The sequence below is a fragment of the Hevea brasiliensis genome, chromosome 8 (assembly GCF_030052815.1).
Source record: "Hevea brasiliensis isolate MT/VB/25A 57/8 chromosome 8, ASM3005281v1, whole genome shotgun sequence".
Taxonomy (NCBI): Eukaryota; Viridiplantae; Streptophyta; class Magnoliopsida; order Malpighiales; family Euphorbiaceae; genus Hevea; species Hevea brasiliensis.
In genome coordinates this window covers 14,116,242-14,247,748 of record NC_079500.1, presented here as the reverse complement: position 1 = coordinate 14,247,748, position 131,507 = coordinate 14,116,242, and the positions used below count along the sequence as shown (strand labels likewise).

The following is a 131,507-nucleotide window of genomic DNA, read 5'->3' as shown; positions in this document are numbered from 1 at the left end:
TTTGCATAGTCCACTTTTTTCACAAAGGCTATATTCATGGACATGCTATCATTCACTATAATCAAATAATAAATCATCATTATAAGCTCAAAACTATACTACTCATTAATTCAATTACATCCAAGAGAACCCTTACATCAAACTACTCATAATAAATTTATTAGTTAATTCTTTCAATTTCTTCTTGACATAATCTAATATATTTACCATTTTAACTACTGCACTACGAAGAGTATATTCAATTACAAATGGGCAATAATCCTTTCTTCTTGGATCATGTCCTTTTTCTATCTTAGGCCAAACTCTCTTTCCCCTCACAGGACTGCAATGAGCAAGAGTCATTTATCAATGGGCAGGGCCACTCTCTCCAATGGGCGGAGTCACTTTCCATGGGCAAAGCCACTCTCTATAAGTAAAGTCAAATTAATCTCTCAACAATACTTATATTTATTGTGTTAGTCTTTCAATCCTAATTTAATTAGAAATCTTACTTAATTTTAGAAAAGGGTTTTCCAAATCAATTAGGATTTTGGGGTCATCAATCTAACAATATCTAGCTTGACATAAAATCCATCAACTATTACATACCTAAATTTTTGGGTGTCATTAACTTATCAAATCTCCATACTTGAACTTGAACCTTCAAATCTTAAATCTCTTCAATCTTTATCTTGAGTGTAACTTGCTTCTTTCATCAAAAAATCTTTGCATCCTCAACTATCTTGATTTTGTATTAAGAGCTCTACTTTAATTTCAACTCACCACCATCACCATTGTTACATGTGCAATTTTCTACATGTCGTAATAGCTCCACCTTCCACCAAACTTATCAAGATCATCCCAAGTTTTGATATCAATTGTTGTGTACTGCAAAAAAGTGTAAATTACAAAGAAATCAAGCAAATACACAAAGTATAAATATTTACGTAATTCACCATTTTCACATAAGGCTATGTTCACGAGCATGTCATTATCCACTATAATCAAATAATAAATTATCATTATAAGCTCAAAACTATATTACCTATTAACCAAATTACATCCAAGAGAACCATTACATCAAATTACTCATAGCAAATATAGTAGTTAGTCCTGTCAATCTCCTTTAAACATAATCCAACATATTTACTACGTTAACTACTATACCACGAATAATGTCTTCAACTACAAATGGGCTATAATCCCTTCCTCTTAGAATTATGCCCTTTCTTCACCTTAGGTAAAAGCCACTTTTCCTTAATAGGACTGCAATAGGAAAGAGCTCTTCATCAATAGATAGAGCCCAATCTTCAGCAATTGGTAAAGTCTTTCTCTGCAATGGGCAACAGCCCCACTCCTGAAAGCCACTCTCCATGGGTGAAGCTAAATTAATCTCTCTATAATACTTTTATTTATAATGTTAGTCTCTCAGTCCTAATCTAATTAGGAATCTCACTCAATTTAGGAAAGAGGTCTTCTAAATCAATTAGGATTTTGGGTCATAAATCTAACATACATGATCCCTGAGAAGACAACATCAAAATTACCAAATTTTACCCATTAATATGGTTTTTCTATATATAAATATAATTTAAAAGATTTTGAAAAAAAATAGGTTGTTTGAATTTAAATTTCTTTTTTCTTTTTGTTGGAAAAAAAATAAGCATATAGATAGGCTGTGTAGGCCTCGTAAGCTATAATGAGCTTGATTTTGATAATAGCAAAACTTAATGAAATATATATTAACCCTTTGTGCATAAGTATTTGAAGTGATTTATAGGTCATGATATGCAAAGACATTGATGGAAGGACTATTCTATTGAAATGGTGTCACGATCCAAAATTTTGTGTCATGACCGATGCATAATTTAAGTATTTTTAAATCATATAAGCCTTATTAGAGTATCTAAAAAATATATTGTCACTTACTAACCCAAAAAAAAAAAAAGAAGATAAAATCCAAATAAACAAAACCCTGAATAAACAACATAAATATCCCATAAGTAAACTACGGAGTCTCTACAGATTTCAAATAAAAAATTAAATTATTCAATAAGCTAAACTAATTATTAGCCTGAGAAAATATGAATTCAGGCATACTATGAGAACAAATCAAAGATTGTCCCTCTCCAGAAAATGGACTAAATATTTGGATCAGCTGCAGAATTCTACTAATCTAAAACAGATAACAGACAGAGAAAATGTGGTTTGAGCTAATGCTCAGCTAATGATAATTATAGCACACAACGGAATAGGAACAAACAGACGCTTCATTAATTTCACAATAAATTTTCTACTCAATAAAATAATGCTTATGCTATCAAAATCATTAGTAAAATAATTTCATAAAATATATATATAAAAGAAATTCATTTAATAAAAATTTTATAGTATAGTACACTAGGGTGATGATGTCCCACATCACCAAAGACCAGATGGTAAGCACCCTACTAGATATATTCATTCTCCTTCACAGATATCAATGCATATGATACTAATGCAAATCATAAATTGCAATGATGTATGACTCAAAAATACAACCTAATACCGTGATAGACCACATGGTGGGGCCAGATAACAGATACAGACACTGGGCACAGGTACCAATTCAAAACAAAAAATCAATTTGTACAAATCAATCAAAAATAATAAAAAATTTCAGATAGCAAATAATAATTGATAATGCAATTTCAACTATTTATTTCAATAATTTCAGAGAGTCAATAAGATCTAATCAATCTCAAATAAATTCAGTGTAACACATCGATAAATTTTATAGTTAGATATCAATCAATAGAAAGACATTAAAAGCCTATTCCCAGAATCCTAATGGCTCTAATGCAGAGATAATTAAAAAAATCAATTATTTAATCAAAATTGGAATAAAATTTAATAATAAAATAAAACTCTAGAAAGTCACGTATAAAATAATTGTTAAAATATTGATTTAAAATTTTATTTAATAACAAATTTAATGCTAAAAAATTTTAAAAGGGATTAAAACGATGTCATGTACTATAACTACCACTCACCTGAAGCCTCCAAGATAATAGTTATATTCAGTGAAAGAGAGACAATTTCAGCTGACAGATTGAATAGTTGAATCTTCTACATACCCAAAATATAGCAAAAATTTGATCAACTAAACTAATATGACAGACCCATTGAGTATATATAAAGATTTTATTTTGAAACCAAAGTTGATAATAATAATAATAATAATAATAATAATAATAATAATAATAATAATAATAATAATAATAATAATAATAATAATAATAATAATGAAATTAATAAAAATAGGTCAATTTAAGAAATATATAAAAATAAATTAAGGAAAAAGAAAGAAAAAAAATTAATATAATAATAATAACTTTAACAACAAATATATATATATATATATATATATATATATATATATATATATATATATATATATATATATATATATATATATATATGTATTCAAGTTTATTGTCCTACAGTAATCATGATCAACCCAATTCAATACCAATGGTCAAAGAAAAAAAATGAATTTTTAGAGTAGTTGTAACAATTCAAGAAAATAAAATCAAATCAAATTCACCCATTATTAAACAAAAAAAGAGAATTTTTACCTTGAAAATAGAATTCAAGGTGATGAATAGAGAAGTAAGAATTTATGGATTCTCTGCACACATCATATTATAAATCGTAAATTGTGTGTGTAAACAACACACACACACACACACACACACTCACATAACAATAAATAAAAGATGATGAAAATACCTGTTGAGAGTATTTGGTAGAAAAAGGAGGTGATAAACAGGCTTTAAGAGCAAAGTTTAGTAGAAAAAGATGATTATGGTATATATATTTCAAGAGTTCTATTAGGTATAAAATGAGATAAGAGTTATTATTAAACTGAGTTGTTCAGATTACAGATATATGTTTAATTTTAAAAATTATATATATATATATATATATATATATATATATATATATATATATATATATATATATATATATATATATATATATATATATATATAAGCATATCATCCAATAAAATATTTCCTTTTGTTTAGATAAATATATCAAATTATTATTAGCTAAATAAATAAATAAATAGATAAAATATTGGGTTTCCACATACTTCCTCCCTTAAAAGAAATTCAGTTCTCGAATTTAAACAGACACAATTCTAATATGAAGAATCAAATAAGTGAGGATATTTAGCTCGTATTTCAAATTTTGCCTTCCATGTGGCCCTCACTACTTGAGTGATTATGCCACAAGACTTTGACCAAAGCCACTTCCTTAGACCGGAGTTTCCTAATTTGTCGATCTAAAATCTTTATTGGTTGCTCCTCATATGACATATCATCTCTAAATTGTATGGTTTGATGTTGCAAAATATGAGATGGATCTAGTACATACTTCCTAAGCATAGAAATATGGAAAACTGAATGTACATGTGCAAAACTAGGTGGAAGGGCTAAATGGTAAGCAACTGCTCCAATTCTCTCCAAAATTTCAAATGGACCAACAAAACGAGGACTAAGCTTCCCTTTCTTCCCAAACTTAATGACTCCTTTCATAGGAGAAACTCTTAGAAATACATGATCACTAACCATAAACTCTACATCTTTACGCTTAGGGTCAGCATAACTTCTCTGTCGACTTTGAGCGGTCAAAAGTCTATCACGAATTAGTCGAACCTTATTTGAAGTTAACTATATCAACTTCAGTCTAGTAAGCCTTCTTTCTCTAACTTCATCCCAACAAATCGGTGACCTACACCTTCGACCATATAATGCCTCATATGGAGCCATCTCTATACTTGCCTGATAACTGTTATTATAATCAAACTCCACTAAAGGCAGATGATGATCCCAACAGCCACCAAAATTCATAACACATACACGAAGCATGTCCTCCAATGTTTGTATGGTCCTTTCTAACTATCCATCTATCTGAGGGTGAAAAGCAGTACTAAAGTCTACTCGTGTTCCCAAAGCTTCTTGGAAGTTCTTTCAAAATCGAAAAGTAAACTGAGTACCACGATCAAAGATAATAGAAACTGAAACACCATGAAGACTAACAATCTTGTCTATATACAACTGTGCAAGTTTAGCAAAGTCATATGTAGTCTTCATAGGAAGGAAATGAGCAGATTTTGTCAATCTTTCTACTATCACCCAGATTGCATTGTAACCACTTCGTGTACTAGGCAAATCCACAATAAAATTCATGGCAATGTATTCCCACTTTCACTCGGGAATAGGCAATGGCTGAAGTAACCCAGATAGTCTTTAATATTCTGCCTTAACCTATTGACAAGTCAAACATTTGGCAATAAAGTCTGCAACATCCCTCTTCATGCCACCCCACCAATAATGCTCCCTTAAATTATGGTACATCTTAGTTGAACCTGGGTGTACTGTGTAAGCAGAATGGTGTGCCTCCTCCATAATTTCTCTTCTCAACTCATCAACACTAGGGACACAAAGTCTAGCGCCATAACGAAGAACTCTATCATCATCTAACATGAACCCTTGAGCTTGGCCTTAATGAATACTATCTATAATCTTACATAACTGAGAATTCCTCTTCTAAGCAGCCTTAATTTGATCAATCAAGAGAGGCCTAACTCGAAAATGTGCTAATAATGATTCAGATACGATTTCAAACTCTGCTCCCTGATTTAGCAACTCATGTAATTCACCAATCAAAGGCCTCCTCTTGGTAGATATATGGGCTAAACTACCAGAAAACTTCTTCATTAGGGCATCAACCACCACATTAGCTTTTCTAGGGTGATACTGTATGATGCAATCATAATCCTTCAGCAATTCTACCCATCTCCTTTGCCTAAGATTAAGATCACATTGGTCAAAGATGTATTTGAGGCTTTTGTGGTCATTGAAGATTTCACAAGTCTCACCATACAGATAGTGCCTCCAGATTTTCATAGCAAAAATTACTGCTGCCATTTTCAAATCATGAGTTGGGTAATTTTGCTCGTGCCTTTTCAACTGACGAGAAGCATGAGCAATAACCCATTCATGCTGCATCAAAATACATCCTAAACCAACCCTAGAGGCATCACAATATACTGCATATCCCCCTAATCTAGACAGAAGAGCTAACACTGGTGTTGTAGTTAAACGAGTCTTTAGCTCCTGAAAACTCCTTTCGCAAGCCTCAAACCACTGAAATTTCACATTCTTATGTGTCAACTTAGTTAAAGGTGCTGCAATATGAGAGAAGTCTTGTACAACCATCTATAATACCCTGCTAAACCCAAGAAACTACGAATCTATGACACAGTTATTAGTGTAGGCCAATGAAGCACTGCCTCAACTTTCTTCTTATCAATACACACTCCATCCTTAGACACTATATGGCCTAGGAAAGCCACACTATCTAACTATAACTCACATTTTGAGAACTTGGCATATAGCTTGTGTTCCCGTAAGGTCTGAAGGATAATTCTCAAATGCTGCTCATGCTCCTTTTTACTCTTTGAGTACATTAGAATGTCATCGATGAACACTATAACAAATTGATCTAAGAAAGGCTTGAAAACTCTATTCATGAGATCCATAAAAGTGGTTGGAGCATTGGTGAGACCAAAAGACAATATAAGAAATTCATAGTGTCCATACCTAGTCCTAAAGGCAGTCTTGAGTATGTCTTCTTTTTTGACCCTCAATTGATGATACCCAGATCGAAGATCAATATTGGAAAAACACTTTGCACCTTGAAATTGGTCAAACAGGTCATCTATGCATGGAAGATGATACTTATTACACACAGTCACCTTATTCAATTGCCTATAATCAATGCACATTCATAAAGACCCATCCTTCTTCTGCATAAATAACACAAGAGCACCCTATGGAGAAACACTAGGGCAAATAAACCCCTTATCTAGTAGGTCCTATAACTGCTCCTTCAACTCCTTAAATTCTACAAGTGCCATACGATAAGGTGGCATAGATATGGGCTCAGTTTCAGGAACTAAGTCTATACTAAACTCTACCTCTCGCTCTAAGGGTAAACCTGATAAATCTTCTGGAAACACATCAGGGAACTCTTTAACCACTATAACATTTTCCAAACTTGCACCTTCTACCTGAACATCTCTAACATAAGCTAGATACCCTTTACACCTCTTTCACAACAATCGTCTAGCACTCACTGCTGAGATAAGATTACTAGTGACTATACTGCGATCTCCTTGAAATTGAAATTTTGCCTCCCTAGAAATTTTAAAGAATACAACTTTATTATGGCAATCTAATGAAACGTGATAAGTGGCTAACCAGTCCATGCCTAAAATCACATCAAACTCAAACATATCCAAAGAAACAAGATTAGCAGCTAATTCCCTATCTCCAATGTGAATTATACATCCCCTATACACCATATCAGTGTTTATTACATTCTCCATAAGTGTTGATACAGATAAAGGATACTCTAACAAGGTAGGTGGTGTACTAAATCTCATGGAAAAGTATGGAGAAACAAAGGAATGAGTGGAACCTGGATCAAACAGTACTCTAGCATCAAATGAACAAATAGAAAGTGTACCTGTCACTTCTGCATTAGATGCCTGAGCATCCTGCTGAGTCAAAGCAAAAACCCTGGCTTGACCTCTACCACTAGATGTCTGTCCCTGAGTTTGACCAGATCCTCTACCACCAGAACCTCTACCACCCTGACCATGACCACCAAAACCCTGACTTCTACCACTATATTGTGAAACTGGCTGAACCTGAGAGGAAGTAGAATGTGTTGCTTGACCAGCACGCTGAGTTATCCCACTAGTAGGACAATCCTGTATACAGTGTCCCAACTGTACACAACCAAAGCATGCTCCAATGACTCAATGACAAGTGCCCTTATGTAGCTTACCACAATGCTGACAAGGAATGCAAACAGGCCCAGTGCTAATCTGACTATACCGAGCATTCCCTGCATGAGTTTTTCTGCTCACGTCCCTGACAAACTCTAGATTGATGTGCCCTATTGCCAACTGTAGACTAAGAACCCTGCTTATTACCCTGATAAGAACCCTGATGACTCTATCCTCTGTTAAACTGATTACCCTGACCATCTTTCCTAAACTGTTTGCGCTACTCACGAGCCCAACATTCATCATCATACATCTCCATCTGTCTAGCTCGATCAACCACCTCCTCATATTTAAGTATTCATAAAGGAGCTACACGATCAATTAGCCTGTCTCGTAAGCCCCTGTCAAACTTACGAGCCTTCTTCTCCTCATTTGGAATCAAGTGTTTACCAAAGCGGGATAATTTGGTAAACTTTATCTCATACTCTGTAACTGTCATGTTGCCTTGCTTCAAGGTTTCAAACTCCAAAGCCTTAGCCTCTTAAACACTAGGAGGAAGAAATCGCTCTAAGAAGAGAGAGTGAAACTCAGGCCAAAGGATAGAACCTTCGGGTCGCCCATTCTTCTTAGAGAGATACCACTCACGAGCAACTCTCTCAAGCTGATTTCCTGCCAACATCACCATCCTAGCACTACTGCAACCCATAGTGTCATAACACCTCTCTATGTAGTGAACTCCTTTGGTTTTAGCTTGAGAAAGTTTGTGGAGTCAAGAAATCAAGCCCTATCTTAAGATGGTGCTAAAATAGGGCTAATCGTTGGTTCCTGTTATTGAGTTGTAAGGTATTCAGTTATAGTATTAATAGCACGATACACTGCATGCAATCCCGCTGCTAGATCTACCATAGTAACCTGACCAGCTCTAGGTGCTTGAGCTGCAGTAGCTAATTAGAATGGTTGTGCTCCAGTCTTAGCCATAGGCATCTGTTTAGATGTCTGATTAATAGCTTGAGGTGGTACCTCTCCTGTTGGATCAAGGTTTGCACCATTAAGACCCTTAGCCTCAGCTCTCCTCTTACGTTTAACAGACCCAGGCACCTATTCATTTTAATAAACAAGCATTAAATCTGAAAATATGAGCCAAATTAAGATGGGTCAAAAACTACGAAAGATGCATATATCTAAAGCAATAATAAACTGAAAAGACGTTAAAGATCCTATGCTCCACAAGTTTACTAGACCTAAATTGGGCTCTGAAATCAACTTTGTCATGACCCAAAATTTTGTGTCACGACTGGCGCATAATTTAAGTATTTTTAAATCATGCAAGCTTTATCAGAGTATCTAAAAAAATATATTGTCACTTACTAACCCAAAAAAAGAAAAAAGATAAAATCCAAATAAACAAAACCCTGAATAAATAACATAAATATCTCATAAGTAAACTGTGGAATCTCTACAGATTTCAAATAAAAACTTACTGTTCAATAAGCTAAACTAATTATTAGCCTGAGAAAATATGAATTCGGGCATACCATGAGAACAAATCAAAGATTATCCCTCTCCAGAAAATGGACTAAATATTTGGATCAGCTACAGAATTCTACTGATCTGAAATAAATAACAGACAGAGAAAATATGGTTTGAGCTAATGCTCAGTGAATGATAATTATAGCACACAACGAAATAGAAATAGACAGACGCTTGATTAATTTCACAATAAATTTTTTATTCAATAAAATCATGCTTATGCTATCAAAATCATTAGTAAAATAATTTCATAAAACATATATATAAAAGAAATTCATTCAATAAAAATTTTATGATACAGTACACCAAGGTGATGATACCCCACATCACCAAAGGCTAGATGGTAAGCTAACTACCAGATATTAGATACATTCCTCTTCCTTCACAGATATCAATGCATATAATACTAATACAAATCATAAATTGCAATGATGCATGACTAAAAAATGTGGCCTAATACCGTGATAGTCTACACGGTGGGGCCAGATAACAAATACAGATACTGGGTATGGGTACCAATTCAAAACAAAAAATCAATTTGTACAAATCAATCAAAATCAACAAAAAATTTTAGATAGCAAATAATAACTGATAGTGCAATTCCAACAATTTATTTCAATAATTTCAGAGAGTGAATAAGATCTAATCAATCTCAAATAAATTCAGTGTAACACATCAATAAATTTTATAGTCAGATATCAATTAATATACAGACATTAAAGGCCTATTCCCAGAATCCTAATGGCTCTAATGCAGAGATAATTGACAAAATTAATTATTTAATCAAAATCGAAATAAAATTCAATAATAAAATAAAACTCTAGAAAGTTATATGTAAAATAATTTTTAAAATATTGATTTAAAATTTCATTTAATAACAAATTTAATGCTAAGAAATTTTAAAAGGGATTAAAACAGTGCCATGCACTATAACTATCATTCACCTAAAACCTCCAAGACAATAGTTATATTCAATGAAAGAGAGATAATTTCAGCTGACAGATTGAATAGTCGAATCTTCTACATACCTAAAATATAGCAAAAATTTGATCAACTAAACTAATATGACAGACCTATTGAGTATATATAAAAATTTTATTTTGAAACCAAAGTTGAAATAATAATAATAATAATAATAATAATAATAATAATAATAATAATAATAATAATAATAATAATAATAACAATATATATATATATAAATATATATATATATATATATATATATATATATATATATATATATATTCAAAGTTATTGTCCCACAGTAATCATGATCAACCCAATTTAATACCAATTGTCAAAGAAAAAAAAATGAATTTCTAGAGTAATTGTAACAATTCAAGGAAAGAAAATAAAATCAAATTCACCAATTACTGAATAAAGAAAATGAATTTTTACCTTAAAAATAAAATCCAAGGTAATGAATAGAGAAGTAAGAATTTATAGATTTTCTGCGCACATCATATTATAAATCGTAAATATATATATATATATATATATATATATATATATATATATATAAGATGATGAAAATACATGTTGAGAGTATTTGGTAGAAAAAGGAGGTGATAAACAGGCTCTGAGAGCAAAATTTAGCAGAAAGAGATGATGATGAAAATACATGTTGAGAGTATTTGGTAGAAAAAGGAGGTGATAAACAGGCTCTGAGAGCAAAATTTAGCAGAAAGAGATGATTATGGTATATATATTTCAAGAGTTCTATTAGATATAAAATGGGATAAGAGTTATTATTGAACTGGGTTGTTCAGATTACAGATATATATTTAATTTTAAAAATAATATATATATAAGCAGGCCATCCAATAAAATATTCTCCCTTTTTTTAAGATAAATATATTAAATTATTGTTAACTAATTAAATAAATAAATAAATAAAATTGGGTTTCCGCAAATAGCTGATATAAAAGGAGATTATTATCTTGTATAACACAAGACGAATCAAAGTCCTTGAAGAATTAGGATATAAATTAAGTTTTTAGGTCCATTGTACAAGATTAGAGAGATTATACTATTTAAGACCTAAAATTAATTTTATTTTTAGATTCAAGAGTTTAGAAAGTGTTTTTACATCATTTCTAAGATTTTTGAATAATCAAAATAATTTTTACAACTTTCTTTCAAAAACTCAAAATTTCAAAATTTAAGTCAGATAGTAGCGAAATTAGTTAATTCATTGCGAAAATTAGTTAACTAGTTTTGTTGTTTAAAATTTTCTATCTTACGAAACTAGTTAATCAGTGAAATTTTAGTTAACTATTTTCATGCTCTGACCTGACAAAACTCTGCGGCACGACTTTCAAAGAAGTAACGGCTAGTTTTTTGAAAATTAAAGAGCCGTTAGACATACTCTCTAGCAGACATTTTTAGCAATGAAAAGCACCTATAAAAGACATCATTTACTATAAATTTACCTAATGAATGTTGTGACGCCCCTCACCCATCTACAGTGTAGCTGAGAGATGAGTGCCACATTCGGTGCCGGAGCACCCTATCTTGTCTTGTCATGTCTATTGTAAATTTTAATGTCATTTAAATAAGGTAATTTATGTGTAGAATTTTTTTTTTGATATCTTATTTCTGTGGCGACCCGGACAGATCCTCCTCTGTTTTATTAGTATCTGGCGGGTTCTACTATCACCTGTAAACATATTCATAGTCATCTCACATATTTCCATATCATATTCTCTTTTATCATATCATTCACAACTATTTATGAAATCTCAAAATGAAGTATCATCTATTGTATTCATATGAAAATTCATAGATAATAAATTACAAGTTTTCATTTCAATCTCAAGTTTAATTTCAAGTCCAAAATGAAATACATCACAAACTAGTAATTACATCATGACTAAACATAATGAACCAAAATACTAGTTTATACATGGGCCCTACCAAAATACAACTGTAGAGGTGACTAGTAAACACCGCAGATCCGACGGTCTGTGTGAGCAAGATTACTCATTGCTGCCTTCTTTGGACCGATCTTCGCACCTACGTGATGGAAAACCAACGCGCTAAGCATAACACTTAGTGGTGCATAATTTATAATAACAATAATTTAACAATTTAAATAATAATGGTAAATTCATAATTTCTGTGTCTTTTACATTTTTATTTCACTTTGGGAACAATTTAATATATCAGGATATTTTCTGTTTACTTATTGTATATTCAATCTTAATTAATCATTTTCAATGCCCAAGAAACCTATAACAAATTATAAAAGCTGGATGCACGGGTGTACACTGGTTAGACAGCCATATGTTTGTCCAGTATACGTCTGTCAGGCACGAGGCAGCTGTCGGGCACGAGACCCGCTGTTAGGCTTGTAAAGCAAAAAATAAAGTAGGCACAATGGCCAGTAAGTAGGCATATAGCCTGTAGAACAATCATACTAGACATATATTGCTAGTTTATGATTTTCTCGGTAGGCAGTACTGCTATCTGTAGTCCTTAATTGTATATCAATTTATCCAAACTAAATAAATAAGTCTAGGTATACTATGGGCAATTAAACTTTTTTAATTAATTTATCACTATTCACTGTTACTATTTTCTAGTACTGTTCATTAGTACCATTAATTTCATATTAATAGGACATTAGTCCCAATTTAAATATTCATATCATTTTTAAAATTTAATTATCCTTATGAATATTTTAATTATCATATATAGCATTTTTCCCATGAAACTTTCTTTAGGTTCATGTTGATATGTTATCTTTATCTAGGAATTTGACTAGGTTAGAATGTCTATTTAGTCACACTTCCTTCATAACAATTGCTCCTCTATGTTTAAACTTGAATTTCAGTTTTTGAATCACTCAATTTGGGATTATAGAACTCAAGTTATGGTCAAAATACCAAAGGAACAATATTTTGGACAATTTCTGGGTTGGCAGTTTTAGTGACTCAAATTATGCTAATAATTTAATTTGGTTAAAGGCAAAACTGGGTCAAGTGGTCCTCATAAAAAGTGTAGCCCTATGTCTAAGCTTTCCATTGATGGAATTTTAGGTCATTTGGACCAGTATAGAGAGAGTTATGACCAAATGAACATGTACTGTTTATTTGGTCATTTTCTGGGTTAGCAGTTTTAGTAACCCAAATTGTGCTAACAATTTGAATTGGTTAAAGGCAAAACTGGGTCAAGTGGTCATCATGAAAAATGTAGCCCTATGTCTAAGCTTTCTATTGATGAAATTTTAAGTCATTTGGACCAGTATAAAGAGAGTTATGACCAAATGAACACATGCTATTCATTTGGTCATTTTCTGGGTTTCAGTGTTTGGTCATTCGGGTTTGGGTAGAGAACTGGTCATTATTTTGACAAAATTTGGGCAGGGTTTCTTCTTGAAAAATGAAGGTTTGGATGTCCCAAAACACCTCCAATTGGCCTCATACCAATTGGGGTAACACAAAGGGAGATATGACAATAAAAATCTAATGGATTCAATAACAACACAACCTGCAGAAAATTCACACTCCCAATTTCAATCTCCTCCTTCTTCCAAACTCCAAATAAGCATACATGGTACTTCTATAAGCATCAAGCTCAACTCAACTAAGTCAAGTTCAAGTATTTACATAAAGTCCCCACATCATATACATAAACCCTAATTCCAATCACCCAATTTACACAAACTCAACTCTTTTACACTTCTTATCATATCAACTATTCAAACATCCTTATGGAACCATTTTTCATCATTTAAAAATAGCAAACCTCACAAGATTCATGGCTGCCAAAATTAGGGTTCTTTAATTTCTTTTTGTTTGTTTTCATTTTCATGGAATACTCACTCATCTCATCATTCTTACAAGATTTAAAGAAGAGAGGGAGTGGTATTTTTGCACTTACCTTGTGACCCAACTTGCAAACTTCAATTTCTCTTCTTTAAATGGGTATCTAAAGCTTCCTTAGGGTGTGGGGAGTATTTTTAATGAAGAGTGTTATGGGTTTTGGAGAGGAAATGAGGGAGAAATCAAGCTTGGAGCTTGAATGACAATGGTGGAAATGAGGGACCAAGAGTCAGCGGCAACTTGAGGAAAAGAGAGAGAAAGAGTGGAGAAGAAGATGGTGTTTGGTGGCTTTTGTCTCTTATGGCTATATATATATATATACACATTTATGTGTACTTAAATTTTTTTTTAAATGCCATAAGTCTTTTTATTTTCCTTTATTTTCTTTTCTTTCCTTTTCTTCTTCTTTCCTAATTCAACTCATAATATTAATTTGTGTTAATTATTTTTATTCTCTAAATTTTATTTTGACATTTAGGTCAAAATTCACTTCTGGGAGTGAAATGACCAAAATGCCCTTCATAATGTATATCGAGTTATTTTTATTATTTTTGTACCAATTTATAAATACTCTAAACTTTAATTTATTTTTCTCCAAATTTTTCTTATATTTTCTTAACATTTATTTCTTCAATTTATGCCTCCTCACTATAGTTTAGGTGTAGTTCCAGACATTTTAACTGTCCGAACAGACATTAGTCATCGAAATAGTAAAATGTACGGACTACCTATGGTGAGGGCGTTACAAATGTGTTCCTATTCATTGAGAATTTATTGTGCTATTTTTAAAGCTTTCATTCAAATACTCTTAAGCTTGAGTGACAGATCTTCTCTCTCAATCTTTTAGCATTAAATTCTGTATCTGAGAGTTATTGAGAGTGATTTTATTTACTCCAAAACCTATTTGAGGTTGTGTAAGTGTGAGGACACACTTATGGAAGGTTTTCAAAGTGTGAGGACACACTTGTGGAAGGTTTTCAAAGTGTGAAGACACACTTGTGGAAGGTTTTCGAGCACCTTGTGAAGCTTGTAGTTTTTTGTGGGAAGCAAAGACATTGTAAAGGTTCTCAAGCACCTGGGAAGTTTGCTGAGAGTGTAAAGGCTTTGAATCTTACCTGTTGAAAAAGATCAAAATATGGAGTGATTCTTAAAGTGAGACTTTGAGAAGAGTGGATGTAGGCTAAGAGAGCCGAACCACTATAAACATTGTGTTTGATTCTCTTCTTCCTTAACTCTTTACTTTTCAGCACTTTGTTTCTTTGATTATATATTGAATGTGTTGAGAATTTGTTTTATTGAGTTAATACTGAGCTTGAACAATTAAAACTGTAAATTCTGATTTATATGTGAAAAGATATACGTGATATTAAGTGATTATTTTGTATATGAGCTACCATTTGTGCATAACTTGTTTGATCACTTAAATTACATCTTAAAAATAGAGTTATACACATACATAGAAGTGCAAAGCCACAATTTTTCATTAAGTCTTGAGTAAAGATTGAAAAATTGCCTAAAGTGTCCAATTCACCTCCCTCTCGGTCACTTTCTTTCGGATAATAGGCTGATCTCATGCTCAGTAGCAAATATTATGTCTTTCACATTCACATTTATTCAGAAGCATCTCCATCATATCTATGTCAGAATCGAAGCTTAGAATACTTTTATGGATAGGGTTAATTGAACATAGATATGCAATCACACCAAGGGAAATTTCTTGCCTACATTAAGATGTATAAACACCAAACCAATAGAAAACTACATACATGAACTTTTATAGGGGACCCACCATGATTTTAACTAAAATGGCAATTGATAATTGGCTGGGTGTAAACACTTAAGTATAGGCAAGAATTACTCATACCAAGAGGTCTCTGAATGAATTTGTCTTACCACCTAAGCTAACCTCTTGAGAGCAATTTGAGTTAAAATTTTAGTACTAATTTTCTGAATTAGTATATAAGCACTAAATTATATTGGATTATTAGTCTAATGATATTCATTTTTATGCCAAATCAATGTAGAAAAATAAATCTTTATATAATTAAAATTTTAAATTTTCTTATATTGCAAATCAAATAAAAATATGAAATGGAAATCTTATACTTAAAAAATATATATATTTCATTTTCAATTTTAGAGAAAATAAAAATGCCTTAAATATTGGTAGCGACAGAGCCACATTGGGGAAATGGGGGCATTGAGACCCTGAAATTTTGAAAATTTTCAAGGGTTTAATGATTTCTACTCTTATATTAAATTTAGATAAGTATGAGACATTTGAGGGTTTTAAAAACTTTAAGGGGTTTAATAGTAATTTTATAAATGAAAACTCATTTATTAAAAGAATGTACTAAGAGTGAAATACAAATTCTTTTACCAAAAAAAATCCATATTGCTATTGTTTCTTCGTCTCCGATTCTTCATCAATTTTATTTTATTGTTCTTCTCATCCAACAAATCCATAATAACCAATTTCTATTTTTTAAAGTTTAAATTATTAGGCAATATCATTAAATAAAAGTCTAACATAATTCTTTTGGCATTTTTTTTATCAATTTAAAACATTAGAGTTTTCTTCTTGTAATCTCATTGCTATTTTGGATTTTTTTTTCTTGCTGAAATGTCTAAATACTCAAGTTAGATTTTTTTTTTCATAATATTAGAAGTTAAACCATACGATTTATTTTATTTAATCTATAATTTTAAATGAATTTGCTTTTCATAATTTTTTTAAAAAAAGATTTGAGATAAATTAGACAAATTTTTTAACATTAGGCCATTAATATATTTTAAGTTTAATAATTCACAATACTAATCATTTATTATATTTTGGAATTAATAGTAATTCCATTTAATTTTCAACAAATTAATTTTTTTTAAATTAAAGTGTTTGTTTTTATCATTATATTTATTAAATATTTTTATTTTATAGTTATTAAATGATTCTATCGGCTAACTATTATAGAATTATATCATACATTTTAATTGGACCTTCTAAATTAAATTTCCGCCTCCGTTATTTGATATTGGTCAAGTGAGGTAAATAATTCATGAAGGCAAATACAAGCCAAGGTGAGATTAATTATCTGTCGGCGGGTCATATTTCATAATTTTGAAGTAGTGGAAGAAATGTAGGAGGATCTGAGCATGCCTAAAAGAATATGCTTGCAAAGGATCGCAAGTCACGAGTGCCCACTGCAATCCTATGCCATAACAATCAAGCCAACAAAAAGAAACTGTCAACTAGCTAGCTTGATTTATTAGTTGAACACATATAGATAGATTTAGACTTGAGTTTCCATCTAATTGAAGCAAAAAATTATATTAAATTGATTAAGTCGAATCAAATCAAATTCATTTTACTATTTTAATTTAATTTTCATTTTTTTATTAATAATTAAATTAAAATCATACTATAATAACATGTCACTTATATAGACTTGAAATCAATTTTAAACATAAATTTTTTTAGATATATTATGTACTTTAATATAATTATATATACAACTTAATATTATCTTTAATTTCTCTATATTTTCTTAATAATTATAATTATAAATATATTAAACTAACTTATAATACGTAATAACAAATATTATATTATATTATATAATATGCTTAATATTTAATTATATACATACCTTACAGCTAAAGATTATATAATTAAAAAATAATAAAAATATATATTATATGATTTACATATACTATAATATTATAAAAATTATATAATTAAAAAAATATATTATAAGATAGAAAAAATTATTATTTAATCTATGTATTTTAACGAAACTAATTATTTAGTTTCTATATTTTTAAACATATATTAATTAGTCCCTTATTTTTAGTCTGTTAAATTGTTCAGTTTATCCATCAATTTTCTCATTAACCAATGGATTTTAATATAAGTAAATTATAATTTAGTACCTCTATTTTTGTAAAACTAATTAATTGGTCTCTTTATTTTGAAAAACATACTAGTTAGTTTTTGTGATTTGGTTCCGTTAACTATTTAGTCCTTTTTTTTTTTTTACCCAAAAAGCCCTGACCCTCTCCTCTTATTTCTCTCTCTCCATGTTTCTTGTTCTCTATCCACACACCCTTTTTCCACTATTTCATTCTCTATTTTACATCTTTTGATGGAAAATGATGCAATTTGTATGTGCAAAAAAGTTAATTAATTCTCTTAAATCTTAAAGTAATTAAGGCAATAACCTGCTTTTAAAAAAAATGATAATTTAGAAAAAATGTACCCCAATAAAAAAAATACAAAAATAATTCTCAAAGAATTGAATAAAAATACTTTAACAATTAAAAAAAATGCTAATTCAAATTTAGTTTCAATACGTAGTAAAATTTTTATTTTTATTCAAAAATATATTTTTTAAAATATTTTATTTTTTAAAATATAAAAATAAATTAATTAGTTTTGTTACAATGGAAAGACTAAAGAATAATTTTTTATAAATAATATGTTATGTATTAAAAATGAAGCAAGTAGTAGGCATGTTTGGTTGATCTTCCAACAAACTATTGCTAGCAACAAAGTAAAGTATGATTACTAGGAGGAATTTGTAAAGACAATTAATTTTAATATCCCTTTTATATTTATATTCAAAGTTTTGGCATCAATTCACTATAAATTAAAAGATATAATACGTGGAATTCATAGGCATAATAAGTAGATTTTATTAAAATTTATACGTATATTAATTCATAATGAATCAGATATTATATATTAATTTATGTGAATAAGATTTTATCTCAGTTCCATTTCATAATCACATGAGCAACAAAAGCAGTCTACGTAAAACCCAGTTTACAAGCCATGTTTATTCACTTTGTATTTTTCTCCTGCACATTTGCATATCAATAGAACATCGCACTAATAATTATCATGATAACACAGCAACACTGCCACTTTTGTAAAATACCCACTAGTTCTAGCATTCTGCAAGATCAAATTACATTTCCAGCATCATTCTCCAACAAAATCAATTATGAACACACAAAAAAAAATCCCATATCTTGAAAAATTTTCGAAAGAAAACTCAATTATACCTCTGAAGTTTTTATTCAAATTTATTCATAACTTTCTGTTTGAGTTGAAATAGGTTTAATTGTTGTTAAAAAATTAAAATAATAAATTTTCTAATTAGTTTTATACTTTTATATTAATAATAATTTTTTTATAAAAAATATATTAATATTTTTTTTAAAATTTATTTTTTTAATAAATATCATTGAGAAATTATGTATTCAATTCAGCCTAATTAATTATATGCATGAGCATTAGGATTAAAATATTGTTAGAGGTGTCAAGTTAGTTATTAATTTAGAGGTTATTAAAAAAAATTACTTTTGAGATAAAATTTTTGAAATTTAATTTATAAAAATTCAAAAATACAAAACAATTAAATTAAATATAATAGTTTTAAAATGATTTCATATAAGGTATAATGAATAATATGATAGTTTTGAAGTAGCTAGGAGATGAAATGTATAATAATTAAAAGGAAAAAATATTTTTTAAAAGGCAATTTTTGTTAAATGCTATTATCATTGACTTCAAGGTCAACCTAAGAAATAAAATAAGGTAAATTATTGTCAAGTCCATATAATTTGTTATAATTGGCCACTTAGTTCTTTTTTTTTTTTTTTTTAAAAAGCTTAATTAAATCACCTTGTAATTTTAATGATTCATACTATTTAATCTCTCTAATGAGGCTAAAACAAGTTAATTAATTAATATATATATATAACAGAAAGATTAAAGAGTTTGATTTTATAAAATATAAAACATTTTAGTTAGTTTAAAAAAATAGAGACTAAACAATAAATAATAAATTTTGATAAATTATAATTAAACACTTAATAATAATTTATTCAATAAAATATAAAAAGATTAGGTTTGCAAATAATTTAGATGAGTGAGTATGTCATTTAGATTATGTAATGATTTTCTTTTTAATTTTTAGATTCTTTTTCAATAATGTTAAGATCCAATTAGTTGATTTTAGCAACTGAATTATCCATTAATTTGGCTTAATTTGGAGAATATTCTCTACATATTTAAATATATTACAATATTTTCCATTCACACATTTGATATTTAGTGAGTCCACTTGAATGAGCTCTTGGCCTCCATTAATTGTACCCTATAGGTGGATGGACATTATTTTTTTTTATTATTAATTTTTACTCATTGTTACTAAATTATTTCTCTAAATAAATTTTAAAGTATATATTTATATTAATTTAATATATTTAAAAGTATAATTTTAAATTACAATTAAAATTAAATTTTAATTAATAAAATTTTTTCTTTCTTACTCATTGAACTATAAAACTATCATTAGCAAAACTTCTATGGTTCATTTATTGCATGAGAAGTAAACTTAAAAGTAAATTTCTTAAAATAAAATTCTAATGACTTATATACTATTATATTATATCATAATTATGAATTATACAAAACTTTATATTATCTTTCATATCTATATTTTTTTATTAATAATTATAGTTATAAATACATTAAATCACTTTATAATTTTTTTTTAGAAAATAAAAGATAAAACTTTCATTAAATGGATACAGAATATAAATTTAAAGTATAAAATTTTATACTACTATAATTTTGTATAAGAAAATTTAAGATAAATTATTTATATAAAATATAATAATAATTATTTTAATTTGAAGGACTTTATCGTGTTGATAGAGCATTTGCCATTCGACAAAAAGTACGATTCACTCATTCAAAATTTACCACTGTTCGATTTCATCGTCTTTCTATCAGCACAATCTAGAAATCATTAAACTTTTTCATATTACAAAGAGAAAATTTATGCTTCTGATCATTTTACTCCTACTCAAATAACAAAGCAGAACACCTAAAACTCTATAATAAAAAAAATAAAATAATTAAATATTATATAATTAAAAAATAATTAAAAAAATATATTATATGATATACATATACTATTATATTATATAATTAAAGAATTTATAATTAAAAAATAAGTAAAAATTATATTATAAAATATATTATGCATTAAAGTTCAACTTTGTGTTTGAGAGCAACACAAACTATTGTTAGCAACAAAGTAAAGTTTGACTTTTTTTTTTTTTTTAAGGGCAAAGACAAAATAAAGTATGACTATATATAAGGAGGGATTTGTAAAAATAACTCCTTTTAATATCCTTTTTTATATTTATATTCAAAGTTTGGTATTAATTTACCATCAATTTGATAATTTATATACATAATTTTATTATATATTATATGTCTTAATTCATAATAAATCGATTCTCATCACATCATTATCTAGTAAAATTTTGCTATTTTATATGACTAGGAATCCAATGCTTGAATGAATGGTAAGAAAAGATATCATATGGATGAGATCCTATCTCATTTCCATTTCATAATCATATAAGACCAAAAACAGTATACATAAAACCCATTTTACAAGCCAATGTTTTGAATTCTGATGTTTCTCCAGATTTTTTTTTTTATTTCTGAAGAAAGCTCAATTTTGTCCCTAAATTTTTGACACATGTCTAAATAAATAATTTTTAAAGTTTTATTTAAATTAATCAACAACTTTCTATTTAAATTCAAATAAACCCAATTTTTGGTACAAAATTAAAAAAATAATTTTTCTAATTTTTTTTTATAATTTATATTAATAATAATAACTTTTGATAAAAATATATCAATATTTTATTATCAAAAGATTAAAAAAATTAATAAAGATCATTGAAGAAATTATTGATTAATCTTTAATATTTCTAATATTATACTATATCTATTATAATAATAATAATATAATAAAAGATTAGGTTTGCGGATAATTTAGATGAGTGAGAATATATCATTTAGAATACGTAATGATTTTCTTTTTAATTTTTTTTGGATTCTTTTTCAATAATGGTAAGTTGCAATTAGTTCATTCTAGTAACTGAATCATACAATTTTGGAATTAATTTGGCCTAACTTGAAGAATATTCTCTACTTATTTACGTATATTACTATACTCTCCATTCATACATTTGACATTTAGTGAGTCCACTTGAATGAGTTCTTGGCCTCAATTAATGGTACCCAATTGGTGGATATATATATATTTTTTAATTTATCACAGTATTTTTTATATCTGTCTTATGGGAAATCCAGAATTTGAGTATGAGCCAACGGGGAATCATTAAAAAAAAAAAAAAAACACCCGACAATCACTATCAAAAAGATTGAAAATGACTAATGAGAGTAGAAAATAAGAAATAACTTAAAAAAAAAACAAATTACTTCATCCACTTATTGTGCAAAAATAGTAAACTTTTTTATAAAAAAAAAAAAATTATTATGATATTTTAAACTTTAAAAACGTTGTATGACATATCGCAATTTTGATAAATGTTTCAGGATACATCTCAATTTCTATAATAGTGAAATTAAAATATATTTTGAAACCTAATAAGTAGATTAATATCCACGCCATTAAAATTTACGCTTGATTTTGAGAATGTCTTAAAGTGTGTTATGGAACATTTTAAAAATTTCGCATGTCATAAAATATTTTTTTTAATAAAATTTAAATATGAAATGATATGTTCAGAAAAAAATAATACATTGAATGATTATAAAAAAATAGTTATATTCTAATTTTAAAAATATAAAATTCACATTTTTATGAGTGAAAGTATGTACAGATAGAAAGTAATCGATAATTTAATGTGAAAAAAAAAAGTTTGGATGGCTTTTGTGTGGTCGTTTTGTGTTTACTTGGGAACATATTTATTAATTGTGAAATTAAATTTTTTTAATAAGATTTTAATTTCTATTTTTGAATTTAGGAAAATACCTTTTATGGTTTTTTTATCAAATTTAAAAGTTAAAAAAATAAGGTATTCTAAATTTTAATAGAAAATTGGACAACATATTTACTTTTCTAACTCTAGCAAAAACTTTCTATTTTCTATAGGCAAATAGAGCTTTTTGTTGCCAACAAAAATAAAATATAAATTACACTTGAAAAAATAAATAAGAAAAAGTATAAACTCATTTTTCTCAAATTTCAGCTATTAAGAGAAATAAGGGAGAAAAATTTTATATTAATTATAAAATTTTTGTATTTTCAAAATTTGTTTATATCAATAAATTATTTTTAATTTTAAAAATAATAAATAAATATAAAAATATTATAAATAATTAAATTAGTTATGATGTTCATTCTCATATGATATATAAAAAAATATGTATATACATAAAAAATAATTATATATTTCAAAAACATTTTCAATTCTTAATATATTGTACAATAAATTAATAATTATATTTCTATTAATAATAAAATAATTTATTTTTATTAATTTTTATATATAATAACAATAATTATATATAATTTTATAAAATACTAAAATATATTAATTATAATCCACTATCAGTTATGTTAATAATAATTTATTTAAGAAAAAAAAATTTGGTATGATAATTGTTTACATAATTTAGAAAAGACTAAATGATTAAAAAAAATTCAAACATTTATAAATTTTTCGATTTTAGCATAACTTTAGTCTCAAATTTTCATATCAATTTTAATTTTAACAATTAATTTAATTAGATGATTTGATTAATAAAAATAATTCAAATATTTACTAACATTATTATTGAAATTAGTCAATTATTTTTTAAATCATTTTAGCAATTATTTTCAAATACATTAAATAAAAATATTATTATACCAAATCAAATACTTACTATTTTGGAAGTTGTAATTAGATTTATTTTGATTATATTATGTATTAATATTTTATGTTTAAATATTTAATTTTTTTTATTGATTAGACCTTAAATTTGAGAAAAAATAATAAAAAAGATTTAAATTTAAAATATAATAAAAAATAAAAAAAATTAAAATTAATATAATAATATTAAATATATTATTAATATTTTTATCAATAAAAATTTATTAAAATTATTAAATAAATTAATAAAATTAAATAGATCAACTAAAACTGATAATATATAATTGCAAATATTTGAATAATTTACCTATAGATGCGTTTAATTATTTTTAATTAAATTTATTATTATAATCGAAATTAATATGAAAAATTTAAAATTTAATATTTCAAAGAATAGCAACGAGGAGAGTTGAGAATTATCAGTCCTCACCCTATATGAGTTCAAGGTCGGAGCACGGTGAATTTCTTTGAGAGGGTAGAAGTTTTTTTTTTATTTTTTATTTTAATTTACTAATATATAATATAAATTTATTTATTAAAAATATAATATAATTAAAAATACAAATTTAGATATTATTTTAATATTATGTTTATATTTTTTTAAAATTATAATATTTAAATATATAAATATATAAAAATAAATTATTTTTAATAAAATAATAATAATATATTATCATGTAAGATGGATTACTGAGTTTCAAAAAGTCTTTTTATTTTAGTCCTGCATAAATTAAAATTAAAAAAATTAATTAAATTTGATGCGAATTAATCTTATATTTTTCTTTTAGTTGTCATTTAGTCTTTAGAAAATAAATTATTTACCTAATTTATTTATGTGTAAAATAGGAAAAAAGAAATGCTATTTAGCACATTGCACCACAGTTATTAAGCTGGAGTTGATAGGGGCAGAATAGGAAAAAAGGGGAATGAAATCTTGAAGAAGCTTCCAATTCCTCAGCAACCATGCTTAGAGCAAATCTTCTGTTTAAATAATGTCTATATAAATAATCCTGCCATCAACTCAACACTGCCATTCTCCATGTTAAAATCTTCTCATATTAACTCCTTTGTCTCTTCTCTCGTTCCTGTCTGCAAATTGAACTCAATATTCCTTGTAAATTCTAATCAAACAAGACTTAGTTCAACCTAACCTCTCACTTTATTTTGAATTCTATTTTCCCTTTCTCATTTCCTGTTCTAGTAATTGATCAAATAAGCAATATCCAGGGAAAGATTGAGTCTTTCAAACAATTCATAAAGAAAAATTTGAATTGGTGATTTGGGTTGTTTTAGGGTTTTCTGGGCTATGAGGATAAACGGAGAAATTACTCCCCAGGAAGAAGAGGAGAAAGGGGAGGCGAAAACGGTGCGGTTGTCGATACAACAACCGCGGAAACTGGTGGTGGTTGGATACGCCTTAACTTCAAAGAAGAAGAAGAGTTTCTTGCAGCCTAAGCTTGAAGTTTTGGCCAGGTGCGCTCTTCCTTTCCTCTCACTTCGCTGGTTACATGTTTCTCTTTGTATAAAATATGTATGCATATATGTGCATATTTGTTTATCAGTTTGCTTTTGATTTTGTATTTCTAGTTTCACGAGGATTTTCCATCAATCATTTATATATATGTGTGTTTGTGTATAAATGTAAATATGTTTGTGCGTATGTTAAAATCTTCTCATATTAACTCCTTTGTCTCTTCTCTCGTTCCTGTCTGCAAATTGAACTCAATATTCCTTGTAAATTCTAATCAAACAAGACTTAGTTCAACCTAACCTCTCACTTTATTTTGAATTCTATTTTCCCTTTCTCATTTCCTGTTCTAGTAATTGATCAAATAAGCAATATCCAGGGATAGATTGAGTCTTTCAAACAATTCATAAAGAAAAATTTGAATTGGTGATTTGGGTTGTTTTAGGGTTTTCTGGGCTATGAGGATAAACGGAGAAATTACTCCCCAGGAAGAAGAGGAGAAAGGGGAGGCGAAAACGGTGCGGTTGTCGATACAACAACCGCGGAAACTGGTGGTGGTTGGATACGCCTTAACTTCAAAGAAGAAGAAGAGTTTCTTGCAGCCTAAGCTTGAAGTTTTGGCCAGGTGCGCTCTTCCTTTCCTCTCACTTCGCTGGTTACATGTTTCTCTTTGTATAAAATATGTATGCATATATGTGCATATTTGTTTATCAGTTTGCTTTTGATTTTGTATTTCTAGTTTCACGAGGATTTTCCATCAATCATTTATATATATGTGTGTTTGTGTATAAATGTAAATATGTTTGTGCGTATCTACATACTTTGAATTGGTGTTTTTTTTTTAATTTTTATTTTTATTTTATCTTGAATTTACTTTTAATTGTATGTGGTGCTTTATTCCAAAACCAGAGCTTTTGGAGTGGTTAAGGGAAAATGTGTCTTTGTGATAATGATGAAGAATAAATTATTGGATAAGTGGATATTGCTTTCTGGAATAGAATTAGGCAACTGTTTTACCAACTTATGAGATATGATTTTTTGGACTTAATGGAGGCAAATGGGCTAAGTAACAACTGGTGGCCTAATCAGCGGGAGGTGGCCCTCTTCTTTTCTAAACATAAAGTTAAATAATCTTAGAATCTTAGAATAGATAGATGTGAAGACTTAAACTTGGGAATCTTTCATTTTCCTATTTTTGATTTAATTTTTTTTTGGAGGGAATATTCCTTCCATTTATAATCTTTTCATTGGTTGTCAATGAATATAAAGTCAATGTTTGGTGCTTTGTTATGTAGTTTCAAAGTGTTTACTATGTTGTCTAATTACTTGTTTGTAGATATATATTTTTTAAAGAACTTATATAATTTTCAATGAATTTTGTATTTTTTTGTACATTTTATTAGATTCTATATATTAGCCTTTGTTCTGTGTCAATTTTGTAATTTATCTTTTGATTTCCTTTTCTGATATTTTTATATTTTCTGAATATGTATTTTAGCGTACACATACATAAGCAGACTGTTTTGAGTCTCGAATTATTGGGTGGTTCTGCCTGCTGCTTTGCCCTGTTACAGATTGGGGTCCACCATTCCAAGAATCCGAAATAGAGTGGATCACTGGTTCAGTGGTTCCCTAGAGTAAAATAACATTTTTGTAATGGTGATGATACCTCATTGTTGGCAGCTGGTTGAAAATTCTGAAATGTATTCTGAAATGGCTGGTGATACGCATTGTGGCTGGTCCTAGATACGCATACACAAACACATTTTTAACTTTTTTATGATGAAGTGATTTTCTTTCGTGGGAGTAAGAGGAGAAATGTATTCTGAAATGGCTGGATTGGTTGGATAAAGATCATTTGATTATTGCTAAACAGTTCCTGAAGTTGCTGTATTAATTAGATTGAGGTTATTTGATTATCCAATTGCTTAAGTTTCTTGATGCATGTCTCATTGTTTAATCATTTTAATGTTATAATGATGGACAAGAGTGTTTGATTTTTGGCGCAGAAATAAGGGGATACTGTTTGTTGCCATTGATCTAAATAGGCCATTGTCAGATCAAGGTCCTTTCGATGTTATCTTACATAAGGTTAGTGTTGGTCTATGTGTGTTTCTGTAAAACGTGCACGCTCAACATTCACTCATACCCTTCAGAAGTATGCTGAAGTATGCTTTATTTTTGGAAAGCTTTTTTATCTGCATTTATTTGTTGTCGCTGCTGTAATGGTTTTGAATTGCTGATCAGATTCTAGGTGAGATTGCTTTCAATGTTTCCACTCATATATTCTCTGTTTACCTATTTGAACCTAGCATATAAGCAAATGTCTGATTGGCTTTATGTTCCTTGTAGTTGTCAGGAAAAGACTGGTGCGAAGTTATTGAGGTTTGTTATCTGATTTTCACATTAATAATTGCATCTATATTCTTATACTGTTTAGTGAATTGACATGGTAAGAATATCTTGGTATGCAATATATTATTTAAGTAAAGTACCATATATATGTTAGGGGTTACTTTTAACTGGCAGAAAATTATCAAACAACCATGTCTCTAGAACCTTGAAACTCTTTTTTATTTGGCATAATGTGCAGAGTTCCTGCTCTCCCAATTGTGAATCATGATCAGCTAGTTCAAATCAGTCTCCAAAAAATTCAAAGGTGTAGGGAATTTACTTTTGTGATCAATATAGATAACTTTTAGGTTTTCATTAGCTTAGTCCAAAAGAAGTTTTGACAATCTTCTTTTCCTGGTGTTTTTTAAGGTTATAGTTGTTGTAGTTTGGGAAATGGGAATAGATGTTTCATAAGAATAGTTACATTGGTTTTCAAGATTAAGAATAAAGCATTTCTATGCTAGAGCTTCTTATTTTTCTTGATTATTGTTACTCAATTATTAAGCATTATCAATAGTTTATATCTTGGAAAGATGTCTTTAACTTTTAGTTATTTCCTTCTTACTCCCAGTAGATTTTCTCCTTAAAATGAAAATAGAAGCTATTAGAGAATAGTCAAGACTCAAGATATGTCAATAGCTTCTTCTCTTATGTAACTTTGTTGGTCTAGAATATTCACATTGACATATAAGTTATTGACTTCTAATTAACCAATCCAACCGCTTCCCGCTTTGCCCTCCCATATAGGAATAAAAGAATGACACACTGACATAGACACACAAAAGACATTCATCTTCTAATATTTTCTCTCTTTCAAGCTGATTTTTTGTTTCTCCAAATTGAAATCTGAGCCTTACTCTACTTTTGTCTTTTTAATGGGTGAAGTATTAAAGTAACAATTTGCCTCTTGAACTTGCCATCAAGGGCAAATCACTCCAAAATTAACTTTGTGGGCAAATCAGCCCATAAGTTTTATTATGTGGCAATTAAGTCCTAATTTTGACTGAATTAAGCATATATTTTTGGGTTTGTAGTCAGATTTTGGATTTAATTGCCCCAAAAAATAAACTTATGGGTTAATTTGGCCACATAATTAATTTTGAGTGATTAGCCATTGATATTGGTTCAAGGGGCGAATTTTGACGTCATTACCTATTAATTTGGTGCATTGCCCTTATTAGTCAACCAAACACATGTATTATCCAAATATGTGGAATCTGTGGACACCTTCTAATTTTGTTTGAACTTTGAACCACCTGAACACAGACCCTAATATGCAGATTATGGTAATGTTTCAAAGAAAACAGGCCTGTCTTGCTTGAAATTTCCCCTTGGCTGCTATCAGTGCTTAGCAACACTGAGTTGGATACATCCCTTTTTTTTTTTTTCTTTTAACCCAAGGGCATGGCATCTACTGATCTACATCTTTTGAAATAGTTTTTTATTGAGAAATACCTTGGGTGTTTTCACAAATCTAGATAGAATTATTTTATCTTTTGTGCTTGATAATATTCTTTTGAAAAAAAAAAACCTTGTATCCTGTAACATGGAAACCTCAATTTGTGGATGATGGTTTCTTTCTTTCAATATAATTATCACCAGAGAACTTATTCATTCCAGAGACAGATTTCTGTCAATAAATGTTTATTTTAAATTTCTTAGGAGCATAGAAGACATATTTTTTCTCAAGATTATTGTGCTTAATGATGCACAAGAGATAGTCTTGTTACCATAAAAGTTTGGTTTGATTTGTTACATGTGTCATGGGTTAATTGCTTTTATCTTTCCTTATTTTTGTCATTACTAAAGTAGCATAGAAATATGTACATGAATACAATTTTTTACTTTCTTTTTGGAGCTTTACCTATCCTGGCTAAAGGGCTCATCCTTATCCTGTCTATTTTGCTATTACCTCTTGAAGGATTACCAGCAAAAACATCTAGAAGCAATTGTTCTTGATCCTCCAGATGCAATACAACATCTACATAACCGTCAGTCCATGCTTCAGGATGTAGCTGATCTCGACTTGTCTGACTGCCAAGGTCATCTTTCAAGTATTTTCTTAAATTGCAGTTTTTCTTTCCTCTTCTGTAGACCCTTATTTGCTGGGCTTTGCTTGAAATCTTAAAGAGTAGTTCTGTAATGCCAACTGGTTAGCATTAATTTATTATTATTCCTGTAGGCAAGGTTTGTGTTCCGAGGCAAATGGTAGTTAACAAAGATCCATCATCCATTCCCCGTGAAGTTACCAAAGCTGGGTTAAAGTTGCCGCTAGGTAAAATTTCCATGTATCTTTGCATATTTTTAAGTGTCCAGTACTCACTTCTGCTTAGCGTACCTGATTGATTAGAGAAGAATGCATGAATATGACCAATAGAAACCTGTCAAAGTTTAATGTCATCACAGTTATGCCTTTGATTAATAGATTCACATTGATCGGCTTTTGGAATTCTTTTACCATCAGTGATGATGGTTATTTAAATATTCTATGAATTTTTTTAATTGTTTATGTGCACTCGCTGCAGTTTAATTACTTTTCCTATAACATTTTAGTTGCAAAACCGCTGGTAGTGGATGGAACTGCAAAATCACATGAATTGTTTCTCGCGTATGATGAATTCTCTCTGTCTGAACTTGAACCTCCCTTGGTTCTACAAGAGTTTGTTAATCATGGTATGATGTTTTGACCAAGGCCTGAAAATCATTTGAATGTAAACATCAATGTATTTTTGTTTCATATTTGTTCATTTAACATACCTCGTACTAGGTGGTGTTCTCTTTAAGATTTATGTTGTTGGTGAAGCCATAAAGGTTGTTCGGCGTTTCTCTCTACCTAATATCAGTAAGTGTGAGCTAGCAAAAGTTGCGGGCGTGTTCCGTTTTCCGAGAGTCTCTTCTGCTGCATCTTCTGCAGATGATGTGGATTTGGACCCTTCTGTTGGAGGTGAGATTTTTGAAAAACCTTTTTTCATGTGAATTTTCTCACCTACCTCTTTTTATGCCAATTTTAAAGGGTGATTTTTTCTGAATTTGTATTGAATTTATTTGTTTCTAGCCAACCCTGCATTTAATTACACAAATTCTGTGAGAAATAAATACAGAATGGTCGAAGTTAGTTGCTTTATATGTCATCATTTTGTTTAATGTATAGGTAGTATCACATTGTTGAACATAGTGGATTTTTTTTTTCTAGTGTCATTGTTTCAGTACATGACTCATAAGTTCGATGAGGTATGCAGAGAACTTACCTGTTTGTTGGTAGCTTTCACAATAATTTGATGCTTTCTTGCAGAGCTTCCTCCACGTCCTTTGTTGGAGAGGCTTGCAAGGGAGCTTCGTCATCGACTGGTAAATCTCTCTCTCTCTCTCTCTCTCTCTCTCTCTCTCTCTCTCTCTCTATTGATCTCTGTGGTGGCTGTTTTTTTATTATATATCTCTGGTTGTATGTTATTCTCAATTATCTTTTGATGCATTTTACAGGGCCTCCGATTGTTCAATATAGATATGATTCGTGAGCATGGGACTCAAGATGTCTTTTATGTGATTGATATCAACTACTTTCCTGGCAAGTACAAATATGCATTTTATTTTCCCCCTCTCTCACTCTCACTCTCACTCTCACTCTCAAACATTTAGCTTCTTTATTGCTTGAATGGGGTTTCACAGCCATAACATCGCTTCACTTCATTTTTACATAATACAACTGTTCTTCATTTTTACACTACTGAACATGATCATAAATTCATGGCAGGTTATGGGAAAATGCCAGATTATGAGCACACTTTCACTGATTTCCTGCTGGGGCTAGTGCAGAGCAAGTATAAAAAGAGACCTGCTAAGTGACTTATAATATGCATACCCTTGTATGTGAATGTTCCTTGCAGGTGGTCTCTTAGGAAACTGAGGAACTGTCAATTTAACTTCCTGTAATTACTGAATGGTATGAAATGTCCTTTGCTCAAGCCACTACCACATAAGCCAGGTTCTTGCTGCTATTTCAGCTGTTTATACATCTGATATTTTGTACTGTTTTTAGGCGAAATGAGCAAATGCCAGGTCTCCATGTACCCACAAGACATATCACAACTTCACCAACTTGTATGAGTCAACTCGATCGTGATCTCTTATGGAACTTGAGATCTAACACATTCAATAATTGATGAACGAGCATAGTTAACTCATTTATCTTTTCTTTCAAGTCCTTTATTCCTTTAACCATTTTCTTTAAATGAAATATGATTTATCTTGATTTTTCCTTTTGAAGATACAGTTTATTACGTAGATCTTTGATTAAACCATTTTTGCGGGCATTGTATTCCGCAAGTTGTTCATGTTTTATTAAGTGGGAAGCGTGCTGTAATCTGAAATGGGATGTCTCAAGTGAAAAATTGAAATAAACCATTAGAATTCGGTTCTCTCAAAAATTTACTCATTTGATCTTGGTAAAGTTTATAAACCTGCACGCCTGCTAGAAGCTATAGCCATGAAGCAATGCTTTGTTATCATCTGCAAAGCTTTTAAGACCAAACCGTAACATTTAATTGATACATCACACACGCATTTAGCAATTCAATATAAATCTAAGATAACTCATCGAAAAGACTACTTATGCCCCAACCAAATTTAAGAAATAAAAAATAATAAAATAATTAATTTAGTAACAATTGAATTAATAAATAACAAAAATTCTTAAAAAGAATATAAAATAATTTAGTATAATCCATTTTCTATAATTAATGTAATTATAATGGATAACAGAGCCATTCATTCCTGAATGCTTAGGATTTATAAGTAGCAGTTTAAAAACGTATATAAATCAATGACTCAAGGAAATTGATCGCATTTTAATAAGTTGCACGTTTTCCCCCCTCATATATATATATATATATATATATATATATATATATAGCTTTAAAGCCTAGGCCATATGGAGAAGGAAAGTTTGTTTTGACAATCGCCTCCTTATAATTATTACTAGAGCCAATTCCAAAAAGACAAACACATCTCTCTTGCAACTACATGAGATGAAAGCTTGATTGGTTGAACAATTAAAAACTAAATGTGCACATCTCCCCCTCTATTTCACACACAAATTGAAAGGAAAAATGGGGCTAGCCACAAAGGGGTCGAGGGAGAACTTAATAGCTACAGAACATACATTTAGACTTTCTATTTCGATTGTACATGCAACTTTTACGAATTATGCTTTCATGTACAACAATAATGAACGAGAAGGCTAACCAGGACTTCTCCTCAAGGTCCCAGCATCAATCAGCTATGCACATTATACACATTGTGATTTTCTGTTCACCAGAAGGGGCACCACCTGAAACACGTAAAAGGGTAGAAATGATTAGAGATCAAATCTTCATCTGCAATATATATTATATATATCGTGTAATGAGTTAGGATAATTGTCATTGTCAGTACTAGAATCCTGGTGCTTGCTCTTAAATGAACTTTACCATTAGGTTAAGGCAATACAACATATCGGGAGGAAAAAAAAAAAAAAACATTGATTGTTTCATATACTGGCTAATACTAACTTATCATTAACAATAAAAATGGATAAAACACAATGGAAGAAAAGGTAGATGAACAAAATTTTGACATCATACCCAACATAATTTTGGCACAAATTTTCTTGTGAAGTGGCTTGGATAATCAGCTTCTGAACTTGCAATTTAACAGATAAGCCATGATCTACTTCCCGACTATCTCCTAAAATTAAGGAGCTATGGTCTACTGCATGTTGGATAGACAAGGAAGAAACTGAAGATGATGGGGAAAAATCACGTCCAGTCAGTTTGTTACTCATCCGAGCCATGACAACCACAGCACGCTCGTTCAAAACCTCATTAGCATCACCAAGCAGATTAACAGCCTGCATAAATATAAGCATCAGATAATAGCACCATTATAGAAGTTCCGAATATTTGAGATTTCATAATACCTGAAGAAGTTCTCTCTCACGAGCACTTCGTTGAGGTTGAGGAAGCTCTCTACTAGGAGCAGATTCCTCGGCATTTACAACAGCAGAAGTATGAGTATTCCCAAACATTGACATTTGAGGGACTTCATTGAAGTTGAAAAGACGCCAGTTGATGAGGGGATCATGAACAAATGCCTGAAAAAGATGAAACAAGTAATTAGAGTACTTACCTGATTATTTAATTAAACAACTAAAATTTCTTTTCTTCTACAGCTCTACCAGATCAACAGATTGAAAACCCAATCTATCCTATTCTGTCCATGTGACCCCTTTACCCAAGTCCTTTGAATTTATTGCAAGTGAAATTTATCTTAAAACTTGCATGCAGCAGTTGCATTAGAGAATTAAGGACCCTAGTCATATCATCAGTATTAGTGCCAGCAAATACTCCTTGCATGCTTATTGCCACTTTTCACCATTTTACCTATATCTCTAAACGTATCTACCTTGATGACTCCTAGTAGCGAGGCTCACAGAAGCATAGGCAACTTCATATCTTACCTCCATCATTGCCATCACACTATCCTTGTTCGTCCGAAGAACTTGCATCACATTTTCACAAGTGGAGCGAAAGTTGCCCTCTATACCACTAACTTCCATAGCCTTTACAAGCATTCTTGTCAAGCGGAATGGAACCTATATCAAAGAATTTAAAGGATGTTAGTCTGTGTTTTAACTCCATTGAAAACCATAGAACATTGGAATGACACAGAAGGTCTTATTTAATCTCTTTTTTTTTTTTTTTTTTAAATGTACCTTCTCAGGGAATTTCTCCCGGTTCATTGAAGCTTCAAAGCAGTCTCCAAAATCAATGTGCAAGATCTTCCCACTGGAAAAACATAAAAATATGATAAAATCCAAAGCCTTGACATCATCTTAACTTTCTTCCAATCACTACCTACCTATAGCGGTGCAGCATAAGGTTGCTTGGGTGTCGATCACCCAAGCCAAGAAGGTAACCAACCTGAAACAATGTTTAAAGCAACCTATCAATGAAGAAAACAAATTACTTGTAGGTGGAAAAACCATAAGAGGAATTGTGTGATACAAGGTAATGTTGATTACCCATACTCTCTCCATTGGCCAGCACCCTGGTTGGAGGGTGTGAGGTGGCCACTACTACTTGGCTTGCTAGGACTTAACTACTATGGGCATCAAATTTTCATTCATCATATAAATATAACAGAGTGTCCAAAATATTTTCATCTAGGCAGACCACCTAGCTCTCTTCTTTTTTTTTTTCCCCTGACCCCAAACACACCACCCCACACCCCCCCCCCCCCCTCCCCTTCCTTTCTCTTTTTTTCCCCCTGACACTTCCGGAAATAACAAAGAAGTTGACGATTTTGGATCTTATGCATCTGTGTCCTACTTCTTTCCCGAGAGCATTTGAGTGTATGTAAGGTATAGTCTACAATTCTCAAATGAAGGCCAAATAACAATTCTAGTGGAAATTTGGCTAGAACAGAAAAACACAGGAAACAACAGTTCAGTCAGTCCTCATTTATCAGACACTCTGAATCTGTATCATATCAGATCACCAAAAGCTTACAAATACCAAGACTGTCATGTGATGAAAAGTCAATGCATATTCCGCATATTGATGGATCTGAAGTGTCATCAACAATGATGTTACACACTCACACTAGAAGTTAAGCACTTACCATGCTCATGACTGCTAAACTTCTTGTGTAATTTGTTCTCCTCTCCAACCATACCTCAGAAGTGCGACTTTTTAACCAAAGAACCTAACAGAAAGCATGACCTTGTTAACTTGAAATAAAAGAAAAGAAGAATAGTGAAAGAAAAGAAGAGTAGAGATGATCTTCAATCCATACCCTTGCTAGGTCATTTCCTTCAGTATTTTGCAAAGCAAAGTCAAAAACTTCCACCTTAGCTATAAGTGGTAAATGATCATAATCTGGAGCAAAACTAAGCATATATTTGTGCTCTTGATTCAAAGTAATCTGAAGTCATTAGGACAAACATGACTAAATCAATGGCAGCTTAAACCACAATAGCAACAACATAATCATCTAAAATACGCACACATGCAGATGGACCAAATGGTAAACCGTAAGATACCTTTCTAGCATCCCTGTATTCTCGAATGAGCTGGTGTAGGGTGTCGCAATTTGGAACCCATCCAATTAACCCACTGTTCGGAGATAATGGAATGACAGCATATCGCTGAATAGATAGATCCTTCTCCGATGTTTTTCTTGAATTCTCCAAAAGTGTATTTACCAAACCAAAAAGCTGATAAAAATAAAGTCAGGGACTTTTAATCCTTTCAAAAAGGAAGTAATAGGAAAACATAACAGATTTCTTTTATTGGAGAATAGAGGCAAGATCTGCCTTGGAGGCCCCAGGAACAGGAGCCAAATAACTTCGTCTACCAGCAGTGCGCAAAAAACAGACTAAAAGAAAAAAGAGACTACCTGCATAACACGCTCATCTTGGCGCAGATCTTCATGTCCCTTCAGCAAGAAGGCATAATCTTCACCATCACTCCCATGAATTGTCAATTTTCGGGGTCGCTGTTTTGATGTTATTACAACAAGCTGTCGTGCAAATGATGCGATTGTCACTACTGGTGAATCTGAAGTGTGAAAAATGAGTCGAAATTTTAGTTAGGAAATGAAGACTTAGCACTAAAATATTCTTGTGAAACAGCGAGTAAAATTTACCAGCAAGATATGTGCCAGGAACAGCAAGCTCCAAATTCCGGCATTCTAACAGCTCCGGAGAAACAGACTGTTTTTATATAAGCACAGTAAATTAAAGCTCTTTAGTAAAGGCCAAAAACAAAGAATACCTGAATTTTAACACTTGCTTTTGCAGTTTTGTTCAAAACTTCAAAATTCATCAATAAAGTATCAAAACCTTAACATTTGTACCAATTTTATCACTGGTTTGAGGAACTTTTCAAATTTGATCTATTTAACTGCTTGATAAATATCCATGTGGCTTTTTCTTTTTATACAAGGAGACCAACAATTCAACATTAAACAAACTATTATATGACATTTTTCTTTCAATTTTAACCAGGCATCTATGTAGATTTTCAATGCAAGGTGACCAACAACTCAGCATTAAGCAGTGCCAACTTAACTGATTCCTTAGCCATGATAAAATTGGTAAAAAATTTTAAATTCTGATACTGAAATGATAAATTTTGACCTTCCCAATAGAACTGGAAAAGTGTTATAGTCTATGATACTTTGTCATTAGGCCTTCAGTTAAAAAAAGAAAAAAAAAAGAAAAAATTCTTCTTGCCTGCAGATCCAGGGTTGTAAGGCTTTGAAGCTGCTTGTCTATCCGTCTGAAAACATGATAATATAGATCCCATGCCTAATCAAAACAGAATTCAAATCATTTACCACCTTATCTCTGATAATGCATGGACAGACACCACAGCCATTATTAATGGAAGGTGATTGAGCATAAATCCGTCTAGTGTATACATTAAGCAGGGTCAATAGACCCAAAATTGTAAAATAATTACGATTGGAAAATAGAAACGACCAAAACAAAAAAGGAACAAATTGTTTACCAATCAAGGAAATGACCTACATAACAAGTCAAAGTGTTGCATCAAAATTGAGTGGGCACCTGATAATTTGGAATTTGGCCAATCCATTTAAAGTTTGGACATGATGAAAAATTCCACAAACATGCAATTACACAGGAGTTATTTTAAAGCATCCAGAGGTATGTTGAGTAGTGATGACCATGTGAGGATGTATGCACATGCCATGTTTTAAGCTTTTAGAAAGAAAGAGAACAAGAAGAAAAAAAAGGAAGAAAGGAGGAAAGAACAAAGGGCTACATTTTCATTAACTTACACTCTTGCACATTTACATAATAAATAGTCCACATTTAGAATGGAAAGCATAAGACATACTTCATAAATTAAGAAACCACCTTGAATTATTGGAATTTTTAAGAGTAAAGGATAAATCTCATCCCATAAGTTAAGGAGAAATCTCACACTTAAATTAAGGAAAATCTCATTGATTTTAATACCACTCTTGATGAGATTTTTCTAAAATCATGGAATCAAGACACTTTTTTTTTTTTGAAATTTTTAAATAAATAAGCAATCGGAAGAGTAATTAAGTTCTGGGGAGTTTCAAGTGAGATCAAGTGGCTGGGTATGATCACCGGCTTCAGAATACTTCGTTAGTGAGGTCACCGGCAAGAAACGGTGGCCGAATGCTCCCTCACTCACTGGAGCGTGGATTCTAGGCAGAAAACGTTGGCTTCAATGTCGGGGTTTCTCCAGGGAAGGTCACCTATGACTGTTGTTTTAAAGGGGAGGGGTGGCGAGACTCATTATCATCACACGCCTCTTGTAATAGGGACAACGGGTTTCTCAGCCATAATGGCTTCCAGCCAAAGAAAAAAGAAAGAAAAAGCAAAAACTCAAACCCTAGACTCTGATGGAGGAGAAGAAGAGAGTAGGAACTTCACCCTTTGCTGTCAAATCATGATGAAAGAGAAGAAGAGGAAGATAAATAGCTTGGGATTCAAACCCTAAACAAGGAAAATAACTTTTGGGACTTAAACCCATAGCTTTGTGAAGAACGACAATAAGAAAGAAGAAATGCCAGAATTTTCTGCAGGATCTGATACCATGTTAAGGTTGAGGACGAAGAAAAGGAGGAAAGAACACAGCGACCACATTTTTGTTAACTAAACTCTGGCATATTTACATAATAAGTAGTCAATATTTATAATAGAAAGCACAAGACATATTTCATAAATTTAGAAAGAATATATACCACCTTGAATTGTGGGATTTTCTAAGAATTAAGGAGAAATCTCATCCTATAAATTAAGGATGAATCTTATCCCTTTAATGAAGGAAAATCTCATAGATGGACCTTAATGAGTCCAACACCAAAATGGCAAAGAAAAGGAACAAAAGATCACAATGTATTGCATCCGCAACACCTTCCAACCCTGAGCAGATTTTGCAGATATGCACACACACATTCAAGAGAAGTTTTCGGTTTCTTTGACAATAGGGAAAACCTCAAACAAACAACCATAAACTTCACTATATTTTGCGGTCACACCTGGGTAAGCTCAGCCTCTTTTATAGTTCTCCTGTACTTCATACAACATTCCCAGGCCTCCAACAATTCATGGCGATATGCCTGCAACAACAAAAGCATACCATTATTAGCTTAACATGTAAAACAAAATGATATCCCATGGTTGATGGGTTCAAGGAAGGGGAAAAAAAAAGGTTTCAATTTAAAAATGAATGTGATAATGTCAATGGCTAGAAAAGTTGGAATGGAACACAACACTAAAGAATTGTAAATAAAACAAAATGAGAGAAAACAATGGCACAACACATCATGTAATGGACAAGAAAGCTAAAGAAAGAAGAATGGATAACAAAATATCAATATGCAGTTGATTTATTAAAATCCATTTGCAACTTTGACTAATGACATAGAAAACCTAATATTAAATATTTATTAATTACCAACAACAAAATCTCCCAAATAATCTATTGCAAAATAGGAAACTTAGAATTCTATATAGGAATTTTAATTATTATAAAATTAAGAAATTTAAAGAGTTCTTACTATTTAGGAATTATATTAATTTTTATTTAGGTAGTTTTATCTTTTATTTAGGAAATTTATCTTATTTAGTATTCCTAATTAGAGTTGCATTAGGGTTTCTATTCTTAATTTAATTAGGGTTATAAGCTCTATAAATAGAGCTAATTTTCTATTATTCAATAGTTTTTTACTATAATTTTTGTTGAGATTAATAAAATTATTGAGAATTAATTCTCTTTTCCTAAGGATTTATTCCTTGTTCCCATTGCTATCAAAGGCGCGCCTCAATGCACCAGGCGCAGCCCATAGTGCCTAAGGAACCCCAAGGCGCACGACCTCCAGGAGGTGCACCCAGGCACACCAAGGCACTGAGCGCGCCTCACGAAGGCTATTCACACCCATGCAATCACAGAAACCAAACTGAAAAAAGAAGAAGGAGAAGAAGAAAAAGGTATAAAAAAACTTGACTCGATTATATCCTCCCCCAGGCTCGGGCTTATCTAATTTCTGATCTAGAACTCTAGACATGCTTTTTTTTTCCTTTTTGCTCCTCTCTCTCTCTCTCTCCAACAAACCCATTTCCACCCGACCCATTTGGATTTTCATTTCCCTTTCTCTTCTATGCTTTCTTTCCCTCCTTTCCCCTTCAAGAATCTTAGATCTACAAGAGTTCATGGTTTCATGCTCGCCATTTTTTTCCCCTAGCCACTGTATTAAGAAAGTATCCTTTTCTGATTCTAATCTAATGGGCTAAAGCAATCTTTATCAATAGGAACTGTTGTGTATTTACATTAGAATTTTCATAAATTATTCATATCTTTATTAATTAAATTACATACACGAGTAAAATAAATACATAGTTATTCTTAATGAATTTATAAAATTTAATTTAAATTATTTTAAGCTATGTTTAGTAAGGTATTATTAAATCAAATATATAGTAAAAATTAAAATTATCATTTTAATATTATATTTGATTAAAAATAAATTCATATTATGCATTTTAATGATAATTCTTACTCATGTATGTAATTTAATTGATAATGATAGCAGTCCAATAAAATAAAAATAAGTAATGAAATAAATGATATATTATATATACTTTTATATGTAATTAATATTATCTTAATTTGATTTGTAGTACTTAGCTTTGGAGAAATACTCTAGAGTCAAAGGGCTTTAAGTTAAGTAGAACGAAGACAGAATATATGTATTGCATGTTCAGTGAAGGCCGAACTGGTGATAGGGAAGGAGTTAGTTTGGATGGAGTTGTACTTTCCCAAAGTAATCACTTTAACTATATTGGCTCAGTCCTTCAACTAGATGGGGAAGCGAAGAGAATGTTAGTCATAGGATTAAAGCCGGATGGTTGAAGTGGAGACGTGCCACGAGAGTTTTATGTGATCACAAGATTCCCAATAAATTGAAAGGAAAATTTTACCGTACAGCCATACGACCAGCCATGTTATATGGTAGCGAGTGTTGGGCACTGAAGGAGTCGTATGTGTCTCAGATAAGAGTTGCAGAGATGAGAATGTTAAGGTGGATGAGTAGCCATACTAGACTAGATAAAGTCCGTAATGAGATTATTAGAGAAAATGTAGGAGTGGTGCCAATTGAGGATAAGTTGAGAGAAGAGAGATTGAGGTAGTTTGGTCAAGTGAAGCGTAGACATATGGAGGCTCCAGCTAGACAAGTAGAGCATATTAGGTTAGAGGATAGAAAGAAAAGAAGGAGTAGACCTAAACTGACTTGGAGGAGAGTAATACAACATGATCTAGAAGTATTACACATTTTTTAGGATTTAACCCAAAATCGTTTAGAGTGGAGAAAGAAAATCCATATAGCTGACCCTAAATTTTTTGGATAAAAGCTTAATTGAGTATAATATAATTTATTTTTATGATTTTTTTTTTAATTTTGCACTTCACTTCGCTCAGGTGCGCGCTTGCGCTTTACTCCTTGTGCCTAGGCTCCACGTCCCCTTGGCACCTTGGTGCGCCTTAAGCCTTTGATAACTATGCTTGTTCCTCCTTGTTCTACATCAATTTTGGAATCAGAGCCTATAATCAATCTAAATTCCATATAGCGTTTGCGAAATCCCCAAACATCCCACCTTTACTTGTCCTTCAAAAATTTCACCTTCCACATTGTTACTCTAATTTGTCCTTTGTGTTTCTGCGAAATTTCCTTTTACCATTGAAAAAAAAAAGAAAAGAGCCTTAAGAAACAAAGCATTGCGACAACTTAGCATTGATAACCCTTTTCACCAATGCCCACCATCCTCCAACCATTGGAAAGGCCCACCGTCACCGCAAATCAACCGGCGACCACCAGTTGACCATCCCTAGGCCATTTTAGTTGCCAGTCGTGCCCCAAAGGCAAAGAACCACACAGGTTGAAGATCAACCCAAAACTCAACCCGCCATCATCCATCCAGATTCCAAAAACTAGACCCCTCCTTGCATTGCCAACCGCCGATCTGTCTTTTCTTGTCGTCGAAACTACCATCCACCCCTGCAGCAAGTTTCCATCAGGTTGGGTACTATTTGTGCCCAAACCCAATTGAGCTCACTTGCTATTCTGTGCTACTGCCTACACTAGATCCATCCACTGCCTCTACACACATCAACACATCACTTGCCAGCACTACCACATCACCTGACACAGCAGTGCCACATCATCACCCTTGCCACATTAGCAAAAATTGACCGTCCCCTCCTTTGCTAATTTTGATGCCATGATTTCATTTTTAATGTCTATTTTAGCAAAAACTACGACAAATGACTGAAAATTTGCATTTTTCAATGAGAGATGATTTTCTTATTATAATTCAATGGTCTGGGTTGAAAATTAAGTTTCTAAGAAGCAATTAGACGAATTATGGGATACAATTCAAAAAATACAAACTGAAATTGATGATTATTATGAACAGCTTGATGAAAAAATCTTATTTGATAGATATATGGTGGTCCTAACTATACTCTTTGTGGTTCATTTGATGAGTATCAAGATATACAAATAATCTTACAATATAGGGAGAGAGCACTTAAAGAACGTAAGAATGAGTGTCATGTTCAACATACTCATCAACAAGGTAAGGATAAAGAACTTAAAGAATTTGATGCATGGAAAGAAGCACATTTGTTTTAATTAAGAGAATAGTTGGATACAATAAAAAGTGTTGAAAATACGAAGACAAGAAGTCTTCCAAAGGTAAGGCAGCAACAAGAAGAACAACAAGAGAAGCTTGAATTTGAAAAGTAACTTGAGGTTGAAGATAAAAAGAAAAGGAGCACCTTGAAGAAACCAAGTTTGAAGAGTCTGAAATCAAAAAATCCAAATTTTTGATTTTGAGCCTTCACCCATTGAAGAGCTTATTCCAGAGCATGGAGTTGATCTAGGCATGGAAACTCCAATTGAAATTGAAGAAAATCAACTTGTGGTGCCAACAAAAGAATTTTAAAATAGGCATCTCGTTCCTAAGGACTTTTCAACTATTGTTCTTATTGATTTTATTTATCCAGATCTCTCTAAGAATACAAAAGAGCGCAAACTTCTTCAAGTCAATTTTATTTCTACCATCCAAGAAGATGATATTGCATGCTCTCCTTGCTTGGTTTCTGATCTTTCACCACTTAAGAACTCGAGGTCAAATTTTTTGCAACCAGAGGAGAATAATGTAAAATGGTAAGCTTAGAATTCTATGTAGGAATTTTAATTATTATAGAATTAGGAAATTTAAGGAGTTCTTATTATTTAGGAATTATATTAATATTTTATTTAGAAAATTTATCTTATTTAGCATTCCTAATTAGAGTTGAATTAGGGTTTTTATTCCTAATTTAATTAAGGTGGTAAGCTTTATAAATAGAGCTAATTTTTTGAGATTAATAAAATTATTGAGAATTAGTTCTCTTTTCTTAAGGATTTGTTCCTTGTTCCTCTAAGTTCTACATCACAGTCTATTTATCCTAAACAATAAAAACCTAACTAGCCAAATAGTTTTAAATCTGAGATTATCCTTAATCAGACCATGAAAGCTGGATCCAGAATTCCATATTTGAGTGAAGGTTAACAATCCAAAATAGTTTCAAAATAATGATCAAGCACTAATCTGCAATATTCACAGAGAATGGAAAAAAATTTGCAAGAACTAGTATACAAATAAGGATAGAAACCTCAATGAACGCTCTCTCCTTTATGGTGGTATTCTCCCTCATAGCACCTTCCTCTAGCATTTCATGCAAAGGTTCCAACACTTTCAGCATGCCCTCAATGTTATGTTCACCAAAATACAAACGACTGGCTTCTTCCAATCCTTCATGCCACATTTCATGCCAAAGAATTGCTACCCTGATTAGTTCCTTTGACACAAGTTGTGCCTGCATGTAAGAAACTACTTGTAATAGGAACAAAAACTCATCAAAAAATCAGTTAACTACAAGTTGTCTAATTAATTAACCTGATCCACCAGCACACCACTATGCTGCCGAACTTTGTCTACCACTTCTTGAGCTGCTGCTCTACGTAAATTGCTTATAGATTTACATGCCACAAGAAGCGGATACATAAGAGCCTGCAAAAGACTAAATTCCTTAAACATGCACGAGTCATCATAAAAAAAAATAAAATAAAATAAAAAAGACATGAAAGGAATTTTCATTGAGATCATTACCTGCATATAAAACCAAACAACGGTCCATTTGGATAGGTGTGCATTGAAAAAAAGGCGGATATGATACCATTTCATTTCAAATCTTCACCTATCCAAATGGATTGCAACTGATTTTGACAAACATAATGAGGGAAACTATGCACAAGAACCAAAGAAAGATCACACTTTTAAATGGTGCCCTCAAAACCTATTGTGGCTAAGATTTTTCAGGACTTAAGTTGTAATTTCAATCAGGATTCTATTTCTTTCAAAATTTTCATATATTGTTAATCTCGTAAAATTTAGTCTCAGAAAGGAAACAAAAGAAAATAGAACACTTTTTCTATGGAAAACCATAATCCTCTCTCATAATGAAAAAATCAATGTGCAAGTTGCATTTTTATGTACTAAGATCATGTCAGATAACTCCAATGAACAAACAAGTAGTCTGACCAAAAGAATACTGAAAGAAAGAATTGCATGAGATTCTACACATGCGCTCATCCATAATAAAAAAGTGGCAAAAGAGGGTTCCAATAGGAACACAAATTTATCTACAATCTTCTAAGTATCACAAGCACATTAATTCCATTCCAAATCCCAAGATACTTAAAGAGGGTTTTGCATTTCAGTTCATTTATCAATGTACTCCACAAAAAACAGAAAATATATCAATTTGGAGATCATAAAATATCACAAGTCAGACCTGGGGATGACTTTGCCCAATTCGCACCAAAAGTGATTGTATTAGTTCCCTCACAGCATGATTATTTGAATGAATCCTGGCAATTATTTGAGGTAAAACAACCAGCCATGTGTTGATATTAACATGTGCAAATCCATTTTGCAGTGCCATTTGAACTTCTGCAGTAGCTCCATGGTTGAACCATAAGGTAAGGAGACGAAGTATATCCTGAAGAAAATAACACAATTCATAAGAATAGTTATAAAAGAAGATCCAGAAAATATGGACAAATCATGTCTTAAACACTGGATATAAGAATATAACACACCATTTTGTTCAAGAAAAGCAGACAGTCACATTAATTATAACTGCAGTATTAGTTAGGTTTACATGCAAACAGGAGTGTGCACAGGTTTGTTGGTTTGGTGAGAAAGTATTCTGCCTAACCAAATCTCTTGCATTTTTGCTTTGCGGAAACAACCATTTAATGACTCTCTAAACTAATTTGCCAGTGATTACCAAGTGATGAAAGCCTCAACATAACAAAAAATAAAGAACATAAAAAGCGGATTCAACAGAAAGATCAATTTTGAAAACAACTGAGTCCAAGTAGAATAAATTGCAACATCAGCAAAAAATAAAAAAAATAAAATTTAAATAAAAATAAAAAGAGAGAGAGAGAGAGAGAGAGAGAGAGAGAGAGAGAGAAATGAAATTCAGTCAATAAATGCCTATGGATGACCAGTACTTCAAGCCACCCAACTTCACAAGTTTTCTATCTCTAAAGGCCAGGATGGTGGTAGTCTCATACTAAAAAATAAATAAATAAAATATTACTTTGCTTCATGGTTCATTTGGAATTGACTAAGCCTTAAGAGATTTATGAAGACTGAATTGCAGGACATTCGGTAAGAAGGAAACCACAAAAGAAATGCAAGTTCTACAGGGAAATAGTTTTGAACGACACAGCAGTTATTACGAAATCAAGTAGCTTTCTACATTACGGGTTTCTACTTCTAGGAGATTAGAAGCAACATCATTCATTGTATCCAGCTGGATCCAAGCTTACTGTGCGTCTTCAACTCTCTTGTTCCATGGTATCATTTAGAATAGGATACCTTGTTCTTCTAGTTAGATGACAACCATCTCTATCATTAACAAAATCTCTGACGTCAAAAGAAATAAAGCAGAATAAGAAGAAAGAAAGACAGACTTAAAGAACTTCATAACCTGTCTTTTGAATTATCAAGATTTAAAATTCTTTGGGAAAATGATGTGGTATACGTTGAACAACCTGAAAACAATGCTGCAATATTGATCTGAGAGGGTTGATCTATTAAAAATAGAACAGAACTAATATCTTAAGTTAACGTTAATTTGTCTCCAATTTGCGTAAGTGCAACAATAAGGTAACTCCTTTGTGACTGGAAAAGTCACAAGTCATGGATATAGCACCTCTGCAGATAAGCAAGAAGAAGGGTGTGTACAATGGATGACATCTTTCAGCCCTCACCAAGCAGGGAGCCTCACACTCGGAGCACTTTTTTTTGGCACTGCTCATGTTTGTACCAAATTGACTTAATGAAGACCTAAATAAATGAACACACCATGAAGAAGAGGTTCTAACATGAATCTAATTCACACTTTTATGCTACTTATTCTATAGAACTTGAATAGTATTAGAATTTTGAAGAATAGCAAAGAAAGGAAACTTTGAGGAAAGGAACAAAAGAACACACCAAAAACTTTAATAAAATAAATGACTTGGAATTCTTTTAGATGCTAACACTTTGATATTGCAACCAGCTCCCATATCTAGAAAAACTTTTTACCTGTAAGCTATCATCCACCCCTTTTGCATTTGCTGCACAAGCTATTGAATGAAAATATCCAGTAACAGCTGCAACAACGAACTGTGAGACAACATTAGGAAACCCCCTCATGGTATAATGAGACATGACTGCTGTATTGAACAAAGCCCAAGTGTGCCATGCTTTCGCCCATTTTGTTGCGCATTGTGTGGCATTCCTGAATGCAGCAAGGATTTCTACAAAGAAAAGAAGAAGGTTATGAAAAGATTCCGTCTTTAGTTTACTCGAGCATTTTTTTTCCCCTTGTTAAGAAAGAAACTTTCTCACCTCCCCCCCTTTCTCTTTCTTTCTTTTGAAGCAAAAAAGAGAAGGCCAGGTGCTGGGGGGGTTGGTGGTTTGTAGAAGGGTTGTGGAGTTAACACCTTGTATGGAGTCATCATCCAATCCGGGACTTAGTGCCCACTGCCAGCTTCCAAGTTCAAGATATACACGAGCAAGAAGGGGGGCATTTGAACTTGGACTGCTCAATAAACCAGTTGGTGCAACTGAATGAATATTTGGGGAACTTGAAATTTCTTTGGCCAAATTCTGTTACAATAATTGACAGCCAACCAAAGTGTGCAACAAGAGAATCAGAATCAGACATTAGAACATGCTAGCATAACTGGATGTTCATGCATACTTATACACCAACAGGGAAATCAGCTATACATACCTGAAGCCTAGCAAATGCTTCTTTTCTCTTGTGATCTTCTCCAAGTGACCACTGGTATTTCAAGTATGCCAGAATTACTTGAGGAGGTCCATGGTATCTTACGTTATCAGGACATGTCTCAGGGTCATACTGAATAAAATTCAAAATAAAAATGAGAACCAATCACAACAAGTAGCATATTCTTAGGTTCTAATGCTGACCTGCAAGAGTTTAACCAAAGTTGATCTAGCCTGACTAATCCGATTACTTTTCAGACAAAGACTAGCAAATTTGAGCCAAGTGTCAATGTCTTCTGTTGGAGGAAGCACAAGTGCTCTTACAGCCAAAAGAGCTTGCCAGACCTGAACATTTAAAAACTTTTAAGACTGAGGAAAACAAGGAGAAAAAAAAATATATAAAAAAGAAATAAGAGACTTGATGCTGCAGAACAAACTGAAGCAGGATTACTTCAGTAGAAGCATCACGAAAAAAATATATATTTTATTAACAATTAATCAGAAATGAGATTGCCACAAATTAAACAGAGACCTGCTAGGTAAAGAACCAACTCATCTTGTTAAGATATGTACCATAAATAGCTAGGATATGTGTATATGTAGTGATTGTGTGAATATATTTAGGTGCTAGAATCGTGGCTATAATTACGTATTTAATTAGGATTGTATTTCCTATTTAGTTGTCCTGTACAGATTATAAATTGACACTATTGGCTTGAGGGAATAATCAAGTTCTTCAATCAATCTCAATATTCTTCTTCTATTCTATTTTCTCACATGGTATCAAAGCCCCCGGTGGGTCTGATTTGAAATCTAAAACAAAGTCCTCATAGAGAGGAACTTTCCATCTTTTTCCGGTTACTTTCTGGGAGTCCGTGGCTGTCACAGCCTAACCTAGTGGATAACCCAGCCCAGGATCAGCTCCACTTACCGCCAGCTAAAGACTCCAGTACACGCGCCTTCACGCGCCGTCATCCCGCCGTCACACTAGTCGGTGCGTGAGCCCTCTCTGACGACCGTCTCTCGCCAGCGCTTCTTCCCGTCGACTCGCCGGCCTTAGACGACCTCAACCACACTGGTCCCGTCACCTATTTCTCACATTTTTGTCACTACCTCTTCATACAGTAGACTTTTCTGATGTACTTCTGAGCAACATTTCAGTGTGCTTCTCTTGCCAACATGTCTAAGATTGAGGAGTTTTCCAATACAGCCTCCAACACAGGTTCTGAGATTCTCAAACCCATATTTTCTTCCATTTGTAATTCACCAGCTATTACTATTGTTAAATTAGTAGAAAGTCAAAATTATATGCCTTGGGCTACATCAGTGGAATTATGGTTTATGGGGCAGGGGTATGATGAACACTTTGTTAAAAATGCCATAGATATAGCTTTAACAAATAAAGCTAATTGGACTAAGATTGATGCTCAATTATGTAGTCTCTTGTGGCATTCTCTAGACCCAAAATTACTTAATAACCTGTTGCAAAATCTGGACTAAGGCGAAAACCTTATATGCAATGATGTGCAGCGTATTTGTAAAGTAGTATCAGATATGGTTCATCCAGTGTTAGCAAAGGTGAGCGAGGCGTCAGGCGAGGCGAGGCGAGGCGAAGCGAGGCGCCCCTCCCCTCTGTCGCCTAGACTGGAACGCCCGGCGAGGCAAGAGGCGACACCTCAGGCGACGCAGGCGAGAGGCGACGCCTCATCAAAGCAAAGGTAAGTTTTTTTTTTTTAAATGAAAAAACTAATAAACCTCCCACTCACCTGATACCAACAAAAGAGCCGCACCATGAAGACAGTAGCCCCGCTCTCTTCCTCGACCTCACGCTCGCAACAGAGACAAAACAGGACCAACAAGTATGCTCTCTCTCTCTCTCTCTTATCTTCTTCTTCTTCTTCTTCTTCTTCTTCTTTCCTCTCCGTTCTCTCTCTCTCTCACGTCTACTTCTTTCCTCTCTCCGATCTCTCTCTCTCACGTCTTTTTTTACTTGGCTTTCTCCCTCTCCACTTATTCTGCTTTCCCTGCTGCGTAGATCACCTGTTTTTTATTTTTTTCTTTTTTTTTCCCTCTCCTCTCTTTCTTCTTTCAGCAGTCCCTTTTTATTTTATTTTTCCCCCCTCCCCTCATTATTAATTAGTTACTATTAATTATTTATTTATTTGTTGTTAATTTAATTATTTTATTTTTTATTCTTGTTAATTAATTATTTAGATTTTATAGGTATTGCTAAATTGATTATTTTACTTTGTATTCTTGTTTAATTAATTGATTAATTAACATGGATATTGTTGATTTGTTGGTAATTAATTTAATTTTTATTTGTTATTCTTGTTAATTTGATTAGTTTTACTTTTTGCATTGTTAATTAGACATTAGTTGTTAATTAATAATTTATTTTATATAAGAATTATTAATTTATTATTAATTTGATTTTTGTACTTTTTATTATTGTTAATTAATTGTTTAATTTATATGGGTATAGTTAATTTGTTATTAATTAGTTTACCTTTTACTTGTTATTCTTATTAATTAGTTTTAGTTTGATTAATTTTGCTTTTTTCTTGTTAATTAGATATCAGTTTATTTTATATGAGTATTATTAATTTATTGTTAATTAGTTTACTTTTTACTTCTTATTATTGTTAATTATTTTTTTTTTCTTTTTAATATGCTTTTTTACTTATCAACCATTTAAAAGTGTGTGTATATATATATATATATATATATATATATATATAATTTAAACAATTAAGGTTATGGCGCCTTGCTTCAAAAAGGCCCTCGCCTCTCGCCTCTCGCCATAAAGTACTCTATCGCCTTAGTGTCGCTTTTCGCCTTGATAACACTGGTTTCATCTACAGCAAAATCAATAAGATATGTCTAGTTATTTGAGACAAGTAGAATCACTGAAAAAATGAATTTAATTCTATCATGCCATGTACTGATAATATTTCTGAGCAACAGCGGGACAGATTCTTCCTGGTTTTGGCATTGATTGGGCTAAGACCTGACCTTAATTCTATTAAAGACCAGATATTAACTAGTCTGGTTGTTCCCACTCTAGAGGATGTGTCTGCCAGGCTTCTACGCATCTCACTCAATAAGAGTAATTTCTCCGGAATTGAATCTTCAGTTTTAATTGCACAAAGTAAAAACCAACCGAGACAGGGTACTTATTAGAGAGGCAATGATAAAAGGCTCCATTGTACTTGTTGTGATAAGAGTAATCACACTCGAGACACTTGTTGGGCCTTTCATAATCGACCGCCACACCCCATTCAGTCAAATAATGTGGACCGATCAACTGCTCATATAGCTCAATCCGGTGAAAATGGTATTCTTCCATTACCTAATAGAAAGGATCAGGTGTCAGATTCTATCCTATTAACTGGAGCTGATTACAAGGAGTATTTGCAATATCAAAAAGCCAAACAGCAATCTTCTAGCAGTGCTCATTCTAGTAATTCCTTTGCTTATCTAACACAGTTTTCGCTCACTGGTCTATGGATCCTAGACTCTGGTGCTTCTGATCATATATCTGGTAACAAAAGTCTTTTCTCATCTCTAGTTTCTCCTTCGATTTTGTCTAAAGTTACTTTGGCTAATGGTTCACAAACTTTAGTTAAGGGCATAAAAGAAGTAAAAATCTTTCCATCTATTCCTTTAACCACAGTTTTGTTCACTCCAGAATGCCCATATAATTTAATCTCTATTAGTAAATTGACTAAAAATCTCAATTGTTCTGTTACCTTTAGAGCTGACTCTGTTGTTGGGCAAGACCGGAGTACGAGGAGGATGATTGGAATAGGATGTGAGTCACAAGGGTTGTACCATCTTTCTACTTTAAATTCTCCGGTTGCTCTTGCCTCTACTACTTCCACTGATCTTCTTCACAATCGTCTGGGTCATCCGAGTCTTGCCAAATTGCAAAAATTAATTCCTAGTCTTTCTAGTTTATCTTCTTTTGAATGTGAGTCCTGTCAACTTGGAAAATAAGTCGTGTTTCCTTTCCCAAGCAAGTCAATAATAGGGCTAAGTCCATGTTTGAAATTGTCCATTCAGACATTTGAGGTCCAAGTCCTATCAGTACAACTTTGGGATTTCATTATTTTATTACTTTTGTTGATGATTATTCTCGTTGCACTTGATTATTTTTAATGAAGACTCATTCTGAATTATTCTCTATATTTCAAAAATTCTCTACTGAATCAATTTGATGTTTCTATTAAAATACTTCATAGTGAAAATGCAAAAGAATATTTGTCTGCTCCCTTTACTCATTTCTTATTTTCTCAGGGTATTACTCGCCAAACTTCATGTGCTTATACACCTCAACAAAATGGGGTTGCCGAACGAAAGAATCGTCATCTAGTTGAGACTGCCCGCACTTTACTAATTCACCATAATGGGGAGATGCCATTCTTACTGCTTGTTACTTAATTAACCGAATGCCTTCTTCTATTTTGCAAAATCAGAGTCCTCATGCCATTTTGTTTCCCGACCAATACCCTTCAATTGTCCCTGCGTGTATGTGGTTGTATTTGTTTTGTTCATGATCACACTCCTAGCAAAGACAAACTACAGCCCAAATCAATAAAATGTGTCTTTTTGAGACATTATAGACTTCAAAAAGGTTACAAAAGCTACAATCCACTTACAAATAAATACTTTGTGTCAGCTGATGTAACCTTCTTTAAAACATCTCCCTATTTTTCCTCCAACACCGCATCCAAAGTTTTTATTCCCACCGCCTTACCAGTTCCTACTCTTCCTCCACCACCAATCAGTTCACCACCTCTACACGTCTACTCACGTCGTCCTCACCCTCCCACTAACACCATTGATGCTCCTTTGCTTGATACAGGTACAACACTGGCTCTAGGGGTGTGCAGTTTTCGGTTTAAACCGAAAAACCAAACCGAACCGATTAATTCGGTTCGGTTTTAAAATTTAATCGGTTCGGTTCGGTTTATAATTTTGATAATTTCGGTTAATCGGTTCGTTTCGGTTATTTTCATAAAAAAATAAAAAAAAACCGAACCGAACCGAAATTATTAATATATATAAGAAATCAAAAAAAAATCGAACCGAATCGAACCGAACCGAATCGAACCGAACCGAAATCAAAGAAAACCGAACCGAACCTAAAGATTTTTTAGTTTTGATTTCTAATTTTTTTTGTTTTTATGTTTTTATTATTTAGATTTAATGTTAAAAATATGAAATTTTATAAATTTCGGTTTGATCGGTTTAAAACCGAACCGAACCGAAATTTATCGATTCGATTCGGTTCGGTTTTCTCTTACCAATCAGTTCGGTTCGGTATTTAAAATTTTTTATTTTCGATTTTCGGTTTTATCGATTTGGTTCGGTTCGGAACCGAACCGACCGTTTGCACACCCCTAACCGGCTCCTAGTGACTCTCGCCTTCCCTCATCTTAACCTATTCCGGTCTCGCCTTCAACAGACGATGCTACTCCTCCCATTGCCATCCGAAAAGGTATTCGTTCGTCTCGAAATCCTCATCCTATTTATAATTTTGTGAGTTATCATCGTTTGTCTCCTTCCTACTATGCTTTTGTCACCACTTTGTCTAACGTATTTGTACCTAAGACTGTTAGAGAAGCTTTGGAACATCCAGGATAGTGTAATGCAATGGTTGAAGAAATGACTGCTCTCCATAACAATGGCACTTGGGATTTGGTGCCACTACTGAAGGGCAAATCTACTGTTGGCTGTCGATGGATTTATACAGTCAAGGTGGGGCCTGATGGCAAGATTGATGGACTTAAAACTCGCTTTGTTGCAAAGGGCTATACTCAGATCTTTGGCCTCGATTACAGTTATACCTTCTCTCCTGTGGCTAAGATTGCCTCGGTTCGCCTTTTTATTTCGTTAGCTGCCATCCATCATTGGCCACTTCATCAACTGGATATCAAAAATGCATTTTTACATGGCAAGCTAGCTGAGGAAGTTTATATGGAGCTGTAGAAAGAGATGATTCTCGTTGATTTCAATTAATCTGTACATGGGTATATATATACAATTAATTCCTATAATTGTGTTCTACTAATTAGGAAGAAATCCTAAATAAGAAATCCTAAATAGGAATACAGAATACAGAATATACAGAGAAATAATATAGTGATTGACTTTCCATAACACTCCCCCTCAAGTTGGAGCATAGATGTTAATCATGCCCAACTTGTTACAAATGTAGTCAATCCTAGCTCCATTTAGAGCTTTTGTGAAAATATCTCCTAACTGCTCTCCAGTTTTGATGTGTCCTGTTGAGATGATCTGTTGTTGAATCTTTTCACGAATAAAATGACAATCAATCTCAATATGTTTGGTCCGCTCATGAAACACCGGATTAGAAGCAATATGAAGAGCAGCTTAATTATCACACCACAATTTCGCAGGCAGGGAGGTCTTAAAACCTGTCTCATCTAGTAATTGAAGTATCCACATTACCTCACATACTGATTGTGCCATGGCTCAGATTCGATTCAGCACTAGATCGAGAAACTACACTCGCTTCTTGCTTCTCCAAGACACTAAATTTCCTCCAATAAAAACGCAATATCCAAAGAGTTGACCTTCACAACCTTAGATCGACCAGTCGGCATTTGAAAAACATTCAATATTCAAATGCCCATGATTACCATATAGCAAACCTCTTCTGAGCGCCTTCGATAACATAAGATTTGTTCCAAGGCTTCCCAATGAGCAACAGCTTGGGAAGACATAAACCGACTTACCATACTAACGGCATAAGCAATGTCGGGACGAGTGATCGTAAGGTAGTTCAATTTTCCTACCAATCTCCTGTATCTCTGGATCTTCAAACAACTCACTATCCCTTGCTACTGATTGTAAAGTTGGAGTCATTGGTGCGCTACAAGGCTTAGCACCTAATTTTCCTCTCTGTCAATAGATCGAGGACATATTTTCTTTGAGACAAGAAAATACCCTTCTTACTTCTCATAACTTCGATACCCAAGAAATACTTTAACAATCCCAAGTCTTTGGTCCAAATCGAGTTTGGAGGAAGGTTTTAAGAGATGAATACCTGCAGAGTCACTCCCAGTGATGACAATGTCATCCACATAGACTACCAAGAGAATTAGACCAGCCTCAGATTGCCTATAAAATACTGAGTGATCACACTTACTCTTTTGCATACCAAATTCTGCATCGCTTCACCGAATCTCCCAAACCATGCCCTAGGACTTTGTTTCAAGCCATAAAGAGACTTCCGAAGCCTACAAACTTTACCCAACTCCCCCTGAGCAACAAACCCAGGTGATTGCTCCATATACACCTCCTCCTGAAGATCACCATGAAGGAAAGCATTCTTGATATCCAATTGATGCAAGGGCCAATCATATGTAGCTGCTAAAGAGATAAATAAGCGAATAGAAGTAAGTTTAGCTACAAGAGAAAAAGTATCAGAGTAATCAACCCCATATGTCTGAGCATATCCTTTTGCTACAAGGCGTGCTTTTAACCTAGCCACAGAACCATCAGGATTTACCTTCATCAGAATACCCATTTGCAACCAATAGCTTTCTTACCAGTGGGCAAAGGCAATAGTTCCCATGTACCATTAGCATCTAAAGCCTCCATTTCCTCTTTCATAGCATCACACCAGCCAGGATGAGACAGTGCCTCACCAACAGTATTAGGGATAGGAACAGAGTCTAAAGAAGTAACAAAACACCGAGAACAAGAAGACAATTGATTATAAAATACAAAAGAAGAGATAGGGTAAGTACATGAACGTTTACCTTTACGAAGAGCAATGGGTAAGTCTAGATCAGAATCATGATCAGTATGAGGTACAGGATCTCCCAACGAAGTAGCTGGTGGAGGATCTGAGTCAGGAATCTCCAATCTCCTGGAATAAACATGAACAACGGGAGGTCGAGTAGGTCTAGAGACAGAAGGAACAGGCTGTGGGAGAGGACTAGACATTGGTTGGACAGTATATATTAAGAGATCATCCTCCTCCCCCTGACTCTCATACACAGATGATGGAGGAAAAAATGGAGTGGACTCAAAAAATGTGACATCTGCAGAAACAAGATAACAATTAAGAGTAGGAGAGAAACAACGATATTCTTTTTAGAGCCGGGAGTACCCAAGGAAGACACATTTGAGAGATTTTGGATCCAATTTAGTAACCTGTGGACGAACATCACGCACAAAACATGTACAACCAAAAATACGGGGTTCAATAGGGAACAAAGATTTTGTAGGAAACAAAGCAGTATAAGGAATATCCCCATTAAGGACAGAAGACGGCATACGATTGATCAAAAAACATGCCGTAGAAACTGCATCAGCCCAAAAGTGTTTAGGTACTTTCATCCAAAAGAAGAGCACGAGTTACCTCAAGAAAATGCCGATTTTTCTTTCGCCACACCATTTTGGGATGGGGTATCCACACAGAAGATCGATGAAGAATGCCATTTTGTGTCATATAAGACTGAAATTGTGCTGAAAAGTATTCTTTGGCATTGTCACTTCTTAATATGCGCACAGAAATATTAAATTGAGTTTTGATTTCATTACAAAAGGCACAAAAGATAGAAAACAACTCAGAACGATTCTTCATTAAATATAACCAGGTAACACGAGAGTAATCATCAACAAAAGTAACAAAATAACGAAATCCGCTTTTAGAAGTAAGTAACAAGGACCCCAAACATCAGAATGAACTAACTCAAAAAGGGATGAAGCCCGTTTATTGACTCTAGACACAGAAGGCAAACGATGATGTTTTGCAAACTGACACGACTCACAGTCTAGTACTGATAAAGACTGAAATTGATGACACAACTTCTTCATGGTAGACAAAGAAGGATGACCCAATCTACAATGAGCTTCAAGAGGTGTTAAGGTACTGGAGCAAACAAGCAACCGCGGTACATGATTTTCCAGAATGTAGAAACCACCTGACTCGCGTCCTCTACCAATAATCTGCTTCGTCGTAAGATCCTGAAACAAACACTGGTCAGGAAAAAAGGAAACAGAACAATTTAAGGTACGAGTAAGTTTACTAACAGAAAGTAGATTAAAAGAGAATTTTGGTAGACACAAAATGTAAGACAAAGAAATTGACGGAAGTCGGGTTCAGCCTAACCCATGACATAAGAAGTAGAACCATCAGCTAAAATAATAGTGTTGGAAGTGAGATTAGACTGAAAAGCAGATAGAAGACTAGAATTACCTGGCATGTGATCTGTCGCACCAGAATCAATAACCCATTTGGATGAGGAAGACACAAGGCATGTAGTGGATTTACCTAACTCAGCAATCGCAGTGACAGGGGAACTGGTAGGCTTTAGAGATGCCTGATACTGGGAAAATTGTGCAAAATCATCTACAGATACCAAAATAGTTTTCTCAGAGGAAGATATCAGAGAATTCTCACGCCATATTTGCCATCTGTGATCGCTGATTTTTCTTCTGAAGTTGCGGACAATTATATTTTGTATGGCCAGGCTCGTGGCAATAATAACAAATGACTCCTCTTGAGTCCTGATTAGAACTAGCCTCTCCATTACGCTGATTACTTCTGTTGCCTGTAATTCCTCCTCTACTTCCTCTTCTATTACCCTGTTGTCCATTTGGATTACGGCTAATAAGAGCACTACTGACAGGCTGTGAAGATTGAGTACTCTCTGTACGAAGGACCCGTGTGAACGTTTCATGCAAAGAGGAAATCTCAGAACTGGAGAGAATATGAGATTTGGCAGTCTCATACTCTGAAGGAAGGCCTGCAAGAAAACTCATAACAACCAGTTGCTCCCATTGGGCCTGCTGAACTTTCACATCAGGACTAAAAGGCAACAATACATTAAGTTCCTCATATACCCGTTTAAAATCCATAAAATAAGCCGTGAGAGACTTATCCTTTTCTCAAAGACGTAGAATGCCTTACAAACATCATAAATACGGGAGATATTCCCTTTACTGTAATACTGAAAAATCTAAGTAATCCATCAATTCCTTAACAAATTCACAGTGATTAATTAAACTAATTACCTCACTATGAATCGAGTTCCGAAGCTGCAAAAACAACCGAGCATCCTCCCTTAGCCAAGTTTGTCGTGTATCATCAGTGGGTGGATTTTTAGTAAGGTGATCATCCTTATCAATGCTACGCAAATAGACCCTAACAGTCTTACTCCACTCCAGGTAATTCGAACCATTAAGTTTGTGTTCCGTGATTTTAGTCATCACCGGAATCACATCAGAAATAACATTCTTATTGTCTGCCATTTGTTGAGACAAAGAAAACTAACCGAAACGCTAATCCAAAGTGTTTATAGCAGCAAAATAATCCAAAATCACAAATCAAGCAAATACCGAAATAGGATCAAACCTCAAAAGTCCTTTAATGGTGTACTGGATCAGGCAACAGCACATAGTGGTGGAATGAGGGGGTTGAGACGACGCCGGCGATATTGATCGGGGTTAAAACGGCCGATCGGCGGCCAAGGTCTCTCCTGAGCTGGGTAGTGAGAACAAATAGTCACCCTAGATTGATGACCTGCTCTGATACCATGTAGAAAGAGATGATTCTCGTTGATTTCAATTAATCTGTACATGGGTATATATATACAATTAATTCCTATAATTGTGTTCTACTAATTAGGAAGAAATCCTAAATAAGAAATCCTAAATAGGAATACAGAATACAGAATATACAGAGAAATAATATAGTGATTGACTTTCAATAACAGGAGCAACCACCAGGATTTGTTGCTCAGGGGGAGTCTGGTCTGGTGTATCGCCTATGGTGTTCTTTATATGGCTTGAAACAATCTCCGAGAGCATGGTTTGAACAGTTCAGTACTGTAGTCCAACAATTTGGAATATCTCGGAGTGAAGCTGACCATTCAGTATTTTTCCACCATAATGGCTATGATAAGTGCATTTATCTCGTTGTTTATGTTGATGACATTGTTATTACAGGAAATGATCATATTAGGATCTCAAAACTCAAACAACACTTGTCCGGTCATTTTCAGACTAAGGATCTTGTTAAGCTAAAGTATTTCTTGGGGATTGAAGTGGTACAATCCAAGACAGGTATCGCCATTTCTCAAAGGAAATATACTTTGGATATACTGACAGAAACGGGCATGTTAGACTGTAGACAAGCAGATACTCCCAAATGTCAAACTTGTTCCAGGACAGGGGGAGCCATTGGAGGATCCTGGTAGATACCGAAGATTGGTTGGAAAACTCAATTATCTTACAATCGCACGCCCAGACATCTCATTTGTTGTAAGTGTGGTCAGTCAGTTCCTTCAAACACCATGTAGTAGTCATTGGGATGCAGTTATTCGAATACTCAGATATATTAAAGGAGCTCTAGGACAAGGTCTATCATATGAAGACAGGTCATTCACAAATTATTCGTTACTCAGATGCAGATTGGGCAGGTTCTCCTTCAGACAGATGGTCTACTTCAGAATATTGCATTATGATTAGAGGTAATTTTATTTTTTGGAAAAGTAAGAAGCAAGATGTGATTACTAGGTCAAGTGCAGAAGCAGAATATCTAGCTATAGCTTTGGCAACTTGTGAACTTATATGGTTGAAACAACTTCTCCAAGAGTTGAAGTATGGGAAACTTAAACAAATGCAGCTAATCTGTGACAATCAAGCTGCACTTCACATTGCCTCTAATCCAGTGTTTCATGAGAGAACGAAACATATAGAGGTGGATTGTCATTTCATCAGACAAAAAATTGAATCTGGGTGTATTGCCACTAGCTTTGTTAGCTCAAATGACCAATTAGCAGATATCCTGACAAAATCTCTCAGAGGCTCTTGGATTGAATATATTTGTAACAGACTTGGAGCATATGATTTGAACGCTCCAGCTTGAAGGGGAATGTTAAGATATGTACCATAAATAGCTAGGCTATGTGTATCTGTAGTGATTGTGTGAATATATTTAGGTGCTAGAATCGTGGCTATAATTACATATTTAATTAAGATTGTATTTCTTATTTTGTTGTCCTGTACAGATTATAAATTGACACCATTGGCTTGAGGGAATAATCAAGCTCTTCAATCAATCTCAATATTCTTCTTCTGTTCTATTTTCTCACACATCCGAAAGTCAAAACTTCCAGAGAGGCCCAAAATACAGAAGAGTGTTATAATACAGAAGAGTGTTTGAGAGAAAAATAACTCTGCTAGAAATTTATTGAACAAAACTTAAATTACATAGAATTTAGAAGTATTTAAAGAGTTTTTTGTTTCCTAAACCTAAAAGGAAATAACTTTACTAACTAAGAAGCCTAGACAAACGTAAATACATTAGTAAATCTAGATAAACTAGGAATAAAACTAATCCTAATTGAATAAAACGTAAATACATTAGGAAATCTAGATAAAATAGGAATAAAACGTAATGTCATCCATCACAACTCTAAAGAAGAACAGCAAGCATAGAAAAGACAAGAAACTACCTTACCGACAACAAACTAAAGGGAAAAACCCAACTTTTAGAAAAACATGGGCATTCCTATCCATCCAAATATACTATTCCACCATAAAACAAAGCATTGTTCCAAAAAAAGGAAAAAAAGGAATCCTTCCTTTAACCACGTAAGTACCAAACTCTGTTATAAAACTATAAACTGAACTCAGCTAAGCCTTTATCCCAAAAATTTGGGGTCGGCTTGATAAACTGGGCACACCAACCTAAAGATTACTATGTCATAAGTTCTTCATTTTTGAAAAAAAGATTATTCACCTTATTAAGAACTAAAAGTAGTACAAAAACTAAACTAATTTTGAAACAATAGTGATGAAAGTTTCCTCAAAGGCTTTTTAGCAATTTACTCTTTACTTTAAATCTTGCATCTATTTTTCTATTTAGTTAAATACAAACAAAAATATGAATTTTGGATCATTCTTAATTCCACTTATTTTTAAAATTTATAATAGTGCTAACTGATACAGTCCAATATGGACTCATAGAGTACAATATCATGACACCACAACCATGCCCGATACCACTGCTTAAAGCCTTGTCTACACCATCCACGCTAACCTTGCTTTGCCTACATCACCTTTCAATGCTTCGATTGCAATGCACATAATCTATTCCATTCCACACTAAATTAATTCTACAATAAAAATGACTTGTGTTTTTAATGCAGGCTAGCAGCTGCAAGAACAGCCCACAGAACCTAGTTGGACTTTTATTACCTTGACAGCCTAACTTTTGACTCTTCTTTCTTCCTATCATTTTATAATATATGCTGTATTATTTTCCTATCACTTTTAGGATTTACTTTAGTTTGATAAAATTCCTAGTTTAGGGCTTTTAGTAACGTAGGCCATTCACTTTTCTTTTCCTATTCCATTAAATACTTTGTTATTCTAATCAAGGCTATTACTGGACCCTTTAAGATAACCAAATAGGGTAGTAAATTGCTATAAATATGTTCTGCTGGAATCATATTATTCAGTTAATAAAACAGTAATTTTCTATGAATTTGGGTACAAATTTCTATAAAAACTTGCTTGTAACCTAATTATTTCTGCGTTTACACACTGCATCACTTGTCGCAAGTACTCATTCTTGAAATATGACCATTATTCGCTAATTGACAGTTGTAAAGTCATGTAGACTTCAATTTGTTAGAAGAAAGACGACAAAGAAGCAGTAACTATATATGATATCTACCTCTACATTACGCTTTGCTCCTTGTATTCTCTCTGTCCACATGTTTCGAATAAGGGCACGTCGTCCTTCAGCAACAGGATTTCCCACAGGAAGAGTCCAATATTCAATTACCTACTTAAAATGAATAGCCACTCCATATTATACAATTGTCATGCTCAAATAAAGAAATTACAACCAAAAATAGAAAATAACATATGAAATACTGGAGTAAACCTCCTCCAATTCTGATAGTTGCTGAACTCGGACCATATTACTGTAAGCACGCTCATAGCTCTCCAAAACCTAAAAAATTGCAAAAACATCAGGAATCATAGACAATAATAAGGGTGACAGTGGGGAGGGACTCTCTAATCCTTGCAGAGATTCATCCCAAAAAGGATGAGGAATCACAAATACCCCCACCCTTCTCCCCCCAAGGACAGGGGAATCCTATCCTTAAAAAGTAGACGGGGATTATACTCCCCACTCCAGTCCTGTTGGGAGGGTACACGGATTACTTGCGGGGACAGGAAAGGGCAATCGCTCCCATTCCCAGACCCACACAGTTGGTGCATCTACACACAATGAAGAATTTTAATAGATAAACAAGATTCACATATATATACAGAAGCTGACAAAGAAAGATTGCATGAAGGAGTTGAGAAACTAACCAAAGCAGCAAGTTCTGTTCCTAAACACTTCCTAGCTCTCTCAACATACTCCCGAGCTTCATCATACTAGAAGAAACAATGATAATAACAAACCACATAAACACTGTCAAAAAATGCAATAAAAGTAAATCTAAAGTATTATAGATACAGAACCAAGAGTACCTTTCCTCTACGAACTAATAAGACAGCCCTGAAGAATGTGCCACTACTACTTCCATCACCACTAGTGGCAGTATTCCCCAAACCTCGAAGTTTAGTTTCATCACCATCATCTAATCGAGATACATATTCTGCCATTTGATCCCACTCTCCCATGTTCCAAGCAGCACTAGCAGCCTGAGCCAACCACATCACTAATATAAGCAGGCACCTAAGGAAATTTATTCAACTCATAAAGGTTAGAATACAACCATTGGTGCCATTTCCAATCGCGCAGCTGGCTCTGCCGGTGTCCAAAAATCCTTGCATAGATTGTTAAGCTCTTCCCATCTAGCTAATGCAGCAAGGCATCGCATCCTTCCTACAGAATACATACTGAGATGATGAATTTCAAGACTAGCAAGCCACATCCAAAATCTTTGAAATTTTAAAACATGAGAAAATGCCAAATAATGTCCTAGCTCTTCGTAAGTTAATCAGAAAGAAAAGGGGGGGAAAAGTTATGGTAGACGCTGGAAATAAAATTCAAAATCTAATGAAACATTTAAATGGGATTAACTTGTTGAACGGAAGTAGCATATCACCCGGATCATTAGATCAAGATGGTGGAGATGTACAGAACAAGTGCATAACACAAATAAAGACTTCACCTAATTGCAATCTTGGTACCAATTCAAGCCTAAGTTTCAGCCCGGTCAATTGCAGCAAGTACATTGCACCATAAAGAAGCATTTTCCAAATAATGATGGATATCACTACATGTATCACAATGCAAGAAGATTCCTTCATTGCAGACTCTAGGAAGAGTTAGTGGTAGATATCACAACATAAATGCACTTATCAAGGAAATACAGGCATGATCCATACAGGTGGACATCATATCTTTTTTACTACATCCAGAATTGCCAATATTAAACATGTCAAAAAGAATGATCTTTCACCAACCAAAAGGGACTAATCCTATATGGTGCTTCAGCAAGAAGGGTTACCCTAGCTGCCATCATTAACCAAGATCCGCACCAAGAAAAATTTAACAAGTCTGAAAAAATGTATATAGAGGGTAACCAAAGCAAAAATCTGCACTTTATTTGGTAGATTAACAGCAATCCCAATATAATAGTGCCAACACTGTTCACTTAGATGATTGATTCCAGCCTGATTTCTTTTTTTTCTTTTTTTTTTTTTTTCTTTTTTGCCAGGCTTGTTCAGAATAGGACTACTAGTGTCCAAGGCCAACAGGTCAATTGTTGATAGCACCTCAACAATTAGGCATGATTAATGGTATTTGGCATAACCATAATCAGATAATGAAAGGACTAGTTTTCAGAATGATTGTCTTCCTTTCCGCAACAATATCAAGTCTCACAAGTCAATTACAACAACCACATTGCTAGTATAAAAAGTATTGCCTGTATGAAATACAGCATCAAGAAACTAATCTCACAAGTCAATTACAACAAACACATTGCTAGTATAAAAAGTATTGCCTGTATGAAATACAGCATCAAGAAACTAACTAAAATGGAAAAATAGGCCAAAAAAAGAGAAAAAATTAACAAAACCTAGATAATACAGACCTAGTGTAGCTTCCAAAACAAGATGTGGACTTGATGCTTGCGCAACTTTTGCAGTGTATGCTTTAAGAGCATCATCCCACCGCTGCAATTTCTCATACCTAACCAAGAACCAGAAAATTACAGTTGCAACATATCCTTACTTTCAAAATAGGAGACCATGATTTATATATTGATCAGGATATTATTTTCCTTCATATGGATCAATACCATGACTCCTTAAGTTTAACATCAAGATGTTGTTGGGCATAGGTCAATATTCCAACAGCAGCCTACAAACACTCAATGAAAGATAGTCAGAAACAAAGAAAATGGGAAACTATCAAAGTAAAGCTGAAAATATATAAGCATTGAAACATAAATTTATGAAACAAGACCTCATGCTGGTGCAACTGATTATTTATATGTATGAGAGCTTCAACAACAGCAACAGGATTAGCATCCGTCTTCTTGGATTGCGCACCTACGAACTCCATTTCTTTGTAATGCAGAGCCTTTGCAAATGCATGACACTGTAATACACCATTGATCATAGACGTGCATAAAAGTATCAGTAAAACTCTTGATGCAAAACCAATATGATAAAACCATCAATGTTCTGCAAATGCAGAAGAATCCAAGAAGAAAGAACACCTTTTCTGCAAGAGCACCAAGCAGACGGATGTCTATTGGAAGAGGTTTCTCGTCATGCTCCATGAACTCTGCCTGCAAGGAAACAAATAACAAATAAAACGACAATCATATAATCACAGTCAATGGCACATGGTGCAAGGCTTCTGCACCAAAAAAACCTCCATAATTCTTTTCCTTCCCTTTTCTTTCCTCTTTAATGTATCATGAATCAGAACAGCACCAGGTACTAGTAGTTACAAAATTTACAGAGAAAGTAACCTTCTTAAGAATAAATCAAAAACATTTTTTTCATCAATAGGAATACTGCCTATGGGAGAAAACCATTAAGGCCCCATCTGGTTTAACTGTTAGTAATAGTTCATAGCTGATGCGTAATAGATAATAAAGAATAGTTCGTAAATCATTCTTAACAATTGTTATTGATATGTTATCATTAAACATATAATTAGGTTCAGGGATAATAACACTAACAGCACTTGAAGTAAGTTTCACCTAATTTATATTCGAGTCATTGAACTTATTTTTTCAAATTGATTGCATTGATTGCTGAAACATGCTTACAATTCTGATTTTCTTACTGGAATGCTAAGGTCTATTTTTTTTATGGAGGACAAGTTGTGGGGTGGGTTTTTTTTTTTTTTTTTTGGGTGGGTGGGGGGGGGGGGGGGTGGGGTGTGGGTTGGTTTGGAGTTATGATACTATTAACTAAGGGATGACCTATCATCAATCATTTGGCCTTCAAACAGCTAACAGCTGCTCATATTCTTTTGAAAACTTCATGTTGGGCTAGCTGTTAATGCTGAAACAGTTATTAACAGCTAAAGCAAACACTCCCTAGTTTTTGCATCCAACCATCTCTAAGTAAAACATAGTTTTATGAGAAGCAGAATAAGGTTAGGAATTCAACATTTTAAAAAGTATATACTAGGAGCTTCTCTCCATTTTTTTTCAAAAACAAAAAAAGTGAAATACTAGCAATTGATATCACAAAAATGTTTGTCATCCACCAAGATGAACTAAACCATGATAAGGGACCACAGACAAGTGTTGGCCATCTCCACCTCTTCTTTTAGCAAAATACTACAATGCCTTAAGACAGCTTAGACTTGCAGAAAAGAATATACTATTTCATATTTGCCGCACAGAACATTAATCATAATAGAATCTAGAAATCTAAAAGATCCCACCAACAATATTATCCCATACTCGAGCATAGAAAATACATTTACTCAATTTTTCATTTTTAAAAAAGAGAGAGAGAGAGAGAGAGAGAAGGATCACGTTCAGGTTGTAGAGCATTAAATATATTGTAGTACCATAACAATCTAGGCTTTGGGAGAAATGTAATTGGTTGCAGAACAAAAAAAAATTCATAGCTTATACACGCATTTACCAAATTACACTTCACAGCAAAAAAAAAAAAGAGAGAGAGAATTCTCATCTTAAACCAATATGACCTAAATTAATATGAATACACCATATGAAGACCAGACATACCAAGTTAAGGAGTGCTGCCAGAATTTCAGGAGGAATATTTGGAGATGAAAAAGCCATCTCCAAACTCCGAACCAATTGTTTCTGACTACCCTCGCTCAGTTGTGCCCAACAGCTAACAAAACCAGCAGCAAACAACTCCCGCCCAACTAAAGGCTGCAAAGACTATGTATTAGAATGACAAGTATGAGAAGAGATGCATAGAAGTAACACTACCACATACCTGTAACTGTGCAAGCCTGGCACAGGTTCGCAATGCTGGAGAAGGAGACTCCTTTAGAAGTTCAATACTGAAATGCCTCATCCACTCTGCCCAATCTTCTTTTGTACTGCGCTGAGAAGCCTCTCCAGCAGTCCGTAATCGACCATCATTGACCTATATATATATATATATATATATATATATATATATATATTACAAAAAGAATATTATCCGTTTCTATGGACAACATAATCATTAGTTTGAAGAATAATTTCACAAGCTTATTAAGTGCTACAACAGAAGCACTGTGACGTTACTTATTATTACATTTGAAAAACACTTCTTCAATATGCAAAGAATTTTCTGAAAGCATTAGTCATTACAGCTATCATGTACAGGCTTTTTATTGGTTTCAATTAATCTGAAAAACTGAAGATTCATTAATTATGGGACTGGACTAGAAATGTGAATAATACGGAACAGAAAGGAACATGAACACAAACCAAGGCAGGGACATTGACATATAAACATCACATTTCAATCTATGAAAAGAAGCAAATAAAAAATATAGTGTTATCTTTCATGAAATGTTGTAAGGAGAAATCAATCAGGAGTAGGGCTGAGTGGAATTCAGTTCTAATCTAAAAACCAAACTGAATCGATTTAGTTTTTCAGTTCAAAAGGTTCAAAAACAACCAAATTGGGCTATGCTATGTTGTTTAGACTTTATACATGTATTTTTATAGAATCCCAGCCCATTCAAGCTAATGCAGGCCGCAGCCCCTTCTTTGAGGCAGTGGCACAAAGCGGCCTCGCAAGGACTCTCCCTAACACCCTCAGTTTTCTTTCCCTCATCTTTTCTTTCCCTTGTCATCACCATGGCCAGTTACTCTAACAACATGCATTGCCTCTCCTTCCCTCCATTCATGTCATGTTGCCCATTCCAGATCTCCAAAGATTTGAAGCGTAAGGTATTTTGCTGAGTTATTGTAATCTTTCAATCCTCAAAAGTTAGCAGAAATGCAGAAGCAGTAAGCAATTTACCATTACTGGAACTGAAAGACATGGAGAAATTGTTGATATTGCTGATTGTCGTTGATGATTACTCTCTGTGGCTAATCCACAAAAAAAAATTTCCAGGGTTAACTTACAACTCAACTCAACTCAACTAAGCCTTTATCCCAAAAATTTGGGGTCATATGGATTCGCTTTCTCCACTCTAAGCGATTTAGGGTTAAATCCTCAGAAATGTATAATGCTTCTAGGTTAACTTACAAAAAAATATAAAATATTATAAAAATATTCTTCCAATTGTGTTCTATTAAGTCAAATACCCTACAAATTTTTCTCACCAACTCTCTCTATATTAAAAGTCAATTTAAATAAATATAAATATTAAATTTTTTTAATAAAAATAATAGTCAATTGATCTCTCATAATAAAAATATATAGTTTCACCATAAAAAAGGGTTCAATACTTAAATTTAAGAAGGGTCAATTCATAGAAACACATACATAGAAGTAATTTCAAAAGAATGAGGGGTCAATTGACCCCTTATTCATAGCAATGGATCCGCCACTGGTTACTCTGTTGGGTTGTATTTTTTTGGCAAATTTCGATTATTCATTTTTTTCCTCAAAACTTTGATCATTGATTGTTGTCTTGTGATTTATTAGAATCAATTAATTGTGATTGTTGAGTGATTTTCGCATTTGTGCTTCTGAAAGTTTTGAGACAGCAATTGTGCATCAATTTCTTCCGCCCGTGTTATGTTGATAACATGGTTTCAAATCGTAATCGCGTCTGCATTACCGGTCACGGTGGTGGGTAATGGAAACAGGCCTATAACGGCTATAACGTAACGCTAATGGCCTATTGCTACACAAATTTTTTAAAAAAATTTGCAAAATTCATGAAATGAATAAATGTTCAAATAGATAATTAAAACTAAGATATATAACTAAATAATAAGCATAAATATATCAAGTAAAGACATTAAATCTATCATTCTTATACATCATTAGTATTAATCAATTTAAAAAAAAAATAACTAAGTAGATAATATATAAACAACTTTATTACCACAAAATTAGTGTCTTGTTGAGAGAAAATTGAGAGATGACGAGATGCTAAAATGAATGAGCCAAGATAGTTTTCTGCCAAAAAAAGGTTTTCCCTCTGTTACATTTCACGTGAAAGATGTAAAAAAGGCCAAAAATTCTCAATTGGAAAATAAATGACCGTTATGACTATTTCTTAACAGTCAGTAACAACCGTTAAAGGTAACGGTTGTAACGGCCTTTATAGTTACAATCTTAAAACTCCCTTAAATGATGGTACTCACAGTAACGGCAAGCTAAAATCCCTTTAAATAACGGCCATTATGTAATGTAACAACCTTTATTTAAAACCATGGTTGATAAACCGTCGTTTAAAATTAGCAGGACCTGTGTGCTTGCCATGTCGTATGCATGGTCATCTAATATGTTTGAGATCCGTAAGTCCTCCTATAAGGCAATAAGAAGGCTACTATCGGAGAAGGTTCCAATAAATAGCCTCCGATGGTTAAGTTAGCGAATTGGAAGAAGATATGAGGGACTCTTGCTCTTTCATCTTTGAAAGAAGGCACTTTGCATTTTGAAATTCTCCAACAAATAGGAGAGTGGACTCTTCAGTAAGAAAATATATGTTAACTTGTTTGCTTGTCTAGAAAGGTATTTATACTAGTTTAGAAGTATAGTGAATAAGACAAGTGGCGTTCTCTAGTTAGCGGAGTATGTGTAATCATGGAGACATCAATTGGTTACCGTGAGGAGGTTTGCTAAGTACCTCTAGGATGTCCACAGGACTTGTATCATACCCTATGTTTGAGATGTCTTCTAGTAGATGTTTGGTGCATGCTTCATTTATTATGGAGTGCTTCACATCACATCAGTAGTTAGCAAATTGTTGACCTAGAATCTCAATAACAATCGGGCTTCGGTACTTTTAGGTACCAATTAGGAGTAGTGCTCCTTAACCATTAGTTGTTTATTGTTTGTCAGGTTCGATACTCCAATAAGCTCTCAAATCAAACTTTCATTGTCTTTGATAAGTCGATTATAGGAGACACGTCATCATCTTAGACCATTTAAGTTGTGGGAGACTTAGTAGTAAAACCAAAAAAAAAAAAAAACCAAATACATTCAGTTTGATTAGGTTTCCTTGTACATTGATTTGATCTCACAATTTTAGATTTCAATTTATCAATTACTTTGGTTCAGAATCAAACCAACCGATTGCAAGCCCTTAATCAAAGTTCTACAAAAGCACTTAGAAAAAATAAATGCCTACAAAACATAACTCAATTTGCTTCAATTGCCATTTATAGCTCTTCCAGTTACATCGGACACTTAAGTTTTTCTGTTTAGTTGCTATTATTTAGTTTGTGTCAAATAGTTATCACATCCGTTGGATATTTTGAGAATGAGAGATACATAAGGGGTTAATGGCCCATAGGTTGTAGCATAATTTGTTATGTGGAATATAGTATCAAGAACAACCAGACATTTCTAGTTGTTGAATGATTGACAGCTTTATCCAAGATAAATTTTCAACAAATTCTTGGCTTTGTTCCAGAGTCCTAAACTTTTGTATTCTTTTTAGATTTTATGGATATCTATAACTTTATATTTAGCTTATGTTTCTTTCATCTCTAGTTTTTGCTTTGCATGATTGTATACTTGTGGTCCTTCAGAATTTCATAACTATTCAATTAATATGAAAAGAATGATCATCTGTAAAAGTTGGTTCTACAATTCCATTTAAATGTTATGTTAGATTCTAATTGAAAAACATGTGTGTTTGAATTCAATACATTAGGGTTCCATCAGCATTTCCCTTTCATAAGTCATACCAAAGGCCCAACAAATCACATTGATGATAACAATTCCTTTTCACAAGTTATTCCATAGGAGACGCTCAAATTTTATGAAGTTATCAACCAAAACCATGAGATATATTCCACTTTGATGAGATCATTAGCCAACACTAAGGAAATTTGCATCACATTTGGCACGCTATGTATGCATCTTGGCATAAAGGAGCTCACGCTAGCAAACTAGTATTTTCTTCAAGACTCACCATTAATTCGTAGCTTGCTTAAGCATCTACACACTTAAGGTATACTCAGCCAGTAATTAAAGTCATCCACACAAATAGAACAAACTCAACAAAATTACCTGATGTCTAAGTTGTATTTGCAAATCAGTCCCATCTTCATAAGGGTCATTGTCCATATCATTTAAAGGGTCACTAATAACCTCCACTGGAAGTCGTCGGTTCAATCTTTGTACAGCTGTGCTCGCCAGGATTAGAGGTTCACGTTTCCGCAAGCGTCCTTCAATTTCTTCAAATTCCTTATGCTGAAGATAGAATGACATACTTAATTTGCAGTATAAAACAAAAAATCATTTAACACCCAAAATTACAAAGAAAATATGATAATAGTTCAGGTAAATGGACCCGCAATCGATGCTTCAACAGGAGTTTGTGAATTGATGGGATGAAAATGGTAAAGTCCTCCCCAAGAGCATGTGCCAAACAACAAAGTGCATCAACAGCATCTTTCCTTATCTCATCATTCTTCCTGTAAATTAGAAATTTACATAAACAGAATCAGGAAGTAAATAAATACTTTAAAATGAAAAAATGGAAAGCATAAGAGAGCAAGAGATGCTAAAAGTGCATTCAAGAGATCTATCATCATCTTAAAGAATTTAATAGATCAGCTTCTGCAAACCATCAAAATATAAAGCCATAGAAAATATCACGACAAAGTTTGTAACAAGCAAGAAAGAGAGATTTGCATGTCAGAAGGTAACCATTGTGTTACGAGTCTTTTAAGGTCGGAAAGGTGGACAAGAAAAAATAAATATATTTTCAATGCAACAAATGATCATTATACCTATCCCTTTGAGTTTTGTTCTTGGATAAAAGGATTTTCCAAGTCTCGCAAAAGTAAAAATAAATAAACAAAATAAAGAAAAGTAAATATTCTTTACATGAAAGGGAAGCAGAGACCTACCCATCCAAAACCAGTTTCAGGTGATGCACAAGAGCAGAAATATGACCAGTGACCTGATGGAAGAAAAGAAGAAAAACATATCCAAGAACAGTTATCCAATTGTTATATGAGCAAAAGTGTGCATATTGGCCCCCTTTTTTTTACTTTTTTTTTGGCAGAAATGAATTTCAATTGGCCGAACAATATGACAAATACACCTATGATGACTGGATCTTTTGATCAAATGCAACATAATGATCTAGATAACACTTGTATAGCTATTAACAAAACAGGCCAGTCTTACCAAATGCAGGGGAAGAAAATAGGACAAAACAAAAAAGAACATTCTAAAAGTGGAAAAAGCTCGGGCACCTGCACACGAGGGATCAATCTTGTCAATGTTTTGATAGCAGAACGTCTTATATCCACTGAAGCATCCACTTTAAACAGCCGAATGAGTGCAGGAAGAAGTAGATGCATGTGCTCGTCCAATGTCCCTACAATGTTTTGCAATGATAAATGATTTTAAGTGTTGCGATTATAGCAAGACTGGCAGTACAAGGCTTTTCTAATAATTTGAGCTCCAAAGGCGGAAACCTAAGGATTCTCTTCTCTTTTCCATGCTTTTAATTTTTTTATAAATAATAAAGAAAAGTAGAGGATAACAAAAATCCATGCAATCAACATCATAAGTTGGCAGACATAATTTTCCTTCCAATTTTCCATCACTGATGACTCTCTAGTAGTCCACACGTTCAAACATCCCAAATTTTATTCACCTATCTCTTTGTTGGAGTCTCAGAATAGACCTTCCACCAGAGATCAAAGCATTACTATGTTCTCTTTGTTCTGTAATCCATGATCGTATGTGAAAGTAATAGACAGTTAGTGTGGTCTGTGGTAGTTAGCTGAAGAACTGAAAGTTGTTAGGGAATTTGTAATAAGCAGGAATAGTTATAGGAAATGCTGGTAACTGTATAAATAACAGCTATTGTAACTAAAGAAAGTCATTCTGAAAAATATCAAGAATCTATTCAATTTCTCTCTCATTCTCTTCTCCCTAAAACTCTATTTCTTTCTCTGCTCTATTTCTATTCTTTCTGTGATTGAGAACCTGGTTATATGACAAATGGCAACAGAGCCTTCGAGGGATGGGCACTGCTTGCTTTCTGGTTTATCTGAGTTGCATCCATTTCCAGATCAGTGGTAGCCTTCCCAAATTCCAGGTTTCTCCTTCTATTCTTCTCTCTTTTCTTCTACTTGTTCTACCTTTCTTGAAATTCTACTTTCTATACTCTTCTCTCTACAATTTCTTCCAAATTCTTCCTTTCTCTAACTTACTTCTCTGATCACTTTCTATTTCTTCCTTTCCACCATTTCTTCTTTCCTCGAAGCTGAAACCCTATTTCCAGGGTATCTAATTCTCTCTCTGATTCCCTATTTCTCATTCTCTTTCTCTATTCTTTCACAGTTCTTCTTCTCTGTCTCCAATTCTTCTCTCTCTCTCTCTCAGTCCTATCTTCCCTCCCTTTCTTCCTATTTTCCATCCCCTTCTTTGTATCCGAAACAGAGTTGTTAGATATCAGCTGGTTTGCTCCATTTTCTTGGAAACAAAATACAACCAGATCATCAGACCATGAAAATACAATCTTGGGAACAAAGAATCTTCTTGATATAACTGAAATTATAGATAGAATATGGAAAACATAAGAAGAATCGATGGAACAGAAATTAGAAAAATGATTGGAAAAATGGGTGCAGGAAGTGGAACTATTAGATCAGAAAATGGAAAGATTTGACAGGTTGGTTCAAGAGGAAACGAGTAAGTTAAGAATCTGTAAATAGATTAGAAATCCTTGTTATTATGAATTAGATTAGGAAGTAATTACTCATGCTAATTAGGACGATTTTAGGCCTGTGATTATGCATCTTCCCAATATTTTACAAACATTCTTCTCATGGCAAACGTATCTTGATCTTATTAATAGTTTAGATTGATGATATTGTCATAATAAGTGATGATCATGAAGGTTTTGTCCAACTTAAACATCTCTCTGTTCGTTTCCAAACTAAATACTTGGGGAAACTGAAATACTTCCCAGGCACTGAGGTGGCAAAATCCAGTAGTGGTATTGTCATCTCACAAAGGAAATATGCGTTGAATATACTGCAAGAAACTGGTATGCTGGATTGCAAGCATGTCCCATGAATCTGAATGCTAAGCTTATTCCTGGACAGAGGAGCCAACCCAGATCGATATCTAAAACTTGCTGGCAAGCTCAATCACACCATAGCTATTGAAGGCTCAAGACGTACTAAGGCGCCAAAGTCTTAGAGCCTAGGCGCAAGGCGCAAAAATATAAAAAAAAATAATTAAAAATAAAATAAATTTAATATAAGAATATTAGATATTTCCTTACTTATTTTTACTTTATTGCATCATTATCATGGTAAATTATACTACATATATGAATAAAAATTTTCATGTTTTAATTTCATTTTTCAATTAAAATGATAATATTAATTTTCTATTACATTACAATTTTAATACTATATATTTAATTTAATAATACTTTGCTGAACATTAACTTAAAATAATTTGAATTAAATTCTATAAACTCATAATTAACAACTATAATTTAGTATAAAGACAAATTATATTTATTTGTAATATGCAAAATAGGATCTAAAACTTAAGCAAAATAGTAATGAAACAGGGTCAAAAAAAAAAATCAGCTAGATAACGGCTGATTTTATAATAGAGTGAAGGAAGAATCAGCTCAAGGAAGGAAAAGAAAGAGCATGAATGTGGGAAAAGAACAGCTGATTTTATAACCAGAATGAAGGAAGAATCAACTCCATGAAGGAAAAGAAAGAGCATTAAGGAAGGAAGGAAAAGAAAGAACAGAAGCATCGATGACAAATACTGAAAGGAGAAAAGAAAACCCTAGTGGGTGGGAGAGAGAGACTGAATGGAGAAAAGAAAACCCAAGTGGGTGGGACAGAGAGAAGGAAACTCAACTCAACTCAACTCAACTAAGCCTTTATCCCAAAAATTTGAGGTCGGCTATATGGATTCGCTTTCTCCACTCTGAACGATTTTGGGTTAAATCCTCAGAAATGTGTAATGCTTCTAGGTCATGTTGTACTACTCTCCTCCAAGTCAATTTAGGTCTACCCCTTTTTTTCTTTCTATCTGTTATGGAAAGTCAATCACTATGTTATGGAAAGTCAATCACTATATTATTTCTCTGTATATTCTGTATTCTGTATTCCTATTTAGGATTTCTTATTTATGATTTTTTTCTAATTAGTAGAACACAATTATAGGAATCAATTGTATATATATACCCATGTACAGATTAATTGAAAGTCAATGAGAATCATCTCTTTCTACATGGTATCAGAGCTGGTCATCAATCTAGGGTGACTATTTGTTCTCACTACCGAGAGACCTTTTCAACCCCATTATTCCACAAGATCCAAGATACCATTAAAGGACTTCGAGGTTTGGCTCGGATCCTATTTCGTATTTGCTTGATTTGTTATTTTGGGTTATTTTGCTGCTATAAGCACTTTGGATTAGCTTAGTTTTCTTTGTCTCAACAAATGGCGGACAATAAGAATGTTATTTCGATGTGATTCCTGATGACTAAGATCACGGAACACAAACTTAATGGTTCGTGGAGTAAGAAGGGTCTATTTGCGTAGCATTGATAAGGATGATCACCTTACTAAAGATCCACCCACCGATGATACACGACAAACTTGGCTAAGGGAGGATGCTCGGTTGTTTTTGCCTCGATTCATAGTGAGGTAATTAGTTTAATTAATCAGAATTTGTTAAGGAATTGATGGATTACTTAGATTTTCTAAAGGGAATATCTCCGTATTTATGATGTTTGTAAAGCATTCTAGAAAGAGGATAAGTCTCTCACGGCTTATTTTATGGATTTTAAACGAGTATATAAGGAACTTAATGTATTGTTGCCTTTTAGTCTGATGTAAAAGTTCATGAGTTTTCTTGCCTTCCTTCGAGTATGAGAATCTCAAATTCTCTGATTTCCTCTTTGCATGAAACGTTCACACGGGTCCTTCGAGTACTCAATCTTCACGTACTCTTATTAGCCGTAATCCAAATGGACAACAAGGTAATAGAAGAGGAAGTAGAGGAGGAATTACATGGAGAGGCTAGTTCTAATCAGACTCAAGAGGAGTCATTTGCTATTATTGCCATGAGCCCGCCATACAAAATATAATTGTCCGCAACTTCAGAGGAAAAATCGCGATCACAGATGGCAAATATGGCGAGAATTCTCTGATATCTTCCTCGAAAACTATTTTAGTATCTGCAGAGGATTTTGCACAATTTTCATCTCTAAAGCCTACTAAATCCACTACATGCCTTGTGTCTTCTTCATCCAAATGGGTTATTGATTATCACATGACAGTAATTCTAGTCTTCTATCCCTAATCTCACTTCCTCATGGTTCTACTTCTTGTGTCATGGGTTTTGGCTTCGCCAATTTCTTTGTCTTCTGCTTTGTGTCTACCAAAATTCTCTTTTAATCTACTTTCTTAGTAAACTTACTTAAATTGTTCTGTTTCCTTTTTCGTTTGTTTGATCTTTTATTGGTAGAGGACGCGAGTCGTGGTCTCTACATTCGAAAATCATGTACATGTCGCTTGTTTGCTCCAATACCTTAACACCTCTTGAAGCTCATTGTAGATTGGGTCATCCTTCTTTGTCTACCATGAAGAAGTCCTCAATTTTTATCGACACCATGTGAGTCGAAACATCATCGTTTGCCTTCTGTGTCTAGAGTCAATAAACGGGCTTCATCCCTTTTTGAGTTAGTTCATTCTGATGTTTGGGGTCCTTGTTCTATTACATCTAAAACTGGATTTCGTTATTTTGTTACTTTTGTTGATGATTACTCTCGTGTTACCTGGTTATATTTAATGAATAATCGTTCTGAGTTGTTTTCTATCTTAAGTGCCTAATGTAATTAAATCAAAACTCAATTTGATATTTCTGTGCGCATATTAAGAAGTGATAATGCCAAAGAATATTTTTCAGCACAATTTCAGTCTTATATGACACAAAATGGCATTCTTCATCAGTCTTCCTGTGCGGATACCCCATCCCAAAATGGCGTGTAACAAACCTAATGTGCTCTACTTGTCTAACTGGAGCCTCCGTATGTCTACGCTTCACATGACCAAACCACCTCAATCTTCCTCTCAACTTATCTTCAATTGGCACCACTCCTACCTTTTCTCTAATACTCTCATTATGGACTTTATCTAGTCTAGTATGGCCATTCATCCACCTTAACATTCTCATCTCTGCAACTCTTATCTTAGATGCATACGACTCTTTTAGTGCCCAACACTTACTACCATATAATATAGCCGGTCGTATGGCTGTACAGTATTGGGAATCTTACGATCACATAAAACTCCCGTGGCACGTCTCCACAACCATCCGGCTTTAATCCTATGACTAACATCCTCCTCACATCCCCCATCTACTTGAAGGACTGAGCCTAGATATTTAAAGTGATTACTTTGGGACAGTACCACTCCATTCAAACTAACTCCTTCCCTATCACCAGTTTGGCCTCTACTAAACTTGCAATGCATGTATTCTGTTTTCGTTCTATTTAACTTAAAACCCTTTGACTCAAGAGTACTTCTCCAAAGTTCTAGCTTTCTATTGACTCCTTCTCGTGTCTCATCTATCAGAACAATATCATTCGCAAACATCATGCACCAAGGAATACTCTCTTGTATATGTTTCGTCAGTTCATCTAAAACTAATGTAAAAAGGTAAGGGCTTATGGCTAATCCTTGGTGTAATCCAATTGAGATAGGAAAAAAAATCTCGTGTCCCCTCCCACTGTGCGCACAATAGTAATTGCTCATTCATACATATCTTTCAATTCTTGTATGTACCTAATAGATACCCTCTTTTGTTCTAACACATTCCATAAGACCTCTCTTGGAACACTATCATAAGCCTTCTCCAAATCAATAAAAACCATGTGTAGATCTTTCTTCACATCCCTATATTTCTCCATCAAGCTTCTAATAAGAAAGATCGCTTCCATAGTTGAACGACCGAGCATTAAACCAAATTGATTGAGAGAGATAGAAGTATCATGACGTAGTCAATGCTCCACAACTCTCTCCCACAACTTCATAGTATGGCTCATGAGTTTAATTCCCCTATAGTTTGAGCAACTTTGTATGTCACCCTTATTTTTAAAAATAGGTACTAAAATACTCTTCCTCCATTCATCAGGCATTTTCTTTGAGTTTAGAATCTTATTAAATAATTTAGTTAACCATGCCACTCCCATATCTCCCAAATACTTTCACACTTCAATTGGTATTTCATCGGGTCCACAGGCTTTACCCACTTTCATTCTCTTAAGTGCTTCCTTTAATTCTGAAGATCTAATCCTTCTAGTATAATTCATATTTTTTTCTATTGTTCTATAATCTATATTCACGCTATTACCATTTTGACTATTATTAAAGAGATCATTAAAATAATTTTTCCATCTTTCTTTAATGTCCTCATCTTTCACCAACACTTTTCCTTCTTTATCCTTAATGCACCTAACTTGATTGAGATCTTGACATTTCCTTTCTCTCCTCCTTGCTAATCTATAAATATCTTTCTCCCCTTCTTTAGTTCCAAGTTTCTCATATAACTTTTCAAAGGCCTATGCTCTTGCTTGACTAACTGCCTTTTTTGCCTCTTTCTTTGCTATCTTGTACTGTTCATATGCCTCATTATTATCACATTTAGGTAATTTCTTATACCATTCTCTTTTTCTCTTCACTGCCTTTTGTACTTCCTCATTCCACCACCATCTCTCTTTTGAGGGTGGTCCATGTCCTTTAGACTCTCCAAGTACTTTTCTAGCTACTTCTCTAATCTTTGATGCCATCTGTATCCACATATCATTGGCCTCCATATCCAGCTTCCATACTTCGGGCTCGAGAAGCTCATTTTTGAACTTCACTTGCTTTACTCCTTTGAACTCCTACCACTTTGTTCGAGCTGCACTATTTCTTCTGACCTTACTTGAATTGTCCTTAAACTTGACATCCAAGACCACCAACCGATGTTGACTTGTTAAAGCCTCTCCTGGAATGACCTTGCAATCCTTGCATAGAGCTCTATTTGTCTTCCTGGTTAAGAGGAAGTCGATTTAACTTCTATGTTGCCCACTTTTGAAAGTCACTAAATGTGACTCTCTTTTTATAAAGTAGGTATTTACTAGTATTAGATCGTATGCCATAGCAAAATCCAGGATGCTTTTTCCCTCCTCATTTCGACTGTCAAAACCAAAACCTCCATGAACATTCTCATAACCTTGTCTATCACTTCCTACATGTCCATTCAAATCTCCACCAATGAAAACATTCTCTTCATTCGGTATGCTTTGCATTAAATCATCCATATCTTCCCAAAACCTTTGTTTACTCTCACTGTCTAGTCCTATTTGTGAGGCATAAGCACTAACTATATTTATTGTTTCTCCTTCTAGTACTCGCTTTACTAGTATAATTCTATCTCCTACTCTTTTCACAGCTATTACTATCTTTCAATGTCCTGTCTATGATTATGCCCACTCCGTTCTTGTTTATCTCCTTTCCGGTAAACCATAGTTTGTACCCTGAATTACCCACTTCCTTACTTTTCTCACCTACCCATTTAGTCTCCTGAATGCAAGCAATATTCACCCTTCTCCTTTCCAAGGTATCCACAAGGTCCATTAATTTTCCTGTAAGTGATCCAACATTCCAAGTACCAACCCTGATCCTCCTCCTATCCTGCTCCTTCCTAATTGGTCTACTGCTATAATATTTTCTATTGTTTTCTATGTCTATCTTGTGTTCTGTTCCACTATTTATTCTACTATCTGTCCTATAGAAAAAAAAAACATAAATACCTGTAATTGGACTAAAGAAGACAAAAAGTAGCAGAGGTGGAGGCATGGAGTGACTCCTTTCCTTCTTCTGGCTTGCTGGGTCCCTACGACTCTTTTTCCTTCTTCTTCTTTTTCCCCCGACTTTCTTTGGGTTCATGCAAATTTCTTTTTCTTTTTTCTTTTTTTGTGGGTTTATAAGGCTGAGTGGGCTTGCATGCAGGAGTTACAACTGGGCGCGCTTTATGCCTTGGTGCACCTCACGTCACCCCATGTCGCCTTAGGAAGGTCACTCACCTAGAGTGCTCCTAAGCATTGTGCCAATCACCACCCTCGCCTTGCACCTCAAGCATGCTCACTTGACTCAACATCTCATTTGTTGTCAGTGTAGCCAGTTCCTACATGCTTCTTATGATAGTCATTGAAATACAATAATTTGCATTTTCAATTGTATTAAAGAAGCCCTAGGACAAAGTATGTTAAGAAGCCATAGGACAAAGTACGTTGTATGAAGACAAGGGACACAAATTATTGAGCATTCTGATGCAAATTGGGCAGGATCCCCTTCAAACAAACAGTCTACTTCAGGGTATTGCATTCTAATTGGAAGTAATCTAATATTTTGGAGAAATAAAAAGCAAAATGTACTGGTCAACCAAGCCATGGTTTTAGCCACATTTGACCTTACATGGCTAAAGCAGCTTTTTTAGGAATTAAATTGTGAAGGAGATGAATAGAAGAAACTAATTTGTGACAATCAAGCTACGTTGCATATTGCTTCAAATGCCATGTTTCATTAAAGAACGAAGCACATAGAAACAGATTGTCACTTTTTTAAGTAAAAGATTGAGTTGTATATTGTCACTAGTTTTGTCAATTCAAATAATTAGTTAGCAAACGTCCTTACAAAATCTCTTCAAGCGTCTAGGATTGGTTACATCTGTAACAAGCTTGGAGCATACAATGTGTCCAATCCAGCTTGAGAAGGAGTGTCAAGAATTATAAATAGATCAAGAATCCTTGTAATTAGGCATTAGATTAGGAAGTAATAGGATTTTATGCCAATGATTATGTATGTTTTCCTATTTAGGGCTTTTGTAAAATCTATTTAACCCACACTTACAAAGTCCAAAGAATTCAAATTTAAGTCATGGAATGGAAGTGTTCGAATGAAGATCCAACACAGCCATGCATACCCAATTCATGGATATGATGCAGCAGGGATAGAGTTACAAAGCAACGAGATAAAGACAAACCGAACTGTAATAGGATTAGGGTTTTGTTTGTTAGTTCATTGAGAATGTAATTCTATTCACCTCACATTTCTTTCAATTATAGGAATTTGGGTTGCAAAAAGCCTCTTTAAACTCTCATTTCTTCTTCCCTTTATATTAGGTCTTAGATGTATATTTGGATTCCAAGCACCATGTTAGTGTTAGGAAAAATAGTGCTAAACCAGATTCAAGTCAAATCCACTACCACTCATAGAATATGTTAGATTTATAACCCAAAATCCTCGTTGATTAGGAAGACCCTTTTTTAATTTGAGTGGAAGAAATATTCCTCAATAGGATGGAGTAATATTTCTCATATAGAGTAGAATTCTAATTTTAGTGTTATTCCCAAATTGAGTGGGATTCTTAATTAGATTAGGACTGAGGGACTAATACTAAAAATAGAAGTATTATGGAAATATTAATTCGGCTTTGCCCATTGAGTGGCTTAGCTCATGGAGAGTGACTTCACCCATTATAGAAAGGGGTTTTGCCAATTGCTGAAGATTTAGTTTTGCCCATTTATGAGGGACTCTTGCCCATTGCAGTCCCATGAAGGGAAAGAAGTATCGGCTCAAGGTGGAGAAAGGATATAAAATTCAAAAAAAAGGAATTCTTGCCCATTGGTGAGAGAGCTCTTGCCCATTGGTGAGAGAGTTCTTGCCCATTGGTAAGAGAGCTCTTGCCCATATAATTGAAGACGCCTTTTGCGGTATAGTAGTTGCCGTAATAAATATATTTGGTTATATCTACAGGAGACTTAGATGACTAATATATTTACTATGAGCAGTTATGTAGTGTGGATTTTCTTGGGTGTAATTGGGTTGATGAATAGTATAGTTTGAGCTTGTAATGATAATTGTTTATTAACAGTGGATGATAGCATACCCATGGATATAGCCCTGTGTGAGGAGGATGAACTACGTAAATATTGATATTTTATGTGTTTGCTTTATTTCTTTATAGTTTACACGCTTCGCGATGTATAACAATATGTTTTTACACAAATCAGATTCTAGTAATATGATAAATAAAGGAACAAGCATCATCACAAAAAAGAGTACTGACCACCAAAAACTTCCAGTGTGTGTAGTATGTCTAGAACGTAGGTGTAGTCATTACACCTTTCTGCATCACTTAGGACTTGAATACAGCAAGGAAGAATAATCGGAAGATGCGTTCTGAACTCATCATTGAGAGCTAAGCAAAGTTGTTCCACAAGATGCAGAACCTGTGAAGCAAAAGTGAGTGAGAGAGAGAAAATAATAATTAGGACAATTATAAATGCAAAAATGTAGCCTCACAATATAACATTTAGCTTATTCTATCCAAAAAAGGGGAAAATTTTAACTTACTGGAAATCCACGAGCAGGACGATTAGTTGCAGGCAAACTAAAGGACGACCATAGTTCAGATACTAGAGAAAGCAATTCTGGAAGATATTTTCGAATATGCTGCACAGAACATTAAAACTCCACATATCATAAACGACAAAAAAGCAGTACACAGCTAGGAATTTATGAATTTTAGTTCACCTGGCGCACTATGGACACCAGAGTTCCCAACTTCCATGTTATAAAATCCCTAAGATAATCATCACATGTGCGGACAGTGTGAAAGAGATCAGGCAAAACCTACAAAAAAAAGGGAGGGATAAAGAGGGCCCACATTTTAATATTAAGATTGTAAGATATCGTCTCAGGAAAATATATCTAACAAGATAATATATCAAATAAGCATAAATGGATAATCTACCATCATATAAATGAAATCCAGAACACGGCTTCAAATTATTGTTGCATTCTCAATCACAGTCATGGTCAATGTAAAAATGTCTCAAAAGTAGACCACTGTAGACAATAAAAAGTTATGACCATTGCAGAGTAGAAAGTTTCTTTTTCTTTTAGTTTATAGGACAGACAATTGCTCTAATTTACTGGTTTACCACAGTGTCAAAGTATTAATACTTTTAATGAATTTACTGATCTTTTTTGAAAGTGAAAAAATATAATGTCTTAACATGTTCGTGTTAAAGAAATTGAAAAGAAAATTAAAGAAAAGTTTCTAATGGCACTTATAATTAATTCATAAATCAAATTCATAGATCAGCTTATGAGAGAAAAGGGCAAAGGGCAAAGCCAAATGAAACACTCTTGTTCAAATTTAAGCTTAAACAATAAATTCTAGAATATTTTACAATTTAAACCAAAAAAATAAAATCTAATATCATTTGAATCCATATCATGAGGCGTAACGAAATTTTTACGCTGGTTGTCACCTACCGCAACCCTCCTCTATCCGGGCTTGAGACCGGCTAAGCACAACCAAAAAAAACTAAAATCTAATAATGTAATAAAAAAAGAACACTACAGATAAAATAAAAACTAAATGACTATACATTATTTTCAAAAAAAAAAAAAAAAGAAGAAGAAGAAGAAGAAATATAAAGCTATAAATTTGCTATTTTTACAAAACTTTTTTGCAAGTAGTTGTTGTAGAGGTGTCCAAAAATAAATCAGCACTTCAGATTTTGTTATTCACTCACAAAATTGTGTACATCTAATTAGAAAGGTGCTGACCATGAAGAACTTGATGGCAAACTCCCTTGATAAAAAACTTCAACAAAAAAAAATGAAAAACAATAAAGCAATGAACCTCAGTGTTCATTATAGCTGCGTGGCTATAGCATCTATAATTAAAGAAATCCCATTCAAAAAACAGTGTAATGGCCTTTTTTTTTAAATTCCGTGATCTGAAAAAACATTTAAGGTTTAGATCAATGAGACTTTCAAATTGAAAGACATCTGCACCTTACCTTTGCAACATAATATTTCCTAAATTCCAATATCTTTTTGTGAATTTAAGTTTCTACTTTCTGATTTGAGTTTATGGAAGCAGAATATCATAACTTAAGAAGGCATTGCAACAACTTAACACGATGGACTTTCCATACCAATAAGTCGGCATCAAGAGAGGCAAGCAACACAGTGGTATAAAGAAAATCCTTTAAAAAAGAAAAGCATGCACATGTGCATGCGCTCATACAAATACAGCAAGAGAAACAGGAGATGGAGTCCATTTTTGGTTTGAAGTGACAAAAGCAGATTATTTTAACTTAAGAAATCAAGTATGCATAGCAACAAGTAACAATATTAACATGATGAACTTTCCATAACAAGTTAGCACAGACTCAATAGGGGCTACCAACACCATGGTATAAACTATAAAGAAAATCCTTTAACATAAACATGCATAATTGCGTTCATGCATATAAGGTGTCAAGGAGAGCTAGAGAGACTGGATGGGATGGGATCATGGGAGTGATCTGACATATTTATCCCTCAAAAATAAACAACCAACTTTCCAGCAGAAAAAGAATAAATAAGGCAGGGAGGAGAGGGAATGAGCAATTTCACAGGATATTTTATCCTTGGCAAGCATACAACTGAGTCTCCTGCATAAAGAGAACAGGAAAAAAATGGATGGAGGAAGGGGGGACAAGTATAGCTGAGAATTAATAAATACACTAACCTTTGGTAAATATGGAACACAACCAAGGCCCATTGACTAACCTCGCAGACAAAAAAATATATATATATTAGAAACATAATGAATTTCTCTCATTGAAAAATATAAAGAAACAAAACAGCATTACTTCATGTTAACTTACCTTAAATATGAACATAAGGGATCCTACCACCTTTTGGTGGTAATTTGAAAGTGAAGAATCCCTAAGAATTCGCCTGAGAGAATTGATAGCAACCTGAATTCAACAACAAAAATTATTATAGCAAGCAAGAATGAGATAATGATGAATGCAATTTTAAGTACTACCGTGGAATAATAATCTTCTGATGTAGCAAAAGATGGCCAAATGTCCAAAGGTAGGTCATCCACTGATGGAATGTGCTGGCCAGAGTCACTGGCGGCATGAGCAACTTCTCCGTGTGAGCCAGGCAAGTTTTGTTGGTTTCGCTTATGCGCATGGGGATCCAAAGCTCCCATGATGCCAAGAACCTGGTGAAGCCAAAGAAAAATATTGCATCAAACACCTCTAGCGCATATGAACCAACCAATCTAGTTGTCAATTTGGCATGCAACTACCTTTAGTACTTCACGTCTAGTCGACCACATTAGCTCACCATTCAACAATTTCAGGAGTAAGCCAAGTAATTGTGGATACTCACTATAAGGAGTTATGACATACCTGCCATTGAAAAGGAGGGAAAATTTTTTAAAATATGTAATGAAAGAACCAAAGTATGCAACAACAAAAGGATCTAGATACGAATCACATAGAATACTCCTGCATCCAGAAAGTGAAAGTAAATTATCGCTTTGCGGACTTGCTGCCAATACTAGAATTCTGCTTATACAGTAACTACAAGTAAAACTAGCATCTCTTTAAGAACAAACTTTCTCATATGAAGGTATAACTATAACATAACATGATTAAAGGTACAGCATGTTTGTCCAACAGAAAGGATAAATGAATGACATTTAACCTTGATCATTAAAACCGTAAATTTACCACTCTAAGGGCCAGCTTTCTTAGGGTACGTCCAGGATGGTTGATGTTTCTGGTTTTCTGCTGTTTTCACCTTAAAAAGAACGAGAGAGAGAGAGAGAGAGAGAGAGAGAGAGAGAGAGAGAGAGAGAGAGAGCTAAAAGTGTGTTAGGTTAGAGGGGCCTGTTTCCATTTTTGTTGGAGTATGGCTTGTGGGAACATGTCCCACATTGGCAATGTAGAAGAATGTACAAGAAAATTAAAATGCATAAAAAAGTTGGCAAACAAAACCAAAATGGCTTAGGCCATTCTGCTTACGGAGAGCCCAACTCAGCCATGGAGGCCTGCGTAATCATTGACCCACACTTCTTGACCTACGATTTCAACATGGTATCAACATTGGTAGATCCACATTAGAAAAATAGAGGTCAATCGACCGCTTTTTTTAATGAAATATATATATATATATATATATAAAATACCCCTCATAAATTTAATTATTAAATCCTCTCTTTGATAAACATAAAAATAAACATAAATTTAATTATTGAATCCTCTTTTTGATAAACATAAAAATAAATTAATTATTTATATGACTTGCTTGAATTTAGCAGGTCTTCTTGTTACATGAAAATATTGATTAAATTGACTTAATTTTATCCAACTAAACTTTTAGATGTTAAAGTCTTAATACTTGAAAATGAATTTGAACAGATTTTCCCTTAATGCATGGGATATGTCTCATTGACGAAACCCATGACTATGAGAAACTCATGACTGATTGCCAAAATCTTAGAAGTGATATATAATCTATTGATAGCATTCCATATATATCAGGTATCTCCCATTATAAATATGGTGCTCTATGTATTATGTAAGACACACAACACAAGTGAATAAAAATATAATTCTTCGAGGTTTTGTGGTAGGTTCTCGACAGCCAAACCACGCAAATCCTTCTCTTGTTATTTTTAACTATCTTTTTTATCATTGTAAATTTCAAAAAATATCAGAGCCTGAGTTAAATTCCCAACTATTCTTCTCCTTCAATAAAGCCAAGGGTTAAAGTCCATACTTTGTTCTCTCCTACAACAGAGTCAAGGGTTCAAGTCCCTACTTTGCTCTTCTTCCTCAAAGCCCAGGGTTTGAAGTCTCTACTCTATTTCTCAAGAAAAGAAACAGACCCAAAAGAAAAAGAAAAAGAATAAAAAAAAAGTGAGAGAGAGAGAGAGAGAGATCTTTTTTAAAAAAAGAAAAAAAAAAGATGAAGAGAGAGAGAAGGTGTTAAAAAAAAAAAGATCTTAATGATGAATTCATGACTTTATCAAAAATCTCATCAAAGGGCAGTGTTGTAATTAATGAAATTTTTCCCTTATGCATGAGATACGTCTCATTGAGGAAACCTATGACTAATCATGAGATTGATTTCCAAAATCTTAGGAGTGAATTATGATTTATTGAAAACATTCCATATATATTATGTATCTTTCATTATAAATAGAGTTCTATGTATTATGTAAGACACACAACACAAGTGAATAAAAATATATTTCTTTACGGTCTTGTGTCCCTAGATGTAGGCTCTTGATAGATAAACCACGTAAATCTTTTTCTTGTTATTTTCTCGTATCTTTTCTATCATTCTAAATTTCAACAGCATAAAAGTGTTGGCACATTTGAACAACACCCATCAGGATATTTTGGGAAAGAGCCCACCTTCAAGCCCAATTCAACATGGGATGATCTTCTTTTGTCAAATATTTAAAGGGATGTGTTGAATGTTCTTTGATTTTGATAGGGAAGAGAAAAGACTCTAGTGATTTTGCAGTTTAATAGTTGGAAAAAATGATTGATACAATCTTTTTTTTATTGCTTTTCATTGAAAGAAAAAATGATTTCTAGGATGCAGACCATAAAAAACCCAATTTTTAGCTCTTAGAGAAATGAAAACCAAAAGCGTGAAGCAGTACTGAATGAACTCTTAGCTCATGGAAAAAGAAAAAAAAAATGAAAATATGAATATATAGATTTATGTTTAGTTTATTTAGTGGATATTATACAATGTTTTGCAATGATTAAGCAATGATGATGGAATGCATGTAGGCAATTGCTGCGAGGATCTGAAGAACCAAACAAACCAAAATTGTATTGCTCAGTTCAGTTGTGTTCAGTACTTCAGTTGTAGATGAATTGCGATTTGGTTATAGGTGTAGTGGAAAATTTTGGAAAGACACTAAGACAGTTTATTCACTTTGGTCTAAAACCTGCATTAACAGCCCAAGCCAACAGATTGCCCACTACTAAGCTCTATCAAGATGCCTGCAGCACCTTGGTGTGATGCCCAAGGAATTCTAACTGATACTTAGAAATTAGTCACTCTATCCAACTTTGGAAGAAGATTTTGAAATGATTTTGGTTACCTTCCATTAAGATCCTAATTTATTTCCTCATAAAATAGCCTCAAAGAACACTAAGTTCTTCTCATTACCATTCACACTCCCAGATCTGCAATGCAGAAGGCCTAAAAATTTACGTCATGCATCTTTTTTCTTAAAAAATCCTAATCATACCCCTGTTGCAAACCTTTATTGCTTCCCAACTTCCAACATTTTTTAGCTTAAATCAACCCAAAACAAGTCTAAACTCTAATTTACTGGTTGTCCAGACTCAATTGGGTACAGAGCATGCTCACCAGGACAAAAAGTGTAAAACTGTAAATAACCAGGATTGACACAAATAATCAAACTTCATAAATAATAATAATAATAATAATTAAAAGGAAATCTCACATTTTCATGGAACAACATTGCACTGTCATTATTACCGCAAATCAGGAAATACAGACATAATAAAACACTAATATTGATCTGAAAGCAACATCACAATCGTGTCACATACCCAGTGCTCTGAACAACTTGACCAAGAGTTGCAACAGCCACTTCACGTTTTGTAGCTGCTGCTCCATCTAGTAAAGCATCAACAATCAAAGGCATAAGTTCCGGAATGTATTGCCTCGTAGCAAAACCGCCCTAAATAAGCAACATAAATCAATTAAAGAATACATCGTACTGTAATAAGCAAAGAAAAGACGAGCCATTATTGGCAATCAAGCTAAGATACTTGAAAAACTTAAAGAAAACAAATCATAAAAACACACATGCAGACACTAGTTTACATTGTAGCTGGTACATTTACCAAATAGACTTGCTCCAACAATATGGATATATAAATTTTAACAAGAAACGTTACATCAGAAAATACCTTGAATGAAACCCATCCTAATTCAGTAAATATGTGCAGGTCAACTAATGCAATTATGAAGACCAACAACTACTCCAAAGATTCCAATGTAACAGGCAGCCTAACTGCCTAAGTTGCATGTTGTATCCACAACTGTTTGTGCCTGTGAGAGAAGAGCAACTTGACTCTGAGATGCTCCTTAACTAGCATACTGAAGCTTATTATTCTTTTTTTTTTCTTTATCCTTAGCTTATTATTCATGTTAGAAACAGAAAGTGCAAACAAAGTATTTTCAGGTTAGCAATTATTCTGGCAACAGCCAAGTAATCATTATTTGCAAAACTACAAAGAGACTAGCAGACAAATTATCATCAATGAGAATTCAACCATAAGCACCAGTAGCCAATCATCAAGGTACATTATTCCAACCAAATATGCCAGAAACGAAGATGTAAATTGTATCAAAGTCTGTATACACCCCAACCCACCGCCCCACACCCCACCGCCCCACACCCCACCCCGGAACCAAAAAAAAAAAAGAAAGGATCAAGATCTCCTCATTGTCCCTCAATACCAAAGCACAGAACTCATTATGATACTGAGAAGGTATGCACAGCGCAGTGATGCAGGTGCAAAAAGGATCAATTTTATTTAGAAGGGTCAGGACCTAATTCTATTAGGACTCCATATTAAAGACCTTGGCTGAGCTTCCAGTCTCTTTGTTCTCTCCTTTCAATACTCTCTCACATATTCTACAACCTATTTAGGCTTAAGAGCTAGCATGCAGCAAGCCACATCAAGCAAGTAGGAGTTCACACACCACTCTAGCAAGATCTCCAACAGTTACAAGAACTCCACTGATGATGCCATTATTTGCATTTACTCCAGTGCCCTCAATAAGTCTAGCCACAAGTGCCTGCAAAATTAACAATTGCTATATTAACAAGGAAGATAAACAAAACAAATTAAGACACAAAAATATACAAATCGAACCTTGTGTATTGGTGCAATGTATGGAATTATCAGTCGTTCACAATTGCGTATTAAACAACCAAGTAACTTCGCACTTTCTTCCCTGCATTTGTTATCCGCACTGCTGACATTGCAAGAAAATTCAATATCAGATACTTCCACAGCTTGTACAGATAGAGAGCAGTTCTTTTGTCCAAACCAAAATCCTACATTAAAAGTTAACTGCCATAGTTAAATAGTAGTGGATAACTATGACGGCTTCACCTTTGATCAAGATAGGTCAACAACTGTATCAGATGACGACGAAGTGCTGGAAGAACATATGCAGGATTTTTCTCTGATAATCTCCCCACCACAGAGATTGCATACTCTCTAACATCAAAATCCTGATACAGTAGAAATGTTTTAATTTTCACAAAATTCAATAGACAAGAATGCCAAGCATGTGGATAAAAATGAATCATATTGCAGTATCACATCATTCAGCAAGAGAAACATTCAATTCACAGAACAGAACAGGTTATACACAGTACAAGAAAACAGAACAACAGAACACCTCAAATGCAGGTGAAGTATGAAAAAAAAATGTCCAAATAGTGATCCATACAGAAACAAACACTGCTATTATAATGACAAGTACACTTTAAACAAATATCCTAGAGTGACAACTGAAAACTGAAGTTTCACTCACATGCAAAACTTTGCAATTTCTCAAAAGTCTAACATTAAAATGAGAAACAAGAAGACCTTCACTACAAATTTGACCATTGCGAGAAGAGAGAGAGAGAGAGAGAGAGAGAGAGAGAGAGAGAGAGTCTTTATTCATCAGGTTGCATAAAGTAACTGCAACATATATCAAAAATAAATTAGTTAAATATGGCAAAGAAATTCCTAATGATATTACAAATTTTTAACTTTGTGATGATTTCCTGTTCTTTCCAATTTTTAAATTATAAGAAATTTAGGCCAGACATACCACTAGAATTTGCAGCAGTAAATCAAAGAGGGTGGGAATCATGGCTATGCGCTGAAATTAAGCAGATTATTTGACATGCTGACATGGAGAGATTGGCTATAGAAATTACAAATACTTAGTAGGGCTCACATGATGCTCTCAAACACCCAATGCATTACTGTTTCCAAGCATGGACCCACAGATTATCAGTAACCCCTTGGGCCCTATTGCTGGATTTCAGAGCATTGCGCATAGCTCTACTCATTAGTTATAATCCCAGCTAGCTAATCCCTCCATGTCAACTTCCCAAATAAACGTCACATCAAAGGAAAAAAACACCTCAAGAAAAAAAATAAACAAAAATAAATAGTTTAATAATAAACCAAGAGAAGGTCCTTAAAAAGATATCAATAGTACCCATGGCAACGTTTAGCAAATATCTTTCGTTGACAAACAAAAACCTTGAACAAATGAAAGCTGAATAAACTGCCATAATGACATTATCCACCACAAAAAAAATCTTGATCCCAGTGTAATATCTCCATGAGTCACTCATACCTCATCATTTAAAGCAGCAAAAACCGCACTCAGACTATTAGCCTGTGCCAGATAATCATCAAAACCACGATTTCCATGAAGAGAGGAAAAAATAGAATGGCGAACAGTCACATCGGCATCTGCAACAGCTGCAATGAGAAGCTTTTCCACAAGCTGCAAAGTGTGAAAAATCAGTTTACAACAGTGCATCTCACATCATCTACCATATTGGTCAACAAATCAACATTAAGGAGGGAAAACGCATTAATCTCAACTGAATACTCAAGGAGCATAAAAGTACACTGTAAGAAATAGCAAGAGGCAGCATGCTTTCTCTTGTAGCACAATATTATGTCATTATCATGCAAGCACAACCAAACAGGTGTTTGCCAATTATTTCCTCTTTTATTTGCTATCCCACTTTACTTCATTTCTTGATGTTAGTATGCCGTAAATATTTTTTTTTAACCTCTTTTCCTTTTTCTTTTTTGTTGCTTCCGAAAGATATTTCCATGATGCACTTGAATTTGCAGCCATCCTTTTTGTCAACTTTCTTTTTTGTGTTGTTTGAGCTGGGGATAGCAATTTCTTAATAAACAAAGATCTGTCTAAACTCCCAAGGAGTTTGACTCTAGTACAGATGAAATTATGATACCCAACCCATGACAGGCCATAAAATATAAGCAGACAAATAATTTTAACATCCAATAATAATCCTGAAAAATAAAAATAACCAGCCCCGAAGCCTCAAATAATTAAAACAATAGACCTATATCACCCAAGACAGGCAATTTCCTGCATTGTTATTACTTTAGAAACCACCTACACATTTACATTTAAGCACACCACAGCTTGTTTACAAATCAAGTTGTAGTAATCCAGTTCAACTCTTAATACAAGCCCAGATTGCAAGTTACAACAGAAATTATATCTTAAAAGGGTTGATAAGGCTTAGTTTCTGACACCTGAATGTTTGTCTGAATTAATAAAGAACTTCCTCATGTAACATATTGTCCTATATTTCAAAACTACCAACAGAAACATTGACACAGAGGGAAAATAAACCAGAGGAAATAGATTGCAGCATTTGATGGGGCGAAAGATAACAAATGGACGGATAAAATATTATCTAATAAGAAAGAAACGTCAAGAGACAAGATGCAAAGAACTCCAAACCTCCTCAATGAGACGCCGTTGTTTTCCCCCAGGTCGATTGGACCTATTAGCACTGAACTGTGTTGATGTAATGCCAGAAAAAGAATTTGCAATTAACTTGCAACAACAGAGTGCAGCATCTTTTCGTGTGCCTCCATCTTCATCATCCAAATATACAACAACAGATTCTCTCGCAAACTCCAGCAGATCATGACCCTGATCACAGCTAAATTTAGAGCAAAATTAAAGGTGCAGACAAGCTTCAATTGAGAAAATATTTCACAAACCTTGAAATTAAAACGAGCTAGAGTCTGCAAAGCAAGTTGCACTAGAGCTGAAACACTAAGGTCTGAAACTTTCTGAGGTGCATTCATGGCACTCCCTCGAGCCATTGGAGCAGCTGGCCTTGCTTGAGAATAAGGATACTTTGAAAGGACTAAAGAAATGGAGTCAAGCAACCGGTCTTGAATACTTGGCAACAACGATGGAATACTGAAACAACGAGAATATTGCAATAATCATAAGTTCCAAACAAACATTTTCAGAAAATTTAATATCAAATAATACCTTAGAGTTATTTGCTCAAGGGCTTCAACCAGTGTAGAGGAAAGACCAGCAGAGAACATAACTTCCAAAAGATTACGTACGTATGGTTCCATAACAGTACCCATGGCTTTAGCAATATTTCCAACACAGGCCAAAGCCTCCAGTGAAGGTCTATCTCTGCGTGGAGCAATCTACAACGTAGTGAAGAGAACTAAAGTCAATATTATGTCCACCAATGCAAAAATCAATAAATCCCAAACAACATTGAAGTTGAATAAAAAAGTAAAAATAAATAAAAATAAATCTCAGAAGAGGAATATGTCAACCGCATATCAGGTTGCTTACAGCATCACGTATGTGAGACATGATTGTTGGCAAATAGTTGACAAGTTCCCCATCCAAAGCACCAGCCATTTCCCCCAGGGCAATGAATCCACTGCCGCGCTCAGCTGGCAGCCTAAGCACCGCAAGAATATGATTCATGCATATCTGCAAGACATAACAAAAGTTGCTCATCATAAGGCAACTGATAGTCAGTTAAGCAGAGTAGGATTCTTTACTCCAAAATCTCTTTTTACTGGCAACCTAACATGAATAAAGAAGAAGAAGCTTAGCTCACAAACCGTTAGATAGTTTGTAACAAATCGATCCCGCAAGAAATGAGCAATGCGAGGTAGCAACGAAGTTATGCTAAGACGAACAAGCCGATCACGGTGCTCTAGGTATCTGAGAACAATCTCAGCTACTTCTCTGTACCTGGACATCATGAACTCACCCGTATTCCTGCCCAAATGATGTTTCAACCATATCAGCAGCAGCCGCCAAAAGATAATAAGGAGTGACAACCATCTGATGGCCAATGTCTAATGTTGCTCAATTGTCACAACTGAATAATCCTTTCAACTTCTATTTATGTTCCAGCAATCATACAATCAAAATAGTCATAAGGTACTGATAAATACTTTAATTAGCATCAAAAGTCCAACTGTCCCAGTGGATAGTTTACATAGGCATATAATCAATATCGTGTCTCATTTAAAACCAGATGTAAATACTCAGTCTTTTTATAATGATAAAATCCAAAGATGCATGTTTTGCATTGTTCTGTAATATGAAGTATTTGAAAGAGAGAAAAAAGAAAGAGAACTTTCTGCCATTATTTCTGAATAGTGAATCTTAGAACAGTCAAATATTTTTATTGATTTATTTCATGGGCTTTGGAAACAAAGACTAGAAGCTTCTTTGGAGTCACAAAATGTTTGTTGTGCGTCAGAGTTTTTGCTTGAACCATTGTACAAGATATTGTTAGCCGTATAACCGAGTAGCTACAAATTGCCCACATGTTCCAACTTTACATAATTCTATGGATTCAGTTCCATGTAAATGAACCCACACCAATGGAAACAATGAATAAAAATGACATGATGGTGATGAAGCCATGAGATTTTGTTGATATACAAAATTTATTATCAAAACTTTAAAATTACTAGTATAATATGAAATACACACTTCAAAGTTCAATTCAACAATATCAGCAAAATGCAACTTTAATTCTTGAATACATTTGAATTAGTAAACTTTATTAATAAGCAAATCAAAATGTATTTAAATTAGTAAACTTTATTAAAATTTGATAATAAATTACTAGGTTATGCAATCAAATTCAATATAACAATTTTTTTCCCCATAAGTTTTTAAAATTTTATATTAATAATAACATAAAAAATCATAAAAAAAAATTAAATGACAACAAATACATTAACGTTAATTAAAAAAAAAAGTAAAATGATTTTGATATATTTAAACATGACACGTCTAATGATGGAACTTTTAACTATTTTACAATGCCATAATATGCATATAATTTGAAGAAAAGTATCAAAGCTGATTGTTCAACTCAATTGTTGGCAAGCATAAAATCTCTTAACCAACCTAAGTTCAAGTGTGTTATTAAAATTAGTGCATGAATATTGTTAATTAACAGCATCAACCACCCAAACCACTTGAACTGCAACCAACTTGACCAATTCACAAGTTATTCAGCTGATTCAAGGAGGTTTGTACAGGTTTGCTTTAAATGGACCCATTAAGTAGATCAGATGGGCAAATAATCTGGTTCTCTTAATTCAACCAGCTAGGCTGGTCTACTTCTGAAAACCGTACCATGAAGTAGAACGCACTGGAAAGTATAATAATTTATTCATATATTTTAAGATAATTAAATGAAATAAGTATATTTTTCCATAAAAATAAAAATTTTCTAACAATTTGGGCTACCAAGGCCTGAGCTCAGGCCCCTCATTACTTTGAGTTTAATTCCAGGTCAAGCCTAGTGCAACCTGAGCCTCCAAGCATTAAATTTTACCAAGGCCCATTCCAGGCCCATCTCTACTACCCCTTTAAGAAAATAGCTAAACTAGAAACAGGTTTTGATTTCAAGATACAATCCAATTCCAGCAAAAAAAAAAAAGTAAACAACTTCAAGTTGATATGACAAAACCAAGCACAGAAAGTATATTCATCCAGCTAAGATTCAAGCACCTTGTCTGATTGATTACTGTCCCATGCAGCTAGTTAACTTGTTGGTCTTTTGACTATATAATTTATATGACTATTTTGTGGACATGTTGGTCAGCTCTGAATGTTGAAATTACACATTAATGAGTTTCAAGCTTGGAGCCATCAAGCAATAGGGAAAAAAATGCATATGATAAATAATCATTAAAGATCTAACTCAGAAATAAAAATGTCCAACTAAAAAATAGGATAGCAATGGCGGAACTAGAACTTTAAGAATGGTGTGGCCAAGTGCAATAGTAATAATGAAAAACTTACACATTTAAAGGCCAAAGTGAAAATTTTTAGATTTCAACGGGCAGTAAGTAATTGTAATTGTAAAAAGAGAGGAGAAATTTGAGGAATAAAGAGCTTGATTATTCTCTCAAGCTATTGGGGGGGGGGGGGGGGGGGTATAAATACTAATTAGAGAATATCTAAATGGGAAACTATATATTTACAAGAATAATTAGGAATCAATCAAATCTTCCTATTCCTATTTCTAAGGCATATGTACAGTATAACACTCCTAAAGCTGGAGGGTACATATTGCATGCTTCTAGCTTGTTACAAATATAACCAATCCTAGACCATCTGAAATTCCTATTTCTAAGGCTTATCTACAATAATCACATAACAATAAGAATGGAACAACATAAAATTTTCAAAAGTCAAGTAAAAATTCCCAGATTTAGCCAACTTAAAATTAAGAATAATGAAAATTTTGAAAATCAAATGTTGTAGGAAGGAAGATTTTCGAAATTTGGAGGGGGTGCAGTTATATATTTCTTAAAATATTTACGAAAAGTACAGATAAAAATAGAAATTACACAATTGGGATATGGGAAAGAAGAGGGGGGGCATGGAAGAGAGTGAGGGGGCCTGGCCCCTCCAACAATATATGTTATATAAGTATTCAACAAATGCCATCAAAAGTTAAACCAGTTCTTAAGCAAAAACTATTTCTAACCAAAAAAAATATATGAAATTGACACATTTTGACAGACCTCAAAAGCTCTCCAACTGCAAGTAAGGAACCATGTATGCTGTGAACAGGAGCATTTTTACCCAAGCCATCTTGTGTAGCCTCAAACATACGGTAGTACCTATCAAAAGCAAAACCAAATTGAATTTATCACTCAATAGAGTATAATTTTTTAAAAAATTACAAATCTATATATATGAGGAAAGCAACATTAAACTTTTCTCATAATAACCATCCACCAAGTACCACTCCCTTCTATGGAAGAGAAAAAGCAGCAATGAAGTCAAGAATTTGACACGCTAGAATTGACCAACAAATAAAAAGATCATCCAACTAAATGGGATTTTATGAGCTTTTACTCCTTTACTCAACACTTGGAAGAGTGGGCAAAGGCAATAATTAATTTTGAAGGGTAAAATTAAAATAATGCTAAAGTAAATGATCAACAAAGACTAGGGGTATGTAATTGGTCAGTTACTGAACTGAACTGTAAAAATCAAGTAACCAAATTCCTATAAAACCGAACCGAACTGAAATAATAGAAAAACTGAATCAAACCAAACCAATTCAGTTTTTCAATTCAATATAATATTTTTTTTCCCCACTAAGTAGTTTTTTAAATTTTATAGTTTTTTAAATTTTATAACAAAAATAATATAAAAAATAAAAAATTAATATTTTAAACATGATAAGTCTAATGATGGAACTTTTAAGTATTTTACAATACCTTAACATGTATTAAATTTGAAGAAAAGCATCAAACTACATTAAATCAGTTTGGTTTAGTTTTCAATTAAAATTGAACTCTTCTCAGTCCTAACAAAGACAATATCACTATTAAAGCATTGTATAAAGTCATTCAAGACCTTTTGCAAGTTTTTTCCAATTAATCAAGATTCTTAGACACAGGGTACTTCTTCAATCTCTTGAATCAAAAACCCACAACTACCATTTCAAAACTTTAGTTTATCCTAAAATTTTCTGATATTCTTCATCCTTTTTTTTTATAGAATCTCTCTCTCAAGGCCAATGATAAATCCAAGATTAACTTACCATCATTGGATATTAGAGAAAATAGTATTACATCTAATTAAATATTTCAAAAAGAAGATCCTTGATTCAAGTTGATCATCCTAGATGCTACATTGATTATGAACACACTATTAATTAGAATTCAATACAGCATGCAACAAAAACTTAAGGTTGAGACCATAAGCTCGTTTTCCTTAAGTTACTAGTACACCAAACATTTGAAAGACAGTCCCCAAGACAACATAGCCAAAGGAATAGCATCCAACACTTTCTAAGCTTTACAGCACAATAACCACCTCTCCTAGTTTTAAGCCCAATCCCACATTCTGTGAGCCCAATCCCACACTCCACACATAATCCCACTGTTTTCATGGTAAAATTTTCCGTATTTTTAAATGTGTAGAAAGCATTAGGCAACAGATAACTAGAATGTTTCCTAGTCAAAGGAAGAATCATTAAGCATATAACATGAATCCACCTCTAAGAGGAACGAGCAATCGAGCATACAAAAGCACTATTAAGCATATAGCCAACAGTACACTGAGTACTACTAGCTATCACTGGATATCAACAACCACCGCAATTTACCTTTTGTTTGTGTAATTCTCTCATATAACTGGAAAATTATTGGTCCAGATATCGACATGGTCTTTTTCATTAAAAAAAAAACTAATTTTAATGTATTCCAATTTCCAATTTTCTAAATAAAAACTATTTTACACAACAGAAAGGAGCCTAAAATCCCTCTTTGGTAAGGGTGTGCAATTCCAGTTTGGTTCGAGGTCTGCCTAAGAACCAAACTCAACTCAACTCAACTCAACTCAACTAAGCCTTTATCCCAAAAATTTGGGGTCAGCTATATGGATTCTCTTTCTCCATTCTAAACGATTTTGGGTTAAATTCTCGGAAATGTGTGATACTTCTAGGTCATGTTGTACTACTCTCTTCCAAGTCAGTTTAGGTCTACCCCTTTTTTTTCTTTCTATCATCTACCCTAATGTGCTCTACTTGTCTAACTGAAACCTCTGTATGTCTACGTTTTGCATAACCAAACCACATCAATCTCCCTTTTCTCAACTTATCCTCAATCGGTATCACTCCTACCTTTTCTCTAATACTCTCATTACGGACTTTATCTAGTCTAGTATAGCCACTCATCCACCTTAACATTCTCATCTCCGCAACTCTTATCTTAGACACATACGACTCCTTCAGTGCCCAACACTCACTACTATATAACATGGCCAGTCGTATGGCTGTACAGTAAAATTTTCCTTTCAACTTATTGGGAATCTTGCAATCACATAAAACTCCAGTGGCACGTCTCCACTTCAATTATCCAGCTTTAATCCTATGACTAACATCCTCCTCACATCCCCCATCTACTTGAAGGACTGAGCCGAGATATTTAAAGTGATTATTTTGGGACAGTATCACTCCATCCAAACTAACTCCTTCCCTATCACCAGTTCGGCTTTCACTGAACTTGCAATGCATGTATTCTGTCTTCGTTCTACTTAACTTAAAGCCCTTTGACTATAAAGTACTTCTCCAAAGTTCTAGCTTTCTATTAACTCCTTCTTGCATTTCATCTATCATAACTATATTATCCGCAAACATCATGCACCAAAGAACACTCTCTTGTATGTGTTTCGTTAATTCATCTAAAACTAATGTAAAAATGTAAGGGCTTACAGCTGAACCTTAGTATAATCCAACTGAAATGGGAAAATCTCTTGTGTCCCCTCTCACTATGCGTACAATAGTAGTTGCTCCTTCATACATGTCTTTGAACACTTGTATATACCTAATAGATACCCTCTTTTGTTCTAACACTCTCCATAATACATCTCTTGGAACACTATCATAAGCCTTCTCCAAATTGATAAAAACCATATGTAAATCTTTTCTCGCATCTCTATATTTCTCCATCATAAAGCCAAATTAATTGGGAGAGATGGAGTATCATGACGTCGATGTTCCACAACTCTCTTCCACAACTTCATAGTATGACTCATGAGTTTAATTCTCCTATAGTTTGAGCAACTCTGTATGTCTCCCTTATTTTTAAAAATAGGTACTAAAATACCCCTCCTCCATTCATCAGGTATTTTCTTTGAATTTATAATCTTATTAAATAATTTAGTTAACCATGTTACTCTCATATCTCCCAAACACTTCCACACTTCAATTGGTATTTCATCGGGTCCACAAGTTTTACCCACTTTCATTCTCTTAAGTGCTTCCTTTACTTCTAAATATCTAATCTTTCTAGTATAATTCACATTCTTTTCTATTGCTCTGTAGTCTATATTCACGCTATTACCATTTTGACTATTATTAAAAAGATCATCAAAATAATTTCTTCATCTTTCTTTAATGTCCTCATCTTTCACCCTGCCTAAGAACCAAAACTATATCAAAATTTTGGTACAATTCTGGTTTAGTTTTTCATTGTTTTGGTTCCGGTTCAGTACGATTCTTGGTTCTTCGACTCCAGTTCGATTTTTGAAACAATTTTATATAATTATTTTCTTAAAAAAGTCATATTTGAATTAGCACTTAAGTTTTGAATTGGGTTATTAATACATAATATATCATATAATATATTTTTTAACTATTTCTAAATTATATAATCCTTAACTATAAAGTGCACATATAATTTAGAATTAAGTATATTATATATATAGTAGTATAATATACATTTTAACGATTTATTAATTATGCAATATTTAACTATTAGATACAAATATAATTATGAATTTATATGTGTGTGTGTGTGTGTGTGTGTGTGTGTGTGTGTGTGTGTCTATATATATATATATATATATATATAGAGAGAGAGAGAGAGAGAGAGAATAAAAGTACATTTATAATTAAGAATTATAAGGTAATTTAATGTATATATTACTAAAGTTCTTAAGAAAGTATAGAGAAATAAAATATAGTAAAAGGTTCTATTTAGTTCACCATTAAAAATATATATATATATATATATATATAATTATATTAAAAATATATAATAAATAAAAAAAAGAACATATGGATAAATTTGGTTCTTTGTTTGGTCCTAATCAGTACAATTCCAGTTCGATTCTTTGTGAGTAACCAAAATCGAACCAAAGTATTAAAATAACTTCGATTAGGTACAGTTCTTCAATTTGGTTCGGGACCCCCAATGTTATGGAAAGTCAATCACTATATTATTTCTTTGTATATTCTGTATTATGTATTCCTATTTAGGAATTTAGGATTTCTTCCTAATTAGTAGAACACAATTATAGGAATCAATTGTATATATATACTCAAGTAAAGATTAATTGAAATTAAGGAGAATCATCTCTTTCTACATGATAACAAAGCAGGTCATCTATCTAGAGTGACTATTTGTTCTCACCACCTAGCTCAGGAGAGACCTTGGCCGCCGACCGACTGTTTCGACTCCGATCAACATCGCCGGCGTCGCCTCAACCCCCTCATTCCATTACAGTGTGCTGTTGCCTGATCCAGTACACCATTAAAGGACTTCTTAGGTTTGGCTTTCAGATCCTATTTCGGTATTTGCTTGATTTGTGATTTTGGGTTATTTTGCTGCTGTAAACACTTTGAATTAGCGTTTCGGTTAGTTTTCTTTGTCTCAACAAATGGCAGACAATAAGAATATTATTTCTGATGTGATTCCGGTAATGACTAAGATCACGGAATACAAACTTAATGGTTCGAATTATCTAGGGTGGAGTAAGACTGTTAGGGTCTATTTGCGTAGCATTGATAAGGATGATCACCTTACTAAAGATCCACCTACTGATGATACACGACAAACTTGGCTAAGAGAGGATACTCGGTTATTTTTGCAGCTTCCGAACTCGATTCACAGTGAGGTAATTAGTTTAATTAATCACTGTGAATTTGTTAAGGAATTAATAAATTACTTAGATTTTTTGTATTCTAGTAAAGAGAATATCTCACGTTTTTATGATGTTTGTAAGGCATTCTACCGTGCTGAGAAAGAAGATAAGTCTCTCACGACTTATTTTATGAATTTTAAACGGGTATATGAGGAACTTAATGTATTGTTGCCTTTTAGTCCTGATGTGAAAGTTCAGCAGGCCCAACGGGAGCAACTGGCTCTTATGAGTTTTCTTGCAGGCCTTCCTTCACAGTATGAGACTGCTAAATCTCAGATTCTCTTCAGTTCTGAGATTTCCTCTTTTCATGAAACGTTCACACGAGTCCTTCGTACAGAAAGTACCCAATCTTCACAACCTGCCAGTAGTGCTCTTATTAGCCGTAATCCAAATGGACAACAGGGTAATAGAAGAGGAAGTAGAGGAGGAATTACAGCAATGTAAGTAATCAGAATGGAGAGGCTAGTTCTAATCAGGACTCAAGAGGAGTCATTTGTTATTATTGCCATGAGCCTGGCCATACAAAATATAATTGTCCGCAACTTCAGAGGAAAAATCAGCGATCACAGATGGCAAATATAGCAGCAAAGGATTCTACAGTATCTTCCTCTGAGAAAACTATTTTGGTATCTGCAGAGAATTTTGCACAGTTTTCCCAGTATTAGGCATCTCTAAAGCCTACCAGTTCCCCTGTCACTACGATCGCTGAGTCAAATAAATCCACTACATGCCTTGTGTCTTCCTCATCCAAATGGGTTATTGATTCTGGTGCGACAGATCACATGACAGGTAATTCTAGTCCTTTATCTACTTTTCAGTCTAATCTCACTTCTTCTACGGTTACTTTAGCTCATGGTTCTACTTCTTGTGTCATGGATTCTGGAACTGCGAACCCGACTTCGTCAATTTCTTTGTCATTTGTTTAGTGTCTACCAAAATTCTCTTTTAATCTACTTTCTGTCAGTAAACTTACTCGCACCTTAAATTGTTCTGTTTCTTTTTTTCCTGACCAGTGTTTGTTTCAGGAACTTACGACGAAGCAGATTATTGGTAGAAGACGTGAGTCAGGTGGTCTCTACATTCTGGAAAATCATGTACCGCGGTCGCTTGTTTGCTTCAGTACCTTAACGCCTTTTGAAGCTCGTTGTAAATTGGGTCATCCTTCTTTGTCTACCATGAAGAAGCTGTGTTCTCAGTTTCAGTCTTTATCAGTACTAGAATGTGAGTCATGTCAGTTTGCAAAACATCATCGTTTGCCTTCTGTGTCTAGAGTCAATAAACGGGCTTCATCCCCTTTTGAGTTAGTTCATTCTGATGTTTGAGGTCCTTGTTCTGTTACTTCTAAAACTGGATTTCGTTATTTTGTTACTTTTGTTGAAGATTACTTTCGTGTTACCTGGTTATATTTAATGAAGAATCGTTCTGAATTGTTTTCTATCTTTTGTGCCTTTTGTAATGAAATCAAAACTCAATTTAATATTTTTGTGCCCATATTAAAAAATGACAATGCCAAAGAATACTTTTCAGCACAATTTCAGTCTTATATGACACAAAATGGCATTCTTCATCAGTCTTCCTGTGTAAATACCCCATCCCAAAATAGCGTGGCCAAAAGAAAAAATCGGCATCTTCTTGAGGTAACTCGTGCTCTTCTTTTTCAAATGAAAGTTCCTAAACACTTTTGGGCGGATGCAATTTCTACGGCATATTTTTTTATCAATCGTATGCCGTCTTCTATCCTTAATGGGGATATTCCTTATACTGCTTTGTTTGCTACAAAATCTTTATTCCCTATTGAACCCCGTATTTTTTTGTTGTACCTGTTTTGTGCGTGATGCTCGTCCACAGATTATTAAATTGGATCCAAAGTCTCTCAAATGTGTCTTCCTTGGGTACTCCAGGCTCCAAAAAGGGTGCCGCTGTTTCTCTCCTACTCTTAATCGTTATCTTGTTACTGCAGATGTCACATTTTTTGAGTCCACTCCATTTTTTCCTCCATCATCTGTGTATGAGAGTCAGGGAAAAGAGGATGATCTCTTAATATATACTGTCCAACCAATGTCTAATCCTCTCCTACAGTCTGATCCTTTTGTCTCTAGACCTACTCGACCTCACGTTATTCATGTTTATTCCAGGAGATTAGAGATTCCTGACTCAAATCCTCCACCAGCTACTTCGTTGGAAGATCCTGTACCTTATACTGATCATGATTCTGATCTAGACTTACACATTGCTCTTCATAAAGGTAAACGTTCATGTACTTACCCTATCTCTTCTTTTGCTTCTTATAATCAATTTACTTCTTGTTCTCGGTGTTTTGTTACTTCTTTAAACTCTGTTCTTATCCCTAATACTGTTGGTGAAGCACTGTCTCATTCTGGCTGGTGTGCTGCTATGAAAGAGGAAATGGAGGCTTTAGAGCTAATGGTACATGGGAACTATTGCCTTTGCCCACTGGTAAGAAAGCTATTGGTTGCAAATGGGTATTTACAGTAAAGGTAAATCCTAATGGTTCTGTGGCTAAGTTAAAAGCAAGCCTTGTAGCAAAAGAATATGCTCAGACATATGGAGTTGACTACTCTGACACTTTTTCTCCTGTAGCTAAACTTACTTCTGTTCGCTTGTTTATCTGTTTAGCAGCTACATATGATTGGCCCCTGCACCAATTGGATATCAAGAATGCTTTCCTTCATAGTGATCTTCAGGAGGAGGTGCATATGGAGCAACCACCTGGATTTGTTGCTCAGGGAGAGTTGGGTAAAGTTTGTAGGCTTCGAAAGTCTCTTTACGGCATGAAACAAAGTCCTAGGGCCAGGTTTGGGAGATTCAATGAAGCAGTACAGGAATTTGGTATGCAAAAGAGTAAGTGTGATCACTCAGTATTTTATAGGCAATCTGAGGCTGGTCTAATTCTCCCGGTAGTCTATGTGGATGACATTGTTATCACTGGGAGTGACTCTGCAAGTATTTCATCTCTTAAAACCTTCTTCCAAACTCAGTTTCAGACCAAAGACTTGGGATTGTTAAAGTATTTCTTGGGTATTGAAGTTATGAAAAGTAAGAAGGGTATTTTCTTGTCTCAAAGAAAATATGTCCTCGATTTATTAATAGAGACAGGAAAATTAGATGCTAAGCCTTGTAATACACCAATGACTCCAAATTTACAACTGTTAGCAGGGGATAGTGAGTTGTTTAAAGATCCAGAGAGATACAGGGGATTGGTAGGAAAATTGAACTACCTTATAGTCACTCGTCCTGACATTGCTTATGCCGTTAATGTGGTAAACCAGTTTATGTCTTCCCCAACTGTTGCTCATTGGGAAGCCTTGGGACAAATCTTGTGTTATCTGAAGGGCGCTTCAACATTGTCTTTATAACACAGCAATTTACCATAAAATTGTCAATGGAAATTTTGTAATTTGGAGAAAGCAAAAAAATTTTAAAAAGAAAAATAGTTGAGGGGTGTGTACGACAACATTTTAAGTTAAGGTACTGCATCACAATGGCCTACAATCAAGACATATTACATCAAGTCCTGAGAGAGAGAGAGAGAGAGAGAGAGAGAGAGAGAGCACTACCCCCACTCCTCCTTATGTGCCTCCATAACACAAATCTCTAGAACACCAAGAAAACAACATGTTATCCTCTAGAACATATTTAGCCTCTATCACGACCCAACGAAAAACTTCCTTCCCAACCATGCATCTCTACAACCACTTCCCCAAGGATAGCTTCGTTGAAAAGCACAAGATTCTTCATCCCTGACCCAGCTTTCAAGTTTCAACATAGAAAGGACCCCCTCACATTTTACCAAATGATATATAAATTTATTCCTCTAATCCACAAAGGAACCTCCTCTGGATGATTTCCAACCTTTTAGCCACCAAAGTCAGAAAGCAATAAAATAGATTTAAACCGGAAAATCTATTATATTGCTTCTCATGAAAGTTAGCAAATCTTTTTAACAAGATTGTCTCCTCTACCAACTACCTTCTTTCAAAATTCTCAATCATCTATAAAGCTCTTTATTCTTACGTGTCTCCAATGAGAGGTCAAATGACAAAGCACAGGTTAAACAATCTACCAAGTACCGCTCTCATGGTTGGCAAAATTTGAGCTTCTTGATGCCAAATATATTTACTTTAACGAAATTAAAATATCTCATAAAATATAATGTACTAACCATTGCACACGCCAACGTGTCTCACGCTTTTCAATAACTCGAAGGCAAGCACGCAATGCCTCCACTGCCCTCTCTCTAACCTCTAGTGTTGGATGCCTTAGAGCAATCCAGATAGCATCAACGAATTCAGGTACATGAACATTGAATACTGTGGAAGCATTTTCTGCCATTTCCTGCCATGGTCAATACACAAAGCATATGTCTTGAAAATGAAGAAATTTCTAATAACTGAAGGAACATGTTAACCAAATCTGGATTCCCCTAGTCCATGGTGAGTGAGTCTTCCTAACTTCATCAATAAATAAAACACACTGGTACTGAAAGAAAACAACATTTTTTGCCATTTACTTGTGAGAGAGAAAAAAAATGCCTTACTTTTAAGATCGAAACAGCAGCAAAAAGACGGTATTCCGCTCTGTCATTGCGAAGCCAATCTAGTGCCATTTTTATCTATGGCAATAAGAAATTTCAGATGATGTAAGGCAAGAGAAGATGCTAAACATTGAGTAAGCGCATAACAAACCTGAAATTCCACTTCATCTGCAGTCATTGCCCCACCAGCCCTGGCCAAGTGTCCAAGAACTCTACTAGCAAGGGTCAATACATCACGATCCCTCTTTACCTCAAACACATTCCGCATGTAAATAGAAAACTTAGAGACCTTAGAGGCATTCTCCCCAAGTGCCACATCTATCAACTCGCCAATAGCTCTTAAAGCTCCCAAATTTTCAGCAACTTCGTTACTTTCCAGAAGACTAGAAATTCGTTCATATAACTGATCCATAAAGCGCGAAAATGCTTCTCCACTAAGATCACGAGCTTCTTCCTCCAAATGTTTTCTTAAGGCTAAAACAGTCCCTTCCTGCACAAAGCATAAGATAAATAACATACTTAAGTAATTGAACAAGTTAAATCAGACAAATATGCAGTTTTAAAGATGCAATCAGTTAAACATGAAAGCAACAGAACACAAAACTCAAACATCAGTTCCACTTCAGTGAACAAACTAGAAGTAATACAAAATGGTAAAACCGTCCCCTATGAACACCACAGAACACACCTAGAAGCTCTATCTCAAGCTAGATTAATTTAATTGATAAACAAAAGAACACTCTCAACAATAAAACAGCTAGACTGAGACTAAAGCTAACCAATATTTCACACTAACCTTTTAAAACTAAAGCCTCACTCCAGCACTCCAATTAATCAGCATACAATTAGTAACTAATAAAGCAGACAAAACACAATTCTCTAGCCTTTGGTCTTCTTCTGACTTCATTTTCCGAGAAAACAAACAGCAAAAAAAAATTTGGCCAAAAATGAAAAGTAAACAAAATTATCCATACCTTGGGGTTGCCACGGGTGCAGAGGTCTGCAATTATGCGATTGAGAGCATCAAAGCTGCCGCCACCGGGGCCGGCGGAGGCAGGTCCCAGAAAACGGAGCGACTGGGACGTGGAGGCCATTCTATTGGCTGGCACAAGAAAAACCTAAAAATCGCAAAGCTCGGCCTCGTTACTATGCGGATCTTGTTTAAGACATCGGCTTGTAGATGTTGAGAGATTTTTCTTTCTCCTTTTTTTCAGTTCTCCCCGTCTTCTGTTCAAATAGAGTTAGATGTAAACGTAGTGCCTTGCGAGCACGCGTGGTCTTTAGTGATTAGAAGTTGAGCTCCAGCTAACACTAGGTCGGTTCGGTTCCGAACCCAAAACCAGAAAACTTAATTCATGAAAAATACTAAACGAACCGAATTATTAGAAGAACTGAATCGGTTCGGTTAGGTTAAAAACCATCCTTTCTGCAAAATCCTTAAGCCCCAAATTCTTCTATTCTCGAACATACCATTTCAATTCCTAAACAGTGAACACCCTGTTCCTTAAGGCTGAATATTTGACTTAAAACGAATTAAATTAAATTGAATTATTAAAATTAAATTAATTAAATTATTATATTTTAAAAATTAAATAAAATTAAAATAAATAAAAAATCAAATTAAACTAAATACTTTGAATCAATAAATTTTTAAATTTAAATAAATTTTTTAATTTAAATTTAATTTTTAATGATCATTAATTAATAAAATTAAATAATTTATATATAAAATTTTAAATAATATATAAATTTATTATAAAAATAAATTAATTTAAATTTTAATAATTTAATTTAATTAATTTTTTTAAAAAATAATTAAAATTTTTAAAATATAAAATTAAATCAAATTATTTTAAAAATCAAATCAAATTAACAAATTAAGAGTTATTATTCAATTTATTCGTTCAAACCCTTCAGCGCTCAACCCAATCCTCAGTCAAAAAAAAAAAAATCTCCAAATCATCATCAACAACAACAAATCGTTGGCATAAAAACTTCCCCAAATCATCAACGACGACAAATATACAAATATGCTAAATTGCTAATCAACGTTTCATTTTCTCCAAAAAAAAACTCAAATCGCATTTTACAGAATCAAAATAAACAAATATGCAAATTATACATGCAACGCAGGCGAGACGAACCCAGACCAGAGGCGATCTTTCTTGGACATGCAGGTATAGCACAGAGGCGAGGTAAACCGACTACCGAGTGTAATTAAAAGCGATGACCCATTCAGTAACAGGCAATGAGTTGATTCTTGACAGGACAAAATCATGACTTGTTTCCCTCGCAAATGCGATGACCCATCTGTCAAAGGCTGAGAGGGGAGGAATTGGAGGACAGGGTATGAGCCAAGAATCTAATAAAAAAGAATTAGAGAAGAGGAAAGAGGAAAACGGCGAGAAGGAGGAAGAGGAGGAAGAGGGACGGCAAATGGTGAGATTCGTGAGAAGAAGAAGAAGAAGAAGAAGTGAAAGGGAGCATGGAACAGAACGTGTAATGTGGGGCCAAGGGCAGCAGAGCAGAAGAGGTTAAGGTTTCATAATGGACATCACTAGTGTCTTCCGGTATTGCATTGGTTAGTGATAAAAATTGGTTCGATTCGACTAATTCGGTTTTTCTCTAGAAATCAAATCAAATAACTGAAATTAACTGAACCAATTAATTATAAATTGATTTAATTTGATTTTTCAGTAATCCGCCTTATTTCGAGGCTTCTCTCTCTCTGGCTGTTTCGCGTTATCTTTTCTTTTTTAGAAACTATCGGGCATATAAAATTTTAAAATAAAGCCTCGTTCTAAATTTTAAAAAGTATTTCATACCCAATAATTAAATCCAAAATTATAGATTAAGGGAGAAAGAACTCTTACTATCACATCTCATCCCTTTAAATTTATTTTTTTTAAATTCTCTTATCTTTCTGTTTAAAATTTTTTGAGAAAATGTGTGAATAATTATGCAGACTAAACCATTAAAACTCTGCTAATAATTAGGGGTGAGTAATCGAACCGAATCGAACTGAACCGAATTAAATTATAAAAATCGAATCGTTAATTTTAGAAACCGAACCGAACCGAATTAGTGAAAAATCGAATCGAATCAAATCGCATTATTTTGGTTCGGTTCTGTTTAAACCAATCGGTTTGATTTTTGATTGATTTTTTAATTTAGACTTGATTTTCAAGTTATTTGGTCTAATTTTAACTTTGGTTTGAACCTAATAACCATTAATCAATGAAATTAAACAATTAATATATATATAATTAAATATAATTCATAAATTTTTCATAAAAATAAATTAATTCAAAAATCAATTCGATTTGATTTGACTATATAAATCACTATTCGGTTCGGTTCGGTTTAATCGATTTTTTTCTCTTCAAAATCAAATCGAAATAACCGAAATTTTTATAAATTAAAACCGAACCGAACCGATTAAATTTTAAAACCGAACCGATTGAAATGAATTGATTCAATTCTATTCTATTTTTTGGTTTGAACCGAATTTTACTCGGCCCTACTAATAATAACAGTCTCTTATAATATGATTTTTTTTAAAAGAAAATAAAATCTATTAATCACATGCGTTATAAATTCTACATCATTTAAAAGAAAATAGTCTCACTCTTTTTTCTCGTGAGACCTTGAAAATTTTTAAATTCAAAGTTAAACTAAAATTAATAATTTTCTAAAATTATTGGCTTGGTTTAATAAATTTTGGAGAGAAAATGAAATTTTGACCACTTTCCAAAAATTTAGGGAAAATAAAAATAAAAATGAAAATTTCTGGACTTGGTCAGTTGGTACCACAAGCTCAACATTGGGCACTTGTCATCTCAAGCCCAAACAAGCAGCCAGCCTAATGCCTGAACAGTAGCGCTGTTTTGGACGAAAATGGGAGAGGAAGGACAATAAAGAAAAAATATTTTTTTTATTTTATTTTCTTTTATTTAGAAATGGAAGTGTTTATATCATAATTTAATTTTAATATTTTTGAGCTCAATTAATTAATGAGTCTGAAATATTAAATTAAATTTCTAATTTAATGTGATTGGGCCTATAGTTCAAGTTGACCGAAAATCAATTATATAGAGTCAGACCAATTAAATAATTATCTATATAAATTGGTGTTATTTATTGGATAGTTATAGATATTGAGTGGAGTAGTGGGTAAATTGGCGAAGCGATGTGAGTGAATGGTTATGGGAGTTGTGAGTAGTTATAGGTGGCTATGGATAGTGGGGTAGTGGAGTAGCGGAGAGAAAAATGTGACAAGTGATGGAAATAATAACCACCAAACTTGGCTACCAAGCAAGATTTTCTCTATAAATTGGCATGCTAAGCTTCATTCAGGGGACAAATAACAACCAATCAATTAATACCTGATAAGCATAATGTCTTAGTTCAATATTTTCTCTAGTTCGGCAATCTCTTTACACTTCTAAGCAATCTTTTACTTTTTAGTCTAACAATAGATTTAATAAAATAAAAAAGCAAATGAAATAGTTATAAATAAATACATATATAAAAATGTAACATTCGGTGCAGAAAGGAAGATCTCGGCTGAGAGCGATCCTCTGGGAGGACATGGCGTGCTGGTGACTTTGTCCAAATGGAGGACAAGAATAAACCGAGTCCCACATCCGAAAGGGAGGAAAAGGTGAAGGGTCTTATAAGGTGGCAAATCTCTAATCAGGATAACGCACTTTTACGCCTCAAAGAAAGGGTCCAGATGACAAAGCCGTAAGGTTCAGTGGGCTAAAGCGGACAATACTATCCAGTTCCAATAGGGCATTACAATATAGTATCAGAGCTAACCTCCCACAGTACGGCGTGGTTCGGGGATGAACCAAGCGGAAGCTAATGGGTCTATAATATCCCGTGAATAAAGGAAGATCTCAGCTTAGAGCGATCCTCTAGGAAGACATGGCTCGCTGGTGACCTTATCCAAATGGGGGGCAACAATGAACCAAGTCCTACATTAGAAAGGTAGGGAGAGGTAAAGGGCCTTATAAGGTAACAAACCTCTAACCCGAATAGTGCACTTTTGAGCCTCAAAGAAGGGGGGTGAAGGACAAAGCCGTGAGGTCCAGTGGGCCAAAGTGGACAATACTATCCAGTTCCAAAAGGGGCGTTACAGAAGACATTGTGTGTGTTTATCAACTCTACCATCAGAATGGGTATGAATGGGACATCCAAAAGTTGTGGGAGAAATTTTTAGATGAAGAAGTTAGAAACATCTTCACAATTCCTGTTCCTATAACTAAAAGAGAAGATTGAATTGTTTAGCACTTTACTAGAACAGGCGAATATACTGTTAAATTCGGATATCAAACGACCAAGAAATTGTTGAGATGTCTTGCTATCCACATTAGTACCATCCCAACTTCATCATCCCCAATTAACAATTTATGGAAAAGATTTGGAAATTAAAGCTCTCGCCCAAATTGTCCATTTTGTCTGGAAATTGCTAAAAGAAAGACTCCCAACCAAGGCTTTACTCAATAGCAGATTGCCTTACTTGCCTAAGGAGTGTGATGTGTGTGGCCAAACAGAATCAATCCACCATTTGTTTTTAGATTGCCTAACAGTTGTGGATATTTGGTGGAATTCTCCTCTCCAGTTAAGGTTTACTAGGTTACAAGGCGACTCAATGATGGATATCTAGACTGAGATTTCAGGGCATCTCTAACAACAGTCCCATAGTGACAAGCTTATCTCTCTGCTAGTGTTCCTTTGTGGCAAATATGGAAAAGCAAAAACCAAATAGTGTTTGATCAGGTGCACTCCTCCTCTAATGAAATCATTGCAGTAGCTATTCAGCACCATGAGCTCTATGCATTAGCTCAGGTAGGTGTTGCTGACTCTCCTCGGCATCCTATAGTTCTCAACAATGCCTATCATCCTCCATCAATAGGATCTTTCAAAGTCAATTTTGACGTGGCTGTTGACAAATTACGAAGTGAAGGAGCAGTAGCAGCTATTTTAAGGGACCACACAAGCCAGCCTTATGAATGGTTATGTAGAAAATTCTCAGCTATCTCTGATCCTCTAATCCTTGAGAGTCTAGCATGTCGAGAAGCTATCTGGTCAGCCAAGAGCAAAAGTTTCCCAAATGTCATTTTAGAAAGTGACAACCAGGCAATCATACAAGCTTTGCAAGGAGAAACTGCTGCCATCTATATCCAAGGAATCATTCAAGACATATTTGCTATCACATATTGTTTTGATCACATTTCCTTTTCATTTGTGAGATGATGTGGCAACAAAGTGCCCATAGTTTGGCAAGCAGAGCTCTAAGTGATGTTTCTTTTCTCTGTAATCCCTTACAGCAAGTGGAATTTGTAATTTCTTCGATGCCCTCTTAAGGCCTAAATGCATTCTTATCTTTGCCAAAAAAAAAAAAAAAAGGTTTGTTATAGTGTCTTAGCATTACTTTTTTTATTTTTTCTATCTTAACTCACGAGTGTAAATAGAGCAATATAAAACTCTGTACCTGTTTAGATTTATTCAATTCAATTTCAATAAAGAGATCAATTTGATCTCATTCTCTAAATTCCCTGAAATCTTCATAATATTAATATAATCCTTTACTTTTGTTATCATAAATTCCTAAATAATATAGGAACACCAAATACAAACAATTAAACTCTTGTAAAACAAATTAAAAGATGAAATTAAGTTGAGAATTATAAAACAAAAAAAAAAGATTTGCAAAAAAAGGTGAAAGAAAATTCATTTAGTTCGGATAAAAATTAATATTTATTTTTTATTATATTTTACTTATTTAATTAATCATTAAAAGTTAAGAATATAAATTTATATCGATAAATACTTTCATAATTACAAAATTGAAAATGAAAATCAGGTAAGTATTTATTAAATTATTATTACCTATTAAATTTTTATTTATTTATAATTATTCTCTTTTTTATTTTTTGAAATAATTTTTTTATTTTATTGAAAATATTTTATTTTATGAGTGAAATTAAAATTATTAATTTATATGTTAGTAACATATATTAAAAAGCGAGTAATTTATTTTATCAATTTAAACTATATATTAATAAATTAAGCCTATTTATATCAAAATTTTATTTGTGTAAATTTAATTTATTTGATGATTACTTTCAATATTATAAAACTGAAATCGTTCACAATTAAGGCTCTGTTTGTTTTAAAAAAATATATTTTTCTATATTTTGTAACATTTGGAACACTCAAGAAATAGATCAACGGAAAATATTTTCCTGATCAAAGGGAAAATTAAATTATTTTAAAAGAAATAACTTTTTTTTCCAAAAAAGAAGTCATTTTCTATTTCTTAAACTTTAATAATTTTATTAAAATGTGAAAATATTTGTACATTCATGAAATAGTCACATATTATTAATTTAACATTTCAACCAAACAATGAAAAATATTTTCATAAATAATAATTTCTTTAGAAAACCTTTTTCATGGAAAACATTTTTCATATATAAGTTATTTTCTATGAAATAAACGAAACCTAACTGATTATTTATTAAACTACCATGTTTTTTTGTAACACCCTAAATTTTTAAATAATTATTTCGTGTTAATATTGATGAATTTATTAATATAATTGTTTAGGTGATCAGAATCAGCCTTCTTCTTTCGCTCAGCTGCCACAGTGATATTTGATAGATTTGTGAGTAGATATTGATTTTATTAATAATTTTAATATTATTATACATACAAGACATACTCATGCATTCACTTATAGTTATATGTATATAGCTATTATAGACACGCTTTGTGTTGCATTATTATTTGATAAAATTAATGTGGTGTCACCTTAGGGTAATTTGGAGCTGTGTGCGTGTGTCAGCGTACGTGAGGTGTGGTACTGGATATGGGTAGGACGAGCAGATAGGCTTGAGCTAATCTCGCTTGGGGCCTGGTCCTTTTTGTGATAAGTCAGGGTGAGTACGGCTTTGAGTTGATCTCGCTGACCTCCTCATTTGGATTATTAAGAAAAAGTCTGGTTGAACTTAGTTGAATGTGTTGATATATGCTGCATTTCATCCTTAGGGATGTATTAACTCTAGATAGTTATAGAAATTATATTTAAAATCAATATCTTACTCTATGAGGTGAACATTCACTCCTATTCACCTTATTTTTTTAGGCTACAGGAGAGTTGCATTTTCAGAATAACCTGTTTCCTTTCTCGCAGGTTTATCATTAGCTGTTCCATGTACTTCATTTTCTTGACTTAAAATTTAGAACTCCGCGTGTGTTAGAAATATTATATTTAGAGTGGGACTATAAAAGATTATTTGTTTTGAAATTGTAAACCTATATTTATGCATGTGTAGTTGATGAGATTAATATATCTTGGATGAGGGAGTTGAGCTCCCATTTGATATATTTATTATCTTGAGGATTGTGAGGGTGAGCAGAGCTCCCCAAATTTATATATTTTATGATCACAGGTTGGGTGAGCTAAAACTCCCTGTTGGGTAGTCCAGTTTATGGCCAGACTCTGTCCGGTTGATTTCTTGAAAATGGGCTATAGATATGGGCTTTATGGTTGGGCTAAAATCAATTAGGCTTACTATGGGGCTTTGGGAGCCTTATACTGATCCAAGTCCTAGTGTTGGTTCGGCCCATAATTTTGGATCATGACAAAGTTGGTATTAAAGCTTAGGCTCTAGATTCATAGGAAGATGTGTACCTAGAGTTGTCATATGCGAAGTATAGGATCTTATTTTGTCTTCTTCTATAATTCCTTATTTATAGACTCTACATTATTCCTTGGGTAGTATAAGAGTGCTTTAGTTTAGTGTCTCAATTTTCATAGAGTACATGGTGATGTGAACTAGGACTAGCAGTCATGTTAAGGTCTGCCATAAGAATACGTACTCCAAGAAGTTCTATGTTTTTATCAGTATAGGGCTAGGTGGTGTGTCTATTTAGCACAAAGCATGAGTACATAAAGGTGAGTTATGGTAATATAGTTGCCCTCGACAGGGGTGAGGGTAACGTTGCTGGCAATCATTGGTAGATAGCCCACTCAGAGTAAATTTATGATATTATTGGGTTTAATAGAGATAAGAGATTGGAAAATATAGTTTGTTGGGATGTACCATAGTAACTATGCAATATTCTTGATATTTGTGTTGTAAACTACAGATTACAGTATCCACATAGGATTGTTGTGTAGAGCTACATGCTTCCCCATGGTGCACCATGATGAGGGTGGTTGCAGATAGCCTCTGTTTTGGTACAGTTATGCCAGAACAAAGTTTTATTTCTGTGGAAGAGTTCGGAACTCCTAGTTAGGGGTTTAAACCCTTGAGCTGGAATATCAAAGGTCACAGTTAAGCAGTAACCAGAGCCAGTGGCTTGGTTACCCTAGCTTGAACTAGAGTTATATCAGGAGTTGCCATGAGACTAGAGGTTTTAGTATAGTCACAAAGTAAAGATAACACCTACAGAGTGAGATCATCTGGTTTCTGATATGGGGTTTTAGACAGTTTTAGCATTATAATAAACGTTCTGCCTAAAATTTAGTTAAAAATAGTATCTTCTTTGTATGACAGTAAGGCATAGAGTATGACTTTGCTTCCTTAAAAGAATATCAAATGCTATGAATGATGTTCATAGCCTGTGAAATAACACTTTAAGGGGTTCACATGTAGAAAATAGAATCCCTATAGATCCCCTCCTTGAGGTAGTAGAGGGTAGTATGTAGTCTAATGGATAAGAACAAAGATCACACATTGAATAAATGATTGTTATTCCTTGAGTTCCTCCTTAACTTCTTATTGCTCGAAACAAAAGTATACTCTAAGTAAAGGAAAAGATAAGGATAGAAGTTGGCATAGATAAATCATAGAATATGTATATATATAAAAGAAGTGCAGAAGAGAAATAAAATAGTTAGATCAAATGCAGTAGGAAAGATAACTTAAATGCCAATAGAAGTACTAGCTAGAGTGGTTAGAGGACCAATTCTGAGTAATATCAAGGTGTTGATGTATAACATCCTCACTTTAGCTAGTCCGTACAGTCTACTGTTCCAGCGACCAATGTCGGTTCGGGCAGCTAGAATATTTGAAATTATAATTAAAATAAAGTGGGGAGTTATAAAGAAACCAAATAATGCTCATAAAAATGAAGGAAAATTTTATAGGAAAGAAATACACTAAGGTTAAACGAGCCGAAACCCCAGGGATGAGTAACCCGAAAGGGAAGTGACGGTGAAGGCCGTTAGCAACCCGAGACCCGGGTAAAACTTTATGAAATAATTTTTGGGACCTCAGGGAAGGATTATTGGGGTTTCAATGACAATAAAATATTAAGAAAACACAAGGAAAATTTAATCAATCGGTACACACAATTTTGGCTCGTTAAGCCAAACGGAGGGCATTTTGGTCATTTCGTCTTCAGAGATGATTTTTGAGCAACTTGTCCATTTATGTAAGTGAATTATATGACATAAAATATGAACAAATATTGATGAAAAATTATTTAAAAATGAATAGGAAAGGAAAGAAAAGAAAATGAAAGAAATTTAGCTTTATTACATAAGCATTATGTAAGCATGAGGTCATTAAAATCTTTGGCCAATCAAAATTCAAGAAATATAATTATAATCCATTAAAAATAGAGAAAAGGAGGTAGAATTCTAGAAAATTTCAGCAGGCCTCTCTCTTCTTCAAAAACGTCACCCTTGCTCTCCCATTGTCCACCATAGCCAAGCTTGATTTTCTTGGTTTTTACCCAACTAAAGCCTAAGTTCCCAACACAAATTCTTATTCTTTTCTCTTAGTAAAGCTTTTGGGAGCAAAAATAAATCAAAAGGAAGAGTTCTTGTAAGCTTTGGATTAGCTCCATTAGAGGTTAATGACTAAACTTGATTTTTCTCTTTTCATTCATGATGGAGGAGTGAAAATGAGTGTAAATTTGTAAAGAGACTTGATAAATATCTTGTGTATGCCCATCCCAAAATTTTGGCAGCCTTGAACTTAGTAGGGTTTTGAAGATTTCTTAGAGTTAAATTGAAATTTGGCTGCCTTTAACATCAATACATTGCATAGGACAATGGAAGGTATGTAAATGCATGACTTAAGATATTAGGGTTAGGGTTTAGGCATGAATTTGAGACCTTGATTATTTAATGGTGAAAGTAAGTTTTAATGGTCAATTACTGACCATTTGGCTGTGTGTAAATCAGAAATGAAGTGGTTTGTGTAATGGAATTTGAAGTTAGTGTGGCTGCCCTTACTGACCTGCAGGATTGGGCATGAGTCCAACAGGTTTGGGCAACAATAACTGAAGTTGTAGAGGTTCAATTGGTGCAAGGCCAATTGAACATGAAATTAGACACATAATGGCACAACTTTGGTGAAGAAACCATGCCCATAAAACCAAACCAAGTTGACCTAAAGATTGCCCTAATCTGGGCGACCTGCATTCTACTTGGGCAAAATGACCAAATGAATAGTGTTTATTCATTTGGTCATAACTCAGTGTAGAAAGGTCCAATTGACTTGAAATTTTATCAGCAACTAGCTGAGATATAGACCTATAACTTTCATGAAGAAACCTAACCCAAATTATGACCATACCATATTCAAAAAGTGACCTGCTATTACTGCTCAAAATACTATAGATTTGGTCAGTCTAGAAAATCTGGAAAATTTATAATCTGGCCAGTTGTGGTTTTTGAGCCATAACTTGAGTTACAAAACTCCAAATGGAGTGATTCAAAAAAAGAAAATGTAACTAGACAAAATAAGGAACAACTTTCATGTTGACCACTTTGCCAAATTCCCACTACAAAAATAACTAATGGAACAGTAAACACAAAGCTTGAAATCTGAAAATTTTGAACAATTAACATTAAGCTTGGAAATTGTATTGGTAACCAATATCAATAATTTTAAAATATAAAATATGGTATGTTGGGAATATTATAACCAATGTACCTATTATCCATGCAAAAGTCAACATTTTTGTTGACTAATGAAATGAATAGTAACACCTAAAATTGAATTTCAAGAATTGTATAATTTAAGAATGTAATATGCCCTAGTACACCTAGCAAGATTGGTTTGGATAGGTTGGCATGCCAATAGGGTTCTGTTAGCAGTACTGCATATGGCTTCATGCCATTCTGTATTTTATGGCCTTACGTGCCATTCTGTGATAAAATAGCCTTTGGCTATGTTGATTGAGATATTATACTTGGGTTTTATCCCTGATAATTATTACAGCTTATTAGCTGTTCTATTGCACATCGGGAGGCACAATATGACCGATGGTGTGATGGTCCGAGGTACTTAGTTCTCAGTGCCAGTTTACCCATTTATCCAGTCCAATCGACTAGTATGGGTTACTCGGGCAATGATAATAAATCTTACAAATTTTAATCGAATAATACTGCAATAAATATCAAAAATTAAGTCTACCAAAGATGTAAACATACATTCTGCATATTTACTTTACTTTAGTTACTTTATTTTATATTGTCACCACTAAGTAGAATTGCTTAGAGCGTCGCTTTTTCCACGCGCAGGTACTGGAGATATAGCTGGGGAGTCCAGCAGACCTCATACAAGGTGAGCTTTCAGATCTGCACACGGAGTCCAGAGTCACCTCACATTTGCAGTGCATTTGGTAGGACATTAGGCCACTTTTGGTATTTTGGTATTTCGTATTTTGTAAACTTCTGTAATGTATATTATAAACTCATGTAATTATATTTTTGATGTGATTGTCTATGAATGATGTTCAGTAATAAATGTGAGCATTTCTCATTGAATTGAGTGTGATATGAAATGAATTGAATTTTGAGATACTGAAGTCATTTGAGAAATTGTTGAGAATATATGGGTGGTTGACTGAGAATGATGTGATGATTTTATTGGAAGTGTTTTTAACAGATTCAGAAGAACTGTTTTTTCAATTTACAGCCGGCATTTTGCCGGATTTTCTACAAAATTTGCAGAAAATTCAGATTAATCAAAAATTATAAATAAATAAGTAAAAAGGGTAAATTGAATTGAAATATGATTTGGTGCTCTGGCACACTGTGTGACATATCTTGCTCGGCTACACTGTAGACGGGTAAGGGGTGTCACATTTAGTGGTATCAGAGCATCGGTTTAGGCGTTTCTGGGCCTACATAGAGTGCATACCATTGCATTGCATTTGTAAGTATTGAGGTGACACTGATGCAGATCTGTTTGTTTTCTTATTTTGATTAGGATATGGATCCTGCTTCTCAAAGAGCAGTTGATGAAGAGGTGGAGAGTCATGCTCCACCAGGGGCTGAATCTGGAGACAGAGGAGAATCTGCTCCACCAGCAGCTGAGGCACCTGCCCAACCTCAGTTTCCACTATTCCAGCAAATGACCGAATTCTACCGTCAAATGATGGGGGCAATTCCACCACCACAACCACAGCCATAACCTCCACCAGCACCACAGAAGTCCCATATAGAGAAACTGCGAAAACATGGGGCTATGGATTTCTTTGGGAAGAAGGAGGATGATCCCATGACAGCAGAAAACTGGTTGGATAGAACAATCAGAGTGCTGAAACAGCTTAATTGCACCCCCGAGCATAACCTGAAGGGTGCTGTGTCCCTACTTCAGGATGATGCATATCAGTGGTGGGACACAGTAACCAGTGAGGTGCAACTAGAACGGATTACCTGGGATTACTTCCTAACAGAGTTTAGGAAGAAAGTATGTCAGTAAGGTGTGTTTAGAAGAGAGAAGAAGAGAATTTATCAGTCTGAGACAGAGGCAACTATCAGTGGTAGAGTATGAGCGAGAATTCATCAGACTGAGCTGGTATGGGAGGGAGATAGTCCCTACAGAGGCAGAGAGGTGTAGACGGTTTGAAGAAGGGCTCAATGACAATATCAAAGTCATGATAACAGCATTGGAGATCATAGATTTTGCTAAATTAGTAGATGCTGCATCAAAAGTAGAAAGGGTCCGAATAAATGAGCAAACTAGAAGGGAAAGACAGCAGAAGAGGGGTCCAGGTCAATCCAATTCATTTTCTGCTCCCAGTAAGAAGAGTAAAGGTCCTCCTGTTCAGGGTTCAAGACAACCACAAGGTCAAGGTCAGTCCCAGGGGCCCAGACCACAGTTCACACCTAGGAGAGGCCAGTCCACACCATCAGTGGGCAGCTCTCCGGGGACGGTGTTCAGGGGACCAGCCCCAGCATCTTCTGCCTGTCCATACTGCCAGAAGTGGCACAAGGGGGACTGTTGGTGAGTGACTGGTGCATGCTTATGGTGTGGATCTACAGAACATCAGATTAAGATTTGTCCAAAGAGGACTACTACAGTTGCCCCAACACAAGCAGATAGGCCTGCTCCTGCACCACAAAGGGGTAGGAAGCTCGGTAAATCTGAGACAGCTGGTCCATCACTGAGGCCTGCATCCAAATCAGCTGAGAGGCCAGAGGTCAGAATACCTGCCAGAGCCTATGCTATAAGAGCTCAGGAGGAGCAAGATGCCCCGGATGTCATCAGGGGTACATTCTCCCTCTACAACACATTTGTGCATGCATTGGTGGATCCAGGATCCACTCATTCATACATTTGCATCAAACTACCCGCAGAGGGGGGAGTTTCAGTAGAGGAGAGTGATCAAGACATTCTGATCACAAATCCACTAGGCCATAGTGTGGTAGTGAATAAGGTGTATAAAGGTTGCCCGTTGAGGATTCAAGGGTATGAATTCTCGACAGACCTAATAGAATTACCCTTTCATGAGTTTGACGTGATTTTGGAAATGGACTGGTTGTCACATCATCAGGCAATAGTTGATTGCAAATTGAAGAGGATTTCTCTAAAAACTTCTGAGGGCAATGAGATTACTGTTGTGGGTGAAAGGATAGATTTCCTGTCCTATGTTATCTCAGCCACAGTTGCAAGAAGTTTGATGAGAAAAGGCTGTGAAGCTTACCTAACACACGTGGTTGATACTAGGCAGGCTAAGCCGAATCTGTGTGATATACCCACAGTAAGAGACTTCCCAGATGTGTTTCCTAAAGAATTGCATGGTTTACCACCAGAAAGGGAAGTCGAGTTTGCTATTGAAGTAATGCCAGGTACAGCACCAATTTCTATTACTCCTTATAGGATGGCACCCACTGAATTGAGAGAGTTGAAAATTCAGTTACAGGAGTTGCTTGATAAGGGGTTCATACGCCCCAATGTGTCACCATGGGGAGCTCCAGTGCTGTTTGTGAAGAAGAAGGATGGAACTTTGAGATTGTGTATTGATTACCGACAGTTGAACAAAATAACTGTGAAGAATAAATATCCATTGCCCAGAATTGATGATTTGTTTGATCAGTTAAAGGGAGCCAGTGTATTTTCAAAAATTGATCTCAGATCAGGGTATCATCAGTTAAGGGTAAAGGATGCAGATGAGTCAAAAACTGCATTCAGAACCTGGTATGGCATTATGAATTTCTAGTGATGCCGTTTGGGTTAACAAATGCACCAGTAGCATTTATGGATCTTATGAACCGTATCTTCCACTCATACTTAGATCGGTTTGTAGTGGTCATTATTGATGATATTCTGGTGTATTCCAAGACCAAGGAAGAACATGATGAACATTTGAGGATTGTTTTGCAAACCCTGCGAGAAAAGAAGCTGTATGCTAAGCTGTCCAAGTCTGACTTCTGAATGAGTGAAATCTCTTTCCTTGGACACATAGTATTAGCAGAAAGGAGTAGAGTGGATCCCAAAAAGATAAAAGCAGTGATGGAATGGAAGCCTCCCAGAAATACAACTGAGGTTAAAAGTTTCTTAGGGCTCGCTGGATATTACAGAAGGGTTTCTCTCTTATAGCTGCTCTAATGATCAAGTTGTTGCACAATAATGTGAAATTTGGCTGGAATGACAAGTGCCAAGCCAGTTTTGAGAGGCTGAAGGCTATGTTGACAGAAGTACCAGTGTTAACACAGCCAATGTCGGAAAAGGACTTTGTGGTCTACAGTGATGCCTCACATAATGGGTTAGGGTGTGTATTGATGCAAGAGGGAAAAGTGGTCGCCTATGCTTTCAGGCAGTTAAGGCCACATGAACAAAACTACCCTACTCATGACCTGGAGTTAGCAGCAATTATCTTCGCATTGAAGATATGGAGGCATTATTTGTATGGTGAAAAATGTTACATTTATACAGACCACAAAAGTCTAAAAATATTTGCCAACCCAGAAAGAGCTCAATCTTAGACAGAAGCGATGGATTGAGTTCCTAAAGGACTATGATTGTGTGATAGATTATCATCCTGGGAAGGCAAATATAGTTGCTGATGCCTTGAGTAGGAAGTCCATCACAGCTTTAAGATCACTAAATGCCTGTCTGTCCTTAGCTCAAGATGGAGCTATTTTGGCTGAGTTACAAGTGAGGCCATACCTGCTACAGCAGATACAAGATGGGCAGAAGGCCGATGACAAATTGATGGCTATTGTGGATAAAATTCCAGAGGGAAAGGAAACTGATTATGAGATGAAAGCAGATGGGTGTCTGTACTACAGAGGAAGAGTGTGTGTACCAGATGATGAGGAACTGAAGACTAGTATTCTGAAAGAAGCACACACTAGTGTTTATGCTATGCACCCGGGAAGCACAAAAATGTATAATGATTTGAAGCCTCATTATTGGTGGCCTGGTATGAAGAGGGACATAGTTGACTATGTGACTAAGTGTTTGGCATGTCAGCAAGTTAAAGCAGAACATCAAGTTCCATCAGAATTGCTACAGCCTATAAGCATACCTGAATGGAAATGGGACCGGGTCACCATGGATTTTGTTAGTGGTCTACTCTCACCCAAAAGAAGCATGATGCAGTGTAGGTGATAGTGGATAGAATAACGAAGTCAGCACATTTTCTGCCAATTAGGACTGACTACTCACTGGAGAAGCTAGCAGAATTGTATATCAGTGAGATAGTTAGACTGCATGGAATCCCACTTTCCATCATATCTGACCGAGACCCAAGGCTTACATCGAGATTCTAGAAAAAGTTGCAAGAAGCCTTGGGCACACAACTCCGTTTTAGCACGGCTTTTCATCCTCAGACGGATGGACAGTCAAAATGAGTAATCCAGGTAAACCTAGAACCTAATTGAATTTCCACAATTGACAAATTGATGAAATGATAATAATAATTTGAATTATGTGATAGATCCTGGAGGATATGTTGAGGAGTTGTGTCATTGAGTTTGAGGGGAGTTGGGATAGATATCTCCCACTGGCAGAATTTGCATATAATAATAGCTACCAAGCTAGTATTCAAATGGCCCCGTATGAAGCACTGTATGGAAGGAAGTGTAGAACCCCCGTATGTTGGACTGAATTGGGCGAAAATAAGCTAGTAGGACCAGACTTGGTGAAATAGATTGAGGAGAAAGTAAAAATAATCAAAGCTAATTTGAAGGTTGCCTCAGATAGACAAAAATCTTATACCGACTTGAAGAGAAAAGAGATAGAGTATGCAGTTGGCGACAAAATATTTTTCAAAGTCTCACCGTGGAAAAAGGTACTGCTATTTGGAAGAAAGGGTAAGTTAAGCCCTAGGTTCATTGGCCCATATGAAGTCATTGAACGTGTGGGACCAGTGGCCTATCAGCTAACTTTACCACTAGAACTGGATAAGATCCATAATGTATTCCATGTTTCTATGCTAAGAAGATATCGCTTAGACCCTTCACATGTCATCTCCATGGAAGAGATTGAAATCCAACTGGACTTGACATATGCAAAAGAACCCATACGGATCTTGGCTCGGGAAGTAAAGGAACTGAGAAATAAATAAATTTTACTGGTGAAAGTACTTTGGAGGAACCATAATACCGAGGAGGCAACTTGGGAAAGTGAAGAAATGATGAGGCAACAGTTCCCTCAACTGTTTGCATCAGATAAATTTCGAAGACGAAATTTTTATTAGAGGGGAAGAGTTGTAACATCCTCTGTCACACCTTACCCCTCTGTAAGGCATAACATGATCCCGTAGAATACTTAATGAACTACCGAACTTCACCTACTGATAACTCATTAAGTACCCTACAAGGGATTTTAAAACAATTTTCTTACATTTTGGAAGTGGTGAGCATTTTGGTAGAAATTAAAAACCATTTATTCAAGTTTAAATACTAGTAAAAATTTTTGTCCATTTAAATTTTGCCGCAAATTTTATAAAAATTTTGACAGAGTTCCCTCTGTATTTTGAGAAACCAGTTCTTCAAATACCTGTAAAAAGCACTTCCAAAAGTTTTCCACAACTCCCAATCTCCAATAAAACTCAAATCAACCCAATTCAAATCACTTCAAAGCAATTTCCACAATTTAATCAAATTTGGTCATCACAAAATTTTTAATACTTCATTAACAAGGCATAAAGCAGAAAATTCATATTTACAAATATTAAATTTACGTACAAACCCAAAATAATATTATTACAATTTATTTACAACTTCTCAATTTACATTGATACTTATGACATTACATTATTTACATCAAAATAACCATAAGGGTATAAAACAATACCCGTACAAAAGAGATCAAGAAGTTCTTGTCAATCCCGCACTCACTGCTTTCTCCTTGCTCTTATCTGCATGATAAGAATTAAACTATCGCTGAGTATAAACATACTCAGTGGTGCACAATAAAAATTTAAAATGCGATACATAAATCATTTATTGATGAAACATAATTTGAATACTTCACAATCACCTTTCACAAATATCAAAGCTCATAACAACTCATTTTGTCAAATAATATATTAAACACAGTTTAGTCAAACAATTTCATAAACACAGTGTTGCCAAAATCATACACAACTTAAGCCATGACACAAAATTTCCGATCAATGCCGCGTTGTACACCACGACAAAGCAATCTACAACCCCATTAATCGAAATCAATGAGGGAGGTGGCTAGCTAGCTAATGAGTACTCATCCGATCTACAACCTCAACTGGCAAGCCAGAGAGGGAGGAAAATAAACGATCTCAACCCCATAAATGAAGGAGGAAATGTGATACTGTCATGCTAAGTGTGAATCCAAAATCAATTTAAAACAATTATTTTCAATAATTTATGAGAGATCCCAAATAATTTTCAAAGTCATTTTTGTAGTCACAAAGTGGCAACACAATTCATAAATAACACAGCGATTTCATAAAGTATAGCAACTCAAATTTTCAATTGGAAAACAATTACATAAATTTATTGTGCACAAACCTGATTGGAGTCGCCTCTAGGCCTTGACTCAGTCTCTCCGAGCTTCCAAGTCTTTTTCAGCTGAAACACACAATTTCATAGTGTTTCAGTACCATAACTTAACATAAGTCCAAAAATAAATTTAACTTCACTTTAACTAGCTCTATTGCGTTAAATTTGACGTTCTCGAAGTTTTGTGTTTCGGGTTACTATTCACTACACTATTCAAGTCAAATTGTTGACTTTTTAAGGCTTTATAGGTATGGGAACTCCAACTTCACCCACATACCACATTTTGGTCATTAAACTTGTTGGTTTTGGTCATTTTCTCAAAGCTTAGGTCATTTTGGCAAAATTGCCAATTTTCGGTTTTGGTGCTCCGAAGTTGCACTGTTCCATTGGTCGATCTACTGTTGGAATTTGACAAAACTTCCTTCATAGAAAATGTTCCTTATTGTCTTAAGTGTATTCTCATTTTTGGATCACCTCAATCGGAGTTTTGTAGCTCAAGTTATGGCCAAAATAAGTTTACTGTTCACGTGTACTGTTCATACTGGTATCTTGGGTTCTGGCAGATTTTGATCCAACTTTGGTCAGTAATTTGATCAAGTTAAGTTCATAATTTGGTCTAAATTTATTCATATGAAATGTTATACTATGCCTTAGGTTTCCATCGGTTCAAGAATCGCCTAAATCCGAGTTTTCTAGAGAGAGTTATAGCCATCCAAACATCACTGCTCAAATGAAAATCTGCAGAGTTGCAGGTTTGGTAACTCAACTTTGCTCAATAATTTGAATGGGTTAATGGAATAATTTGGGGTGATGTTCTTCATAAAAGTTTTAGATCTATATCTCCTCTAACCCTTGACCAAATTTCAGGTCAATTTGACCTGTCTAACTCGAGTTATGACCAAATGAACAGTTACTATTCATTTGGTCAGTTTGGTGCAGTGACAGCCTGCTCTCATTTCACTTTGGTCAATTGTTTCACCAAGTTTTGGTCAGTTTTTGGCCATGGTTCCTTAATGAAAATTGTGCTATTTTATGTCTATTTTCATCTCCAATTGGTGGCATATCAATTGGGCTTGTAAAATTTGAGTTTTGGTCCTTCAAAGTGGGTTTGGTCATGCTACCAGCAGCATGACCATTGGACCTACGAATTTAGTTTTCATTCCAACAATTCCCACACATCTCTTTTGGTCATTATTGACCATTTTTCATCTCACAATAGACCAAAGTCATCATTTGTGCATTTCTCCAAAATTTGGTTCACAAACCCTAGCATTCAAAACCCTAACTCATCACTTTCATGCATTTAACTACTTCTAATGGTTTTAATGTTAATCATTTAACTAAGTAAGGTTTCTAAACTCATTCAATTGCATCATATTCATGCAAACCATACTCCTCTCAAGCTGCCCGAAAATTCAGTTTGTTCTTCCCCATATTTTTATTTCATTTTAACACATTACAAGCTAATTCAACAATTAATGATGCATTAAAAATGGAAAGTAATAAGTTAACATGCTCACCTCTCTTTAATCCTCAAAACCCTATCTTTAGCTCCTCTTTCTTCTTGTAATTCTCTTCTCAAGTTGCAACTACAAGCTTTAATGAAGTTCTTATGAGAGTTATTATGGTTGGGTAAGGAAAAATTAAGCTTAATGTAAGCTTAAAGAAAGAAAATTTCATGGAGGATTTGAGGGGAAGTGGGGCGGCAAACCAAGGGAGAAGGAAGCTAAATAAATTTTTTGTTTTTCTTTTATTTTCTTCATCTTTATCCCTTTTTGAAGACCAAAATTCCCAAATTAACAAAATAAATAAATTAAGCCTTTATGACATCATGTGTGATGTCATCCCTTTGACTTTTCCATCTTCTTTCTCTTCTTCTTTTTTTTTTCTATTAGTTCTTTAATTTAATTATCAATTCCGAAATTTTCTTTTCTCCGATTTTATTTGACAGTTAGGTCAGGAGTCAGCTCTCGGGGTCAATTGACCAAATTGCCCCTCGCCGGTTCATCCCGGTTTGCAAATAATCCAATATTTCTTCCGGCTCCCTGATCTAATTATTTGACTAGCTTAACAGTTCTTTTTCATGATTTTCTCTTTTCCACTGTGTTCACAAGGGTCCCAAGGACCGCAGCGTCACTTTTTACGGTTCGAAATTTGAGTTTAAAATGACTTCGCAGTCGTTCCCGATGAGGTCACTCATCGCTGTGACTCTCGGCTCGTTTAACCTCTTATGTTCTGTTTTTCTTATTTTTAGTTAACTAATTAAACATTGCTAATTATTTGTGTTTATGGCTTCTCAATTTGTCTTAAGTGTAGCCCTAATCCCATTAATTGTCCAGACCGACACCGGTCACCGGAACAGTGAAATATACCAGGCTATGCAACGGGAGTGTTACGATTCTCCCCCCCCCCTTAAATAAATTTCGTCTCGAAATTTTTACCTGGTATCAATCTCTGAACAGCTGTGGGTGTTGTCTCCTCATGTCCTCTTCTCGTTCCCAAGTAGCTTCTTGGCCCGAATGATGGTTCCACAGCACTTTTACCAATGGTATCTGCTTATTCCGTAGCTGCTTCACCTCATAAGCCAGAATCTTTATGGGTTCTTCTTCATATGTGAGGTCTGGATTCACTTCTATTTCTTCTACTGGTAGTACATGAGATGGGTCTGATCGGTACCTCCTCAACATAGACACATGGAAGACATTATGTATCTTCTCCAACTCTGGAGGTAGTGCCAACCGATATGCCAAAGGACCCACTCTTTCCAGAACCTCATATGGCCCGATAAAATGAGGACTTAGTTTCCCTTTTCTGCCGAATCTCATAATCCTCTTCCAAGGAGAAACCTTGAGGAAAACTTTCTCACCCACTGCATACTCAATATCCCTTCTTTTCAAATCAACATAGGACTTTTGACGGTCTGATGCAGTTTTAAGTCGACCCCTGATCACCTTGATTTTCTCTTCAGTCTGTTGAACAATTTCGGGTCCAATCATTTTTCTTTCACCCACGTCATCCCAACACAACGGGGTTCTACATTTCCTGCCATACAAAGCTTCATATGGAGGCATCCCAATGCTTGATTGGTAGCTGTTGTTGTAAGCAAACTCAATCAAAGGCAAGTGTGTATCCCAACTACCCTCAAACTCAATTACACAAGCTCGTAGCATGTCCTCCAAGATCTGAATTACCCTCTCAGACTGGCCATCTGTCTATGGGTGGAATGCAGTACTGAAGTTTAATCTAGTTCCTAGGGCTCTCTGAAGACTACCCCAGAATCTAGAAGTGAACCTAGGATCTCTGTCTGATACAATGGATACTGGCACTCCATGCAGTCTCACAATCTCATCAATGTACAACCTGGCCAATCTGTCCAAACTGTAGTCCATCCGGACTGGCAGAAAATGAGCAGACTTAGTCAGTCTGTCGACAATGACCCATACTGCATCATGACTCTTCTGTGTCCGCGGAAGTCTCATTACAAAATCCATTGTTATTCTTTCCCATTTCCATTCCGGCACTGGTAGTGGATGTAACAACCCAGTGGGTACTTGATGCTCTGCCTTTACTTGCTGATAAGTTAGGCATTTGGACACAAACTCTGCCACATCTCTCTTCATACCCATCCACCGGTAATGCTCCTTTAGCCCCCTATACATTTTTGTAGCACCAGGGTGCATGGCAAAAGGAGACTCATGTGCTTCCTTCAAAATGATCTGCCTCAAATCGACATCATTAGGAACACACATTCTGCCCTGGTGTAGCAGTAAACCATCATCTCTGATTGAGAACTCTAGTTTCTTGCCCTGCCGAACTTCTTCCAACAGCTTCTGATACCTTTCATCATTCTGAGCAGCCATTCTGATCTGATCAATCAACACTGGCTGTACATGCCATGCAACTGCTGCCTGCCCATCATCATTAATCTATAAACTGGCATGTAATAACCTCAACTCATGTACCAAAGATAAAGGAGTAACCCGTAGACTTGCCATAGTCTTGCGACTTAGGGCGTCAGCCACAACATTAGCTTTCCCTGGCTGATAGTCTATCAGACAATCATAGTTTTTTATCAACTCTAACCACCTCCTCTGTCTCAAATTCAACTCTTTCTGGGTGCCCAAATACTTCAAACTCTTATGATCTGTGTAAATGTAACACTTTTCCCCATACAAATAATGTCTCCAGATCTTAAGAGCAAACACAGTGGCTGCAAGCTCCAAATCATGTGTTGGATAATTCCTCTCATGCGGTTTCAGCTGGCGTGATGCATAGGCAATGACATTTCGATCTTGCATCAACACACAACCTAACCCATTATGAGAAGCATCGTCAGAATCAGATATTCTTTACCCGGTGTGGGTAAAGTCAGGACTGGAGCCTCTGTCAAACATCTTTTCAATTCATCAAAACTCTGTTGGCATTTATCCGTCCACTGGAATTTTACATCTTTTCTAAGCAGCTTGGTCAATGGAGATGCCAACATGGAGAATCCCTTCACAAATCGACGGTAGTATCCAATAACCCTAAAATCGCAAATCTCTGTGACATTTCTGGGTGGCCTCCAATTAAGGACAGCTTCAATCTTACTTGGATCTACCTTGATACCCTCTTCTGATACTATATGCCCCAAGAAAGATATTTCCTTCAGCCAAAATTCACACTTCGACAATTTGGCATATAGCTGTTTCTCCCTCAAAGTCTGCAGTACAATCCGCAGATGTCTATCATGATCTTCTGCATTCCTCGAAAATACCAATATATTATCTATGAATACCACAACAAACTGGTCGAGGTATGGTCTGAAGATAGTGTTCATCAGATCCATGAAAGCAGTCGGAGCATTAGTTAACCCGAATGGCATAACCAAAAACTCATAATGGCCATAGCGGGTTCTGAAGGCAATTTTAGAAATACTCTGCTCTTGTACTTTCAGCTGATAATAACCTGATCTCAGGTCAATTTTGGAGAACACAGCTGCACCTCTCAACTGATCAAACAAGTTATCAATGCGGGGCAATGGATATCTATTCTTTATTGTCACCTTATTCAACTGCCGATAGTCAATACACAAACGGAGAGTGCCATCTTTCTTCTTTACAAACAACACTGGCGCTCCCCAAGGTGACACACTAGGGCGGATGAAGCCCTTATCAAGCAACTCTTGCAACTGTACTTTCAATTCTTTTAGTTCTGCAGGTGCCATTCTATATGGTGTTATGGAGATTGGGTCCACACCAGGCATAACATCAATTTCAAACTGCACTTCTCTTTCTGGAGGTAATCCTAGCAATTCATTAGGAAACACATCCGGAAAGTCACATACAGTAGGAATGTCCTTCAGTGTTGGACTCCCCACTTGGGTGTCTATCACATGTGCCAAGTACGCCTCACACCCTTTTCTAATCATTTTCCTGGCCAATGCAGCTGAAATGATGTTTGAAGGCAATAACTGTCTCTCCCCATGTATTACTACATCACCATACTGAGGGAGACCGAAAGTGACTGTCTTCGATCCTGATCAATCATGGCGTGATGCCTGGCTAACCAATCCATGCCCAAGATAATGTCATAATCTCTGAAGGGCATTTCAATTAAATCAGACAGAAAAGTGTGTCCTTGGATCACCAAAGGACAATCTCTATATAGCCTATTTACCCTGACCTCCTGGCCTAATGGACTAGTTACTAATACATCATAGTCCATTGGTACACACTGAATAGTAATATAACACATCACACTAGCACTAACATACGAATGTGTGGAGCCAGGATCAAATAACACATACACATCTTGGTCAAGGATAGAGAAAATACCAGCTACAACATCTGATGTTTCAGCCTCTTCCCTCTGACGCATGGTATACACTCTGACTGGTGCGCCACTAGGTACTGGCTGGTTAACAGTGCTTTGACTTCCAGGGGTGTTACCAGGACCCCTACCTCTGCCTCTGCCTCTAGCAGCTGACTGTGACCCTCTGGGTGCAGAGACTTGGGTTGATCCTTCAGATGTGGCAAAAGATCCAGACCGGCGCGGACTAGTGCAATCCTTAGCGAAATGTCCGCTTCCTCCACAATTAAAGCATGCACCAGTAGCCTTGAAACAAACCCCACCATGAGTTCTACCACACGTTTCACACTGCCGGACCGATAGAGCTCCTCGGGGTGCCTGCTGGGTCTGCTGACCAGACCGGGGTGGTCTTTGGCTAGAAAATCTGCCTCTGCCTCTACGGGAGCTAGATCCCCCAAACTGTTTCCTCTTCCCAGAACCACTTCCAGATGCTTGTTCAGTAGTCTTTTCGCTTTTCTTTCTTGTGAACCCTTCTTCACCGTCCCTTCTGATTCTATCCTTTCTAATTCCAAGGCTTGTGAGATCAATTCAGAAAATTCGATGTCCAAACCCACAACTTGCATTCTCGGACTCGCCTTAGCCCTGACTCAAACCTCTTGCATCTGCTCTGGGGTGGAGACTAAGCTTCCAAAGATAGTGGCTTAGCCTCGAAATCTCTCTCATATTCTCGCTGATTTGGTTCCCTTGTTTCAAACTCAAAAATTCTTGCAACTTCATATCCACATATGCATCGGGAACCCATTTCTGTCGGAACTCCCTCAAAAAGTTTGTCCATGTCAGCACAGGTGGCTCAACCAGGCTGTGGGGGATGGTCTTCCACCATTCAAATGCATCCCCTCGCAACAATGAAACAGAATACTCAAACTTCAATTCTTATGTACACTGTAGCTTCCTGAAAACTCGTTCCATTCTTTCCAACCACTGTTCTGCCTCCAGTGGATCCACAATGCCTTTAAACTCAGTGGCCCCAAATTTCATCAATTTTTCATACTGCCTAGCTGAGGGCTGTGTTGGGCTACAGGTATTGGCATCTGAGCTTGGGGTGGCACATTACCCGCCATTTGCTGAAAGAAGGCAGCCATCTGCTGCATAAATTGAGCAGGAAATCGCTGATCTTGAGCAGAGCCGGAGTGGTGACCCACTCACGCTCGAGTCTTTGGGCTTCCCCTTGAACCTCAGCCTCAACAGATTGTTCTTCGGAATGATCTCCTCCTTCCATTCCGTTTTCTCAAATTTTCTACTTCCTGAGATCAAACACAAGGAGGTTGACCTCCATTAGTGCATATTCATGATGTAAATATGTCATATATATCAATTAAAGACACTTGAGCAGTTGTACTTATCAAATAAATATTCACATACATAGTCAAAATTTATTGCAAAACCATGCTCTGATACCACATGTCACACCTTACCCCTCTGTAAGGCATAACATGATCCCGTAGAATACTTAATGAAGTATCGAACTTCACCTACCGATAACTCATTAAGTACCCTACAAGGGATTTTAAAATAATTTTCTT

At 34.4% G+C, this 131,507-nt stretch overlaps 2 protein-coding genes across 9 annotated transcripts; one reads left to right on the top strand and one right to left on the bottom strand.

The window, feature by feature from the left end:
• Positions 1-25,596: 25,596 nt before the first annotated feature.
• LOC110649301 (inositol-tetrakisphosphate 1-kinase 4) lies at positions 25,597-32,074 on the top strand. 5 transcript variants are annotated; one of them, XR_009150604.1, is made up of 11 exons: positions 25,597-26,024; positions 27,409-27,490; positions 27,752-27,784; positions 29,715-29,835; positions 29,976-30,068; positions 30,347-30,466; positions 30,561-30,737; positions 31,086-31,141; positions 31,274-31,358; positions 31,545-31,733; positions 31,830-32,074. XR_009150604.1 is itself a non-coding variant. In XM_058151363.1 (10 exons), exons 1-10 carry the CDS (start codon positions 25,858-25,860, stop codon positions 31,634-31,636), a joined length of 990 nt encoding a protein of 329 aa, XP_058007346.1. In that variant the 5' UTR covers positions 25,597-25,857; the 3' UTR covers positions 31,637-32,074. The 5 variants fall into 5 exon arrangements, 3 of the variants coding, with proteins under 3 accessions (XP_058007346.1, XP_058007344.1, XP_021659514.2); XM_058151363.1 differs by having other exon boundaries at positions 30,597-30,737; positions 31,545-32,074; XM_058151361.1 differs by having other exon boundaries at positions 31,545-32,074.
• A 741-nt stretch (positions 32,075-32,815) lies between these two features.
• LOC110648417 (serine/threonine-protein kinase TOR) lies at positions 32,816-106,146 on the bottom strand. 4 transcript variants are annotated; one of them, XM_058151357.1, is made up of 57 exons: positions 105,860-106,145; positions 105,037-105,375; positions 104,889-104,963; positions 104,514-104,686; positions 95,413-95,511; positions 92,473-92,632; positions 92,195-92,338; positions 91,871-92,040; positions 91,591-91,795; positions 91,325-91,519; positions 90,170-90,322; positions 88,921-89,042; positions 88,678-88,780; positions 88,505-88,600; positions 87,343-87,473; positions 84,042-84,144; positions 83,772-83,954; positions 83,608-83,700; positions 83,469-83,504; positions 81,473-81,571; positions 81,293-81,391; positions 81,006-81,168; positions 71,090-71,214; positions 70,739-70,791; positions 70,177-70,300; positions 69,894-70,076; positions 65,694-65,846; positions 65,474-65,626; positions 63,977-64,048; positions 63,721-63,855; positions 63,554-63,615; positions 63,347-63,444; positions 62,021-62,130; positions 61,773-61,946; positions 61,611-61,676; positions 61,174-61,242; positions 60,961-61,071; positions 47,439-47,579; positions 47,239-47,367; positions 46,946-47,111; positions 46,545-46,759; positions 44,734-44,940; positions 43,836-43,949; positions 43,552-43,755; positions 38,870-38,950; positions 37,065-37,139; positions 36,476-36,542; positions 36,227-36,387; positions 35,871-36,044; positions 35,624-35,752; positions 35,450-35,533; positions 34,688-34,749; positions 34,542-34,614; positions 34,287-34,421; positions 33,747-33,920; positions 33,412-33,677; positions 32,816-33,119 (listed from the first exon to the last, which is right to left on the bottom strand). In XM_058151357.1, the coding sequence occupies exons 1-57, from the start codon at positions 105,977-105,979 to the stop codon at positions 33,101-33,103; spliced, it is 7,425 nt and encodes a 2,474-aa protein (XP_058007340.1). In that variant the 5' UTR covers positions 105,980-106,145; the 3' UTR covers positions 32,816-33,100. The 4 variants fall into 4 exon arrangements, with proteins under 4 accessions (XP_058007340.1, XP_058007341.1, XP_058007342.1 ...); XM_058151358.1 differs by having other exon boundaries at positions 88,678-88,777; XM_058151359.1 differs by lacking the exon at positions 105,860-106,145 and adding an exon at positions 105,682-105,837.
• Between the last annotated feature and the right edge of the window lie 25,361 nt (positions 106,147-131,507).

Bases quoted from the DNA above. Each gene is read 5' to 3' on its own strand.
- LOC110649301 (XM_058151361.1), top strand. From the start codon at position 25,858: ATGAGGATAAACGGAGAAATTACTCCCCAGGAAGAAGAGGAGAAAGGG. The intron at 27,491-27,751 runs GTTAGTGTTGGT...TGTTCCTTGTAG, and splicing joins TCGATGTTATCTTACATAAG to TTGTCAGGAAAAGACTGGTG. The intron at 27,785-29,714 runs GTTTGTTATCTG...TACCTCTTGAAG, and splicing joins ACTGGTGCGAAGTTATTGAG to GATTACCAGCAAAAACATCT.
- LOC110648417 (XM_058151357.1), bottom strand. From the start codon at position 105,979: ATGGCCTCCACGTCCCAGTCGCTCCGTTTTCTGGGACCTGCCTCCGCC. The intron at 92,041-92,194 runs GTAAGCAACCTG...ACTACGTTGTAG, and splicing joins TGTCTCACATACGTGATGCT to ATTGCTCCACGCAGAGATAG. The intron at 62,131-63,346 runs GTCTGTATTATC...TGTATTCTGTAG, and splicing joins TGTTTTGGAAGCTACACTAG to GAAGGATGCGATGCCTTGCT.